The 132,204-nt window shown below is 43.9% G+C and overlaps 3 protein-coding genes across 3 annotated transcripts; 1 reads left to right on the top strand and 2 right to left on the bottom strand.

Annotated features, from left to right (window-relative positions):
- Positions 1-17,668: 17,668 nt before the first annotated feature.
- On the bottom strand, positions 17,669-20,426 carry SMIM20 (small integral membrane protein 20). Its single transcript, XM_033161045.1, has 3 exons — positions 20,247-20,426; positions 18,872-18,928; positions 17,669-17,879 (listed from the first exon to the last, which is right to left on the bottom strand). Exons 1-3 carry the CDS (start codon positions 20,353-20,355, stop codon positions 17,842-17,844), a joined length of 204 nt encoding a protein of 67 aa, XP_033016936.1. The 5' UTR covers positions 20,356-20,426; the 3' UTR covers positions 17,669-17,841.
- A 5,797-nt stretch (positions 20,427-26,223) lies between these two features.
- Positions 26,224-74,656, top strand: SEL1L3 (SEL1L family member 3). Its single transcript, XM_033161047.1, has 24 exons — positions 26,224-26,785; positions 29,325-29,451; positions 32,784-32,905; positions 34,969-35,084; positions 36,859-36,914; positions 41,443-41,575; positions 42,484-42,611; positions 43,059-43,060; positions 43,794-43,943; positions 45,303-45,514; positions 48,643-48,822; positions 50,685-50,804; positions 51,599-51,739; positions 53,289-53,351; positions 56,491-56,667; positions 57,790-57,917; positions 59,291-59,374; positions 63,313-63,403; positions 63,502-63,586; positions 64,210-64,319; positions 66,839-66,966; positions 69,139-69,241; positions 69,323-69,395; positions 74,077-74,656. Exons 1-24 carry the CDS (start codon positions 26,515-26,517, stop codon positions 74,271-74,273), a joined length of 2,997 nt encoding a protein of 998 aa, XP_033016938.1. The 5' UTR covers positions 26,224-26,514; the 3' UTR covers positions 74,274-74,656.
- Positions 74,657-94,043: 19,387 nt separating this feature from the next.
- Positions 94,044-118,953, bottom strand: SLC34A2 (solute carrier family 34 member 2). The gene is made up of 13 exons (XM_033161099.1): positions 118,794-118,953; positions 112,282-112,375; positions 112,020-112,154; positions 109,885-110,013; positions 108,224-108,367; positions 107,309-107,420; positions 104,881-105,076; positions 102,621-102,716; positions 100,887-101,007; positions 99,941-100,108; positions 98,512-98,628; positions 96,853-96,977; positions 94,044-95,184 (listed from the first exon to the last, which is right to left on the bottom strand). The coding sequence occupies exons 2-13, from the start codon at positions 112,370-112,372 to the stop codon at positions 94,618-94,620; spliced, it is 2,001 nt and encodes a 666-aa protein (XP_033016990.1). The 5' UTR covers positions 112,373-112,375; positions 118,794-118,953; the 3' UTR covers positions 94,044-94,617.
- Positions 118,954-132,204: the final 13,251 nt, after the last annotated feature.

Genomic DNA, 132,204 nt, shown 5'->3' with positions numbered 1-132,204 from the left:
TCACCAAAGGAAAGGAAATCAGGTCTCAAGATGTTGACCTGCGGAAAAACTTTTTTTGAAAAAATCCCTAACCCGCGCGGTCAGAATTTCACCAAAAATCTGACGTTCTCCAATTTCCTCAAAAATGGTGCCAAAATTCTGCCAAGACTCCCCCGGAAGATTTGGCGGTGAAAACAGAAGGGTTTTTCATCAAAGGAAAGGAAATCAGGCCTTGACAAGTTGACTGGCAGAAAAACTTTTTTTGAAAAAATCCCTAACCCGCGCGGTCAGAATTTCACCAAAAATCTGACGTTCTCCAATTTCCGCAAAAATGGTGCCAAAATTTTGCCAAGACTCCCCCGGAAGGTTTGGCGGTGAAAACAAGGGTTTTTCATCAAAGGAAAGGAAATCAGGCCTCGACAAGTTGACCTGCGGGAAAAACTTTTTTTGAAAAAATCCCTAACCCGCGCGGTCAGAATTTCACCAAAAATCTGACGTTCTCCAATTTCCTCAAAAATGGTGCCAAAATTCTGCCAAGACTCCCCCGGAAGATTTGGCGGTGAAAACAGAAGGGTTTTTCATCAAAGGAAAGGAAATCAGGCCTCGACAAGTTGACCTGCGGAAAAAACTTTTTTTGAAAAAATCCCTAACCTGCGCGGTCAGAATTTCACCAAAAATCTGACGTTCTCCAATTTCCTCAAAAATGGTGCCAAAATTCTGCCAAGACTCCCCCGGAAGATTTGGTGGTGAAAACAGAAGGGTTTTTCATCAAAGGAAAGGAAATCAGGCCTCGACAAGTTGACCTGCGAGAAAAACTTTTTTTGAAAAAATCCCTAACCCGCGCGGTCAGAATTTCACCAAAAATCTGACGTTCTCCAATTTCCTCAAAAATGGTGCCAAAATTTTGCCAAGACTCCCCCGGAAGATTTGGCGGTGAAAACAGAAGGGTTTTTCATCAAAGGAAAGGAAATCAGGCCTCGACATGTTGACCTGCGGGGAAAACTTTTTTAAAAAAAAATCCCTAACCCGCGCGCTCAGAATTTCACCAAAAATCTGACGTTCTCCAATTTCCTCAAAAATGGTGCCAAAATTCTGCCAAGACTCCCCCGGAAGATTTGGCGGTGAAAACAGAAGGGTTTTTCATCAAAGGAAAGGAAATCAGGCCTCGACAAGTTGACCTGCGAGAAAAACTTTTTTTGAAAAAATCCCTAACCCGCGCGGTCAGAATTTCACCAAAAATCTGACGTTCTCCAATTTCCTCAAAAATGGTGCCAAAATTCTGCCAAGACTCCCCCGGAAGATTTGGCGGTGAAAACAGAAGGGTTTTTCATCAAAGGAAAGGAAATCAGGCCTCGACAAGTTGACCTGCGGGAAAAACTTTTTTTGAAAAAATCCCTAACCCGCGCGGTCAGAATTTCACCAAAAATCTGACGTTCTCCAATTTCCTCAAAAATGGTGCCAAAATTCTGCCAAGACTCCCCCGGACGATTTGGCGGTGAAAACAGAAGGGTTTTTCATCAAAGGAAAGGAAATCAGGCCTTGACAAGTTGACTGGCAGAAAAACTTTTTTTGAAAAAATCCCTAACCCGCGCGGTCAGAATTTCACCAAAAATCTGACGTTCTCCAATTTCCGCAAAAATGGTGCCAAAATTTTGCCAAGACTCCCCCGGAAGGTTTGGCGGTGAAAACAGAAGGGTTTTTCATCAAAGGAAAGGAAATCAGGCCTCGACAAGTTGACCTGTGGAAAAAACTTTTTTTGAAAAAATCCCTAACCCGCGCGCTCAGAATTTCACCAAAAATCTGACGTTCTCCAATTTCCTCAAAAATGGTGCCAAAATTTTGCCAAGACTCCCCCGGAAGATTTGGCGGTGAAAACAGAAGGGTTTTTCATCAAAGGAAAGGAAATCAGGCCTCGACATGTTGACCTGCGGGGAAAACTTTTTTTAAAAAAAATCCCTAACCCGCGCGCTCAGAATTTCACCAAAAATCTGACGTTCTCCAATTTCCTCAAAAATGGTGCCAAAATTCTGCCAAGACTCCCCCGGAAGATTTGGCGGTGAAAACAGAAGGGTTTTTCATCAAAGGAAAGGAAATCAGGCCTCGACAAGTTGACCTGCGAGAAAAACTTTTTTTGAAAAAATCCCTAACCCGCGCGGTCAGAATTTCACCAAAAATCTGACGTTCTCCAATTTCCTCAAAAATGGTGCCAAAATTCTGCCAAGACTCCCCCGGAAGATTTGGCGGTGAAAACAGAAGGGTTTTTCATCAAAGGAAAGGAAATCAGGCCTCGACAAGTTGACCTGCGGGAAAAACTTTTTTTGAAAAAATCCCTAACCCGCGCGGTCAGAATTTCACCAAAAATCTGACGTTCTCCAATTTCCTCAAAAATGGTGCCAAAATTCTGCCAAGACTCCCCCGGACGATTTGGCGGTGAAAACAGAAGGGTTTTTCATCAAAGGAAAGGAAATCAGGCCTTGACAAGTTGACTGGCAGAAAAACTTTTTTTGAAAAAATCCCTAACCCGCGCGGTCAGAATTTCACCAAAAATCTGACGTTCTCCAATTTCCGCAAAAATGGTGCCAAAATTTTGCCAAGACTCCCCCGGAAGGTTTGGCGGTGAAAACAGAAGGGTTTTTCATCAAAGGAAAGGAAATCAGGCCTCGACAAGTTGACCTGTGGAAAAAACTTTTTTTGAAAAAATCCCTAACCCGCGCGGTCAGAATTTCACCAAAAATCTGACGTTCTCCAATTTCCTCAAAAATGGTGCCAAAATTTTGCCAAGACTGTGAAGGAAGATTTGGCATTGAAAACAGAAGGGTTTTTCATCAAATTAATGGAAATCAGGCCTCGACAAGTTGACTGGCAGAAAAACTTTTTTTGAAAAAATCCCTAACTCGCGCGGTCAGAATTTCACCAAAAATCTGACGTTCTCCAATTTCCGCAAAAATGGTGCCAAAATTTTGCCAAGACTGTGAAGGAAGATTTGGCTTTGAAAACAGAAGGGTTTTTCATCAAATTAATGGAAATCAGGCCTCGACAAGTTGACTGGCAGAAAAACTTTTTTTGAAAAAATCCCTAACCCGCGCGGTCAGAATTTCACCAAAAATCTGACGTTCTCCAATTTCCTCAAAAATGGTGCCAAAATTTTGCCAAGACTCCCCCGGAAGATTTGGCGGTGAAAACAGAAGGGTTTTTCATCAAATTAATGGAAATCAGGCCTCGACAAGTTGACCTGCGGGAAAAACTTTTTTTGAAAAAATCCCTAACCCGCGCGGTCAGAATTTCACCAAAAATCTGACGTTCTCCCATTTCCCCAAAAATGGTGCCAGAAGGGTTTTTCACCAAAGGAAAGGAAATCAGGTCTCAAGATGTTGACCTGCGGAAAAACTTTTTTTGAAAAAATCCCTAACCCGCGCGGTCAGAATTTCACCAAAAATCTGACGTTCTCCAATTTCCTCAAAAATGGTGCCAAAATTCTGCCAAGACTCCCCCGGAAGATTTGGCGGTGAAAACAGAAGGGTTTTTCATCAAAGGAAAGGAAATCAGGCCTTGACAAGTTGACTGGCAGAAAAACTTTTTTTGAAAAAATCCCTAACCCGCGCGGTCAGAATTTCACCAAAAATCTGACGTTCTCCAATTTCCTCAAAAATGGTGCCAAAATTTTGCCAAGACTCCCCCGGAAGATTTGGCGATGAAAACAGAAGGGTTTTTCATCAAAGGAAAGGAAATCAGGCCTCGACAAGTTGACCTGCGGGAAAAACTTTTTTTCAAAAAATCCCTAACCCGCGCGGTCAGAATTTCACCAAAAATCTGATGTTCTCCAATTTCCTCAAAAATGGTGCCAAAATTTTGCCAAGACTCCCCCGGAAGATTTGGCGTTGAAAACAGAAGGGTTTTTCATCAAATTAATGGAAATCAGGCCTCGACAAGTTGACCTGCGGAAAAAACTTTTTTTGAAAAAATCCCTAACCCGCGCGGTCAGAATTTCACCAAAAATCTGACGTTCTCCAATTTCCTCAAAAATGGTGCCAAAATTCTGCCAAGACTCCCCCGGAAGATTTGGTGGTGAAAACAGAAGGGTTTTTCATCAAAGGAAAGGAAATCAGGCCTCGACAAGTTGACCTGCGAGAAAAACTTTTTTTGAAAAAATCCCTAACCCGCGCGGTCAGAATTTCACCAAAAATCTGACGTTCTCCAATTTCCTCAAAAATGGTGCCAAAATTTTGCCAAGACTCCCCCGGAAGATTTGGCGGTGAAAACAGAAGGGTTTTTCATCAAAGGAAAGGAAATCAGGCCTCGACATGTTGACCTGCGGGGAAAACTTTTTTGGAAAAAATCCCTAACCCGCGCGGTCAGAATTTCACCAAAAATCTGACGTTCTCCAATTTCCTCAAAAATGGTGCCAAAATTCTGCCAAGACTCCCCCGGAAGATTTGGCGGTGAAAACAGAAGGGTTTTTCATCAAAGGAAAGGAAATCAGGCCTCGACAAGTTGACCTGCGAGAAAAACTTTTTTTGAAAAAATCCCTAACCCGCGCGGTCAGAATTTCACCAAAAATCTGACGTTCTCCAATTTCCTCAAAAATGGTGCCAAAATTCTGCCAAGACTCCCCCGGAAGATTTGGCGGTGAAAACAGAAGGGTTTTTCATCAAAGGAAAGGAAATCAGGCCTCGACAAGTTGACCTGCGGGAAAAACTTTTTTTGAAAAAATCCCTAACCCGCGCGGTCAGAATTTCACCAAAAATCTGACGTTCTCCAATTTCCTCAAAAATGGTGCCAAAATTCTGCCAAGACTCCCCCGGACGATTTGGCGGTGAAAACAGAAGGGTTTTTCATCAAAGGAAAGGAAATCAGGCCTTGACAAGTTGACTGGCAGAAAAACTTTTTTTGAAAAAATCCCTAACCCGCGCGGTCAGAATTTCACCAAAAATCTGACGTTCTCCAATTTCCGCAAAAATGGTGCCAAAATTTTGCCAAGACTCCCCCGGAAGGTTTGGCGGTGAAAACAGAAGGGTTTTTCATCAAAGGAAAGGAAATCAGGCCTCGACAAGTTGACCTGCGGGAAAAACTTTTTTTGAAAAAATCCCTAACCCGCGCGGTCAGAATTTCACCAAAAATCTGACGTTCTCCAATTTCCTCAAAAATGGTGCCAAAATTCTGCCAAGACTCCCCCGGAAGATTTGGCGGTGAAAACAGAAGGGTTTTTCATCAAAGGAAAGGAAATCAGGCCTCGACAAGTTGACCTGCGGAAAAAACTTTTTTTGAAAAAATCCCTAACCTGCGCGGTCAGAATTTCACCAAAAATCTGACGTTCTCCAATTTCCTCAAAAATGGAGCCAAAATTCTGCCAAGACTCCCCCGGAAGATTTGGCGGTGAAAACAGAAGGGTTTTTCATCAAAGGAAAGGAAATCAGGCCTCGACAAGTTGACCTGCGAGAAAAACTTTTTTTGAAAAAATCCCTAACCCGCGCGGTCAGAATTTCACCAAAAATCTGACGTTCTCCAATTTCCTCAAAAATGGTGCCAAAATTTTGCCAAGACTCCCCCGGAAGATTTGGCGGTGAAAACAGAAGGGTTTTTCATCAAAGGAAAGGAAATCAGGCCTCGACATGTTGACCTGCGGGGAAAACTTTTTAAAAAAAAAAATCCCTAACCCACGCGGTCAGAATTTCACCAAAAATCTGACGTTCTCCAATTTCCTCAAAAATGGTGCCAAAATTCTGCCAAGACTCCCCCGGAAGATTTGGCGGTGAAAACAGAAGGGTTTTTCATCAAAGGAAAGGAAATCAGGCCTCGACAAGTTGACCTGCGAGAAAAACTTTTTTTGAAAAAATCCCTAACCCGCGCGGTCAGAATTTCACCAAAAATCTGACGTTCTCCAATTTCCTCAAAAATGGTGCCAAAATTCTGCCAAGACTCCCCCGGAAGATTTGGCGGTGAAAACAGAAGGGTTTTTCATCAAAGGAAAGGAAATCAGGCCTCGACAAGTTGACCTGCGGGAAAAACTTTTTTTGAAAAAATCCCTAACCCGCGCGGTCAGAATTTCACCAAAAATCTGACGTTCTCCAATTTCCTCAAAAATGGTGCCAAAATTTTGCCAAGACTCCCCCGGAAGATTTGGCGGTGAAAACAGAAGGGTTTTTCATCAAAGGAAAGGAAATCAGGCCTCGACAAGTTGACCTGCGGGAAAAACTTTTTTTGAAAAAATCCCTAACCCGCGCGGTCAGAATTTCACCAAAAATCTGACGTTCTCCAATTTCCTCAAAAATGGTGCCAAAATTTTGCCAAGACTCCCCCGGAAGATTTGGCGGTGAAAACAGAAGGGTTTTTCATCAAAGGAAAGGAAATCAGGCCTTGACAAGTTGACTGGCAGAAAAACTTTTTTTGAAAAAATCCCTAACCCGCGCGGTCAGAATTTCACCAAAAATCTGACGTCCTCCAATTTCCTCAAAAATGGTGCCAAAATTTTGCCAAGACTCCCCCGGAAGATTTGGCGGTGAAAACAGAAGGGTTTTTCATCAAAGGAAAGGAAATCAGGCCTCGACAAGTTGACTGGCAGAAAAACTTTTTTTGAAAAAATCCCTAACCCGCGCGGTCAGAATTTCACCAAAAATCTGACGTCCTCCAATTTCCTCAAAAATGGTGCCAAAATTTTGCCAAGACTCGCCCGGAAGATTTGGCGGTGAAAATAGACGGGTTTTTCATCAAAGGAAAGGAAATCAGGCCTCGACAAGTTGACCTGCGGGAAAAACTTTTTTTGAAAAAATTTCTAACCCGCGCGGTCAGAATTTCACCAAAAATCTGACGTTCTCAAATTTCCTCAAAAATGGTGCCAAAATTTTGCCAAGACTCCCCCGGAAGATTTGGCGGTGAAAACAGAAGGGTTTTTCATCAAAGGAAAGGAAATCAGGCCTCGACAAGTTGACCTGCGGGGAAAACTTTTTTGGAAAAAATCCCTAACCCGCGCGGTCAGAATTTCACCAAAAATCTGACGTTCTCCAATTTCCTCAAAAATGGTGCCAGAATTTTGCCAAGACTCCCCCGGAAGATTTGGCGGTGAAAACAGAAGGGTTTTTCATCAAAGGAAAGGAAATCAGGCCTCGACATGTTGACCTGCGGGAAAAACTTTTTTTGAAAAAATCCCTAACCCGCGCGGTCAGAATTTCACCAAAAATCTGACGTTCTCCAATTTCCTCAAAAATGGTGACATAATTTTGCCAAGACTCCCCCAGAAGATTTGGCGGTGAAAACAGAAGGGTTTTTCATCAAAGGAAAGGAAATCAGGCCTCGACAAGTTGACCTGCGGGAAAAACTTTTTTTGAAAAAATCCCTAACCCGCGCGGTCAGAATTTCACCAAAAATCTGACGTTCTCCAATTTCCTCAAAAATGGTGCCAAAAATTTGCCAAGACTCGCCCGGAAGATTTGGCGGTGAAAACAAAAGGGTTTTTCATCAAAGGAAAGGAAATCAGGCCTCGACAAGTTGACCTGCGGGAAAAACTTTTTTTGAAAAAATCCCTAACCCGCGCGGTCAGAATTTCACCAAAAATCTGACGTTCTCCAATTTCCTCAAAAATGGTGCCAAAATTTTGCCAAGACTCCCCCGGAAGATTTGGCGGTGAAAACAGAAGGGTTTTTCATCAAAGGAAAGGAAATCAGGCCTCGACAAGTTGACCTGCGGGGAAAACTTTTTTGGAAAAAATCCCTAACCCGCGCGGTCAGAATTTCACCAAAAATCTGACGTTCTCCAATTTCCTCAAAAATGGTGCCAGAATTTTGCCAAGACTCCCCCGGAAGATTTGGCGGTGAAAACAGAAGGGTTTTTCATCAAAGGAAAGGAAATCAGGCCTCGACATGTTGACCTGCGGGAAAAACTTTTTTTGAAAAAATCCCTAACCCGCGCGGTCAGAATTTCACCAAAAATCTGACGTTCTCCAATTTCCTCAAAAATGGTGCCAAAATTTTGCCAAGACTCCCCCAGAAGATTTGGCGGTGAAAACAGAAGGGTTTTTCATCAAAGGAAAGGAAATCAGGCCTCGACAAGTTGACCTGCGGGAAAAACTTTTTTTGAAAAAATCCCTAACCCGCGCGGTCAGAATTTCACCAAAAATCTGACGTTCTCCGATTTCCTCAAAAATGGTGCCAAAATTTTGCCAAGACTGTGAAGGAAGATTTGGCGTTGAAAACAGAAGGGTTTTTCATCAAATTAATGGAAATCAGGCCTCGACAAGTTGACTTGCAGAAAAACGTTTTTTGAAAAAATCCCTAACCCGCGCGGTCAGAATTTCACCAAAAATCTGACGTTCTCCAATTTCCTCAAAAATGGTGCCAAAATTTTGCCAAGACTCCCTTAGATGATTTGGCGGTGAAAACAAAAGGGTTTTTCACCAAAGGAAACGAAATCTGGCCTCGACAAGTTGACCTGCAAAAAAAAAATTGTGGAAAAAATCCCTAACCCACGCGGTCAGAATTTCACCAAAAATCTGACGTTCTCCAATTTCCTCAAAAAGGGCGCCAGAATTTTGCCAAGACTCCCCTGGAAGTTTCATGTACCTTTGCTGGAAAATAACACAGACGACTTTCTGATGGGCACTTTAACGATGGAAATTTAATTGATTAATATTGTAATGGTTGCATTAAGGTGTCTCGTGTACAAGGTTAGTTTCAGGGGTAATATCTTTGTTACTCATATAATAGATAACCTTACAAATAACTAACATATACCTACTCTCACAGACCTTCTTTTCAACCACCCCGCACTCGCACTCCCAAGTACCCTCTCAACTGACAAAACGGCTGCCCATTCTCTAACCATTCAGCCGCCCTGCCCCTCATGGAATGTACCATCAGTTCAACCTGGAGCCTGCATTACCCTTGATGGGTCGGGTTGAAAAGGATAGAACAAACAGTGTAAAAATGTCACAACCACTCTCCACATCAAACGGACGGCACCCTTTGCGTGCCTGCATGCAGCACCCCCGATCCTACGTGACTCCCGGCAGAGCGCTCCTGGACCAGCTCCCCAGGTCGCGAACCTTGAGGTTCCCGCCAAACCTCAGTTCAAATAACCAATCGCGACTGGGGAGGCGGAGCCAGGGGAGTGGACCAGGTAAGGGTAGGGTCCGCTATCTAAGCATAAAAGGGGGTAGAGCCTACCTGGGAGCTCTCAGTCGGCTCCAGAGCTTCACTCTCCCTACCCGCCCTTCGTTTAGGCCAGGCATGGCCAAACTTTGCTCTCCAGCTGTTTTGGGACTGCAACTCCCATCATCCCTAGCTAACAGGACCAGTGGTCAGGGATGATGGGAATTGTAGTCCCAAAACAGCTGGAAAGCCAAGTTTCGCCATGCCTGGTTTAGGCCTTTTATTGCAGGTTAACTTCTTTACAGGTATACAGGTGCTGCTATGGTCTTACGGTGGTTGCTGTTAAATGACCAGGAAGGAATTTTCCCTGGATTGGCAGCTTTCACCTTCCCCATAGCAAAACGTCACAACTTTGGCAGTTTTAGGCCTTGGGTGGAATCCTTTAGTCTATCTTCCCTAAATGGGGGGGGGTTTTTTGAAGCGGTGGCGCATGCCGCCCTGGGGCGGCGACCCCAGGGTTTCCTGTTAAAGGGGTTGTGTGAGGGGATTTGCTGTCTAGGGCTGATAGGAGTTGGGAGCGGAGAAACTAATTCAAGATGCTGGAAATGCACCTGAGGGAGGGTGTACTTAAGGGTGCAGGTGTGAGCCCTGCAGAGGTGCAATGTGTATTTTAGGGCTGAGTGAAGAATTAGCTCCTAGAATTTCCTATTTGTGGGTGGTGAAATTGGGGGCGGGGGGAGCATGTTACTGATTTTTTAATTTTTTTATTTGAGGCGGCAGGGAGGTGGTAATTCTCCTAACATTTGGATGGAGACAAATTAAATAATCAGAAAATTAGCTAGAACACTCCCTAGGAGCATGGAATTTATGGAGGTCATATAACCAAGGAGCATCTTTTAAAACTGCCCAAGGGGTGGAGGGAGGAACAAGGCTTCAGAATGTTTCCCCTCTTACCTTTATATTCTGTGGCAGCAGGGGAGGCAGAAGACCATCCTCTGGGCTTTCAACTCAGCCAAAGATAGTTGTCCGAACGAGACAGATGTTTCCGACATCAACTTATCCAAAAAAAAGACAGTTCTCTGAAGCAGACAGACACCTGTGGTGTCAACCGATGAAGGGAGACAGCTGAAGGAGCTTTTAACTGATCTCAGGGTCCTTTCAAATAACTCACCTGGTTTCCTGGGAAACAAAACATTCAGCAGTCCATTGTGAAGTCAGATCTTGGCCAAGGCCTCGCCCAATGGACTGTGGGTTCTCTCTCTCTCCATCTCAGGCCCAGGTCAACACTTGGTATCTTCATCCAGCTTCCAAGCACCTGGCCTGCACCTTGATTTACCTCTCACTAGGAGGGCCAGGACATCTGGATCTGGGCTTCCCTTATAGTTTCCCATCCCCAGCCTCGCATCCCTACGGGAATTGAAGGTAATAAGATGGGCTGTGACTGTGATCCAGTTTCCAACACCTCATGAAAACTCACCTGCCTGTATTTTGTGTTTCTATCTTGTATTTTTATGCCCTGAGATTTTCGGATGTGGGGTAATTAATTAATTAATTAGATTTCAGAGGAGCCTCTGTGACCCTTCACATGAACTGAAAACAGGCCCAAGGAACAATCCAACCCCCTCTACTTCCCATTACATATCCACGCCCGCTGTAAAAAAAAAAAAAAAGGTATCAAATGCGGATAAATACGAGATAATTAAAATAAAACACATAATATTCTCACTCAAAACGTATCGGTTGGTTCTGACGCATAAGCAAAGGCGTGCCTTTAAAAACATATGTTGTTAAAGATTTCCTTAGTTTGCAAAAGAACACGCATTCTCTTTTTTCCAAGTTGCAGAGTCTTTTTTTTACATTTGATCTAAAAACAGCATGTATACAACATTTTGTTGTATACAGAATAAGGTTGGGCAAGAAGCAGCAGCGGGGAGAGGGGTTTGGGGTGATAATACTTTAAGTGTGTCTGTGGGGTTTTATGCCAGTGTCACTTGGCCAGGCTCTCTACTTGTTTAATTATATATATATTTGGTAGTAGTGAGAGGTTGGGGGGCAGAGTGTGGTTGGTTGGTTGTCTTTAGTTGGCTGCAGCGAGATTTTTTGGCATCTGAGGCTTCCTTAACCTCGGCCCTTCAGATGTTTTGAGACTACAATTCCCATCATCCCTGACCACTGGTCCTGCTGAGTTGTAGTTCCAAAACATCTGGAGGGCCAAGGTTGAGGAAGCCTGGCGTATGTGATACAGGGAAGCCTCCTTTTTTTAAGAGGGCCTCCTTTTCTTAAGGTGTGCCTACTTTTGGAAACTATGGGACGCGAGTGGCTACTGCTACTAATCTCGGCCAACAAATCGCACTACACGTTTGAAGGTGCCTCAGTCATTCCAGACAGGAGTCTTTCCTTCCCAGCCCTACCTAGAGATGCCATAGGGGCATGTGCTACACCAAAGAGTTATGACCCTTCCCCTCCAGAGCTATGGGGGTGGGGGCTAGCCAGGTCCCCCCCCCATGAAGCCTCCAGAGGGGGCCATTGAGACTCCCAACCTATGTGTGTATGTGCGAGCGCAAATGTGCACGGGGGGTGTGTGTGCCAAACTGGGTCTTTGACCCGGGAGAAATGAAGCCTAGTTTCTCCCCTGCCTAAACATAAAATAAGATTCTAGTCCTCACAGTCCCAGAGGGTGGATTTAAAGGAGAACACAGGAAGCTGTCTGCCACTGACTCAAACCACATTAGCTCATCCAGCTCCGTATGGTCTACACTGACTGGCAGAAGCAGCTCTCTAGAGCAGGGGTCTGCAAAGTTTTTGTGGCTTGGGCCGGTTCACAGTCCCGCAGATGTCGCAGTGGGCCGGAGTGTGTGTGTGTTTGTGTGTGTGCAAACACTATTTCCGGCTTGGAGGAGGCGTGCGCAGCTTTCCATTGGCTGCAGTGACGCCTCGCTGGCCCGCCCCTCACCTCCGCGCCGTGGCTCTACAGCCGAGCGCCGAAAAAAGCCCTTTAAAAATGGGGGGGCAAAGCAGGTGCTGGCTGGCCGATTGCGGGGGTGGGGCCCCGAGTGTCAACCCCCCCCCCAGGGTGGTGCCCGGGGAGGCCCGCCCCCAACGCCCCGCCCACGCTACACCACTGGGCGAAGGACCCACTTCCCAGCAAAGAACTGACTGGGCGCTCCCCCGTCCTTCTGAAGGTATGAGCCACAGAAAGTGTCATCACGACCAACCGTGTCTTTCCACTTCCGCAAACTCAGGTCTCCTTGTCCTGCAGCAAGGAGGGTTCTGCCTTGGACCACAGGTCCAGGGGCTTGTTTCTTGTGGAGAGGAGGAGACAAGCAGAGGTGTCCTAAAAGAGTCTGTGCTAAACATCTCCAGACTCAAAAATTGATTATGGGCCTCTCTTGGGGTTCAGCTTTTTAGCAGGGGAAGAAAGGAGACATGAATTTCCCTCATTACACATTGCCGGTGGATGAACACTTTTGAGGATTTTGTATATTTTACTGTCTGCTTTTATGACATTTTGGTCTTTAAAATCTTTGCAAGTTGTGTTGAAACTCCCTAGTAAAAATCATTCCATAAACTTAATTAATATTAATAATGATAAATCAATGGGGCTCAAGGGAGTGCATTTATACATGAGGCTTTAAATTTGTCTTTCAGTCCCTCTGAGGTGCTTCCATGAGCTCAGCCAGCAGTGGACATTGTGGATGTGAAAAGGGGGGGGGGGGGACAGATGCAGGTGAGGTCCTTCTCCTCCTTGCAGATTGTGCGTATCAGCCACACATTTCAAGGGGATTTTGGCACCTCTGTGTCAGAGAGCCTCTCTTACCTATGTGTCAAGTCACCACAATTTTTTAAACAAAGGTCACAGCCGGTTACTTCTCTTTGCACACAGTGACACTTTTCTTTTTTTCTTTTTGGGTGCAGAACTGATCCCAGGGTCTGCTCTCCTAAAAAGGTCCTTTGCTCCACTTTCCATACCAGACATTCATACTCAGTGTCAGGACAAACTCCTGACTAGTTACCCAATGCTATGATGCTAAATCACCCTGTTTTGTGTGTCTAACCTTCCAAATCCTCCAGATGTTGCGGCTAGATTCCAACAGCCCTCATCCCTCTACTCCATGACATCTGACATCCTGGATCTGCTGCCTAGGGCTGATAGGAGTTGGGAGTGGAGAAACTAATTCAAGATGCTGGAAATGCACCCGAGTGAAGAATTAGCTCCTAGAATTTCCTATTTGTGGGTGGTGAAATTGGGGGTGGGGGGAGCATTTTACTGATTTATTATTATTATTATTATTATTATTATTATTATTATTATTATTTTGAGGTGAAATAATAATAATAGTTTGTCATTTGACTGCCCCAAATCCAGAGATTTGTACATAAGAGAATAAATACAGTATGATCTAAGAAACTCACTCTGCTCAAGAGTCCTAAATAATGAGAAGGGGTGTGAGGGCTCTATCTAGTGGACAAAGAAAGAACAACATTCAATAAGAACTTTTTAATTCAAATATCTTTGGGCAACTTTACAGCAAAAATAGAGTCCTCCATTTCCATTTCAGGTGGCCAGAAATATTGACTTTTCACAATATTGGACAGGAATCCAGCTTTCTGAAAATGCTCAAAGAACATACATGCAGGCGGAGTCTTGGAGCATGTTTGCTGCACACTTTTGGCAATGCAAAGGTGTGTTAGAAAATTTGTGATTGGCTGTAGAGGATATCTTTGACGTAACATGGCGAGTGGCTCTTGGGCTCAAATTCAGTTTGTCAGGCGATATTTGAATTCAGTCTTGAATACATGAAGAACCATTTGGCTATACCGTATCATAGACTACTCTCACGCACAACCAAGCCAAGGGATTTTTAAGCTGTGGCAAGGCAAAGGAAGGCTTGGCAGACCAAGCCAGCTAGTCATACGTCTGAATTTGGAGCTCAATGAACGTCATGGTACAACTTCTGTCCTCCCCTCTGCTATTCCGGAGGGAAGATAAGTTTTTAAAAGCCCTATCATGAACACAAGTGCCCCTGCAATTCTGGAGAGGTCAGTGACCCATACCTTCCTGCACTGCTCTTTATATCAAGATTTGCCTGAAATCTTTTATCAAGCAGCTCTGATTAAATCTGCCAGGATGATCAGTGGCATTCTATGGCCTTCTACTCCTTTCCAAACAAGATGCATCTATCACTCTCAGTGTGGCCAACTTCTGTGCTACAGCAAGCCAAATTCTCCAGGAACTGACCTCAGACCTTCTGCAATTTTCCTCTTTGAAGTTCATGGCATGATTACATCTTTTAAAATGTTGGTGCCCTATTTATTGAACTCTATGCTACTTCTATTTACTTTATCCTTTTTTATTGTTCTTCACACTCGGATGTGTTTTATGTGCCTCTTATCTTGCTTCTTTAATGCTGGTCATTGACTTCAACAATAAAGATTTGATTTGATGGTACAGCTCCATTTCTTCCTACCAGCTCAACCCACTGCATCAACGGCACCAAAGTCTGCTGTAGTTCCTAAAAAGCTTAGAAACACAGATTTCTCAAATAAAGTGTGACCTTGCTTTAGCAAAACATGTAATCTGAACACATCTTGGGCCAAACATGCTTATCTTACCCCTCTGGTGTACTGCTGTGTATCAGACTCGGAGCCTGAACACCAGCAGTTGTTACATGTATTCTTATTCAAAGTTTTGCGCTCATGGCTAAAGAAATGTTTTTCCCCCTGGAAATTTACTTGTGGAAGGTTACAAAAGCATATCACTGCATCCTCGTTGCATAGCACAGAAGCACTCTTCCGTGGATGACTCACTCGCATAACAAAAACCTGTTGTTGTTGCTGCAGTTGAATGTACATGCTGAGAATGGGCCAAATATCTATAGCACCAGTTAGAAGCATTATGAACAAGAGAACCTTTTCCATCAGCTTTTGCGTCCAACACCTCTGAATTTTCTTGTTAGGATCAAAGGGGGTGACAAATGTATTTAGAATGACATTTGCTTTCACTTTCATTCAAAGTATTACTTGCTTTTTCATAAAACCTTTATGAAGAGTTGGTATTAGCTGGCAACGTGTATACTTTATCTGTGGTGGTTTTCTAGAGATCCCGTATCGAAATCATTGACAGGCATTGGTAATCAGCTGCAGAAAGCTTCACATCCACAAGCATAGACGTATAAATGGAAAGCAGTCTTTCCCAGCAGTGTCCATTCAACAGCAGCACAATGGTTGAAAGACAGTTAACTGGACAATGTACATTTGGAAGCAATAAAGATGGCGCTGGGAGCTGTTCCACCTGGCGTGTCCAGACAAGTTATGTTCCAGTACTGCCTTTGTGTTTTTATTACTGGATTTTAATTTTACCACTAAGTCCATGATAGGTCAGAGATGAATGGATGGAGGCAGAATGCAGTGAAAGCAAGGCAGATCTTTATTTTTCTGTTGCAACAAGAGTTCCCTCCCCTCCTAGCAAGGAGGCAAGAGAGACCCAGAACAAAGAAGAAACATCTCTTTTAAGGGTTTGCCTTTTGGCTTGGAGGACATCCCCTCTAGTTAGAAATTACATCACACGTAAGGTGGGGTCGCTGTGGCTCAGGCAGGCCAAGGTGTGATATTCCTGAGGATTTAGCAAGTTTCACATTTCCAGATACAGTTTACACAGAACATTAGTGTTTGATAAGACAATCAGGATGCCCAGCCAGACATCCCTCAATGCAGAGCATCTGGGCAAACAATGACAATACAATGGAAGCTCATAGATACAGGAGGAATCCCTTCAGGAAGTTCTTCTGATTCCTACCTGTTCTCAGGCAAGGGGATTAAGGAGACAGAGGAAATATTTAGTCTTTAGGAGAGCCAAGAAGGCTTTTGGATTGCTCTCCTATACTATTTTAGACATGTGGTTTATATACTATGTATGTGTGTTTACCTTGTGCAATTATCAACATTTATTCTATATTTAAGACCTCAGAATTCCTATAACACATGCACAGGTCCCAGGTTCAATTGCCAGCATCTCCAGGTAGGGGAGAAAAGTCTGTATAAAGCAGCCTCTTTTTATTATCTAGGAATGGTCAGCTATTAAGATATCCCTAGCCTCCAAAGCAATTTGTCCATAGTAGCCCTACTAAATATTTAGTAAAGGTTTGGGAAATGTTTTCAAGCAGTAACAAATATAGTTCCCACACTTTAATCCTGCACCAGGGTGTATGGGGGTGTAGGGGAGGGGTAGTACCTCTGGGTGGGAGACAAATCATACTCCTTCTAGGGTAGTTTGTCCACCTTTGGTCCCCACCCTGCACTCGGCTCTCACCTGTGGCTCCTAGAAGCTGTCAGCATGAAACAGTGGCCACGCCCTAGGAAATGGCTTCGACTGGGTGGCTAAACCAGGTGAGAGTAGCCGATAGGTCTCAAACCCTCAGTGTTAGGGACTCCCCCTGCATGCGAAGACAGGCTCTGGCAGATTGAGCGGACAAGACCAATAGTAGGTCCAACGGTCAATAACATGGTTTCTACATGTGCTGTAGAGGGAAGTAAGGGGCAGATGGAGCTGGTCAACCCAGGAAAGTTGCTCATCTAGAAGGAAAATTCTGATCCTAAACCTTTGCTGCTTGTGGGATATCTTCAAGAGAAGAAAAGGCTCAGGAGTAAACCCTACACAAATCCGGAGTGGAGTCCCTAAGATGGTTGGATGGCACCTTGTACACCTCCTTCTGGCAGCTCCTGCAGCCAAGCTGTGCCAAGCGGATTTCTCTGCTTTCCTTTGGACCACACCAGTGAGGCAGCGAGTCTTGTTTTCCAGGCAGCCCAGGACCTCCATACACACGACTCAGGCTTGCGACCCAGGGAGGTTTGACAGCAGTTTGACTTCACTCTTGGAGGTGCACTCCACTCTCTCTAGACTCAGTTGCCAACAATACTGCATCTCATTTGAATTTTGTATGTAACTGTTTACTCATTTGTCGGTTTATATGGTTTATAGGGACAAGGCCCATATTATTACAAGGTGCCAAGTGACCCATTTGGATGTCAGCTTGTGCAGCAACATATATTTATGTCATATGGACCACTGTCTGGACACTAGAGTGACCTTTGAGGAGACAGTGGTTGGCCATTTCTGCAGTTTCAAATTGAAACCAGGTTAGTAGAAAAAAATATTAAAGCATTGCCAGGCTTTCTATGAAAAGAACTACTTACAGAAGTTCCAGGAAAAGACAAAAAGCTATGTAAAGTCATTCAAAAGATTTATATACTAGAAATAAAGTCAATGCACTCAAATCTTTACTTTTGAACAGCATGTTTACACATTAATAAGTTATCTGAAATGTGAGTTTTTCTCTTAACAACAACAAAATCCATGAAAACTGAACTGCAGCACTACAGTTTAGTTCAACACAAAATGTTACAATCAATGTACAGTACATAATTTAAAACTCTCTCACACCTCATTAGTTCCATAATCTACTCTGGTAATGTCTACACTACATTCACCAAAGCAATTCTCCTTCAATCCTCCAATGAAGAAAAAGGCAATTATTCCATTTGCTTAATAAAAAAACATTCAGTGCAGTGTTTCCTACTACATCACTGGGGGGGGGGGGGAAGTGGGCTTTATATCTTGAGAGTCAGCAGCTGCTACTGCTCTTTATGTAAAGTGTTATTATAAAACAATTCCATGTGTGGAGTCCTTTTTCTGCATGATCTTGGTTGACTCAAAGAACTAGGAGCATCACTGATGGAATAAGGAAAAATACATTCATTGGTGAGATCCCACCCAAAGAAGTCCTTACTTTCTTCCAAATGGATCAGACCATATTTTTAATCCTTTGGATAAAACAGGAGAGATAAAAAGCATTTTAGAAGGCTGTTGTCATGTCAATAAATGTACGTATTCTCTACAACCTAGCTTCTCTGCAAGAAGTTATACATGCGAGTACATTACATATCTTGAACAACTGGACAAGGACCATGTCTGAATAGATTCTGAAACATGGAATGTGATCTTCTTGGTCCCACATGCATAGGACAGCATACAAATGTTATCAAGTCACTGAGAGCTCAAGGAGAATCAGCAGGGTTACACACCCCATGTTTCTCCTAATGCAAATCATCCATCAGGGCAAACAAGACTTTTTCTGTGCCAAAACTAGGCATGAATGCAGATTGAAATGAGTCACAATAATCTGCCTTATCTGAACATCTTGAGCATCTTGCTCAAGAAAGGGATATTTTTGACTGAGTTGTTGCAACTGAGAACACCAGTTGGAATATTACTCATTCAAACAGATAAAGTGACTTTATTACCAGAATTATATGAAAGAAAGATAGAACAATGTTTTCAACAGTTCTTCTGAGATCAAAGGTAATTTCTTACAGAATTTCTTGCACAGGCATATGACTATATTAGTACAGAATACAATGTTCTGGACCTTGTATGAAGGGAATCTGTGTTTATCCATAACTCTGCTTCTCACCAAAATACTTAAAAGCTATGGTCCCATCTTTGTGCAATAACCTCTGCTTGTAGCTGAAAGGTGGAACAGAGTGAAAAACACACACAGATGCCCTTTTATTTGAATCACAGCATGCATACTTTGTACTGAAGCATTCATATCCAGTTGCTTCTTTTTTTGTATGAAACAGGCTCACCTTGTACTTGTTTAAGTAATTGTTTTAGAAATGTACTAAAGGTCATTTGGATGAATTCCTAAATTAACTCCTTTGCATGTCAACTTCCTTGGAATTGGAATACTGTACAGTATTAAGATATACATAATTTACATAAACACAGCTCTACTAAGCGTTTAGAACTATACCTGTAGGCTGAACATCTTCTTGTATAACATCAGCTCGATTTATTGCTTGCTCCTTTTCTGGTAAACACAAAACATTACAGTAGGTAATAAAGTACATTTATCCCTTAGTGTGGGAAGAAAATGACGGACACCAGCCTGCTCAAAACACCCATCTACCCTAATCGCTATCTCTAAAAGAAAATATGAGGCACTTTTCTGACTCATAACTGCCCCATACCCAGCCCTTCCATCCCCTTCCTCCTCATCCTGCACAAGATGAAGGGCAACTATCTGCAGTGAGGAGCCAGGTATACAGGTGAAACTCGAAAAATTACAATATCGTGGAATGGTTCATTTCTTTCAGTAATTCAACTTAAAAGGTGAAACTGATATATGAGATAGACCAGTGTTTTTCAACCTTTTTGGGGCAAAGGCACACTTGTTTCATGAAAAAAATCACGAGGCACACCACCTTTAGAAAATGTTAAAAAATGTTAAAAAATTTAACTCTCTGCCTATATTGACTATATATAAAGTAATTTTTCAATTTTTCCCACGGCACACCAGGCAACATCTCGCGGCACACTAGTGTGCCGCGGAACAGTGGTTGAAAAACACTGAGATAGACTCATGACAAGCGAGATATGTCAAGCCTTTATTTGTTATAATTGTGATGATTATGGCATACAGCTGATAAGAACCCCAAATTAACAATCTCAACTTTGGGGTTTTCATCAGATGCACGCCATAATCATCACAATTATAACAAGCAAAGACTTGACATATCTCACTTTGCATGTCATGAGTCTATCTCATATATTAAACTCCAGTAGCTAATGAAAACAATTGCTTACATAAACGGACTTTTCCATGATAATTCTAATTTTTCAAGTTTCACCTGTATTGTATAGACTCCCCACAAGTTTTAGATGTGCCTCCTCCGAAGGCATGTAATTTCGCTCCATGTTCAGGGTAACGGAATGATCCTATCGCACAGGCAGACACAGTAGAATAACTTTAAACCAATGAAGCTGGTGAGAAAGAGATAAGGGCAGAGCAGTAAGTCGTTCAAGGATGCAGCCTCCTTTATAAGTAGGTATTTTGGTCCCACAAGTATCTTTCATTTCTTAAGGTATTTATTGCAGCACACAGCTTGAGAATTACTGGTTTAAGCACCAACAAATACTGGATTTTTTATCAAGGTGGGCAGGAAACATTAGTACCATAGTAAATGAAAATGCTGGGAAAATATTTTTAAATCAGATAACAAAGTAAAAGGGAAAAAATGGGCCAAAGAGCCTGAACTGTGTACTATTACTGCTTCGAACAGGGGCGGGGCTCCGGCCAAGCGGCAGAATGCCGCGCGTGCGCAGAACGCGCTCCCCGCTCGACTTACTGTACTCCTCGAGGTGCATCAGGGGCCGAAAGTAGATGGGGTAGAAGGCCGCCCCCAGCACGGCCACGAAGCCGCCGAAGATCAGCAGCGTGCGTGGCACGCGAGCCATGAGGAGACGCCGCGGAGCCGAGCACGATCTCTCTCCCCTTCCGCCCTCGGAGGAAACTCCTTCCGCCTCCGGAGGCGAAGAGCGGACTCACTCGGAACAGAGGAGCAACGAGTTCCCTTGACTGCCCCCTAGCGGCGGCGGATGGAAACAACCCAAGTCCGCGAAACGACGTGCAGACTTACCACCTAAAGTTGCCTTAGCTTGCAGGTCTCTCGTGCAGGGGACCTTGGAAATTATCCTCTTTTGGGGGATGCAACTCTTGTGAGATTTCCAGGGGAGGAAATGAAAAAAAAAATGTGGCATCTTCACTAATGCATATTAGTAAATTTGCCCTGGGCGCACATTTCTGAAGGGCGCATCCAGCCAGGCTCCCCACAATCGATGCATAAGTGTCCCTTGTGTCGACTCTCCTCGCTCTTTCTGCCCTTGGTAGAAAGCGATGCCAACAGGTTGGAGCAGCTCTCCTCCCTGAGCAAATAAATGCTTGCTGCTCCCCCGGGAGGGGAAGCTGCTGTCCTGCATTGAATGGCCTGTGGCCTGATCCTGCAGGCTCTTCTGTCCAATCCAAACAAAACAGAATGAACGCTCAGTTTTCCCAGCACCTTGATAAACAAATCCACGCAGGAGAAGCCCTTCCCTAACTTGCTAAAACTAATGGCACTGTCTTCAACTGAAAACCATTTCTAAAACATCAAGCACTTGTTTGTTTGCTTTGGGGGGGGGGGGAGCACTCCCTGAGCCAAGAAAAGGGGGAAGGAAGGACCAGGAGGTTTCCTCTGGGGGACCAGCAGATTGCAGGCTGTTGTTCCCCAGGTTTTGTTTCTGCAGTTGGCAGAGATTCGCTTTCAGGGCAGATCTTGTCCTGCTGGAGGGCAGCGGATGAGGGGAACAGATGCTGTGTTATTATTATTATTTATTGAATTTATATACTGCCCTATACCCAGGGGTCTCAAGGTGATTCACAGAATAAAATCAAGATATAAAACCACAAAATACATAATTGCAAGTGCCCTAAGAAAAAGGCTTCTCCATCCACTTTCTCCGTGCTATGCATAATTTCATAAACTATCATGACACCTCTTGCTTGCCTTTTAAACTAAGAAGTCCCAAACGCTGCAACTTTTCCCCACAGGAGAGCCGCTCCACCTCCTTGATCATTTATTTGGGTTGCCCTTTTCTGGACCTTTATCCACTCTGCTTTATTTATGCTTTTTGAGGGGAGATGACACAGAAATGTACACAGAGTTCCCAATGTGGTTGCACCGTAGATTTGAATAACATTATATTGGCAATACTTTACAGGTGAAGAAGAGTGCCGAGGCAGAAAGATGCACAAAACTGGGACTTGCTGTTGCTAAACAGTTTCCGAGGGTTTCCTGATCTGCCTTCTGTTTTCCCTCATTACTGAACACAGCCGCCACCAGCACACATATCGCAGGAGAAAATGGATAGGCAAGCTGTCTTTCAGTGAACCTTGTGTGCCATTGTCTTCTTCATCACAACCTATAAGCTTCTGAGGAGCCTCAGAGTATGGCAGAACACACTTTGACAAGTCACTGTTCTGTGCTATCTCCCCCATTTTAAATTTTACTATATTAAATGTGTGTGGGGCAGGGATAGTGGCAATGCACATTTTAGGGTGCACAATTGCAACATTGGCTGTTTTTGCAGGGGGGGGGGTCTGCTTGAAGGGCATGGGGCCAAGAATATGAGAAGATTGCTCCTGTGGTGGAATATGGTTTTGTTTCCTGCTCAACCGGTTCAAGCCTCTCATAAAGTCAGCTGAGGCTGGATAAAATCTTTTCAAGGGGAAAATCTTTTCTCTTTTACTGCTTCCCATCACATGAAAGGGAGTGATTCTTTTTTAAAAAGCATTTTCTACTTTAGCTTGACACTTGTCTGCAGTTTGATGACAAATCTAAACAGAAGAAAATCCAGAAATATGGCACATTATTCTTTACACTTAGAGCTAAATCAGACTTCTTGTAGTGTTTGATGTGAACAAGATCTCCTGCTTTTAATTAAAAAAAAAAAAAAAAACCACAAGAGAGGGATCACTAAGGAGCCCATGAGGGTCTTTAGCCCTTCTGTACTGTTTCCCTTAATTAAATGCCCCATATCAGCTGCTATTTGCCTTGCAGGGGAAAACATATACAGTAGTTGCTCATATGGTTTCTATCGCAGCTATGGTCATAGCTCTGAGTGTGTGATGATTTAAACAGCAAAAACATTGCAGGGAAAGGTAAAAAATACCTCCCTACATGCATGCACACGAAAGCTCATACCAAGAACAAACTTAGTTGGTCTCTAAGGTGCTACTGGAAGGAATTTTTTGTTTTGTTTTGTTTTGATTCTTGCCAGTGGAGCTGCCAGATTTCGAACATGGGACTTTTTTGCACCCCAAAGCATGGTGTTTTAGCACTGCAAAGCCACAACCCTCCTTTGTAGCTCTTCGGGGTTCAGGATCTTCACCTGCATCTCTCAAAAACTTAAAATCTTTTCTGAACGGCTGGGAGAGGCATCTTCAGTCTTCCGCACGACCATCCCTGGGCACACTCCCTTGAGGAGAGGCAGCCCAGCGGGTCTTAAGGATGCTCAGCATTCTATTAAACGTCTCCGAGCGTGTCTTTCTTAGAAAGGGCTGCCATCGGCGTACCGACACCCTTTGCTTTCGAAGGGACTCCAGGGGTCATCTAGCCCAACCCCCTGCAATACCAGGACTGGGCAGACTATAATTCGCGACAGTAATGCAGGAGGCACAGAAAAACATTTATCGATTTGTCACAGGGGGTCCTCTAATGTCTCAGGGAGTTCTTTGTTTGGGGGGGAGGGGGAGGGGATCCAACCCATTAATACAATGGAAGGAGAGGTGGTGGCTACCTGCCAGGGGTGCCAACTTGAACTAAAATATTTTGGGGGTGCAGGTAAGCCTCTCCCCGCATAATCGATCACAAGACGCAGCGCGCGCGCACCATTTGAATGGCACTCGGAGGGGGGGGGCAGCCCCCTCGAATATTTTATTGTGGGAGCGAAGGGACCTCAGCCCGAAAAAGTTGGCTCCTATGCCACCTGCCATGTATGATCTAGTTGAGATTCCTGCATTGCGCAGGGTTGGACTAGATGACCCTTGGATCCCCTGCCCAGTTAGCAACGATTCTCAGTCGCCCCTTGACAGCTGGTTGCGGGGAAAAAAATGCTCTGCACGCGCTCAGAGACACCACCGGGGTTTTCTTTTCGCCGCCGTGGCGCGCCGAGCCCAAGGCGCACCTGCCGCACCCGGCTGGCTCCTCCTGCTTCCTCCTCCAAGCCGGAGGCATCGCCCGCCAGGAAGCCGGATCCGTGTCGCAAACACAGCCACAAACCCCATCTCTCGCTCCGGGACAGGGTTTCCCGGCTCGGCCAAGTCACCCCAGAGGAAGAGGAGGAGGAGAAGCGGGCGCAGCCATGGAGAGCACCGCGGGGCGCACCTTGCGCCTCCGGGCAGCTGCCGGCTGCCTCTGCCTCCTCTGGCTGCTCCTGGTGAGTTGGCTCCTCGGGTCTCCTGCCACGTGGGGTGGGCGGGCGGGTGGGTGCTCGCTTAGCGGAGAGGGGGGCAGACCCGCTTTGCCGAGGCCGAGGGTGGCCCTTCGCCAAAATTATTGTGCCATCGGTTTGGGGTGCCTGTCGCCCACTTCATTTCCTCCTCCTCCTCCTCCTCCTCCTCTTTATAATTTTTATTACATTTTCTGTTTTACAATCTATAATACACATTTTACACCCTTAAAATATCCATGACTTCCCTTCTTCTCTTTCCATGCTTCATTTTACATCTCAGTGCCTAGGGACACATACCCCTAAACATTTTGTGAATCTAAGTTTGCCCTCATTGAGGGGCAGTATTTCAATATGAGTAGGAAAATGAGAGTACCCCTAAACATTTTTTGAAGGAAAAAAAAAGCGCTGCGTATCAGAAATTCCTACATGTTTTACAAAGACTATACCATTCAGTATTCCATTATTGCATCCATCAAAACTTATTTACGCTGTTGAATTTATCTTAATGCTGCCAGCAGTTTCAGCTGCACACAATTATTTCCCATATATTCAATAAACTTTTCCAATCTTCTTTAAATGTATATTCTTCTTGTTCTCTTATTCTATATGTGCAAGTTGTGTGTATTTCTTCTTCTTCTTCTTCTTCTTCTTCTTCTTCTTCTTCTTCTTCTTCTTCTTCTTCTTCTTCTTCTTCTTCCCCTCCTCCTCCTTTTTGAAACCAACATTTCATTGTACATTTCCCCAGAAAATCCATAGCACAGCAATATAGTTGTTGTTATTTAGTCATGTCCAACCCCATGGACCAGAGCATGCCAGGCACTCCTGTCTTCCACTGCCTCCCGCAGTTTGGTCAAACTCATGTTAGTGGCTTTGAGAACACTGTCCAACCATCTCGTCCTCTGTCATCCCCTTCTCCTTGTGCCCTCCATCTTTCCCAACATCAGGGTCTTTTCCAGGGAGTCTTCTCTTCTTGTGAGGTGGCCAAAGTATTGGAGCCTCTGCTTCAGGATCTGTCCTTCCAGTGACTCTTCTGTTCTCTGGCCATGCGTGAAGTGGCTTGCTTGTCCTTTGTGGAGAGATAAAAGAGCCCATATCAGAGGGGTGTCAGCTTATGGAGCAACCATAAATCGGTAACCTCTGCGGTGCCACAGGCCTCTTTTGTTGCTCTTGCTGCCGCAATCTCACAGCTACTCCTCTGGGATAATCTGGCATGGAGTGAAAAAGAGAATAGAATCATAGAATCATAAAGTCGGAAGGGACCCGAGTTCAACCTCCTGCCATAGCTGTCAACTTTCCCCTTTTCTTGCGAGGAATCCTATTCGGAATAAGGGAATTTCCCTTTTAAAAAGGGAAAAGTTGACAGCTGTGCCTCCTGCAATGCTGGGAGTTGGGATCACAAGGATTCATGAGAGAAGAGGGAGTTTCAAGGAGTGCAACTCTTCTCTTTTCATAAATGCTTATCCTACCTAATAACTCTGTTTGCAGCTTACCATTACTGTGGTATCAGTTGCTGTCTTCTTTCTTAGTCTAATTTGCTTCTGCGCTTTTTACAGATAGAAATGTAAACTTTCTTGACACGATGGTGGTGGTGATGAAGAGCTTCACCTGTTACATTTCTGCCTGCTGGGCTGCTGTTGAGGAAGGGCATCAGTGATGCAAGTTGGCAGCCATAGATATTTCCTTCTCCTTTACACCTTCTTACTACCAGAAATATTTATGTTTCCCTGTTGTAGTGTTTTCTCTTGGCATCTGTCTTTATGCATCCCTCCTTTCCCCTTCCAAATCAGCTCCTGCTTTTGAGCTTTTTGGCCAGTATGATAACAGAGCAGTGGACTAGGTGGGTCTTTGGCAGAATCCAGCAGGACTCTTCTTATATTCTTAATTAAAAGAGATAATAATAATAATAATAATAATAATAATAATAATAATAATTTAATATTTATACCCCACCCATCTGGCTGGGTTTCGCCAGCCACTCTGGGCAGCTCCCAACTGAATATTAAAAACAGGATACAACATCAAACATTAAAAACTTCCCTAAACAATTAATAAACATCTTGTCTGTTCAGTGGGAGTGGGGTTGAAGAATAATAATAATTTAAAACCTTGTTCATTTAATCTCAGATTAATTCAGCCGCTCACATCTTCTGTTGAAATTACCACAGTGATTATTATACACAGCCTATCACAAATAACTGTTTGGTTTACAACTCTGCAAAAATTCTGAGTGAGAAAAATCTTAATGAAGATAATTAAAGCTCACTTTTGCATCAGTTGCCCTTAAGTATTAAACAAGTTAATGTATGGCATCTCCCCCCCCCCTTTTAGAAAAGTGTGCCATGTTTTGGAAAGGAGACATTGCTGACAACACCTGTGACTCCGCAGCCCAAATCTGGTGTATTTTATGAAGATTTCATTCATCTGAATGTTTTGAACAAAAGAGTTCTCAACGATACTGAAATCTCCGTTGACTATTTATGCTCAGAACCTTGCACTGTTACTATAGAAGCCATAGCGTCACTGGAATTCAGAACTGGCGTGTCCGTCTATAAGGAGAGGTGGGAGAACGACAAGTGTCTCCACACCACTAGAAACAGAACCGTGAACTTGAAATTTCCAAACAGCATGGTTTTCAGAGATGACTATTTCATCAGACGCTCCGTCATCGTACACACAGTGATACTATATGCATGGATTATTCACAAACCAAGAGGGATCCCCCGTGGTAAACAAAAGGAAGGCTACTTGCAGGCAATCGCAAAGGACTACACTTTGCTGGAATCTGTTCCACCTTTCGAACGTCCCTACAAAGAACACCGAGTGTGTATGAAATGGAGCTTGGAATATACCTGGAGGCTCCAGGGAAACACAATGCGTTGGTGTCCCCATGAGAATGGTAAGTATTTTTCTTATCTGCACCGGAACAGCACATTGTGTGAATGAATTTGCAACTTTCAAGGTGCTCACCCCGGTTGCACATCTTTGAAATCTGCAGCCTGGACTTGATTGACATTTTGCATGTGGGTTTTTCAAGCATACGAGGAGAGGGCTTAGGGAGTAGGATTGTCTACTGGCTGATGGTGTCGCAAAGGTCCTTAACTGAGCATTTGGAGAGCCTTTTCCTTACTGCTTTTCTTAGAGGGATGGGACATCTGGAAGCCTCTGAGTTGAAAGACGACAGATTGCCCTAACAGACTACAGTCGTACCTTGGTTTTTGAACGGCTTAGTTGCCAAGAGTTTTGGCTCCCAAACGATTGAAAACCGGAAGTGATTGTTCCGGTTTTCGAATGTTCTTTTGGAAGCTGAATGTATGGCGGGGCTTCCGATCAGAAGCTGCGCCTTGGAAGTTGAACATTTTGGAAGTCGAACAGACTTCCGGAATGGATTCCGTTTGACTTCCAAGGTACGTCTGTATCTGATCTTCCTCCTTCTCAGTTTTCTGAAGGTATCACTCCTGCCCCCATGAAATGGTTAAAGCCGAGGGCATGTACGTGAATAAACTCCCACTTGCAATATCATAGAGATTGTATATTAGTCGACGGGCCATTTCAGATTTATTGGCAAACCAAGTGATGTAAATTATCTTGCATGAGCTTTTAGGTTCCCAAGTCCCTCTCCTCTCCTTCATGTCTGCAAGGAGAAGATTGGAAGCTTCCATTTGCGTTTTTAAACACACCACTGTTCTCTGTTAACATCCAGACTCAAGGAACTGTGGGTTATTTAGATGATCGTTTGTTTGAACAAGCTAAGATCAGACCTTGGTTTCAGATCCTGACTTCTTTTGAAACTGCAGGCAGAATTAAAAAGGAACTTCATCCTGGCTCCGTAAGAGGGATATGAAAGCAGCTGTGTCATTTAGAGCTCCTCCACACTAGAAAGCACAGGTTCAAGAGTTCCTCTGCTTCCAAGAGGTTTTTTGCTTGTCTTGCCAGTTTCCCCAGGAAAACTCACTGTTTCCCGCTGAATCGGAACAAATGTTGGGAAAAACCAATTGACATTTGTTCTGATTCAGACGTAAACAGGGGGGCTTTCCCAGTAGAAAGTGGCAGGACAAGAAGAAGCATGAACAAACACTGGTGTGCAAACAGCAGAAGGATATCTTGTGCATCTCTACTTGTAAACACTACCAAGAACAAAAATTCACATTGAAACCTTGATCCTGTAGATAACGTGACTGGAATGGTGCATAAAGCTCACCTAGAGTGAAGTTCCAAGCTGAACTCATGGTGCCAAACCTATTAAACTGCCCGCCATGCGTGATCTCATTAGCAAAGATTTATGAACAATGTATAATTATATCATTGTAATGCAATGCAGGATTATCTGATGTGGCTTTTCCCTGCCCAGCGCTGCGCTGTGCAACAATTCAATACAATTATACTGTTTTGTAGGTAACAAATAAGGCCCATCCACATCATTCTACCAGTGCAATGTTCTGAATAAGTTGGCATTGCTGCTTTCCAATGGTCCAGCCATTATTGCCCCCATCCTCAGCACTTCATTGCCAGAACAGTTGTTTTAATAAGGTCCAGCTACTGGTGTATTGGGACGTGGGTGGCACTGTGGTGTAAACCACTGAGACTAAGGCTTGCCGATCAGAAGGTCGGCGGTTCGAATCCTGCCGACGGGGTGAGCTCCTGTTGTTCGGTCTCAGCTCCTGCCAACTTAGCAGTTCGAAAGCACGTCAGAGTGCAAGTAGATAAATAGGTACCGCTCCAGCGGGAAGGTAAACGGCGTTTCTGTGCACTGCTCTGGTTTTGCCAGAAGCGGCTTAGTCATGCTGGCTACATGACCCGGAAAACCTGTCTGCGGACTAACGCCGGCTCCCTCGGCCTGTAATGAGATGAGCGCCGCAACCCCAGAGTCGTTCGCGACTGGACTTAACTGTCAGGGGTCCTTTACCTTTTTTTTACTGGTGTTTTATTTGGGAAATCATCCGAGACACTGAATTCAGCAGGACTTAATTCTGAGCAAACATGCATAGGACGAAGGCAAGCTGCTGTTCACTTTTGTCCCAGTTTGTTATCTCAAGAGTACGCAGCACACATAATTGCCACAGTCTTAAACAACAGCTAGAAATCTCACGCACCACCTGCCAAATAATCTTTTCCCATATTGTAACCAATAAAGCGAGATGAGCGCCACAACCCCAGAGTCGTCCGCGACTGGACCGAAGGGTCAGGGGTCCCTTTACCTTTACCTTAACCTATTATAAACTAGGGAGGTGTAAGATATTCTCACCCTAACCTCTGTTATTTACAAAGCAGTTCAATCATATGTCCTGTGTTGCAAAGTTAAGTGTTCAGCTGTGCACTGGCATAGAAACAGGAGCTGTAATATTGGCTTCCCCAACCTGGTGCCCTCCCAAACTTTTGGACTACAACTCCCAGCTATTTGCAGTTCCCGGCATATTATGAATGATTGCATTTTGCAGATGTCGTTGAGATCCTCAGCTTTCCGTACGCCTCCAATGGAGAGATGACGGGAATTGTGAAGAAGTTTCAGAAATTTGAGAACAGAGAGCTTGAAATCATCAGAAAGCGCCAGAACGGTTACCCAAAGTAAGAAAATTATAAATGCCCTAAAAAAAACCCTGCCTTTGCTTTTTAAAAGCATGCATTCTTTTCCTTCCAGCTGTCTCCCTCTTCTGCCCGTCTTTCTGTTTGTCGGAATCCTATTTTGTCGCAAAAAATATCATAAATTATATGGGTGCTGTGGGTTTGTTTATGCAGTTCCCCTCCCCTGAGGAATCTTCAGTTGGTTCCCTCCAGGTTTTGTACGTTACGTTCCTGATGCTACCTCCTTTTCTTTTTAAAATATTTTTATTCAATTTCAACAAATCAAAAAAAGGATTACAACATACTTGCATTAACAGAGTTAATATACATCATCACAATTTATGACACAAATAAAAATCTAACTTTCCTAACCTTCCTCACATGTTACATGGCTTCCTCAAATCCCTCTTGGTTTAATTTCATTATATTACATCTTTAGCAGTTTTCCAACTTCATTATTAAGCTTTAAAAATCCTCAAAATTAACCTTCTTTTTAACATCATCTATTTTTATTACCCTAATTTCCAATTTTACTATTTTCATTTTAAACCTTAGCCTCAATTTACTTCCACAATCTTTTCAATTTTCAAATATTACAATATTTTTTAAAGCATACTTTAAATTTTCTCCAATCTTCCTCCACTGTCTCCTCCTTCTGTTCTCGAACCCTTCCAGTCATTTTGGCCAGTTCCATATTGTCCAACATCTTCATTTGCCATTCTTCTATCGTTGGAATGCCCTGTGTTTTCCAGTTTTTGGCAAGCAATAATCTCGCAGCTGTCGTAGCAGACAGAAAGAATCTTCTATCTTTTTTGGGCAATTCTTCACCAATTATTCCAAGTAGAAAGTCTTCTGGTTTTTTGATAAATGTATTTTTAAATACTTTTTTCAACTCATTATATATCTTTTCCCAGAAGTCTTTTACCTTTGGACAATTCCACCACATATGATAAAACATTCCTTCTTTCTCTTTACGTTTCCAACATCTATTATCATGTGTATGATACATTTTAGCTAATTTTACAGGTGTTAAGTACCATCTATACATCATTTTCATCATATTTTCTTTCAAAACATAACATGCGGTAAACTTAACACCCTCCTTCCACAACCTTTCCCAGTCCTCTAACATTATGTTATGCCCTATATCTTTTGCCTAGGTACATCACTTTCATAAAATCTTCTTTCAATGTACAACATGCTGTAATTTTCAAATTATTTTTCCATAAATTCTCCCATGATGAAAGCTGTATATTGTACCCAAAATATTTCTCCCGCATGTGAACGTTTTAGTGTGAGGCTAAATATTGGCCTGAAAGTGTAATTCATAAGAATGAATGGCCTTGCTGGACGACCAGACCAAAGATTCATCTGGCCCAGCGTTCTGCTTCCAAGAGTGGTCAGTCAGATTCCTCTGGGCAGCTCACAGGCAGGATGCAAAGATAGCCAGCGGTTTGCAGAGCCAATCGTCAGTGTTAAATGCACCCCTGGGAGTTGCTATTGATGCAGGTGTGGAATTTTGAGGGTAGTCCAACACATTAATCAAACGCTTAAAAAAAACAACCACCACCATAGCTATCAAATTCTGTATTCTGAAAGCTACCGGATATTTACACTACTGTGCCCGGTAGCTTTTGGCGTACATTCTTTCCTTCCTGCAATCTCTACAAACTGCACCTTTATTTGCCCTGTGACACGTTTCCAGGAGTTGCTCGGTCTCATGGACCAATGACGATGCTGGACTCTGAAAAGAAATTGCCTCTCAGGAAGGTATCGCTGAGTGGCAAAGGATGTTGAAACCCACTTCTTCCTCATTGGACCACAGTGATAAATCGGCCCACCTCGAGATTTACTCCATCCCCAATCAGCTCCTGACAAAAGGAGAGAGAAAGCTGTCAGTTTGGCATCTGGTATTAAGGGGCAGGAATAATAATTTTTTAAAAAAGTTCTTAAAAAGTCACCAGGAAATTTTTGACACACCCAGACATAATTGAGCGAATGCTCCGTAAGAGTGTTCTAATCTTCATGAGTCAAGATTTTGTGTTTTGGCACAACCCATAGCCTGTTTGTTAATCTGTTTTTTGTTTTTGATTTAATGCTGTTATAAATTGAAAATGAAGAAAACCAAAGTGTGTCTGTGTATATATGCATGTGAGTATGTATACATGAATGAGTGGGAAATATTTGCAGTTGGAATCTGCTTTAAAATACTGTATTGGCCCGGATATGAGCCACACTTTCCCCCCAAAATTCCGACCGTGAAAAGTTAAAGTGTGACTTATGGTATCGCTGCTGAAACAGACATACGGTAAAATGGACCGGGTGTGAGTGTCTTGGGATTTTTTAAGGGAGCTGCTTTTATTTGGGTATTCTCCACCACCCTCCCCAGAATTTTAAAGGTGCGGCTTATTTGTGGGTGAGGCTTATATTTGGGCCAATATGGTATTAGTCTGAAGTTTGTCTGTTCTCAGTTATATTGTATACTTCTACGCTTTATGAAGATGGCAGGTGTTGAGTGGTGGGCGGAAACTCTGAACCTGTCTTTGGTTGCCATCATTTTTGTGGCTTTCCTGCTCAGTGTACAGATTTAGCACACACAGACCCTTGCTTCCTGCCTGCCAGATATTTGTACCGAGAGCCTTCTCAGGAAGACGTACAGCCTCTCTGAGTTCTGCTTCTCCGGTCGAGTTGCTGCTTCCCCTTGTGTGCAGACCTGGCTCCCTCGGCTTAACCCTTCTCTGCTCAAATGCTAGACGCAAACAACTTCCCTGCCTCTCTTACCCAGTCATGGGATTGCCTGAATGTATTTGTTTTGTTGTTTAGTCGTTTAGTCGTATCCGACCCCATGGACCAGAGCACGCCAGGCACTCCTGTCTTCCACTGCCTCCCGCAGTTTGGTCAAACTCATGTCGGTAGCTTCAAGAACACTGTCCAACCATCTCGTCCTCTGTCGTTCCCTTCTCCTTGCGCCCTCCATCTTTCCCAACTTCAGTGTCTTATCCAGGGAGTCTTCTCTTCTCATGAGGTGGCCAAAGTATTGGAGCCTCAGCTTCAGGATCTGTCCTTCCAGTGAGCACTCAGGGCTGATTTCCTTCAGAATGGAGAGGTTTGATCTTCTTGCAGTCCATGGGACTCTCAAGAGTCTCCTCCAGCATCATGTATATGTATGTGTATATACTACTTTAATAGGGATTGTCTAAATTGGCTCCCCCCCACCTTACTTGCCAGCATAAAATTGTGCTATTTCCACACCAAAGACCAATGAACTGAATAATGTTAAAAGTTGTATTTGTTGCCAATATTCCGTTTCTCATCAGACTTTTTTGTTTGTACAGCTTTACTTTTTCAGTCTGGCTTTATTTACTCCGTTACTGCAAAAAACCACTGTGTGGAATACTGTGTTTCATTGATTCTGAGGAAATGTACAGTACTCCTGCTGTGTTTCTAACGAATGAAGGTAAGGGGGGGGGGCTCCAGAAAGAAATAACAATATTATTATTATTATTATTATTATTATTATTATTATTATTATTATTATGTCACTTTATCTTGTTCAAGGCAACCCAAAGCAACTTATAACCAGACAACCAAATTTAATTTGTAATGCCTTCTCTCAAGTAAATTTAATTCACATCATTATTCAAAATCCTCCCTAGCCTTCAAAGAAGGGCAGTCAAATGGATGGAGAAGGGAGAAAACAGGGCCATAGGATTGTATGGGGGCGGGGGGAAATTATGTGCAAAAGAGGCATTTGATTCTATGGTCCCCCTGCCCCTCCGAGCACTCACACTAACACGGAGAGTGGAAAACGCCAGGCTCTTGCATTATACAGACGAGGGAGATTGAACTGGCAATGGCTGGGTGAATATTCAAGTACTGTTTTAGTCAAAACACACAAAGGAGGAAGCCTGCACTGTCAAAGGAGAGCCTGCGTCTGACTTTTGCTACATCTACCCTCTAGAGACCCATGGTTCCCAACACATGCCCCACAAGGAGCAATTTGATTTTTAAGGGGGGCAATTTGAGAATGAGTTATTAATGTCCTTTTAGGCTTCCTCCACATGGATAGGAGTTCGCTTTTTGAATAATAAGAATTACATGTCACCGTGGGGGGGGGGGGAGGCACCAGAATTTTAGAGGTGCTTAGGTGGCGCATGCCCCCCCCCCAAAAGGTTGGGAACCACTGCTCTAGACTTAAGTTGGGACCCTTTTCTCTGGGAAGCCTACTTTTGTGAAGGATGTCAACAGATCTTTAATAGAATTTTTGCTAAACTAAAATTCTTTGCCGGGTGGGGAACCATGACGTTAAAGAGGTATACAGGTGAAACTTGAAAAATTAGAATATCGTGGAATGGTTCATTTCTTTCAGTAATTCAACTTAAAAGGTCAAACCAATATATGAGATAGACTCATGACATGCAAAGCGAGATATGTCAAGCCTTTATTTGTTATAACTGTGATGATTATGGCGTACAGCTGATGAGAACCCCAAATTAAGAATTTCAACTTTAGGGTTTTCATCAGCTGTACGTCATAATCATCACAATTATAACAAGCAATGGCTTGACATATCTCGCTTTGCATGTCATGAGTCTATCTCATATATTATACTCCAGTAGCTAATGAAAACAATTGCTTACATAAATGGACTTTTCCACGATATTCTAATTTTTCAAGTTTCACCTGTAAAACTGATAAAGGACTGCAGTATAGATGTGCCCTTTGAGAAACACTCAGCTAGACAACTTTTTATCAGTGTCTTTGGGACATTTTGTTTGTGAGGTGCTCTCCACGCAGTCTTCACAGAAGTGTGTGTTGTTGCCACTGAGCTCATGCCAAGGCATCCTTTGTGTGAAGAAACTCATTCTTGCCAGTGGCCTTTGTGCAGCCACCCCCAAAGCACACATGACTGGAAAATGTTTACTGATTATTTGGGCGGAAATTGTGTACATTTGAAAACGCTGGTAGCATTAAGACAACTTCAGCAGTGTAAATAGGTTTTGATGGTGTAATCATGAATTACTGAATGGTTTGATTCATGTAAAATACGCATGGATGTATGGTATGCAAAATGAACCATGGAAAGAGAATAAGGGAAGTCATTGATATAAGGTTGTCTAAATGAATATCTTGAAATGTAAATTAGAAAAGAAAAATTAATAAAAAGTGTAGAAAAAAAGGAGATGCTCATTCTTGTAAGCGGCCTTGTGGCCACCCCAAAGCACACAACTGTAGCTGCTCAAAAATGGCAGCCAGTTGCATGTGTACAACTGATGCAAAAGTACCACGTCACTGAAATTATCTTTTGTATGAACCCCCGTTCTTTCCTGAGGTGGTTATGTAGGGACCACCTTGTGTGAACTGACCCTAGGCAGTTTTGGTTCCCAATGAATATTCTGGAAACACTCGGTCACTTTGACATTGCCGAAGCAAAGCAGGTGTGAATTTGATCGATCAAGTCAATATATTTGCAGCCTTCGCATAACAGACAAGGTTCTTGCCCTGCGATTTGTTTTTCAGGTGACGTTCATATCCAGATGCATCTTCTCAAAGGGGGAGATGTTGCGGTGAAGACGACCTTCAGCCTTCCTCTGAAGCAGTGGCTTCGACTTGATCTCTCTGTTAGCGGCGGGCAGGTATCTATGTCTTCTTGGCTGCCCTCTTGTAGCTGAGCATGAGGAGAATGTGTCAGGGAACCGTCAGAGCCCAGCGGAGTGGTGGAAGGGCTCTGCAAGGCTGAAGGTTCCCAGCACCACTGGAGCAGCAGGGAGACATCCTGCGGGAAGGACAGGCAGGAAGAGAGCTCCGTGGGGAAGGGGCTGTGGGATGCTCCAGACTCCCAGCACCGACCAAGCGGCTCAGTGGAGGAGGGGGCTACGACAGTTCCGTTGCCCCAATTGCGTAGAGGGGTAAAACGCAGGGATGAGAGGAGAAGACTTGGGGTGCCCAAGTTCTTTTGTTGGGGGCGCTCTCGAAAAGCGCCACTTTCGGGATCTGAGAGTGACTAAGACGGTCACGGACTTTTGAGCTCTGCAATGTATATAGTTGTACAATACATCCTGTAAAGAAGAGGATCCGGAGTCAGGAATTTTACTCATGAGAAGCCAGTACAGAAACCTTACAGAATGCGTTTAGGGGTTGCAAGCGGCTGTGAATGGAGATGCTCAAGCAGTCTTGTCAGAAATGTAAGGACAATCTGTGTTCAGTCTAAACATATCTCTGGAAGAAATGTCTGGAAATCTGAAGCAGCACAAGGTGCTGGTTGGCTACTCCCTCACTTCTTGATGTCATCAAGGCACCTTCCCCCCATCATTCAGCCCAGCACTTTTACTCCTTGGAAGAAAATGTTCCCTTAAGAAATATAACAGGGGGTGGTATTTAACACCAGTCACATTAAATCAAATAAACAAGGAATATTCGGTGTTAAGTTGGAGGGGATGCCAGGAAACAGGGAATTATGCTAACATGTGGTGGGGGTGTAAATATGTATCTGTGGGGGGCAAAGGGAGATAACAGAAATCACTAGGTTAAAACTGACCAAAAGTCCAGAGGTAGCATTATTATCAATTTACGATGGGGTGGGAGTTTCGCAGGCTACGAAGGACTTGCTCACAAATTTATTGACAGCTGCATGAATTATGATAGCTAGGAAATGGAAGGGGCAAGCAGAATACAAAATGGAAGAATGATATAAAGAGGTGTGGGATATGGCTATTAATGATAAATTAACATGTGCCATTAAGGTAAGATGGGGCATATGCAGGAGAAATGATTTCGAGGAGATATGGAGCGTGTTTGTAGAATTTGTATTGTTAAAACGGAAAGGGGTCAAACCATCGCGAGAGGTGTGGAAATTTTGGGAGGTTGGGTAGTTACAACGGAATGGTCTTGGTGGTGGGGTGCACATTTTTATTCTTATTTATTTACGATTGTTACTTTGTCAAAAAAAAATTTTTTAAGAATGCATAAAATGTAAATGAATGTATAAAATATAAATAAAAGAATGAATGAAAAGTGAAAAAAGGAAAATGTAATAGGGTAATAAATGAGCAGGTAAACACACAAGCGTTAATGTGATGCTACTTGAGGCATGAGAGACAGGACAGGATTGATGGCTGTTCCAATGTTCTGTTCACTTGCCAGTCACTTAGCTATGAAACAGGGCTGGTTTGGCGACTGAAAACTGACTTGCCTCTTACCCCGATCTTATATTTAGGTCTGCCTTCGGCTTTATGCTGATGTTTTCAGCGCTTAGTTTCATCCATATATAAAGATAGTGAATTCTTGTGGATCAGCTGACCATCCTGGCAAGAATTTGTTGCGTTTTGCAAGCCGTGATGAAACAAACATATTTTCCATTGGTTTACGTGTATGTTTTCAAAACTAAAATTTAATTTATTTTTGTTTTAGATAGAAATTACCAGTGTTGGAAAGAATCTGAAAATTCACCAGCATCAAACTTTTATGTAAGACTAACATAAGACTACCCTCGATTCTAATAAGTAGTGTGTATTCTTTTCTTTCTTTTAAAAAAAGATTAAAATTTTACAATCACATATCCAACATACAACATAAAGACAAAATTCCAAAGAATCTCCTGGCCTCCCCTCCTCCCCTTTGTGGGTCCTACTGTTAATCATTTCCTCCTGCATCTTTTATGATAATCCAAATCTTTTACCTCTTCGTTGTGTCCAAAATTCACCATTAAACTACAAGTGTTATTCCAATCCTACTAACGATTTTAACTGTTTACTATGGTTTTTAAGATAAATTATAAAAAAATTCCCATTCCTTATTAAAATTTTGGTCTTCCTGCTTTCTGATTTTTCCGGCTATTTTAGCCATTTCAGCATAATCCACCAACTTGATCTGCCATTCTTCTCTGGTAGGGACTTTATCTTCTTTCCATCTCAAGTAGTGTGTATTCTTACATAACTAAGAGTTTTCGTTTCTGATCTGTTCTATCCTACATCCCCTGATTTATTCACGCCTTACAATACCTAGGTTTGATGGACTGAGAAACAATATGGTTTCAATCTAGAATGTGTTGTTGATTCAACTATTGGCAATTAACCATTGCTCAGTTTACCAGGGAAACAATTCCCCTTTTACTTTTTACCAGCTCAGTTTACCAAGCGTGGTAAATATAAAAAAAGATTTTATTCATATGTGATCTGGGAGTTACTTTCCTTTGGTCCAGTATGACAAAGTTCGCGTAACATTTGTAGTATGGAGTCACATAAAGGCAAATGACCTCACCAATGCAACCCATTCTGATCAGGCCTGGATGACGTTGGGACATGCTAGCTGCCGGTGTATTGCAACTTTTTTTTTTTAAGTGACATTGTTCTATGGTTAAGGGACTGTGCTCCAGTATCACAGCATTAAAACTTGCATTAACTACTGTTGCCAAAGGCTTGGGCACTTTATGTTGGAGATTCCAATTGCATCATTCCATTGACCTTAATGCTTGATTGCAAATTAAGACCTCCCCGCTGCACCAAGGATTCCCTGCCCGAGCTGCTTCAGGTCGTGGCGGATATGCTCCTGGAGACACCTAGTTTGGTTGTCTTAGGGGATTTTAACATCCATGCCGACACGACCTTACAAGGGGCCGCTCGGGACTTCGTGGAAAGCATGGCCTCCATGGGGCTGTCCCTGAATAAGTCTGGTCCAACTCATAGCCGCGGACATGCCTTAGACCTGGTGTTTACCTCTATGGATGTTGGTGATCTGACACTAAGTAAAAGTGAAACAAAAGAAGTGCCATGGTCAGATCACTTCCTGGTGCAACTGGACTTCTCTGCGACCCTTCCCCTCTGCAGGGAGGTGGGACCGATTCAGATGGTCCGCCCCCGCTACTTAATGGATCCAATTGGCTTCCAGAGAGTGGTAGGGGATGCATTATCCCATGCTGATGGCCTTTCAGTTGATTCCCTGGTGGCCCGCTGGAATGCGGAGTTAACCAGGGCTATTGACTGTCTGGCTCCGAAGCGTCCTCTCCGATTGCATGGAGCCCGGACAGCTCCGTGGTTTTCCCCGGAGCTGAGGGCGATGAAACAGTCGCTGAGATGGCTAGAGCGCCGGTGGCGGAAAACTCATTCTGAATCAGACCGGACACGGGCTAGAGCTCAACTTCGAGCCTACCAAGTGGCAATGGCGACAGCGAAGAGGACCTTCTTCGCTGTTTCTATTGCATCTGCAGAAAACAGCAGCAGGAGACTCTTCCAGGTGGTTCGCAACCTAGCAGAACCACCTTTGTCACCGGGGTCTGGTAGGGACCCCAAGATCTCCTGCAATGCTTTTGCAAAGTTTTTTGCAGATAAAGTCGCTCAGATTCAGAAGGAGGTAGACTCCACCGTGGGAGCAGGGCCGGGGCGGGAGAGTGCTAGAGCCCTGTCTAGTCATGTTTCATGGGATCAATTCCAATCTGTTACCTCCGAGGATGTGGACAGGCTGCTTGGACGAGTGAAACCGACCACCTGTCTCCTAGATCCTTGCCCATCCTGGCTTATAAAAGCTAGCCGGGAAGGGCTGGGCGATGGGCTCTGCGCGGTGGTGAATGCTTCCCTCTGCGAGGGAATCTTTCCAGACCCGCTGAAAGAGGCGGTCATTAAACCGCTTCTTAAAAAAACATCTCTAGACCCGGCCAATATGGCCAACTATCGCCCAGTCTCAAATTTACCATTCTTGGGCAAGGTGATTGAGCGGGTGGTTGCTGAACAACTCCAAGCACGCCTGGAAGATGCGGACCATTTGGATCCCTTCCAATCAGGATTCAGGCCTCATCATGGGACTGAAACTGCCTTGGTCGCGCTGGTTGATGATCTCCGGCGGGCTAGGGACAAAGGTGAGAGCTGTTTCCTGGTTCTGCTGGATCTCTCAGCGGCCTTTGACACCATCGACCATAACATCCTTCTGGACCGGCTAGAGGGGTTGGGAGCTGGGGGCACTGTTATACAGTGGTTCCGCTCTTTCCTCCTGGGCCGTGTTCAGAAAGTGGTGGTGGGGGATGAGTGTTCAGACCCCTGGGCTCTCACTTGTGGGGTGCCTCAGGGTTCTGTCCTCTCCCCCATGCTTTTTAATATCTATATGAAGCCGCTGGGAGAGATCATCAGGGGGTTTGGGTTGGGTGTTCATCAATATGCAGATGACACCCAGCTCTACCTCTCTTTTAAATCAGAACCAGTGAAGGCGGTGAAGGTCCTGTGTGAGTGCCTGGAGGCTGTTGGAGGATGGATGGCGGCTAACAGATTGAGGTTGAATCCTGACAAGACAGAAGTACTGTTTTTGGGGGACAGGAGGCGGGCGGGTGTGGGGGACTCCCTGGTCCTGAATGGGGTAACTGTGCCCCTGAAGGACCAGGTGCGCAGCCTGGGAGTCATTTTGGACTCACAGCTGTCCATGGAAGCGCAGGTTAATTCTGTGTCCAGGGCGGCTGTCTACCAGCTCCATCTGGTACGCAGGCTGAGACCCTACCTGCCCGCAGACTGTCTTGTCAGAGTGGTGCATGCGCTGGTTATCTCCCGCTTGGACTACTGCAATGCGCTCTACGTGGGGCTACCTTTGAAGGTGACCCAGAAACTGCAATTAATCCAGAATGCGGCAGCTAGACTGGTGACTGGGAGTGGCCTCCGGGACCACATAACACCGGTCCTGAGAGATCTGCATTGGCTCCCAGTACGTTTCCGAGCACAATTCAAAGTGTTGGTGTTGACCTTTAAAGCCCTAAACGGCCTCGGTCCTGTATACCTGAAGGAGCGTCTCCACCCCCATCATTCAGCCCGGACACTGAGATCCAGCGCCGAGGGCCTTCTGGCGGTTCCCTCACTGCGAGAAGCAAAACTACAGGGAACCAGGCAGAGGGCCTTCTCGGTAGTGGCGCCCGCCCTGTGGAACGCCCTCCCGTCAGAAGTCAAGGGAATAAACAACTACCTGACATTCAGAAAACACCTAAAGGCAGCCCTGTTTAGGGAAGTTTTTAATTTGTGACTCTGTATTGTATTTTGATATTTGTTGGAGGCCGCCCAGAGTGGCTGGGGAGACCCGGCCAGATGGGCGGGGTATAAATAATAAATTATTATTATTATTATTATAAGTAATCTCCCCTCTCATAAAATCTAAGTTTAAGTTCTTATTTCTCTAGGGAACATCGATAAATTAGAGTGTAGGATGTTTTGTAGAAGGAAGTGATGGAAAATGCATGAAACTGAAACATCATTATCACAATTTTTACTCTGCTTATGAAACAGTATAATTTGGTGCAGGTCAATTCTGTGTCCAGGGCAGCTGTCTACCAGCTCCATCTGCTACGCAGGCTGAGACCCTACCTGCCTGCAGACTGTCTCGCCAGAGTCTTGCATGCTGTTGTTATCTCTCGCTTGGACTACAGCATGGGGATACCTTTGAAGGTGACCCGGAAACTACAACTAATCCAGAATGCGGCAGCTAGACTGGTGACTGGGAGTGGCCGCCGAGACCACATAACACCGGTCCTGAAAGACCTTCATTGGCTCCCAGCATGTTTCCAAGCACAATTCAAAATGTTGGTGCCGACCTTTAAAGCCCTAAATGGCCTCGGCCCAGTATACCTGAAGGAGCATCTCCATCCCCATCGTTCAGCCCGGACACTGAGGTCCAGCTCGGAGGGCCTTCTGGCAGTTCTCTCACTGCGAGAAGCAAAGCTACAGGGAACCAGGCAGGGGGCCTTCTCGGTAGTGGCGCCCGCCTTGTGGAATGCCCTCTCATCAGATGTCAAGGAAATGAACAACTATCTGACTTTTAGAAGACATCTGAAGGCAGCCCTGTTTAGGGAAGTTTTTAATGCTTTTAAAAAATGCCTTTAGAGAGAACACTCCGCTTGTGTCCCTGTAAGCCTCCAAACCATCTTGTTTAAAATATATTCCAGACTATTCCATGACAGAGTCCTCTGCCTGCCCGGGAAATCAGAGGTTTTATCTGCTTCAGAATGTTTCAAAACATTGACTTTTCTAGTTTTAGGGAGGATTTCTATTATGATGACACTTCCGGTTACTTGACTATTGGAGGCAGCAGCTATTCATCAAGTATTGAAGGATACTTTGGTCCAGTGAAATACTATCGTCTCAATGGCCTAGAGACCAGAAAGGTGAGTGAACAGAAGGTAACAAATATGTCAATATGGATCTAGAGTTACCTGTGCCTGACTTTGACATTCATTTCCAATGCAGTACTGTAACTCAGGTGGGCTATCGGTTATGATGCATAAGGAGTAATAATAATAATAATAATAATAATAATAATAATAATAATAATAATAATAAATTTATTATTTATACCCCGCCCATCTGGCTAGGTTTCCCCAGCCACTCTGAGCGGCTTCCAACAGAATATCAAAATACAATAATCTATTAAACATTAAAAATTTCCCTTAACAGGGCTACCTTCAGATGTCTCCTAAAAATCTGGTAGTTGTTTTTCTCTTTGACATCTGGTGGGAGGGCGTTCCACAGGGCGGGTGCCACTACCGAGAAGGCCCTCTGCCTGGTTCCCTGTACTGTTACGATGGAACCATGTAAGCTTTTTTTAAATAAAAAAGTTGGTGAACTTTATATTATTCTTAAGTATACTAATAATTTATTAAAATAAGAAAAATATATAACTAAATTACAGAATCCACACAGACAGTCTGATGACCAGTTTAGCCACTTGGATGGAATAGTTTATTCCTCTATGTGAGAACTTTATCAGGCAGTTTTTTAGAAGCTTGCATGAATATGTGGCAATAACATCCCATTAGCATTTATATTAAAAATGTATATCAAGCAAACTTTATGCCCCTTTCAGGTGGATAGGGAGAATCTCGTCATCTATAATAAAGTGTTCAAAATAGGCAGTTTGTCTGTATTACACCGATCTGCAAATGCCTGTGGTCACTTGGCTGTGTTCTGCAGTAGGAATTAAAAATGGTGTTCCTGCATTTTAGCAATTTTTTAAAATATACGTAACAATCTTATAGGAAACGCATACGATTACTACTCTCCCCCCTACCCACAGATTTCTAACCCTTTCTACAAAGAAGACATTTTGGAAAGAATTGACCTTTACTATCAAAAATGTTTCGCTGTCCAGAGCACATTGCCCAGGCATGGATTTGTGCTGAAACAAGAAGAACAAAAATGCAAGTAGAGAGGACTTAACGTAGGGTTACAGGATCTCCTATCATTTGTTTGTTTGTTTAATTTAAAAGAAGCTGTTAGGATAGGCAATTGATGCCCAATAGGTATTCCTTCTCCATGTTTATTTTTTATTTTTTTTCTTCTCCATGTTTATTGAAATTGATATTTGTTTACTCATTAAGCATCTTTATGCCTCAAATCTGTATCTATTCTGTGCAACTTTTGCTGTGGTTGTTTCTGAATCTCGAGAATCGTATTTTGGTAATGGTACCGAGAGCTCACTGTTAGAGGTCTTTGGATTCCCACAAGGAAAGAAAGAATAATCTGTAAACCAGTTTTGGGCTGCAATGCTAAGTACACTGAGTAGGGAGTAAATTCTATTTAATTCAGTAGGACTTAACACTGGGAGCTGTCATGGAATTCTGCTCAGTATTGATCCAGAGCAGAACTCAGATGTATAGTTAGCAGAGTAAAAACTTTAACACGTTACAAGATTCCCCCAAAATAGACCAGAGGCAATTGTATTTCAACCAGCAGAGCTTTACTGCTACTGTAGGCAAATGAGCATAATGGTCACAAATCCAATACATCCAGGATTGACACTGTCCATAAGAAAACCAGTTGCAGCAGACTTAATTTAAACTTACAGTAACTTATAATAAGTCTAAACCTTAACACTATATACAGAACACCACACCAGAAGGAAAAGAGATAGAAAGTGTGAAACCCAGGTTCTTTCTGGCCTTACTTTTATAGTCAGCATGATCTTGTCTGAAAGAGATAACAGAACCAGTTTAAGACAGTTGTACTCAGCTTCTCTGAAGGAATAACCCAAACATCATGAACCTTCTGTTCGTTTCTTTCAAACAGAGAAGCTTCCAGAACCCTCTTTAACTAATTAGAATAGGAAAGATCTCTACACATCAGATCAATACCGGTACTTTCTGCATGAAGAAATGCAAACTGACAGTTTAGGATCGTGCTGCATGTCTTTGGTGTAGTTGTGTCAACAGTCTTACCTTCAGGCACTTTAAAATCAACACAGGGGGACACAATCTAAAACCAAAATCAGGTGATTTTGTGACACCACTAAGTAATTCTGAAGTGGGAAGGCGGACACCTGTACTGTATGTGTGAAGTTTCACAGATACAGATACAGCTAGGATGACTCGCTTTCATTTTCTCCAGGCCTTTATGAAAACTACTATCTGGAAATGATCAATAAATATGGAGGATACCCCAAGGATACTCCAGCCTTCAGCTGGAGACAAGAACTATTGGACAAATACTACAGCATGTTTAAACAGTTGCAAGAGACAGGTCTACAGTTATCAGGAGGTAATTAGAGATTTTACTTCTTTTCTTTCCGTTAGCAATCACTTATGGTAACTTTTGCAAGAAACATGCGGCTTTTCAGCTTTTTCCTCTTTGGTTTTCGCCGTTATCTTAGAGACTGCTGGCTCTCCCTGGACCACATTTTAACAAACAATGGTGTTAGGAATAAGGTTCTGGTCTTATGCTATCCATTGTGGCATACCAGCCCCCAGGGTTGTATATTAGTGGCACAGGGAGAAAATCACATCAGATGCCAGACCCAAAGAGATATCTTTGGCTCCTTCCACTCTTTGTGTGGATTTCTGATACAATAAGGTAGATACAGTGGTACCTCGGGTTACAGACGCTTCAGGTTACAGACTCCACTAACCCAGAAATAGTACCTCAGGTTAAGAACTTTGCTTCAGGATGAGAATATAAATTGTGTGGCAGCGGGAGGCCCCATTAGCTAAAGTGGTACCTCAGGTTAAGAACAGTTTCAGGTTAAGAATGGACCTCCAGAATGAATTAAGTTCTTAACCCAAGGTACCACTGTACTGGTATTTACCCTTTGTGGAATGAGAGTGCAGTTTCATTTCCATCACCACAATGAAAGTGAATGCCTTGCAACCAATTCATTCCCCTTCCCCTGAAAAATTTGCCATCTTTTTTCACTAAGAAAAGTGATAAGTTTTTTTTAAAGGTAAAGGTAAAGGATCCCTGGACGGTTACGTCCAGTCAACGGCTGGGTTGCGGCACTCATCTCGCTTTCAGGCCGAGAGAACTGGCATTTGTCCACAGACAGCTTTCTGGGTCATGTGGCCAGCATGACTATACTGCTTCTGGCGCAACGGGACACCATGACGGAAACCAGAGCGCATGGAAACACCGTTTACCTTCCTACCCCAGCGGTTACCTATTTATCTACTTGCACTGGTGTGCTTTCGAACTGCTAGGTTGGCAGGAGCTGGGACAGAGCAAAGGGAACTCACCCTGTCACAGGGATTTGAACTGCTGACCTTCCAATCAGCAAGTCCAAGAGGCTTAGTGGTTCAGACCACAGCGCCACCCATGTCCAAAAGTGATAATAAACTACACTGGAAAGTAAAGGATAACAGCCACATGATTGTGGTGTTATATGTATAACCTCTGTGAGTTTGTGAAAATGATAAGGCCGATTGCACAATATTCATGTTACAACGTTATTGGTGTGTCTTGCAACTCCATCGCATGGAAGCAGCCCTCACCCCCTTATAGTAACTTTGGATTAGGCACTGAATCTACTGAATAGTAAGCGTGTGGGGAAATTAAAGCTACCCAATCAGAACCTGCTTGTTTTCACAGCCAGTAGTTTAATTGAACACTTACATCTTATGATTTTAGCACCTGAAGGCCAAAAGGACGTCATTTTAGAAATTGGACGCAGCTTATTTGAGACGGCGGCTCAAAATCTTTCCAGCGCTGATGGCCTACGCCATATAAACTCTTCTGTCTTGTCCCTGATGGATTCCAGCTGCTGTGGAGATCATAGAGCATCCTATGCTCTTGGCGTTATCTTTGAAATAGGACTGGGCATGCCTGCAGACCCAGCTCAGGTAAGAATTTGGATGCCTCACTTTTGCCTATGAACAGCTTGAGAATTATCAATAGTTGCTATCTCGTTCCCCCAAGTCCCACTTTTAGGCTGGAGACAGGTTTTTTTTCAAAGGCGGCTCTTCCACACTTCCAGCTTTCACCTCTGATCGACACGCTTGGTATCTTTTTCTATGTGTGATGTTCTCCGCAAGGCCACAACTCCTCAGTGTGTTCTGGGTCTCCCTTTCCTCCAAAGAGTAGGACTAAGAGGCACCTTGGTCTCTGTTCTTTGACCCAGAATCAGCACAGGGTAGGACTGAGGACAGCCTATCCCTCTCAGCTCCCTCTTACAAAAACACTGACAGTGCTCTGATACTCCTTCCCCCCCCCCCCCCCCGCTCCTCTCTAAAGGCTGCTCTCCACCTGTGTTTTCGCCTCTGCTTTCTCTGCTGCTTACAGAGCAGAAGCATTTCTTTCCATACTTCTGTTCCTTCCACCCCTCCAGTCCTTCAGTACACCTGGGATTGATTCAGAGCTGCTGATGTGGCCAGAGAGGCACTCCTCCTCCAGCTTCCTCTCTCTCTCTCTCTCTGCTGGCCCCCAGGGGTTTGTCCGTAAAGCAAGGTCTAGTCCAATCCTAAGTCCAGGAGTCCAACGGGGTCAGTCCGGCAGGGAGCAGGGCAAGGAACAGGGCAGGAGCAGGAACAGGGTTACAGTCAGAAGTGTGTTAGCAACTATATTGCTCATGCAACTTGGGGCTGTGGCTGGCTAGCTTTTATCTGCCCTGACACTTAGGGCGGCCCTGATCCTCTGGAGACTCACCTCTCCTTCTGGCCTGGAGGCGAGTACTCCTCCTGCAAGCACTCAGTTCCCTTCGCCTCTCTGCCCTGAACCTCTGGAGCTCAGGAGAGGCCGGTGGGCTACCGGACCCAGGGGCTGCCTCAGCTTCCTCTGACGAGGCTGAGCGTGGAGCACCTGCAGCAATGGGTCTTCCACCAAATCAGAAGCCAGAGCAGACTCCGCTGATGCCTGCACCTCAGGATCCAGCACAGGTGAGGACCCTTCAAGCTCAATCCCTGGCCCTGGCTCAGCTGGTTCTGGAGGCGGGGAATCCTCATGTTCAGCATCTGAGTCTGAATCCCAGGCCATCACACACATTCTCTCTCTCTCTCTCTCTCTCTCTCTCTCTCTCTCTCTCTCTCTTCTCTCTCTCTCTGTGTGTCAAAAGAAGTCAGAGACAAAGAAACGTTTACTTATACATTGGGAAGCATTGTATTTCAGCTCTCTTGAAATACAATTGCTTCATTTGCCTTATTACTTTACATAACTGTAAACAGAGCTGGCACAAGACAATGTGCCACTTGAGACTACAGCTCCTCTTCCTCCCTGCTGCCACTGCCACCTCACTTACTCCTCCTTTCCTGCTTCAACAGCATGGTAAGGCAAAGGTAAAGGACCCCTGGACAGTTGAGTCCAGTCAAAGGCGACTCTCGGGTTGCGATGCTCATCTCGCTTTCAGGCTGAGGGAGCCAGTGTTTGTCCACAGACACCTTTCTGGGTCATGTGGCCAGCATGACTAAACCGCTTCTGGCGCAATGGGACGCTGTGACGGAAACCAGAGCGCATGGAAACTCTGTTTACCTTCCCGCCGGAGTGGTACCTATTTATCTACTTGCACTTGACGTGCTTTCAAACAGCTAGGTTGGCAGGAGCTGGGACCGAGCAATGGGAGCTCACCCTGTTGTGGGGATTCGAACCGCCGACCTTCTGATCGGCAAGCCCAAGAGGCTCAGTGGTTTAGACCACAGCACCACCCGTGTGACAGCATGACAGCATAGCCGCTCTGTGCCTCATTCTGAGGGGGCACCTAGCCTTCCTCGGAACAAGGCATCGCAGATGATATCATGCCACTGCCGCCTGCCCAAATGGCAGCATGTTGCTTTTTGAAGTCAGCTGGAAAGTTTTAGGCTAACGTCAAAAGAGAAGGTGCTGCTCTCGCAGCAGAGGAAAGCCGCGCGAGTGCTACTTGGGCGATCTCACTCAGAAGGACCCCTTCTTTAGGATGAGACACGGTGTGCCTGCGTCGCTGCCACTTCGTTGGTGGGCAGCAGGTGGGTGACTAGGAGCCAGGCGCAGCAGTGTTCATGGCAGTCATCAGCCACTGCCACGAGGGTGGCAGGCGACTCTCTCGCTAATGTAGCATTTCTCAAATTGGGTCCCACAGCCATTGTTGGACTACAACTCTCATCATCCCTAGCTAGCAGGACCAGTGGTCAGGGATGATGGGAACTGTAGTTCAAGAACAACTGGGGTCCCACGTTTTGAGAAATACTGATAATGGTGTGGGAATGTTTTGGGGTGCAGGAGAGGATATATTGTTTATTATATCATATTCCAACTTGTGTTAACAAGTCCCGGAACTTAGCAGAGTTTTACATTCCCCTTTTAAAGTCACACAAAGAGGAAAGCTTGCCCAGGTTTGCTAGAACCTCTATAATAAATGTCCTGGTATTATCCCCTTTAATCCCTCTTAAAATAAGACATGACACAGTCTTCTATAAAAGCATAAAGAGTTTACTTACATACACCATCCTGTTCACAATAAGATCCCAGAAGAAGGCAGACTTAAGCTTAGAAAATAGTATACATGTGGAGCCTTTGTCCTCTCTTGGCTGGAGCATCTTTGCCCTAAATAGATGTCGCTCCGTTGAGCAGGCGACCCAAAAGAGGAAGATGGAGTCTGGCCCCTGTGCTTTTGTTCTACCTGCACAGGTGAAGCCACACCCACCTCTAGTTACGCAGAGGAAGTTTGTCTCAGCCCAGGAGGAATAGGAAGTTCCGACTGGCGGACTGAGACCACCTTCATGTCCACTCTAGGGATGTTGTATTTGACTGCTATCGTGTTTCACATCTCACAAATGGAAGGGAGTCGGCACAATCCACCTATTCTTCCTCATCTCCATCTGAGGCACAAAGTCATGACAGGGCCAGGATTGCAAAAACCCCTCGGAGCTTACAGTTGCCTTTCTAAGCTTGCTGTCATTTGCTCAACTTAATCTATGATTCACGATGTAGATATTCTCATTTCTCTGGGGTTCTTCTATCGGCCACGATTAAATTTACACTCCTATTTCTTACTTTTTACCAGGGGCTACTGTACAGTTTGGTTGCAGCTCAGGGCGGTGATAGGCTGGCCTTGATGAGCCTCGGCTATAAGCATTACCAAGCCATTAATGGTTACCCACGAGATCTAGAACTGTCATATGCTTATTATAGTGATGTCGCCTTAAAGACGCCACGTGATCAACATGCTTCAGAAGGAGACCAGGTAAAAAGAAACACGCAGTTGAGATTTGATCCCTGTCTTTCTGAAAATGGAATGTTTCCAAATACATTACTGGGAAACTTTCTGCCAAATCACTGCTGTGAATGACCCTCCTGACTGAAATCTGAAGTGACAATGTCTTCTTCTTTTATTTATACTTTTCAAATTTATACATTTTATTAATTTTACAATCATTTTAACATTTCAAAGTTTGACTTCCTTCCCCCTCTTTCTGCGGTTCCTTAAATTTATTTCTTAATATCTTCTGCATATCCAAATTAATCTACTTTAAACTCTTATGAAACTGCAGGCTATTACAATAATCCTGCCAATGTTTTTATCTGTTTGCAATTTATCTGTAAATATTCAATAAGCCATTTCCATTCTATTATAAAATAAAGTTTGTTATCGTGATTTCTTATTCTTCTGGTAAGTTTTGCCATTTCTGCATATTCCGTAAGTTTTTGTATCCATTCTTACTTTACTGGGACTTCTGCTTCTTTCCATTTTGGTGCGATTAACATTCTTGCTGCTGTAGTAGCATACCTAAATAAATTTCTATACAATTTAGGTAGTTTTGTCCTTATAATTCCCAAAAGAAAGTGACGATGTTGATACTAAGTTCAGCTTCAACATACATGGCTACCTGAGCTCAATTCCAAACATCTCTTCACTGAGCCCAGTACTGTTATTAACTTTGACTGGTTGCAATCAGTTTCAGGAAAAAGTTGCGCTCATCTTTGTTGCCTGAGATCTTTTAATCAGTCTTGCGGAGAGGCAGACAAAAAAAAAATCCTCTTGTGAGGGGCAGCCATCTTACTATCTCCAAACCCTGCTCTGGTGGCAGGGGCGGAGCAAGGGGGGCATTGGGGGGCGGTCCGCCCTGGGTGCCACCCTGGAGGGGGGTGACGCTCAGCACCATCCCCCACGACTCCCAAGTCGAGCCCCGGCACCTGGCACCCCGTCCGTGCTGCTGCTCGCGCCCAGCAGCCTTGCGAGCGGCAGCCCGAACGGACTGCGCATGTGCGCACATGCGCATTCCGTGCGGGATGCCGCACTTGCGCAGCCCGCCCGTGCGCCGGCTGCTCGTGTGGCAACTTGCAAGGCTGCCAGGCGCGAGCAGCCGCATGGACAGACTGCACATGTGCGGCAGCCTGGATGGACTATGCTCCGTAGCGGGCATGCACCGTGATGTCACGATGCATGCGCGCTATGGAGCGGTGCCCCACCCCGGGGGGGTGCCCCCACATTTGCCGCTCCGGGCAGCCAAGTGGCTCCATACTGGTGGGAGATGTCAGGGAATAACTTCAGTGCTTTCTGCATGTAACACATTGCTCTTTGATGGATGCCATTTTGAATCAATATTTTGAATCAAAAAGTGACTTTGGTGTGACTTTCCCAAACATTTTTTGCATAGGTTCAGCTGCCTCTCAATATTTTGTCACCACACTTAGCGTAAAGGTTCCTGAGGTGGAGTGGCATACTCTGTGGCCATTCGGACACTGGGTGCCATTTTGAATCAAGATGGCAGACCAAAATGTCACTGTTTTGACATAGCTTTGGCCACCTCTCAATATATCATTGCCCTGCTCGACAAGAGAAATCCTGAGTAGGGATTGGTGGGGCGGGTCTGTATGGATACATGGGTGTTTGGGAACATTTTGAATCAAGATGGCAGAGCCAATATTAGTCCATTTTCTCTGGCCCTCCTTAGCACTGACTGACTCAAAGGCAAACTGTTAGGAGCTCCGAGTGCAAGAATGGAGCAGAGCGCTTAGACAGCACCTAACATTTTCAGTGTTATGTATGAGATCTCCTCTTCCCCTCTCGGCATTTCTCTGTTTAACGTTTTCTTTCTTTCCTAGGCATTTGTAGAAACAATCAGGCTCCGGGACGAAGAGTTGTTGAAAGCTCAAACGAAAGAAAATGGCGACATCTTCATGTGGTTGAAGCACGAAGCGACAAGAGGAAATGCGGCTGCGCAGGTGGAATGTTTGCTAGTAGACCTGAACAATTGTCCTTTCTCTAGAAACTGAACTGAAGGGCAACTTCTTCCCACTTAGCTAAAATCAAGGTTGTGGCATGCAAAGCCGGGTGCTCAGTCCACAACAGCTGGCAGGGATGCATGATCCCACGCTGTATTCCAAACCACACTGAAGGGGATTCAGATATACACAGTTCCCACCACCGCAAGATAATGTGATTAGCTCATCGAAACAGCCCTCTCCTCATTTGACTGTTTAGCTGTATTTTTAGTAATCTAAAAATACAGCTAAACAGTGGGATGCGGGTGGCACTGTGTGCCCACATCCCCTTGAAAAGTGCATAGAGCTGGGATGCGGGTGGCGCTGTGGTCTAAACCCTGAGCCTCTTGGGCTTGCCGATCAGAAGGTTGGCAGTTCAAATCCCGACGATGGAGTGGGCTCCCGTTGCTCGGTCCCAGCTCCTGCCCACCTAGCAGTTTGAAAGCACATCAAAGTGCAAGTAGATCAATAGGTACCGCTCTGGCGGGAAGGTAAACGGCATATCCGTGCGCTGCTCTGGTTCTCCAGAAGCGGCTTAGTCATGCTGGCCACATGACCCAGAAGCTGTACGCCGGCTCCCTCGGCCAATAAAGCAAGATGAGCACCGCAACCCCAGACTGGACTTAACTGTCAGGGGTCCCTTTACCTTTACCTTTAAGCACCTCCCTTGGATTTATGAAAACTTTTGTGAAAGCCTGGAATGGATCTTGACGGTACACACCTGAGATTCACAAACATCTTTTCTTTTGTTTCAGCAACGTTTAGGACAGATGCTTTTCTGGGGCCAGCAAGGAGTGGGGAAAAACACCAAAGCAGCTGTCGAGTGGTATGCAAAGGGTGCCTTGGAGACAGGAGACCTTGTATCTCTCTATGATTATTCCATCGTGTTATTCAAGGTAAAATAGAGAAACTGCTGCTTTTGTTATAGAATGTGACAGCATTTCAGAGAAGCATTCTTTGCAAACCTTGCGTAATCAAAATAAACATTCCAGTGTAAAATGAGTGGTTTCCACAAACAACCCAGCAATCCAGCCGAGCCCCTTGATTTATTTTTTTCTGCCCATAAATACCACGTTTGGGCAAGTAGTAGTAGTAGTAGTAGAAGAAGAAGAGTTTGGATTTGATATCCTGCTTTATCACTACCCGAATAAGTCTCAAAGCAGCTAACATTCTCCTTCCTCATTCCCTTCCTCCCCCACAACAAACACTCTGTGATGTGAGTGGGGCTGAGAGACTTCAGAGAAGTGTGACTAGCCCAAGGTCACCCAGCAGCTGCATGTGGAGGAGCAGAGATGCAAACCCGGTTCCCCAGATTACGAGTCTACCGCTCTTAACCACTACACCACACTGGCCTTGCCCCGGTAGCCTCCCACTCCCCACCACTACGTGGTGCTGTCTGCCCACACCCCCCTGAAAAGTGCATAGAGCTGGGATGCGGGTGGCGCTGTGGTCTAAACCACTGAACCTCTTGGGCTTGCCGATCAGAAGGTTGGCGGTTCAAATCCCGATGACGGAGTGGGCTCCCGTTGCTCTGTCCCAGCTCCTGCCAACCTAGCAGTTCAAAAGCACGCCAGTGCAAGTAGATAAATAGGTACTGCTGGGGCGGGAAGGTAAACAGCGTTTCTGTGCGCTCTGCCACCCGTCATGGTGTCCCGTTGTACCAGAAGCGGTTTAGTCATGCTGGCCACATGACCCAGAAAGCTGTCTGTGGACAAACGCCGGCTCCCTTGGCCTGAAAGCGAGATGAGTGCCATAACCCCATAGTTGCCTTTGACTGGACTTAACTGTCCAGGGGTCCTTTACCTTTTACCATTTGCATAGAGCTGGAGGAGGAAGCAAAAAGAGCAATGCTGGAAATGTTCATTTCAGGAACAAGTCTCTGCCCACCTTATTCTGCAACTTCTCTGCAGTCTCCGTTAGCAGGCCTTTCACTGCTTTGCCATCAAATGTCCTGAATTCTTCCTTAGCCATTTTCCCGATTTATTTAAACAATCCTTTTATTGCTGGTCTTAATCCCCACCCACCCACCCCCTTTTTTTGCATCTTGTACAGGTATTGGGTGCATTTTTGCTTTCCCTGTTTGGGCAAGACTTCCATTTAACAGAACGTGCCTCTGTGTGGAATTACCCATTGGTACACATTAATATCCAGTTTCCTTTACCTTTCACCTTTACCTTTTACACATTAATATCAATGTGGGACAAGGAGGTTGCATTTGTCAATTGGATACGAGGTTTTTGACGTTTCACGACAATAAAAGATATATGCGTGCTTTGAGGAGGAAGAAAGTCCTTTTTTTTTTGCTAGGATACCAATTAATCATGGGAGGATCCTCCACATTTGAAAGTTACACCTGCATTTTTTGTCCCTTTAAGGTAATGTGAGTTTTCAGTGAGCAGGAATAGGAAAGGCTTTGTATAATCCTGATTTTTGTTATTGCTTTAGGGTCAAGGTGTGAAAAAGAACAGAACACTTGCTTTACATCTGATGAAGAAAGCTGCATCCAAGGTAACTTCCACAAAAAACAGCTTCTGTAGGGGAATTTGCACGGTCTCTTGCCTGATGGAGCATCCTTTTGCTGCAGCACAGCGGCATGCCACAATATATCTGCTAATTTTTAAGGTCCCACGAGATAGTTGTTTTTGCTGCAGCAGTCTAAGGCTTTGTATACTGTTAAAGCACATCCAAAACGTATATTTTTTTCCTCTCAGAGAATTCTGGGTACTGTATCTTGTTGAGCCCTGCTGGCAATGGTAACCCTGTGAGGGGCAAACTACAGTGCCCAGACTTCTTTGAGAGAAATAATGTCCTTTGAATATGCTTTGAATGTGCTTAAGTGTGTACACAGCTTAAGGCAGCTACTTCTCCAGAAATTGTCAGGTACAGATGCAATCCTTGAAAGTCCAATGTACCTTAAGTTTCATTTAGGTCCCCTCAAATCCTGTGGTTTCTTTCTTTTTTATTTTGTTTGTTTGTTTGTTATTTGTTTCTTTTTTAATTTATATTTTTCAGGTTTATACATTTCACAGATTTTTACAATCATTTTGACATTTCAAAACTTGACTTCCTATCCCCTTTTTCTGCGGTTCCTTAAATATATTTTTAATATCTTCTGCATATCTAAATTAACTCAATTTGCTCATTTATTCATTTAAATATATACTCTTATAAAACTGCAAGTTATTACAATAATCCTGCCAATGTTCTTATCTGTTTACAATTTATCAGTCAATATTCAATAAACCATTTCCATTATTTTATAAAAAGTTTGTTATCTTGATTTCTTATTCTTCCAGTAAGTTTCGCTATTTCTGCATATTCCATAAGTTTTTGTATCCGTTCTTCCTTTACTGGGACTTCTGCTTCTTTCCATTTTGGGGCAAGTAGCTTTCTTGCTGCTGCAGCAGCATACATGAAGAAGTTTCTATACAGTTCAGGTAGTTCTGTCCCTATAATTCCCAAAAGAAAAGCTTCTTTTTTTAAAACAAAGGTTATTTTAAACATCCTCTTCATTTCATTATACAGTGGTACCTTGACTTACGAATTTAATCTGTTCCGAATGCACATTCATAGGTCGAAAAATTCGTAAGTCGAAAAAAGCAATTTCCCCATAGGAATGCATTGGAAACGAAAAATTCGAAAAAATTCGTAGGCTGAGTAAACCCCATCTAAAACCGCCAACGGATGTCCTTCGGATGTCGAAAAATTCGTAGGCGTGCGGGCACTGTTTTCATTCGTAAGTCGAAAAATTCGTATGTCGAGTAATTCGTAAGTCGAGGTACCACTGTATATCATTCCCCAGTAAGCTTTAGCCTTACTACAAGAACACCACATATGATAAAAAGAACTTCCTTTCCAAGGTCGTAGCTAGAGGGTGGTGAGGTGGGTCCCCCGCAAAATTGGCTAAAAATATGTCCATAAATAAAAATATGCATTATTGCCTCACAAGAAAAGGTTATAAATAGAGGGTGAATTGAATGGGTGGAGGGGGGCGGTTGGAGGAGAGGTGGAAAGAAGAGCTAATTTGTCCATGGCTAGGGGGCGCAATCTGGACGGTTCGGCCGGGGTGGGGTGCAAGATCACCTAGCTATGGCTCTGCTTTTTTCTTTTTACATTTCCAACACTTACTTGATTTAGATTTATGAATTTTTGCCAATTTACTCGGTGTTGGATACACTGGCGTAGGAAGGGTGGGGCATAGGAAGCGGGGCGCCCCGGGCAGCGTGATCCCGATAGGGTTCTATCTCGGCCTGCCCCGCCCCCAGAACACGTGCCAGCCCCGCCCCTGCCTGCTTCCCGCCCCCGGTGCCGGAGCATGAAACTCCGCCACTGGTTGGATACCATCAATATATCACTTCCATATAATTCTCTCTTATAGCATGCTGTAAATTTTATACCCGTATTCCACAATCGTTCCCATGCTTCCATGTCTATATTATGTTTTTTTTAAAAAGCTGTTTAACTTACTGCTTTTATAGATAGACAAGGCTGACCATAAGCATATCTTTATTATCATCCTGATTCCTAAAATATGTTAATCAGGCATCTCCCTCCATGCTTGTAACAGCCACATGAGAGAAAAAACAAAATCGAAAATTCTTTCTAGTAGCACCTTAGAGACCAACTGAGTTTGTTCCTGGTATGAGCTTTCGTGTGCATGCATCTGAAGAAGTGTGCATGCACACGAAAGCTCATACCAGGAACAAACTCAGTTGGTCTCTAAGGTGCTACTAGAAAGAATTTTCGATTTTGTTTTGACTATGGCAGACCAACACGGCTACCCACCTGTAAATGAGAGAAAAAGTTGCTCTTGCATCCTTGATTGCCATGCCCTGCTGTCCTGTGTCAGATGTCTCTACATATAGAAAGCTAGAATATTATTTTTTTGGGGGGGGATGTTTTGCTATGAGGGAGTATTCATGTGACTCACCAGTAATATTAGAAGCAGGGCGTGAGGGGTGCTAAAAAGTTATAATATGACTTGGGAAATCCAAAGATATTTTGGTTTATTTAGTTTTCCTCGTTAAGTAATATGTGCGCAGAATGGCATGCAAATCATTAACAGTGATTGCCAAGTTCTTGCGGTTACGTTACGTATTAATATTGACAATGGTGACGATGCATTACCTGACATTTTCAGAAGGAAAAAAAATTAAATTCTTTGGTTTTTCCAAAAGCAGTTGGGTATGCACTTTTTCATCAAACATAGACATGCCAAGCTAAATGTTGCCCAGTCACAAAAATGATAGCAGATTCGGATTCCTCCTCACACCCCAAAAACATATTTTTTTTAACGGCCCATCACTGAATAAATGCGCAAAAATTAAGTTTCACCCCTTAAAACAACACACTGATTGTGTCACGTCCTCTTTCTGCAGGTTTGATTTGATTGCTTGGCAATTGGCTGGGAATAATAATAATAATAATAATATTCCCTGCCCCTTTGGCTGGGTTTCCCCAGCCACTCTGGGCAGCTTCCAACAAAATGTGGGAGGTGTCCCTGGGGGTTTTATCTGAAAGCAGCCTGGACTTAGCCCCATGTCTTTCCATAAGGTGTTTTGTCCTCGAACAAAATAAATCAGGGATTGAAACACTCTCAGCCTGAAAGATCTTAAGATTTCCCCTTTTGCTCCCTTTCTACCTGCAGGGACTGCCTCAAGCAGTGAATGGCCTGGGTTGGTATTATCATAACTTCAAAAGAGACTATGCGAAAGCAGCCCGATACTGGTTAAAAGCTGAAGCTATGGGCAATCCTGATGCATCCTTCAATCTTGGCGTCTTGTATTTAGATGGAGCTTATCCAGGAATAACTGGGAGAAATAAAGTGAGTATAAATAGTTTGTTTATGTGTGTGGACAGGCGGAGTCCCCCAAACCCCAGGCGACTCCTGAGCAGAATAATGACACAAGACAAAGTGCTATGGGATTAAAATTGGCCACAACTTTATTAAGATTCAGATGTAGGGAGACCTTGGCTCAGGCATTGGGCGTTTATCCTTCCCAGTCCCCAGCCCCCAGCCGGGGTCTGGGAAACATCAGGGTTATCCAGCATGTGAGGGGATTGGGCTAGCTCTGGAGAACATATGTTCAAGCAGAGAGCCCGTCCCCCATTCGCCGCCGTTGGAGGGGAGAGCAATGACAACCTCTCGGCGTATGGCCAATGCATCCCCCAAGACCTCTTTAACGGGGAACCCTGTTATCGCAGCCACAAGGGGGGGCCTGGCTCACCGCCTCATGCTCCCCGTCATTTAGGAAGATAGACTAAAGGATTCCGCCCAAGGCCTGAAACCGCCAAAGTTGTGACGAATTGCTACGGGAAAGGCGAAACTTGCCAATGCAGGGAAATTCCTTTCCAACCCTTCAACAGCGGCCTTGAAATAGCAGCGCCTGCGTACCTGTGGAGAAGAGGTGAAGCTGCAAAATAAGACTTAACTGAGGGAGGGGAGGGAGGGAGAAGCTCTGGAGCCGACTGCTGCTTCGCAGGTAAGCTACACCTTCTATTGTGTGTGCAGGGTGGTCCCACCCCTTACCTGGCCAATCCCCTGGCAACGCCTCCCCAGGCGGGATTGGGCGATTGCCTGAGGTAGGCGGAGACCTCCAGGTATCCAGCCTGGGGAGGATGAAGCCAGCCCAAACCACCAGGAGCCGCACTGGGATCCAGGGGGCTGCGTGCAACCATGCAAAAGTCGCCCCCCCCCATTTGATGTGGGGAGCGGTCATTACCTTCTGGTGATATTCCAGCATGGAGAAGTATTATTAAACAACATTTTTCTCTTTGGATTCTCAAAATTTTAACATGGCGACCAATACACAAGTGGTAGCTAATAACTTCTATTTCATTTTTTAAAAAAACTTGCATTTTTCCTTATGCACGCATTATTGACATTATAGAAAGACGAAACAAGCAAAAGTTTTATTTTTCTACTGCTTTCCCCCCCACTTTGCAGACTGTTGCTGCTGACTATTTCTTTAAAGCGGCAGAAAGTGGTCACATGGAAGGCACATTACGGTGTTCGCAATATTATATTACAGGAAACTTAGCGAGCTTCCCCAGGGATCCTGAAAAGGCAGTAATGTAAGTAGTGCTAAGAAATGCATCGACAACAACAACAACAACAAAAATCAAATTTCTTAAACCAGGAATCATTGTGACTGCAAAAAATAAATAAATATGGTTGTGTGTTAAGATCACCAAAACTGCCTAGAAATAAATTCACACATGACTCAAATTTTAGTTTGAGGGTTGGCATAATTTTGGCCACAACTTTATTGATTACAGGCTGTGATTGGTTTGCTTAGGCATTGGTTCAGACTATCTGAACCTGTCCCAGACTATCCAGGACAGGAACAGAGCTGACAACTGCCAGTTGCAGAGGTCAGTCAAGGTAAACACCCTGGGAGATCGATTGGGATGGGTGCAGATCCCTAAGATCACACCCAGAATGCTCCAAGGGGCTCTTGTGTGGCCCTGTCCCCCTTTCAGGGGTCGGACAAATGCATGGTGAGCCCCTGGATTCATTTAACGGAATACCTACGCAGCAACCATTGGAGGGGCAGGTCACAGCCATGCTTCGTCCCCTCCACACACATTAACCAATGCCCAACTGCAAACCTTACAATGTTGTGATGATTTGCTACACAGTAGGCAAAACCCCAAAGGCACCAGCCAATCAGCCAAGTGGGAAAAATCCCTGCCGGGCCCCTGCCCCAAAAGCAGACGACCCACGATGGTATAACAGGGTCAACACGGACCCTAAATATAGGGAGGGTGGGCAGGTGATCCGGTGGACGAAGCAAAACAGAGGAATCTCAACGCAACGTGCAGCGGTATATATCTGTCCCTCGGAAGCAAATTCTGCAACCCCGTTGCTTCCAAGGGACCAATCGGGTAGCTGTGGCAGTCCAAACTTAGCCACCCCAGCAACAGAGAGTCAGTTGTGGTGACCTCACCGCAACACATGCTCTCTGGGAGGAGAACCTGATTTTCAGTGACCTTGACGTTGCAAACCTATACTTGTTGTTGTTGTTTTTTCCATACCCTGTTCATTGTGTCACTTTTTGGGCTGAGGGGATTTGCAGTTCTGAAGCTTAAATTGCACATTTCATGGAGGGAGCCCTGAGTCTTACATTGCCAGTGAAGCAAACGCCCTCCTTCCTTCCTTTCTCTTCTCCACCAAGAAGGTCCCCATCTCATCTCAACTTGGAGGTACACAATGGAGTTGAGGACCATTCACAGACTTCTTCACAATGTGAGGGCTGCTGCCAGGTGTCCGCCATTGCAGACACCAGCAAGAAATCAAGGGGCTAGAAGAACATGAGAGACAGCATGTTGGGAAGCAGGAGATTCTCCTAGAGCTCGTTGATTTGGGTTGAGGTGTGTGCAGGCATTTGCCTGCCACAAAGTTGGCTGCAGACTTTGAGTGCTAATGTTTCTGTTCTTATTTTCAGCTGGGCAAAATATGTGGCAGAAAAGAACGGCTATTTAGGCCACGTCGTTCAAAAAGCTCTCAACGCTTATCTGGAACTGTCTTGGTAGGTGTGATGCTCCTTTTCTGTTTGTTGTTGTTGTTGTTGTTCAGTCGTTCAGTCGTGTCCGACTCTTCGTGACCCCATGGACCAGAGCACGCCAGGCACACCTATCCTTCACTGCCTCTCGTAGTTTGGCCAAACTCATGCTAGTAGCTTCGAGAACACTGTCCAACCATCTCATCCTCTGTCGTCCCCTTCTCCTTGTGCCCTCCATCTTTCCCAATATCAGGGTCTTTTCTAAGGAGTCTTCTCTTCTCATGAGGTGGCCAAAGTACTGGAGCCTCAACTTCAGGATCTGTCCTTCTAGTGAGCACTCAGGGCTGATTTCTTTGAGAATGGATAGGTTTGATCTTCTTGCAGTCCATGGGACTCTCAAGAGTCTCCTCCAGCACCATAATTCAAAAGCATCAATTCTTCGGCGATCAGCCTTCTTGATGGTCCAGCTCTCACTTCCATACATTACTACTGGGAAAACCATAGCTTTAACTATACAGACCTTTGTCGGCAAGGTGATGTCTTTGCTTTTTAAGATGCTGTCTAGGTTTGTCATTGCTTTTCTCCCAAGAAGCAGGCGTCTTCTAATTTCGTGACTGCTATCACCATCTGCAGTGATCATGGAACCTGCAGATGGTGACAGCAGTCACGAAATTAGAAGACGCCTGCTTCTTGGGAGAAAAGCAATGACAAACCTTCTTTTCTGTTTAATAATTTATAATAATAATAATTTATTATTTATATCCCGCCCATCTGGCTGGGCTTCCCCAGCCATTCTGGGTTGCTCCCAATGGAATAATAATAATAATAATAATAATAATAATAATAATAATAATGTGATATGTTTTAATAATAAATTTATTATTACTACTACTATAGGCAAGAGGTGTGTTCACTGAGAAAGTGAAATACAGTCGTACCTTGGTTGTCAAACCCTTGAGACTCGAACGTTTTGGCTCCAAAACGCCGCAAACGGGGAAGTGTGTGTTCCGGTTTGCGAATGTTCTTTGGAACCCGAATGTTCGACGTGGCTTCCGCTCCTTCCGATTGAGTGCAGGAAGGAGCCAATCAGAAGCCGTGCCTTGGTTTCCAAACGTTTTCGGAAGTTGAATGGACTTCTGGAACGGATTCCGTTCGAGAACCAAGGTACGACTGTAACACAATGGCTACAAAAGAGAAATGTAATTCAGAATGGGAATTCTGTTCTTTTATGCTGTGAAATGACCACCTAATAGTAACTAAATCAGAACAATTGACTGATTTATCCTTTTCCTAACTCTGTAGCCTACTCCCAACAGATGTATCAGCACAAAGACCAAATCATTAGCTCGATATGAAAAACTCAGGGACAAACTAGATGAGACATTTGTAACCTATTATTAGATCTCCAGTCTCTTAAGTTTTGGCAAATAGCAGCCATGGGTGGGGAGGACATATGTAAGTGACAAATAGCCACTCTGGGTGAGTGACCTTTATTTGGAAAACAGTGTGTGGTGGTGGTGGTGGGGCTGTACTGTAGCCCCAATTAGAATCCAGGAGCAACCACCCTTGGGGATGGGGGGCAGTGCTATTTGCTAAAATTAGAAATTTGAGCTCAGATCTCCACCATTCCCTCTAGTTTTGCCCTCATCATGACCTAAAACAATTCAGTGCTCAAAGCAGAAAAACCTAATGAACCATCTATTATAGCACAAGTAAAGGTAAAGGTAAAGGACCCCTGGAAGGTTAAGTCCAGTCAAAGGCGATTATGGGGTTACGTCACTTATCTTGCTTTCAGGCCGGCGTTTGTCCACAGACAGCTTTTGGGGTCATGTGGGCAGCATGACTAAACCACTTCTGGTGCAACAGAACACCATGATGGAAACCAGAGCGCATGGAAACACCGTTTACCTTCCCGCCCCAGCGGTACCTATTTATCTACTTGCACTGGTGTGCTTTCAAACTGCTAGGTTGGCAGGAGCTGGGACAGAGCAACGGGAGCTCAGCCCATCGCAGGGATTCAAACTGCCGACCTTTTGATCAGCAAGCCCAAGAGGCTCAGTGGTTTAGACCACAGCGCCACCCTTATAGCACAAATATAATAATAATAAACACCATCACAGACAACTTTCTGCCCTTTAACGATAGTCTGAATTTAGTGTATCTCAATCCACATGCAGAACTCCCATTTTCTGGGTACAGTTTGGTGAAACTCTACACGTAAAGGATCCATGTGAAAGCTAGGAGGCAGATTGCCAAAGTTTAAATCAGCTGCTAATCCTTATCCTTCACTTTTAAGTTTTGACCAAAATAAAAAATAAAAATAAAAATTCCTTCCAGTAGCACCTTAGAGACCAACTAAGTTTGTTCTTGGTATGAACTTTCATGTGCGTGCACACTTCTTCAGATTTTTTTCTTCAGTTTTGACCAGTAGGTGTAGCTGTTGATTCGGAGTGCCAACCTTTCTTCCCCAGCTCTGTGTGAAAGCCACAACCTATTTCAGATTGGAGGGAAGCACCAACGGAATCTTCTTTTCAAGATCTAATAGCATCTCTGCAGGCAGGGAGAGTTTTCATGACACAGTCCTAGCCATGACCATGGGCTGGGGTCAGGGATGGAGCACAAGCAGCTATTTACAGTTTGCTTTCTTAAGATTAATTCAGCTACAAGTGATGCATTTCGCATCATGTGTCATTTTTCTGAAACTCTTAGGGCCTAACTAGACATAATAAGAGTGGACTCATGTATCTGCATTGGATAATCCTCAAATTTACATGAAGCGGAGCTCTCCCCTGCTTTCAGCTTTTTCAGCCAGTCTTTTTTTCTCAGTGGAAATCTGAGACCAGAGGTAACTTCTACTGGGCAAAATATTAGGATAGAATCAGAGAACTGGAGGGGACCCCAAGGATCATCTAGTGGCAATGCAGGAATCTCAGTATGTGTTCCCCATCCAGTTTGAAACCATACTGGACCCTGCTTAGCTTTGCAAAATTTGCTATCCATTTTACTGCTGCACCACTCAGAGGGGAGACGAGGTTTTCTTAGGAGGTGGTGGGTTTTTTTTGCATGGGTAGGTCATTTGCTCAACTGCTACCACCTGCACAACACAGTTGCACTTCAAAAGCTCACCACCTTGTATTAGTTCTGCATGAGCTGAATTGAGCTATGCCAATGTCATCTCTAATTTTGTCCTCAATTTAAACCCGTTGTCTTCTCAGAACCCTCCCTTCTCTTCCAAGCAAGGCCTGTGTTCCGCAGATGATTCTGTGGAATGTTTTAGGGTGCGTACTCTAACCTTATGCAACTATGAAGCTCACTAGGTGACCTTGGTCTAGTCACTGTCTCTCCACCTAACCTACCCTTCAGAGATGTTGTGATGTGGAAATGAAGAGCGAATGTGGCTGCCTTGAGCTCCTCGGGCCTTATTGTTACCCTGCGTGAATGGAAAATGTGCCTTAAAACATGCTCAAGACTCTTTTGCTGTGGCACATTCCAGGAGGAATAACAGTACTGCTGAGCAATCTGTCTCTATTCTTCTTCTTCTTCTTCTTCTTCTTCTTCTTCTTCTTCTTCTTCTTCTTCTGCAATCACTGATAGCCAAGTAAGATAGTCTTACATAAACACGGCCTCAACAGTGAGTCTTCAAGTGACTGTGGAGGCCAATTCTGGATCCACACATTCCTCCACAGCGGGGACATTGGTTTCCGGGCGGGAGTTGATCACGGTGTGGATTTGCCAAGCATGCCTTCCTCTTAGCACTTTTCTCCCTTGCGTCCTGAGTTTGAGCGTCTTCAAAGCCCATGACACCTTTGGTAAAGGCTGTTCTCCAATGGGAGCGCTCGCGGGCCAGTGTTTCCCAGTTATCGGTGTTCTGCCTCTGTTTGAAAACCACTGTGCCAAACTATTTCTGAAGTTTCCTTGTGTTCACCTTGCATTTCTCTTTCTCTCTCACACCCCTTGGGTTTTAGGCACGAAGCTCTGCTTTATTATGTTCTGTCTGCAGAGACTGGAATCGAGGTGTCACAGACAAACCTGGCACACCTCTGCGAAGAGAGGCCAGTAAGTATATGTGATTCCACAGCCTCTTGTTGTTTTATATCCTTATTTTCCTGGAAGCATACTGAGTCATTCTTTCTCTCCCCCATCCTGTGTTCCAGAATATGACAGAAAGATACATGGGCGTTGACTGCATTTGGAGATACTATAATTTCTCGGTTTCTCAGAAAAATGCTCCCTCATTTGGTACGTATAAAAACCCGTTACAGATAAAGTTGTTTGTGTGCTTTTGAGTGTTGCAAAATGGCCTCCTTTTTTCTTTTTTAAAATAATTGGTTTATTTGGTTTTCAGATCAAAGTTTTACAATCACATATCCAATATACAACATAAAAACAAGATTCCTGGACTTCCACCCTCCCCTTTGTGGGTCCCATTGTTAATCATTTCCTCCTGCATCTTTTATGATAATCCAAATCTTTTACATCTCCATTGTGTCCAAAGTTCACAATTAAACTACATGTGTTATTCCCATCCTACTAATGATTTTAACTGTTTACAATGGTTTTTAAGAAAAATTAAAAATTTCCCCCATTCCTTATTAAAATTCTATCCTTCTTGATTTCTGATTCTTCCGGTCATGTTTGCCCATTCGGCATAATCCACCAACTTAATTTGCCATTCTGTTCTGGTAGGGACTTTATCTTCTTTCCATCTATGGGTGCAAAATGACCGCCTTCTGACTTGTTTGCAATCAATCAAAGATCATTGCAAAATATCATTGATCAGGACCACCGGAATTTGTCATAGCCTGAGCTGCAAAGGAGGGAATCACTTGCACAGTCTTTAATGCAGCTGCTTCTTTCCACAGCTTATCTGAAGGTGGGAGATTTCTACTACTATGGATATCGGAATCGGTCCAGAGACTTGGATATCTCAGTACAGATGTATGCACAAGCTGCCTTGTATGGAGACGCACAGGTAGGTTCTTGCTGTTTGGGAAATGAAAGGGCTGATCAGCAGAAAACCTGAGGTCTTTTCTGTTTCTTTGTTTGTTTAACTTTATTTCATTTTCTTTTCTATTATTTCATACATAACATATCCATAACATTCATATTACAATCCCTCTTCCCTCCCCTCCTGGACCTCCCCCAACTTCCACTTCTGGTTTATTTCCCCCTTATTACACACTGCTATATCTAAAATTACATTATTTTACTTCCTTATCTACTACATATTATTACTAATAAAGTTGTGAGTGTTTATTTAAATCCTGCCATCAAGTCACTAGTCTTCCTTTGTTTCTGCAAGTAAACTATAAATGGTTCCCATTCTCTTTCAAAGTCACTGTTGTCTTTCTCACAAAGTCTGTCCGTCAGTTCTGCCATTTCTGCATAATTCATCAGTTTTTCTTGCCATTGTTCTTTAGTTGGTATTTCTCCAGTCTTCCAGTTTTGTGCTATCAGGATTCTCACCGCAGTTGTAGCATACATAAATAGCATCCTCATCTCCTTCGGTATGTCTTGGCCTAAAATGCCTAGCAAAAAACGCTTCTGGTTGTTTTACAAATGTTATTTTTTCAACATTTTCTTCAATTCATTATATATCATTTCCCAGTACAATTTTACCTTTTTACAATCCCACAACATATGGTAGAAAGTACCTTCTGCCTCACATCTCCAACATTCTTTCTTTTCAGTTACAGGTGGGTAGCCGTGTTGGTCTGCCATAGTCGAAACAAAATAGAAAATTCTTTTCAGTAGCACCTCAGATACTGAAGAAGTGTGCATGCACACGAAAGCTCATACCAAGAACAAACACAGTTGGTCTCTAAGGTGCTACTGAAAAGAATTTTCTATTTTATTCTTTCTTTTCATTTTTGTACATTTTTGCCAGTTTCACCGGTGGCCTGAGGTCTTTTCTGAAGACTCTTGAGATCTTCAGTGTCCCACAAACCCCTGTCACGTTCAGGGCCATCTTTAGCATATGCTTCACCAGGGTGAAAAAAAAGCCTAGCGCCCCAAATTGGGGGGGGTGCAGGCCAAAGCTGTTGAGCTTTTTTTAGGGGGGCAGCTCAAAATCGTGGAGCTCTTTTTTTAGGGGGGCACGCAACTTTCTCCCATGCCTCTGCAGAAGGAGAACGATCCCCGCAGAGGCTTGGGAGGGAAGCCACACACCCGCCAGCCATCTGGCACCCCCCAGAATTTGGCGCCGGGGTGCCCCGCAACCCTTCCCCCCCGGGGTAAAGACAGCCCTGATCACGTTCTGTATGGCTGAACTACCCATAGCTGATGCCCTTAAGAGAGCCCGGTGTAACAATGCTGTCTTACTGCAGTATTGCGGTGGTTAGAGTATCAGACTAGGATCTAAATTCCCACTCAAGGGAGTTGAAACGTTCTTTCATATGTGACAGACTTGTAAAAGTGTAAAAGAGTATTGAGAAATGATACATAATGAATGGGGGTGTGTGTTTAAAAGTACTTTCCGGGGGGGGGGGGACAGAGTCCTTTTTGTTGGGGATAATTCAGACTGAAATTCCCAGGTGTCAAAAAAGGTTGTTTATGTATGCCACTACCGTGCCCCGTTTTTTGTTAGCCCCAAAATAGAAAATGAGCGAGGTCCCGACTAAAGAAGAATGGCAACTTAAATTGACGGAATATGCGCAGCTTGCAGACTTAACATATAGAATAAGAGAACAAGAAGAACATACGTTTAGAGAAGATTGGAAAACGTTTATTGAATATATGGGAAATATCTGTGTACAGCTGAAAATGCTGGTAGCATTAAGATAAATTCAACAGTGTAAACAAGTTTTGATGGATGTAATAATGGAATACTGAATGCTATAGTTTTTGCAAAATATGCAGGGATTTATGATATGTAAAATGAGCCATGGAAAGAGAAGATGGGAAGTCATTGATATCTTAAGGATGTAAAAATGACAACTTTAAATTGTAAAACAGAAAATTTAATGTTTTTTAAGGCTTCAGAGAAGAGGGAGGAGGGACTATGTGAGCGCAAAGCTCCTTCTCAGTCTAATAAACAAATCGTTTATTGATCAAGATCGTTGCACTCAAACCAGATTGTCTTAAAGACCTTTTCACTAGTATGAATCTGGGTACTAGAAAATTAACACATTGATTTCAAAAAAATATTCTTGTACTATAAAATTAACACATTGATTTCAAAAAAATATTCTTGTATGCACGGGCAGACAATCTTTGACTCAATAAAAATAGTTTGCGGGAAATTGGGGGGGGGGGGAGGCATGCCTCTGGACTGGAGCTTTGGCACTCCATCATTCGTCCACCTGTTTCTTGCAGATTGTAATGCATGAATTGACAAGGGAGCTTCTTGCTCCAGATCTGCATTATCTGTCTTGGTGAATTCTTCACCAGCTTCTTGTCCCCTTTAAAAGCAAAAACGCCCAATGCCTTTTGCCACAGACCTGTGGAGTGCTATTTGTTTGACTGGGAATGCCTTCGTTTTGCACGTTGCAGGGGTTCTTTAATTTGGCTGTTCTCCTGGAAGAAGGTTATTCCATCCCTCATCACATTTTAGATCATTTAGGAATTGACAGGACCGTCAACTCCAGTAATGCAAACGTGCTCCAGGAGCTCTATGAAAGGTGAGACTATTCTTGTCCATCATTGCCGTCCTTAGAACGTTAAGAGCAGGTTTTTATTTAGCACGGTGTGAAATATGAAGCAATATTAATTATAGCAAGGCTCCATAAAACCGGCAACAACGTTAAAATGCCTAAGATGGTGGTCTTTGAAATGTATTCTAGGGGACCCTGGGGTCTGTCAGAAGCATACCAAGAGTTCCTCAAAGAGAAGATTGGTAACGGCAAATCCTTTCCTGAAAAACAACTCTCTGCCTGCCACTATTTTCTCCATGCAGCGTGCAGTTGCAGGAGAAACTTTGAGCACCCTTTGAATGGGCCTGTGCTCATTGTGAACTGATCATGTTCCCTGGACTCCTTTGCAACACATGGAGTTCCTCTGGCAAGCAAATCCTGGGGAAAGTATTTTCCTGAAGGTAGAATGCTTGAGAATCCTTGGTCTTGGGGAATGGAAAATTTATCACAAGCCACCAAGAACAGCAAAACAGGATGGCTTGTTGGGCCGCACTACTCTTCCAAAAGAATGCTAGGCATCTTCAAGTGTTCTCCTGTGTCTGCTGGCCCTTCCTCCTTGACATCTACACATAACAACAACAACAACAACAACATATTATTATTATTATTATTATTATTATTATTATTATTATTATTATTATTATCTCCATCCTCCTGGTGGCCTTTGACTTGCCATCTGGGGGGCTCCCAACAGAATATTGAAAACATTATAAAACTTCACACATTAAAAACTTCCCTAAACAGGGTTGCCTTCAGATGTCTTCTAAAAGTCAGATTTCCTTGACATCTGCTGAGAGGGCATTCCACAGGACGGGTGCCACTACCGAGAAGGTCCTCTGCCTGGTTCCCTGTAACCACACTTCTCACAGTGAGGGAACCGCCAGAAGTCCTCGGAGCTGGACCTCAGTGTCCAGGCACAATGATGGGGGTGGAGATGCTCCTTCAGGTATACTGGGCCGAGGCCATTTAGGGCTTTAAAGGTCAGCACCAGCACTTTGAATTGTGCCCGGAAACATACTGGGAGCCAATGTAGGTCTTTCAGGACCGGTGTTATATGGTCTTGGCGGCCACTCCCAGTCACCAGTCTAGCTGCCGCATTCTGGATTAGTTGTAGTTTCCGAGTCACCTTCAAAGATAGCCCCATGTAGAGCACATTGCAGTAGTCCAAGTGGGAGATAACCAGAGCATGCACCACTCCGGCGAGAAAGTCTGCGGGCAGGTAGGGTCTCAGCCTGCGTGCCAGATGGAGCTGTTAGACAGCTGCCCTGGACACAGAATTGACCTGCGCCTCCATGGACAGTGGTGAGTCTAAAATGACTCCCAGGCTGCGCACCTGGTCCTTCAGGGGCACAGTTACCTCAATCAGGACCAGGGTGTCCTCCACATTGAGAAGGCCTGAAGAGGCAAAACCTTCTCTTTGCAGATCTCCATCCTCCTGGTGGCCTTTGACTCAGAGTATGGATTTCACCATGTTCTAAATCACAAGGAGAACCTACATGCACAGAAAAAGGCTTCGCTCTTCAGAATTTCCCTTCTAACACATGGATGACAGGTCTGGGGCCTGTGGACACGGTCCCACTCTCTTCCACCTCATGACTGTAATTACCCAGATGAGAATGACTGAAGGAGGCTCTGATGCCATCACTGGGAAGAACTCTCACCAAAACATCACAAGATCCAAACTTTCCCACAAGCCTAGGAGGCATGCTTGCTCAAAATTTAGTGCCAAGAAGCTGAATTTGACATCAAAGGAAGTAGCTTTAGGATTGCAGTCTTTAAGTTCTAGATGGTTGAGAAGGGAGGCAGGTTTGTTCCATTGGCTCTGCTGAGAAACCAGCTGCCTTTTGACTGTTCCTCAATTCTCATGGGAGCTGCAGCCATTCCCTCAAGCTACTTGAACTGCTGGGCATAATTTTAATCACAGTAACTCAACTAATAAATGAGAACATGTCATAAGGTGGTGATGGAAGACCATATGATGGGCTCTTTGATGTGGAAGGAAAGCCTGTTTCCTATCACTGATGGCCCAAGTTAAGACTCAAGCCTTCAATCTGCCTGGCTATATCCCTTCATCTGCATAGTCCTTGTCTGCTCTTGCGACGGGCTGCTGTGAGCCATATTTTTATTTGTCATCAATGTCTTTCTTATTGTTGTCTGTAGGTGTTGGAGCTATAGCAACCAAGAATCAATTAGTCCATGCACGTTAGCTTTGCTTTATTTCCACCTGCGTGTTTTCTGGAAGACGACTCTGCATTCTAGTCTGGTGCGTACAACTCCACTGTTCTTTGAGTAAAGGCCTGGCATTTTGTGCTCTAACTAATACAAGCTTCTGAATTCCTTGCAGATTTACTTCCTGGGCTCCTTGTTTGTCTCTGCATTGGTTGTATTTGTCATACAGTGTTTCCGGGCTCTGTTGGGTAAGTATCTAGCAGTAGCCATAGAGCTGAAGAACAGAAAAAATAATAACAGAATCACAGGGGTACAAGCCTTTTTTTTTAAAAAAAAAAAAAAAGAATATTCCATGTGTCTGATTACATAAGCTGTTGCTCTATCCCACTTTTTTTCCTTGATAGAAAAAGGAATCAAACTAGATTTTTAAAGGCTACTGAAAGCAAACAGGTTTAAAAGCCTAGTTTGCTTTTTTACTACAGAGGGGAAAGAATTGAGATCGGGCGCCAGCTTAAGTAATAGAAGCATGGAATGAAAATGTAGCCTTGCACAGTTCTGATTTTATTCATATTTTATTTTTATTTATTTCATTTTGAGCCACATTTTGATTTATTTATTTGATTTTATTTCATTTGGTTCGCACCTTGTGAACCAGCAGCTCTTTAAAAAGGGACCACGTATAGCCTAGCCCGATACCACCAGTCACTAGAGACCTCCCTTTTTCAATGTATTGATTATATAAATTCCAGACAATTAATTGTGGAACTTCTTGTGGAGTAATAAATATAATAATAATAATATTTATTATTTGTACCCCGCCCATCTGGCCGGATTTCCCCAGCCACTCTGGGCGGCTTCCAACAAAAATCAGATACAAGAATATTACACATTAAAAACTTCCCTGAAAAGGGCTGCCTTCAGGTATTTTCTGAATGTCAGGTAGTTATTTATCTCCTTGACCTGTGATGGGAGGGCGTTCCACAGGGTGGGCGCCACTACTGAGAAGGCCCTCTGCCTGGTTCCCTGTAGCTTTGCTTCTCGCAGTGAGGGAACCGCCAGAAGGCCCTCGGCGCTGGATCTCAGTGTCCGGGCTGAATGATGGGGGTGGAGACGCTCCCTCAGGTATACAGGACCGAGGCCGTTTAGGGCTTTAAAGGTCAGCACCAACACTTTGAATTGTGCTCGGAAACGTACTGGGAGCCAATGTAGATCTCTCAGGACCGGTGTTATGTGGTCCCGGCGGCCACTCCCAGTCACCAGTCTAGCTGCCGCATTCTGGATTAATTGCAGTTTCCGGGTCGCCTTCAAAGGTAGCCCCACATAGAGCGCATTGCAGTAGTCCAAGCGGGAGATAACCAGAGCATGCACCACTCTGGTGAGACAGTCCGCAGGCAGGTAGGGTCTTAGCCTGCGTACCAGATGGAGCTGGTAGACAGCTGCCCTGGACACAGAATTAACCTGCACCTCCATGGACAGCTGTGAGTCCAAAATGACTCCCAGGCTACGCACCTGGTCCTTCAGGGGCAAAGTTACTCCACACCTGCCCTCCTCCTGTCCCCAAAAAACAGTACTTCTGTCTTGTCAGGATTCAACCTCAATCTGTTATAAATAAAATAAATAAAAGGAATAGGAGCAATGCTGAGGTTCTGCATCTTGTGTTTCCTAAGCTGAGGCACAGGGCTTGTTGCTTCATTTTGTTTCCCATGATTGCACTGTGTAAGAATAAGAATTGACCTTATTTCTCAAAAACTCAGAACCACTTCTCCTTCAAAAGAGACTGCCCACTGGTGTCTCTGCAAGAATCATGGACCTAAAAGTGTCTCCTGATTGAAAGACTTGCCCACATGGCTGATTAGTGAGCAACAGCCTCTGAGAGTGGGTAGTTCTGTTGCATTTCCGCATTGTGGGGGACTCAAACCCCCTTCCTTTCCTTCCTTCTTCTTCTTCCTTCTTCTTCGTCTTCTTCTCGCTTCTTTCTTCTTCTTCTTCTTCTTCTCTTCTTCTCTTCGTCTTTCGTCTTCTTCCTCCTCCTCCTCCTCCTCTTCTGTTATTTGACCAAGTAATACCATACATAAATAAGAAAAAAATGTGCACCCCACCCCCGAGACCATTCCATTGGTACTATCCAACCTCGCCAAAATTTCAACACCTCTTAGATATGGTTTAAAAAACCCATTTCCATTTTAACAAGTACAAAGACCTTCCATATCTCCTCAAAATCAATTTCTCACTGCGGATTCCCCCTAGATTATCTTAATGGCATGTTAATAATTTATCATTAATAGCTATATCCCACACCTCTTTATAACATTCTTCCATTATAGATTCTTTCGCCCCTTCCACTTCCTAGCTATCATAATTGGTACAGCTGTCAATAAATTTGTGAGCAAGTCCTTCATAGCCTGTGAACCTTCCACCCCATCGTAAATTGATAATAATGCTACCTCTGGACTTTTGGTCAGCTTTAACTCAGTGATTTCTGTATCTCTTAAACACCCTTTGCCAGAAAAATTGTGCATCTTTACACCCCACCACATTGAACATAATTCCCTGTTTCCTGGCATCCCCTCCCAACAATAACACCAAATATTCCTTGTTCATTTGATTTAATCTGACTAGTGTTAAATACCATCTCCAAACTAATTTATAATGATTTTCTTTTATTCTTATATAAGAATAAAAGAAAATTATTATAAGAATAAAAGAAATCGGCCCACTTTCATCTATTGGGATGGGGCGAGAGGGAAGGACTTCCACAATTATTTCTTCTCCTTTAAAACAATTCTCCTTCCACAATTATTTCTTCTCCTTCTCACTGATAAAAAGCATGACACAGCTAGCTTTTGGGGAGTTATGTTATACAGCACTTCCTTTTCCCTCACCCAAATCCTGGAAAGGGAGGCGGGTTTTGCCAGTATGTGTGGGTGTAAAGATTTTGTGCAGTCTTAATTTGCAACCGGTATTTAACTTTATTTTTAACTTGTGGTTCAGTTGCTCTCCGAGCGTGAGAAAGCCAAATAAAGCTGGTTTAAACCTGTTTCTAGTCAGTATTCAACTAAAGCATTCCACTAGATTTGGAAAAAAAGGATTGTGGTAGAATATTAACAAGACAAGATAGCAGGAAGAAGCAATTTTCTTTACAACACTCATGTTTCTCACCTGATGGGACTGTGATTGAGTTGATTATTTTATAGTGTAATCTTAAGGTTATCTACGATTCAGATCAATGCGGTTTGCTCAAGGATTGTATTGAAATGTCATGCAGAGAGCATAAATTAGCATCAAGTCCACACGCACGCTCAGTTCGGAACCTCACCTGCAATTTAATGCTTACCTTGCCATGCAGAGTTTAATGATTTCTGCAATAGGGATGGGGATGGCAAATCCCAGATTAGTCCAGAAAGGAAAATTATTTTGCAATAAGAGGTGAAGAAGCATCAGTCCTCGAAAGAGGTGAGAAGGGACGGAAGAGTGTGCAAAGCTATAAGCAAGAATGAATAAGACTGGAGTTAAAGTGTTTAGGCAGCAAGTGGGTGATCTGAAATATGTAACCGTGTTCCGATAGGTGTTTTGACCACAGTAGTAAATCTGGGAGGCAATGAAAGTGTATACCTCATTTTTGCAGACCACTTAAACCACAGTCCTACATGTTAAGTGCACTTTAGTCATTTATTTTAACAGGAGTAACAACTTAATTCCCATTCCATAGCTTTCAGTTGGTTGTGTTTAGCATTTGCTAGATTTTGCCGTTAGTATAAGTGTTCTCGAAGCGACTAGCATGAGTTTGGCCAAACTGCGGGAGGCAGTGAAAGATAGGCGTGCCAGGCATGCTCTGGTCCATGGGTTCGAAGAGTCGGACACGACTGAACAACAACATAAGCTTTCATTACTCTAATGCAGAGGTGGCCAACTCCCAAGAGACTGTGATCTACTCACAGAGTTAAAAACTGGCAGTGATCTACCCCCTTTTGGGGGTTCAGGTCAAAGTTGTTGAGCTTCTTTTAGGAAGGAGGAAGGCCATTTTAGGGGTTCAGGTCAAAGATGTTGAGCTTATTTGACGGAGGAGGAAAGCCCACTTTTTGGGGTGCAAGGCAAAAATGTTGAGCTTTTTTAGGGGAGCCAAAGTTGTTGAGTCTTTGGGGGGAGCCAGTGATCTACCAGTGATCTACCACAAGACGTCCAGTGATCTACTGGTAGATCACAATCTACCTGTTGGACGTGCCTGCTCTAATGGGCAAAGGAGGCAAAGTATGTTGGTGAAGGAAGGGAATTTGGAAAATTTGGTATTTGTTTTGAACTGCTTTTAATATTGTTGTTTCCACTGGCTGTGACCTGCCTTGGAATGTTTTGGAGAAGAGTGGGTATTGTTTTGAGGGGGAAAAACGCTCCTTTTCCCTTATGGGGTACCCAAGAGCCCATACAGAGTGCCATACAGAATGTGGTTCTGTGTGCGAATCTCCCTGCTGAATCAGGTTCCATATTCATAAAAGGGTGTCTTCAGGATCTGGAGCTGTGTACGTAGTCCTCCTTGTTGGAGAGGTGCTAAACCACTGAGCCCCTTGGGCTTGCTGATCAGAAGGTCAGCGGTTCAAATCCCCGTGACAGGGTGAGCTCCCGTTGCTCTGTCCCAGCTCCTGCCAACCTAGCACTTCAAAAGCAACCAATGCAAGTAGATAAACTGGTACCACTGCAGCGGGAAGGTAAACGGCGTTTCTGTGTGCCCTGGTTTCCGTCACGGTGTCCCGTTGTGCCAGAAGCAGTTTAGTAATGCTGCCACATGACCCAAAAAGCTGTCTGTGGACAAACGCCAGCTCCCTCGGCCTGAAAGCGAGATGAGCGCCGCAACCCAATAGTTGCATCACCTGAGTGATAGTGGGCGTGCTAATCTTAACACTATTTTATCTGCTTGTATATTGTGTGTTCCAACAGTTGCTCATCGCCGGATATCACGAGTCCCTGAAGAGGCTCCAGCTGAACTCTCTTCCACAGAGGAAAATACTAGTGAGACGGAGCAGCAGAGCACAGAGAACCTACGTGTCAAATATTTCAGAGGAGCATGTCTTAAACCCTCAGCATCCCTGCTCCAGCAGCTGAGGCATGCATTTTCTCAAGAAGTGACATTCTGATGTCTTCAGGGACGGAAACCTCCCCTTTCTATGCCAGTTTGGAAAATGCCCCCCCCCCTTTTGCGACTTGGCAGGTGCTCTCACCATGGGAGCAAGCTATGCTGTTGTGTAGCACTTCCTTGCTTGAGCTTGAAGCAGCCTTGAAGGTTTCACCCAAAATTTGGTTAGGAAGGGGACAGTTTGATTCAAGGAGGAAGGACCTTCAGATCTAGTGTCCTTTAGAACTTGAGGTAATTTATTTTCAAATTCAGAAACAGTGTGAACTAGAACATAATCGGTCCTATTGTATTATTGGGAAAGGGATTTTTCTGTTACTTTAAAATTAATCAGGGTTTTCTTTTCAGTTCGGAGAATTGATAGACCTGGTTTGGGGGAAAGGACTTGTCTTAGTGTGTGCTCCAAAATCATTTTTGCCTTGGTGGGATAAGCCTCCCGAATGTCATTTCAAAGACAGTATCTAGGAATAGTCTGTTCACCTTAAATATATCTGTATGTATCTGTTTGTCAAGGCCACTGGTATTTCAGCACTGAAGAGGTATCTGAGCTTAGAAAAGCTGCTTCTGATATTGCTGTACCTTATAGAGTTGTTTTAACAATTATGAAGATAATTTATGGGCAACACGTTGAAACTTTTCTAAGGCACAAATTAAATCTACACATTAATTTCATTAATACACAATATTGCTGTAGCAGCTTAAGTGGCTTCTGGCTGTGAAGCGGTTTACGAATCTGGATAGCTCAGTTGGTTAGAGCATGGTGCTGTGAATGCCAAGGTTGCAGGTTCAATCCCCCTATGGGACAGCTTCATATTCCTAAATTGCAGAAGATTGGACACCTCAGGGTCCCTTACAACTCTACAATTCTATTATTATTGTGCTTGTTGCCTTTGCCTGCAACGTATGAACTAGTATACAGTTGGGAATGACCACAATTGAACCACGGTAACCTCTATAAGAGAAGATGAGGGCCTGACCATTAAAACAGCCAACTAAGCTTCCATTTTATTGTGGCTGTTATGCTCCCACGTGGCATCTTGCATATTATTATCAAATACTGTTTCCACTGAAAATATACAAAATGCAAGTGTGAGGCTGCGGAGTCTTTTAAGGGCAAACTGAGATGTGAAACGGAAATAGATTGGTCGTAGAAATTGCCATAATAAACGCTAGCAGATGTTTTGACGACAATGGTGATCAAATTGTAGATATTAGAGATGAAAAATGCGTGCCAGCAGTTTATTGATTGGACTAAAGTAATAAAAAGATGATAATGAGAAAACACACCAAACCTTTAACTTAAGTGCGCTGTAAATGAAAGGTGTTCTGCAATGCACAAATGAAGTACATTATTTATTTTTCTCACGGTTTGGTTCAGGCACGCACTGATATTCCCGTTGCCACCTTTCCTTCACCAACTTCTTTGGGCATTCTTCCAACGTCTTACAGTTTTTTGGAGTGCCTCCCCATCTCTCACACCCAATGACCTGCTCAATTCTGCCAGAAAGGGCAGGAGAAAGATAGCAGTCTTCCTTGCTCCACGTGCCATAGCTTGCCACTCCTGACGCACCTGTTCAATAAGTGAGAAGGATGGGGAGAGGACCAGGGCTCTTTGGGGGTTTAATTTCAGATTGAATCGACTTGGAAATAAGAATTTTATCTATTTGGGGGAAATAGCTCAACTTATTTCTGAATGAATCTAATGGCAGCAAATGAAATGCTCACAATTTGAACTCCATACTGGTTCTCTCAAACTTTTACCACGTTGAAATGATTATATATTCTTAATAGATGTACCACACACACACACACACACACACACACACACACGTATGTATATGTATATGTATGTATATGTATATGTATATGTATATGTATACAGTGGTACCTTGGGTTACATACGCTTCAGGTTACAAACGCTTCAGGTTACATACTTCAGGTTAAGAACATTTCTTCAGGATAAGAACAGAAATTGTGCTCTGGCGGTGCAGCGACAGCGGGAGGTCCTGTTAGCTAAAGTGGTGCTTCAGGTTAAGAACAGTTTCAGGTTAAGAACGGACCTCCAGAACGAATTAAGTACAGGTGAAACTTGAAAAATTAGAATATTGTGGAAAGGTTCATTTCTTTCAGTAATTCAGCTTAAAAGGTGAAAGGAATATATGAGATAGACTCATGACATGCAAAGCTAGCTATGTCAAGCCTTTATTTGTTATAATTGATGATTATGGCGTACAGCTGATGAGAACCCCAAATTAACAATCTCAACTTTGGGGTTTTCCTCACGACCCGAACACCAAATCAATACATCACCATTCTAACAAGCAAAGGCTTGACATATCCAGCTTTGCATGTTCATGAGTCTATCTCATATATTGAACTCCATTAGCTAATGAAAACAATTGCATACATAAATGGACATTTCCACGATATTCTAATTTTTGAGTTTCACCTGTACATAACCAGAGGTACCACTGTATGTATATGTGTGTGTATAATATAGTTTATACCAATTGACCTGCTTTACCTAGGAATCCCAGGGACTGAAGTCTATGGAGGTTGTTGAGAAGTTCTTGAGATCTCTACCTCCACCTTTCCCAAGAACACCTTTCTATGTTCACTGGAGAAAGGGAACTTAAACCAATTCCCACCTTCTTATATTCCTTGGAAGGTGCCCCGGGGTCAAAGGAGACATTGAACCTCCTCCTGAGAAATAGATCTCCAACCTTGAAGATGTCAGGTAGCCCCTTTCTGCCACCACCTCAGAAACCTTTGCACCCTTGATAACTGTGGGACCATAAGGGGGTAGTTTGGGGATGTATCAGGGACAACCACAGAAAGGTTTGGGGTCATATGACTGAATGCCTTCCCAGTTCATAGTGTGCCCTCAAATCCAGCAGAAATGTACTACCCCGGAGCTGGCATATTTGTTTCCAACCAGAGGGAAAGTTTCTTTAAAGACTATTTATTAGGGTTGCCTTGTATACCTAATCTGTTCTGCCAAAGCTGTTGTGTTAGCTGCTCAAAAAGTTCTGGGTCTGCAATTTCGGAAGCATACTTGTGACCACCCCCCAAATGCTAATTTCGGAATAGATTAAGGTGGATTTAAGGTCTAAGTCAGCCATACTGTGTTTTTGAAGTCAATCCCCCATTTGATAAGGGGCAGAAAGAAGAGGGCTTCCTTTCTACAGAGTCATTAAATTGACATCGAATTGGCGTTTTGCGTGCAGGCATTAATTTAGCAATACTATCACAGTCCTGCGTTTTTGTCTGAGCTTGGGAAGATAACAGCCAATGTACCTGGTCACAGCAAGATGAGTAGGATGTTCCTTTAAATCTATGCTAGGGTCAGGGTAGGGATCAATATGTACCTTCAAGCGGAGGGAGGGGGAAAGATAAGAGAAATTTAATCACTTTTATGTGAAAGAACAAGCTTAGTTTTCAGTTCACTGAGACATTCTGGGAAGGAAGATTATATGATTTCTGTGTCCTGGCCACAATATTGCCCTAGCTCTGTTGCTAAGCTTGAAGCACCAAGATTGTTGGGTAAACAGTGGTCTGTGTTGAAATTTGAGCCAGAAATTCAAGAATAATCCCCACCGTGAGTTCAATGGGTACATGGCAAGAGCATAGCTGTCAACCTTGCCTTTTTGTAGTGGGAAACGGCACTGGAATAAGGGAATTTCCTGCAAAAAAGGGAAAAGTTGACAGCTATGGAGAGCCACTGAATATAGCAGGTCAGAAGAAGAAGAAGAAGAAGAAGAAGAAAGAAGAAAGAAGAAGAAGAAGAGAAAAAGAGGAGGAGGAGGAGGAGTTTGGATTTGATATCCCGCTTTATCACTACCCGAAGGAGTCTCAAAGTGGCTAACATTTTCCTTTCCCTTCCTCCCCCACAACAAAAACTCTGTGAGGTGAGTGGGGCTGAGAGACTTCAGAGAAGTGTGACTAGCCCAAGGTCACCCAGCAGCTGCATGTGGAGAAGCAGAGATGCGAACCCAGTTCACCAAATTACAAGTCTACCGCTCTTAACCACTACACCACACTGGCTCTCCTAAGCACACCTATAGGAGAAATTCCTGTTGAACACAATGCAGTCGTGCCAATCACGGCTGGAGTTTGTGGCAGAAACTACAGAATGGGCAGGAGGGCTCGCTTACCACATTTTGAAGTAATACATCCTTCAGAGGAGCAAGAGCATTAAGGACAGAGTCCAGAGTCTAAATGACCTAACTGCATCACTGACACAACAGAACAAATGTCTAAGTAAATATATTTAGGATCACGGCACGCAGCCATATTTCCCTGGTGTTGTAAATGCAGAAAACGTCTCATTTCCAGGAATCTTTGCTTTCCAGCATTCAGACTCCTATGATTGGACAACTACGATTCTTGTCCCATGAGGTGCCAGCTGTCGTGCTTGTTCTGCTTTGTGGAGTGTACTTGATTATTAGAGATGGATTTCTACAAATACATACTGAAAGTGACATGGAATTAGAGGTGGTAATATTGCAAAATACTTGTTTACAACCCTACTAATCATAGAGTAGATACCTTAAGCTCCTGTGGTTTGGGGTCCATTGATAAGAAATTGAGTACAGTTGTACCTTGGGTGTCAAGGCCCTGGAACTCGGACGTTTTGGCTCCCAATGCCGCAAACCTGGAAGTGATTGTTGCGGTTTGCGAATGTTATTTTTTTTGCAACCCAAACATCCGGCGGGCTTCCGCGGCTTCTGATTGGCTGCAGGAGCTTCCTGCAGCCAATCAGAAGCCGTGATTTGGTTTACGGACGTTTTGGAAGTCTTCCGGAACGCATTCCATTCGACTTCCAAGGAACGACGGTAATACGCAAATGGTCGGCCACAAGTCTCCTCAACTTATCTGATGGGTAGTGTTGTGGCTGCACCATGGGCCCTGCAGTGATGTGGCGAGGGCGCCGGGATTTGGCTGCCTGCTGGCGATTGGCCTGAGCAGGCAGGCTTTCCCCGGAGGATGGGGCAGTGTGCCTGGTTGGCCAACCAGCGCCACCTGGGCCCACTCCAGGGGAGATAAATTGCAGCCCGGCCTGGCAGTTGCTCCTCCGCCCCTCCCCCCCAGATTCCCCCCCATCCCCCCATTTAATTTTGCTGCAGTTCATACCACAACCTTGCTAAGGATCACATCAGCTGCCATATTTGGGGCAAGGCAGGGTGTGTGTTTTTTGCACTTGGCAAATCGGCACCCGCCATTTGGTTTTTGCCTACCTCCTAGCAATCGTCACAAGTTCGTGGGTTAGGCATTGGGCAAGCCTTGGTCTTGGCTGGAGGGAAGGTTGTAGCCTCTGCCTGCCCCTAATGCACATGTATGCTTCCACCACTGTCTGAACCCAGTCACATGCTCAGAAGGCTGGGTCTGCCAGCTGTGGGTCACATGTTCTCATGGGTGGCCTTGCCCAGCCCATCTCCCATCCAAAGGTTCAAGCTTCCAATAATGTGTGTCAAGAATGTAAATTCAACAAAAACTTGCTAATAATGGAATTACCTGGAATAACACTTACCCACGTTGTTATATGAATTCAGTACTATTTCAAGCTCAGAATGAGTCATCCAGAGGTGATTTCATGTTGATTAGGCTCCATCTCATTTTCTCAAGTATCTTAGTTGTTCTTCCTTTACAGACCGTTGTGGGTAATAATCTTTTAAAAGGGGAGCCCCATTTCCAACGAATTTCTGGTCTTCGTAGCAGTGCGGTGAACATAAATCCTAGTAGATTAGCACTTGGTGTCCTACGTGTTCTGTTTGACTTGCATAAGGTCATTTTAAAATGTAGACCGATCAAAGTGATTAACATATCTTGGATTTTCTCCAGTTTTAGGCTTGGGGTGTTAATCCCTTAGGACTATTCTTCTATGCTTCTCCTCAATTCAACAGCACCCGGTTATGTAAAAACATCATCCCAAAGCTTAGTTTTCAGTTCACTTGAGACATTCTGGGAAGGAAGATTAAGACAGGGTGTGTATTCTGGCAACACTATTGCTCCCAGCTCTATTTGCTAAGCTAGAAGCATCAAGGACGTTGGGCAAACAGTGGTCTGTGTTGAAGTCCAAGTCAGAAGTTCAAGAATAATCCCCACAGTGAGGGGAAGTTCAATGGGTGCATGTGCTTTCAGTCTGTAAAAAGCAAGCCCCACTGAATACAATGGGTCATGCTGCAAGGCTGCAATCCTAAGCACACGAATTGGGGGGGGGTTCCCGTTGAACACAATTCACTGGTGCCACTAAGGGCAGGTCTTGAGGGCAGAAGTCCAGGGCCACACACTCAGCAGAATGAGAAGGAGGGTCTCCAGGGCTGGAATAGCACATTTGGAAGTAAGTGAAGTAGTGCAGTTTACCATCCTAAAAGCGGAGAGGGAGCAAGAGCATTAAACGACTTAACTAAATAATCACCTAACTACATCACTGACACAATGGAACAAATGTCTGGGTAAATAGTAAATATGCTTCTCGGGCGTTATAAATGTAGAAAAAAATTCTATTTCCAGGAAATATTTGCTTTCCGGCATTGAAGCTATTATTGGGAAAGCACACTGTCCACCCTGATCCTCTGAAGCAAGAGAGAACAATTCTGTATATTGGCAACCTTTTTCATGTCTTCCCTGCCTTCTGCATGCTAAACATACCCAGGGTAAAGTGTGGTGCCTGGAACATTGCAGTCAGGTGGTCCAGAAGATTATCTTCTGCCTACCATGTTGAATACTCTGCCAGTTTTCAGCCTTTCATACCTTCTTTGATCTGCATTGTTTTTCCTGCTTGGGTGTATGGGGTGTTAGGGGAGGGTGGTACCGTGTTTCTCATAAAATAAGACGTGCCTATAAAATAAGCCATGGCAGGATTCTCAAGCATTTACGAAATGTAAGACATACCCCGAAAATAAGCCGTAGTGCTGGGTGCAGTTCTGGAGGGCGCCAAGGAAGAGGTGAGGCTGCCCGCACCTCCGAGCCTCCTTCCTGCTGGAGGAGCCGCCCTCCAGATGCTGCCCGTCTTCTTTACAGCAGCACACGCACGGAGTGAGAGCGCTGAGCCGCGGCAAAAGGAGGAGGAGGCCTGCCGGCTCGGCACCCGGAACCGGCTGCTGCTGCAGCACGGAGAGGGACGCCCAGCAGCGCCATGCGGAGCGCCTGAGCCAGCCGCCTCGCCTCCGCCTGGCCTGGCCTCCGCCTGCTGGCTTGGCGCCCGGAACCAGCTGCTGCAGCAGCGCCGAGCGGAACGGCCGGCAGTGCTGCGCGGAGCGCCCCGAGCCAGCCGCCTTGCCTCCGCCTAGCCCAGCTTCCGCCTGCTGACTTGGCTCCCGGAACAGCTGCTGCAGCAGCGCCGAGCGGAACGGCCGGCAGCGCTGCGCGGAGCGCCCCGAGCCAGCCGCCTTGCCTCCGCCTAGCCCGGCTTCCGCCTGCTGGCTTGGCGCCCGGAACAGCTGCTGCAGCAGCGCCGAGCGGAACGGCCGGCAGCGCTGCGCGGAGCGCCCCGAGCCAGCCGCCTTGCCTCCGCCTAGCCCAGCTTCCGCCTGCTGGCTTGGCTCCCGGAACAGCTGCTGCAGCAGCGCCGAGTGGAACGGCCGGCAGCGCTGCGCGGAGCGCCCCGAGCCAGCCGCCTTGCCTCCGCCTAGCCCAGCTTCCGCTGACTTGGCTCCCGGAACAGCTGCTGCAGCAGCGCCGAGCGGAACGGCCGGCAGCGCTGCGCGGAGCGCCCGAGCCAGCCGCCTTGCCTCCGCCTAGCCCGGCTTCCGCCTGCTGGCTTGGCGCCCGGAACAGCTGCTGCAGCAGCGCCGAGCGGAACGGCCGGCAGCGCTGCGCGGAGCGCCCCGAGCCAGCCGCCTTGCCTCCGCCTAGCCCAGCTTCCCTGCTGGCTTGGCTCCGGAACAGCTGCTGCAGCAGCGCCGAGTGGAACGGCCGGCAGCGCTGCGCGGAGCGCCCCGAGCCAGCCGCCTTGCCTCCGCCTAGCCCAGCTTCCGCCTGCTGACTTGGCTCCCGGAAGCGCTGCAGCAGCGCCGAGCGGAACGGCCGGCAGCGCTGCGCGGAGCGCCCCGAGCCAGCCGCCTTGCCTCCGCCTAGCCCAGCTTCCGCCTGCTGACTTGGCTCCCGGAACAGCTGCTGCAGCAGCGCCGAGCGGAACGGCCGGCAGCGCTGCGCGGAGCGCCCCGAGCCAGCCGCCTTGCCTCCGCCTAGCCCAGCTTCCGCCTGCTGGCTTGGCTCCCGGAACAGCTGCTGCAGCAGCGCCGAGTGGAACGGCCGGCAGCGCTGCGCGGAGCGCCCGAGCCAGCCCCTTGCCTCCGCCTAGCCCGGCTTCGCCTGCTGGCTTGGCGCCCGGAACCAGCAGCTGCTGCAGCGCCGAGCGGAACGCCCAGCGTCTCGTGGAGCGCCCTGAGCCAGCAGCCTCGCCTCCGCCTGGCCCGGCTGAGGAGGCCTGGCGGCTCAGTGCCCGAAACCGGCTGCTGCTGCAGCACGGAGAGGGCGCCCAGCAGCGCGATGCAGAGCGCCCTGAGCCAGCCGCCTGCGCCTCCGCCTGGCCCGGCCTCCGCCTGCTGGCTTGGTGCCCGGAACCGGCCGCTGCTGCAGCACCGAGCGGAACGCCCGGCAGCGCTGCGCGCGAGCTCCCCGAGCAGTGGCCTCGCCTCTGCCTGGTCTGGCCAAGGAGGGCCTGCCGGCTCAGCGCCCAGAACCAGCTGCTGCGCAGCACGGAGAGGGACGCCCAGCAGCGCCACGCGGAGCCCTGAGTCAGTGAAGTGGTATCTCCCCCCCCCCTCCATGGCTAAACGGTTTTTATTTTTCTGTATTTTATCTTTCACCACTTTGACACAACACTTTGGACTGGGGACTTGCTAGGTTGTTCACCAGGCTCCAGGGGACCCTACTAATTACTCTTCTCTCCCCCCCCAAAAAATACTTGCCATTGTATTTGAATTTCCTTTGTGTTAAAGAAAAAAAATAGTTTTGCAGAGAACGTACATAAGCTGTGCAGTCTTGGCACCTGCACCCACATTTAGTACTTCTCATGGGCTCTCACTTGGTCCCTTTATAAATCTGCGTAATAAAAAAGACATCCCCTGAAAATAAGCCATAGTGGGGTTTTTTGAGGAAAAAAAAATAAGACGGTGTCTTATTTATGAGAAACACGGTACCTCTGTGGGGGACATGTCTGCTCCTCCTGTCCACCTTTGGTCCCCACCCTGCACTAGGCTCTCACCTGTGGCTCCAAGAAGCTGTCAGCATGCAGCCACCGCCACACCCCTGTCAAAACGGCTTCGACTGGCTGGCTAAACCAGGTGAGGGTAGCCGGGGTCTCAAACCCCCTCGTGAGTTAAGGACTTCCCCTGTATGCAAAGGCAGGCTCTGGTGGATTGAGTGGATGAGACCAATAGTGGATCCAATGGTCAAGAGGGTGGTTTCTGCACATGCTGCAGAGGGAAATGGGCAGATGGGGCTTGTCCAACTGGAAGGTAGCCCCTAGCAGAAGGACAACTCTGATCCTAAACCTCCTCCTCTCATTTGTGAGAAAGGCTTTGGGAGTAAGCCCTGGGTAAAAATCTGTACCCGCTGCCTTGTGGGACATCTTTTGGAGGAGAAAAGGCTAAGGAGTGAACCCTACACAAATCTGGAGTAGAGTCCCTAAGACAGCTCATTCTTCACCTCCTTCTGTATCTCCTGGTGCCAAATGTACTGCTCTGCTTTTCTTTGGACCACATCAGTGAGGTCAGGACCAGTGAATCTTGTCATCCCGCCCAGGACCTCCCAGTTTGCACAGCTTGCACCTGTGACGAAAAAGTTGGTTTTGCTGGAGAGTTTCTTTTTTCTTTCCCTGCCAGCAAATGGTTAATGAACAGCAGCCTCTGATTGGCCATGGTTCCAGGTCGTCGTCGTTCATGTCTGACTCTTCGTGACCCCATGGACCAGAGCACGCCAGGCATGCCTGCCTTTCACTGCCTCCCGCAGTTTGGTCAAACTCATGTTAGTAGCTTCAAGAACACCATCCAACCATCTCGTCCTCTGTCGTCCCCTTCTCCTTGTGCCCTCAGTCTTTCCCAGCATCAGAGTCTTTTGCAGGGAGTCTTCTCTTCTCAGAGGTGGCCAAAGTATTGGAGCCTCAGCTTCAGGATCAGTCCTCCCAGTGAGCACTCAGGGCTGATTTCCTTCAGAATGGATAGGTTTGATCTTCTTGCAGTCCATGAGACTCTCAAGAGTCTCCTCCAGCACCATAATTCAAAAGCATCAATTCTTCGGCAATCAGCCTTATTTATTGTCCAGCTCTCACTTCCATACATCACTACTGGGAAAACCATAGCTTTAACTATATGGACCTTTGTCAGCAAGGTGATGTCTCTGCTTTTTAAGATGCTGTCTAGGTTTGTCATTGCTTTTCTCCCAAGAAGCAGGCGTCTTTTAATTTCGTGACTGCTGTCACCATCTGCAGTGATCATGGAACCCAAGAAAGTAAAATCTCTCACTGTCTCCATTTCTTCTCCTTCTATTTGCCAGAAGGTGATGGGACCAGTGGTCATGATCTTAGTTTTTTTGATGTTGAGCTTCAGACCGTATTTTGCACTCTCCTCTTTCACCCTCATTAAAAGGTTTTTTAATTCCTCCTCACTTTCTGCCATCAAGGTTGTGTCATCAGCATATCTGAGGTTGTTATTTCTTCCGGCAATCTTAATTTCGGCTTGGGATTCATCCAGTCCAGTCTTTCGCATGATGAATTCTGCATATAAGTTAAATAAGCAGGGAGACAATATACAGCCTTGTCGTACTCCTTTCCCAATTCTGAACCAATCAGTTATTCCATATCCAGTTCTAACTGTAGCTTCTTGTCCCACATAGAGATTTCTCAGGAGACGGATGAGGTGATCAGGCACTCCCATTTCTTTAAGGAGGGAGAGTTTAAAAGGAGAGGATTTGAGGAGACAGTCAATTAAACTGGTTAAGGGATTAGGAGTTAAGGGAGTAAGAGGGTTGGAATAGAGGTTGGAGAGGTTAGGAGATAGATTGAGGTATAAAGAGTGAACAGGAGAAAGAGTTGGTTCTGGGGAAACAACTTTTACTGGAAGGCAGAGGTTGAGCCAGGAGAAGTAGGAGCTGGAAAGAAATAGCCTACTTGGGACTCGATCTCGTCTGGAGAGGAGAGGTTCTTCTAAGAAAAAGAAGAGACTCCCAAACCCAGCGAAAGGAGTCTATTGCTTAAAGTACCTCAGGAGCAGGATTGTTAAAGGGGGTGGGTGACTGAAATAAAGTATCACCGTATAAAGGAACCAAACCTATAACACACAAAAACATCTGTGGATGAAATAAAGTGAAATCGCACTGTATTCTTGAAGTAACCTAAATTTAATCCATTTGTGTTATATACCCATCTTGCCTTAAGTAAATAAAGGTCCCCCACAGGATACTTTTAAAGCTAAAGTTAAGTATATACACCGGAGCTTGCCTCTTGTCCTCTCTGGGGGAGCCAGTGTGGTGTAGTGGTTAAGAGCGGTGGACTTGTAATCTGGTGAGCTGGGTTCGCTTCTCTGCTCTTCCACATGCAACTGCTGGGTGACCTTGGGCTAGTCACACTTCTCTGAAGTCTGTTAGCCTCACTCACCTCACAGAGTCTTTGTTGTGGGGAAGGAAGGGAAAGGAGATTGTTAGGCACTTTGAGACCCCTTAGGGTAGTGATAAAGCGGGATATCAAATCCAAACTCTTCTTCTTCTTCTCTTCTTCTTCTTCTTCTGCTGCTGCTTGAGCTACCTAGGCTGTTCCCCCAGAGCAAAGTTAACTTGGTAAGGATGGAACTGTTTCTTCCTGTTCTTAATGCTGAGGGAAGACTTACTCTCACAAGCAAAGTGCCTGGTGGCATTCATAGATTTTTTTTTTTTTACTTGCTGTTGGCAAATAAGATAATTTACAGTGCAATTCAGGTTACAGATAATTTATCGTGCAATTCAGGTTCTTTTACAACCGTTTAATTGCAAGAATGGCCTCTGCCAAAGAATTTTCAACGTTGGGAGCAAACAGCCTTCCCTGATATATGTGTCAGTTTATTTAAAAGGAAATTATAGTCGCTTGTGTTGAGACAGCTGTTGGCTTAGAATTTTTCATTGAACTGCCCATTTGTGCAAACATCTCAATATTATTTTCTCTAATTTTTAGTTTCTCTTTAGTCTGATGGTGAATACATTTAGCTTGCATTTGGGGTTTTAGTTTTCATATGATTCTGTCAGTGCCAATGGTGGTTGTTTCATGGGTGATTGGCTGCATTATTTGATTTTTTTTTTGGTAAAGATGTTTTTGGTAAAGTTTATTATTATTATATTATTATTATTATTATATTATTATTATTTCATCTTATAATGTATAAAACAGAGAGAACAATTCTAACAACAGATGAAAATTAAAAGATGCAAAACAAAACTCTAAAATAGGCACACAGAATAAGTTGTTGCAACATGAGTTTAAAAACAAAACAGAATAAAATAAAAAATTCTTTCCAGTAGCACCTTAGAGACCAACTAAGTTTGTTCTTGGTATGAGTTTCGTGTGCTAAGAACAAACTTAGTTGGCCTCTAAGGTGCTACTGGAAGAATTTTTTTCTTTATTTTGTTCTGACTATGCAGACCAACACGGCTACCCACCTGTAACTTAAATAACAAAGTCCAAGTAAAGACTATCAATGTTATTTGATCATCAAGTATAGTTCTAGATTGTGGCACGTCTTGAAAATGATGGTTCCACTGTATATGCCATAAAGGAATGCCAAATCATATAAAAAAGTGTCTGGGGGTTCTAGACTTTGTCAGAATCTCAAAATATGCCAAACTATATTTTAACTAATGAACCCCCCCCCCCCATTCGTTTGCATTGTGTTTTCTTTTGCATTGAAATGAATTTTTGTGTAATAATGTAACTCCATTACAAAATCAATGTGTGCAAAATTCTGCCACAGAATTTTCTGCGGACAGAGAGATGAAGAATGTAGTTTTGTTGTTGGAAGCCGAACTGCAGTAGAACAGAAACAGCTCTGTATGTGACAAACATGGGTCAGAATGGGAAATCAATGCATTTCACATCTCTAATTTGTGGTGTTGTGAGAGCCTAGCTAACTCGCTATGCTCCGTTTGCATGTTTGTACAGAAAATAGGTATTCCCTGCTTCCTCACTCCATGAGCCACCATTAACAGCCAACCCAAAACACACACACAACACACAGAAACCATATGAGCAAAGCTTTCTGTAAAAAAATGTTGACAGCAAAAAATTGTTAGATTGTGGAACTGTTTTAAAAATCTTATTTCTCATTGAATGGCCTGTACTTCCTTTAAAGAACAACATCAGACTACAAAATCATATATTTTCCCATTGCTGGTCATACATACTATCCTCCTAATTTATGAAGAAATCTTAATACAAAAAGAGAAGTTTCCTTCACAGCACAAAAGGGAACAGTCGATAAAAGTAGTTAAAATATTTTAATGCATTGCAGATATAGTCTCATCTTTTAAGGGTTTTAATTTTGCTTTATCAGTAATCCATTACAACTTGAAATAACATTGCCACCCGCACTTTTGGCCACATTCAGACACATCATAAGCCAAGCCAGAGTTTATGACAATGTGGTTTATAGTGCATGTTTCATTACTCCCCTTCTGCAGCAGAAGAATAATGAATCATAAAATTGAAGAGTTGGAAGGGACCTGAGGGTCATCTAGTCCAACCTCTTGCAATGCAGGAATCCTGCCACAGCCACCCCTGTGGTGGTCTTGAACCACCAACTTTGTGATTAACAGCCAGACACACGGACCCATTGCGCCACAGCAACAAACCAGGAAGTGGCCATTAAGCTTGGTTTTCTGTTGCAAGAGAATCCACAATCATGTTTTGTTTCTCCTTGAGAAAGCCAGGATCAGTAGCCAGCCTTAATTCTGGTTTGTTGTTGGTTATGGATCTTCTCACTTGTGAGCCACATAATTGTGTTTAGGGATGGGTGAATCTGTCGTTTTCGCTTTTTTCCTCAGTTTCCAAATTTTCCTCCTAAGTCAGTTCTCCACTCGTTTCCTCATCAGTTGGTGAATTTTTAAAAAGCAAGTCCTTGTGAACATTCTGCATTTTACTGAAAAATTCTAATATTACACATCTTAGTATGCAATTTTATCCAATATAATGCATTTTATAAGCTATATCCACAATATATACCAGGGTAATACACAGTTTACCCTAGTATATGCATTTTGGTAACATATTTTCTTGGCTGGAGAACTGTAGTGCGAATAGCAAATGTTGGCTGTGTTTCAGTCCAGGTATTGTTTCAGACAGTGGTTTGCCTATAGAAAGCTGGATCAAATTTCTCCCCTTATTACATCTTTCTGCTTTGCTTCTCCACTTATGGCTGCAGAGGAGCAAAGAGGTGAGATCAGGAAGAAAACCATGGCTTATCATGACATGTGCATGTGAACCAAATGTGCAGGACACACGTAAAAAATACCATTTCAAAAGCCGTTTCTCTTTAAAATCATTTCTTATCACAGTGCACCAAATTGGAATGTTCAATATAAAAGCCGCATCTCAAGAGGTGCTTCTTACACAACTTATGAAAAAAACAACAACAACAACTATACCACTAAAAACAATTATAAATAAGAGTCTAAAAGCTAAAAGATATGACAGGAGTCAACATTTCCATAAAACTCTTTGATTTCCACACAAAGGAGAGGCTACTTCACTCACACTGCAAAACAGGGGCAGCTTAATGTACACAGCACTCAAGGGGATAAAATTTCTTGCATGGCCAGTGTTCTAAATCTAGGAGAGAGAGGGACCCCTCTTCACACGTTCCCCTCCAATGTGTTGACGATGGCAGTGTGGGGGTGCACGAGATGTCACAGAGGGGATCCAGAGATCTAGACCTGTGCACCCACAGAGCTAAATATTTGAAGCCAATGGTTTGGCCAGAAAGGGAGAATCAGGGAAGCTGGCTTCAGCCTCCTTACTCTCCCTTTCCTGAAAGCTTTTCCGCAGAAGTAACCTTCCAAATGGACTCAAATGCTGCATCTATTTGTAACACACACACAGGTCCAAATTCAGCTTGGACGATACATATAGAAACCTATGTTAGGTATTCAGTGGTCTGGGTTTGCCTGAGCTTAAGTCTGGACTAAGGATTCTGAAGCCCCTGTGTTCTGATTCGATACATGGTATCCAATCGCAGAACATTTCAGGATTGGGCCTCTGCCATTGGCCCTTAACTCTAAGGTCGTGATTCGCAGCTTGGAAGTTTAGGCAGCCAATCACGGTGGGCGGGGAGTGGCCCAGGCCTTCAGAAATGTATATAAGCTGTTGCTTTTTGCCCCTGTTGTCCAGTTCTGTTAATTCAATAAAAGTTCTTGCTGTTATCACTGTGTCTTGCCTTGTAGGGGCCCACCTACACTTCAACGTACTTCCACATGAAACACCTTTTGCTGGGTTGGGGTGAGAGCAGCAGCAAAACACATAACAGGCCTTTCCTATTACTATCTACGGAAGAGGAGGGTTTTTTTTTTCTAAAGCATGCAACTCATGTGCAAAAACAGTAGAACCGAGTGCAAAAGCCTTTCCAGAATTGTATCACTTGGAGAGCAGGGACTCACCTACGCAGCTGCAAATAAAACATTTTAGATGTGTTTTAAAGTGCAATGTACAAATGTGAGACTAGATGGTGAATGTGAGCTGTGCAAAATTCAATGTGTTTTTCAAAACGTGTTTCTTAAAAAAAAAAAAAACCATTTTCACAGCATTTTTTTATACATGTGTAAATTCCACCGAGGTGGAGGGTTGAAGGTTTGCAATAGACCAAGTACCAGTTTAGGACCCAAAAAGTAGCAAATCTGTTTGCTTAAACCTGGACCTGTAGAAATCGTGTAGATTTAGGAGAAAAGGGGGAATGTACTGCTTAGGAGTACATCCAAAGTTTTAGCTTCTGGCAGCCTCCCTCCTTCCTCCATGGCTCCCCCCCCCCCAATATTGGAAGTGAACCAAGTAGAAAGAAAACTGGTATCCAGGGGACAGACCTCGTTCTTTTTGCTCCTAGCCTTAGACCCATCTAGGCCACTGTCTATGTCTAGGGCTGGCCAATATCTGGTTTTCAACATTGTGATATATCAGCAGCTAAATACTGTGATATGCTGATATATCATGATGTCTGGCTTTGGAATGGATCTCAAATTGTCAGAAACCAGTATCGCGATCTGAACGCCATATCGGAAAATTTATCACTATATTGCCCCGCTCTATGTCATTAGGGACGCGGGTGGTGCTGTGGGTTAAACCACAGAGCATAGGGCTTGCTGATCAGAAGGTCGGCAGTTTGAGTCCCCGCCATGGGGTGACCTCCCGTTGCTCGGGTCCCAGCTGCTGCCCACCTATCAGTTCGAAAGCACGTCAAAGTGCAAGTAAATAAATAGGTACCGCTCTGGCGGGAAGGCAAACGGCATTTCCGTGCACTGCTCTGGTTCGCCAGAAGCGGCTTTGTCATGCTGGCCACTTGACCCGGAAGCTGTATGCTGGCTCCCTCGGCCAATAACGCGAGATGAGCGGCGCAACCCCAAAGTCGGACATGACTGGACCTAATGGTCAGGGGTCCCTTTACCTTTACCTTTATCTATGTCATTTCAAATAACTGGGTTTCTACAGAGATCTTGATAGCAGACATTCTGCTGCCACATCTAGCTTGGTCTCTAGGCTACCTTTCTCTCCCTTATTCTGTTTTTCAGTGTGCAAAGTGGGTTTTCTTTCACAATGAACCACGTGTACCATCCATCCAAAATGAAATGTTTACAGTTCAGGAAAAGCTTCACCACTTTATTCTGCCAGTTGTACAAACTGGCCTCAAGTTTGACAAACTACCCCGAATGAAATTGACTGATCAGGACTCCCATTTAACTCTCAAAGAAAGGAGCTCTGTGTTGAAACATAAAGAAAAATGCAATGCTAGTATTGCTCGCCTCCTTTTTGTAGGTGTAACTCTGTTTTTAAGTTGAGACCCTCATCCAATTCTGTGTACGCTAGCCTCAGAGCATCAGATTCCCCCCCTAAAAACTCAACATGACTTTTACAAGCTTTTATGGACACCCTCTCTAAAGGTGAATAATGCTAGAGAAAAGGAGGTAGATGAGATTCAAATAATATGGTTGTGACTGAGTTATCCAGAAATCAGATAAGCTGCTTGCCTCTATCCCAGAGTTATTGCAGAGAAACACGGTTTCACTTAAAAACAAGTTTGTCAGCATTCTCTGACAAATATATTAAACAAACTAGTAATGATTAAGCATAAAGTCAACATTTTCCATGAAAAAACAAGAAATTAGCAACATTACATAAAAAGAATATAGGTACAAAGGGATTATGCCCTATCAAATTCAGTAGGAGGCTGAAGCATACGCTTAACAGTACAATTCTGCATATTTCTACTCAGAAGTAAGATTCCACTGAGCTCAGTGAAGCTGACTTCCAGGTAAGTGTGAATAAGAATGCAGCCTAAAATTTCAATGACACCGAAAGTGCTTCGTGTTGGATGGACTCTGCCCTTTGTGCCAGGTGCAAGCCATTGTATAAAATCTGAATATATTTCTTATATAAAACAGGTGACTGCTTTAGTTATATACAAGCCATGTACAACCTCAAATATCAGCGGAACTATAAGATAGAAACCCACTTCTTTAAGAAGTGCAAGCAAAAATGCTAGTGAGGGTGTCAGAAAGTCTGTGCACAGGACAAAGCCCTCTTTTTTAAATAAAATTGTAATACTGTTTTTCAGTTGAAATTTACTTATGATTAAGCTTTACTGAACATGGTAGGAGTTACTTTCCAAGTAAATGTGCATGGAATTGAGCTGCATGATTGATTTCTCACTTTCATTGTAAATTATAGTGAAGAAAAACATGCAGACAAATTTAAGCACTTTTAAATAGCACTGATTTCAGTGGGAGGTGTTCCAGCATAAACAATGGGGTTTAAAGGTGCCTAAGTCTGACTTAGAGTTTTAGCTAGCCTATTTCAACATCATTTTATCGTCTCCGTTGTGTTAACAAGCGGGAGTGACTTTCTTTTGAAGCTTTTTAAAGGTCTGGCCACAGGTGGGCACTTCTAAGTCCCTAATGATCTCAACAGGAAAAGGTAAAATATATCCCATGAGAACAACAGGAGAAGAAGAATCCTTCACTTTTACTTAATCTTGCAGATATAAATGTCCCCTTCATACTTGTGCATCCCCTGAGAAGCTTAGACAATGCCAGACGTATATGTTAAAATTTCCCACTCGGTCTTAGCTAACAATTAAATTTCAACTCAAAGTATTTTTTATCAAATAAATAAATGATGCACATCAGATGCAACTATGTTACATGAATCAACTGATGGTTTGGGACATGTTACTCCCTGCCCCATAATATTGTCCAGGGTTTTATTCTCATAAGCCCCTTCCAAAATCCCCTTGGGAAAACATCAGGTTGTCAAACACTTTGGCCTGGAATTCATTACAAAATTACAAGACCTAAAACGTGCAGTAATGTCAAAAGAGTTCCTTTGCATATGCTGCAAATTTCATCCATGGGGGGTCTTATTCTTGACCTGAATGCAATATTGCATGATACTACAGTCAAACCTCGGTTCTCGAACGGCTCCATTATCGTATGTTTCAGCTCCCGGACACCTAAAACCCAGAAGTAAATGCTCCGGTTTTCAAACGTTTTTCGGAAGCCGAACATCCGACACGGCTTCCGCTTCAGTGCAAGAAGCTCTTGCAACCAATCGGAAGCCACGCCTCAGATATCGAATGTTTCGGAAGTCGAAGGGTCTTCTAGAACGGATTACAACCGAGGTTTGGCTGTACTTGTAAAAATGTATTGCTTAAATGCTGGCTGTTGCAGCCAGAGGTCATAGGAGAAGGCGCACTCTGTTATTGGGGTGCTATTTAGAAAGGCTGGTTTTTGCCATGCTCTAGGTTTGGGGTCACAGGAGGTTATTCCTCGGGAGCTCCTATGTCCCTGGCTATGATGAGGTATAAAAGAAAAGTTATCATAGCAAATCATTTTAAATCACATTCCTTTTTTTATGCAATTTAATTTTGCCAAGAGAAGACATGTGGCCCTCAATGGGAATCTCTCCACCACCAAAGTCCCTTTGCTCTCTCTTCTGAAAAAGTGCTGTGTCTGTAGGAAGCCAGGTCCGGCAATGGTTAGATCCTGCAACTGTTCTCTCTTTCTGAATTTGATCCTCCAAAAAATTCAGGCACAGGGAAGTCAAGTGCCCTAGAAAGTCAGTGCAAATGTCCCTATTTTCCAGGGACATTCCCGGATTTAGAGAAGCCGTCCCAGTTTCTGATTTGATCCCAGAATGTGCTGCTTTTCCTGAGGACGTCCCTGTTTTCATCAGAGAAATGTTGGACGGTATGGAGTTATGTGATCCCTGAACCAAAGAGATAAGCAACTGTACAACTTTTAGAAGGCAGCTGAAGGCAGCCTTGTGTAGGGAAGTTGTTTAAAATGTTTAATGTTTTATTATGTTTTTATAAGTGTTGGAAGCTGCCCAGAGTGGCTGGGGCAACCCAGTCAAATGGGTGGGGTATAAACAATAAAATTATGATTATTATTATTTTAGAATAGGGCGTCCCTATTTTCATCCGAGAAATGCTGGAGTTGTATGGAAAGTTATCCTGATTTCTAGCTAGAAGACATAAACTACAGGAAGCATCAAGCTAAAAATTTCTTACACGCCCAGCTTCTTTCAGTAATATTTCTTTAAAAAAAAAAAAAAAAGTTTGGTACCTTTAAAATTTTCTTGCGATGCCCTGTGCCTTAGCTTTCGAAATCGCCAGAAGGGAGGTGGTACTATCTCAAAGTTCTTAATGCAACGCTACTAATCACAGACTAGATCCCTTCTGTACCAATGTTGCCTTAAGCCCTGTGTACCTGATTTTGGGTCCACTGATGAGAAGCTGAGCAACCACAGGTGGCAGATGCAGTTTGGGTCTGTAGCAGTACTGGCCAGGAGCAGGAAGGCCCAAAGGCCTGGCTATGGCACAGAGTCAGACCTTCACTCCAGCACTGTACTGCTGCCCGCTTCCTGGCTCAGCAGACTAGAGGAAAGTTCGTGCACAAGTCCCCGGGGCTGCATGTGTCCTTAAGTGTGTGCGTCTGATAGTTTGGACTTGAGTTCCCACCTGCTTGCCCAAGTGGTTTGCTACCACCAGAGCAATACACACTTTTCACCAAATGCAAGAAGATGGCATACATTTCCCCCTCCGCTTCTGTCCTCTCCCTTTACATTTTGCCCTCCACTATTTTTGTCCTCGAGCCCTCAGCTCTTTAAGTCCTGTCTTCTGCTACAAAGGGGTGGTGGACAAGTCTGGCTGCTTCATTTCAGTTGCCTGTGGTGTCTTTGAAAAGGCGTTTTTCTCATCGGCCAGCGAAACTGGGTTTTCGTGAACTTCCATAGCTTTCCCCGGCGCCACGCTTGCCATTTGTTCACCTCCCCGGCGTTTGCAACATTTGCAACAGTATTTTTCACAGGTAGCGCCTGTTGACACCACAACATCATCCCACGGGTCCAAGGACCGCATCCACAAGGGAAGGTAGTCCCAATTTCTCAGCTTCTCGGGAAGCTTCTCGGGCCGCTTCTTTTGAAGAACGTTGATGATGATCACAGCGAAAAAGACAACCAGGATAGGAACACCAACACCCACGAGGTACTCCCAGCCGGCCACCGACAGACCAAAGACACCGACAGGAATCACAAGGAAGGCGATGAAAAGGTAAAAAATAGCAAACCACCTGTACTTGGCTGTTATGTTCCCCAAAACCTTGGACATGTGGATTGGGATGCGTGTGTAAGGGATCGGATACCACAGGAGAATCCCAGAAACATTGAAAAAGAAGTGGCAGAGAGCAATCTGAAAAGACACGAAATGAAGCAAAAAGAGAACTAGTCAGAAGAACGTTAAACAAGTGTGACTTTTGTACAAATCCCCTTGAAAGCTCTATTTTCCTCCCTTCGTTGGATCCTCTCCTACTCTTCCACCTATTCTGACCTTCAAAAAGAATTATTAACTAATTTATTTAAACAAAATCAAAGTAAGGGCCATACTAGACATGGCATTGGAGTTTCAAGGGGAAATAAAACAATTCTTGCCATTTGAAGGACAAGTTGGATTGGTGCCCTGCACTAATTTTCTCAACTGGAGACCTTCCCAAACTCTTATTTGTCCCATGGCAAACATACAGCTATACCTGATATACCACGTTGGCGCACAGCGGGAACTATTTAAGCAGAGTTTTCATTGAAACAAATAAAAACTTTTATTAAGCTTAAAATAAACTTCTTCTGAAAAACAGATCACATATAGAATACAGGCTCTTTATACTGGCACACACTCTGAGAGAAACTAGTCACCACAGTCAAGGTAAGTAACTCACACAGCACTGAACGACATCTACAAACTAGAATGGCAGTTATGGCAGTTGGACTCCAACAGCTGTTCCTGCTCTCATGCGTCTTTGTCACATGACACAACGTATGTGCATTTTTAAAAGCAAGCCAACATATTAAAGTCAGTATTCATAATTTTATAAAATGAATCATGGTCATCTGTCAAATAGACTGAGTTAAAGAACCATGGGAGGAAATATTCAACACATGAGGTTAGTCACAACATCAGACCATGGTTTGAAATTTCATAAACGAGCCTTGGGCATGCATGCTCCATCATCCCATACTTCATCCTATTACACACTTACATACTTACTTCCTGTGTAGCACACATTACATCTGAAATGGCAAACCATGGTTTTTGTTTGTCCTCCAAAAGCAAAACTGGGAATGACATTCAAACCATGAGTTCCAACTCTGGTTTGGAAGGGAAGCAGAAGCCATAATTTGCCATTTCGGAAAGGAAGTGAATCGGAGTGTGCAAGGGGGGAAAGCAAAGGGAAACAAAGGAAACAAGCAAGTCCAGGGCTTATGTAAGTGCCAAACCATCGCAGGTTGAAGAATCTAAGAGGTGTCATTCTGAACACCATCAGGTTCATCCAAAAAGTAAATATGGGTGATCTTCTGTTCCTATTTTGTGCTTTCCAATGAGTGCAGTGACAGTGTGTTCAAATAGCATAAGACATTTATTTTCCCCCAACTCGGAAACTTTATTGTGTAACGTGGTTTTCAGGAGAAAATAATTTCCTGCGCAAAAACAACTGGAAGGGAAAGTAGCAAGCACCTCCTTTAGCATTTCCTTACTGACACTTGCAGACGTGGAGACTTTAAAATGAAACATAGCAGAAAATATACATGCAGCCACATTCAACATGTTACTGCTTCCTTACACCTTAGTATAGCATGTTCAAGACTCTACTGGAGCCCCAGGAAAACAACTACAAGCTCATTGTTAAGTTCATGCTCAAAGGACTTCTCTGGATCAAAAAAACCCCCAAGTGCTAGCATTGCACTCACAGTTCTTTACATAAGAGATAAAAAATGTCCAGTCCTGGCTGGAGTAAAAGTCATGTTCAAATTCTCCCATCTACTCGCTGTTTGGAAATAATATAAAACAGAAATCACAACTAACCTGTAAGGAAGCCTTTAATTTGTTCCCCGGACTGGCCATAGCAGCAAGAATCGCTGTTGTGGTTGTACCAATGTTGGACCCCAAAGTTAGGGGATAAGCTCGTTCGATGCTTATAACACCAATTCCTAGTTGAGAGGCAAAACAACAACATGAATTTTATCATTATTCATATGGTGCTTTGAAGACTCTGAAGTTTTTTATGTTTACGGCGTCCATTACGACAGCCCTAAAACTATATGGTTAAGGCATAGCAGTTTACCTACCACCACTTAAAGTCACAGCTATATCAAAACATTGCTGCATTTTTATATACCGGTACATTTAAAAAAATTTCTTAAATTTATATACCACCCCTCATCCGAAGATCGCAAGGTGGTTTACAACATAAAAAGCAGAATGGAAACACAAAGCAAAAAAAAAACACCACCCAATACCTCTTCTCCCTCAAAGACATTTAAAAGGCCATGGATGGTTTAATCAGCCAAAGGCCTGGTTATAGAGGAACATTTTCACCTGACACCTAAAGCTATTTAACAAAAGCACCAGGCAATCTTCTCCGGGGACAGCATCCTACAAGCAGGGAGCCATTGCAGGAAAAGCTCGTTCTCCTGTGCTCGCCCTCCAGACCTCTTGTGGAGGAGGCACACAAAGAAGGACCTCAGATTGCGATTGCAGGGTCCGCGTTGGTTCATATGGGGTCCTTGAGGCATTGTGGTCCTGAGCCAATTAATGCTTTATAGAGCAAAACCAGCCCTTTGAATTGGGCCCTAAAACTAATTTGCAGCCAGCGCAGTCGGGCCAGGATTGGTGTTATATGCTGGAAACATCTCGCCGCTAAATTCTGCACCAGCCAAATTTTCTGAACTGTCATCAAAGGCATTCCCATGCATAGAATAGAATATTTGTATTGTATATTTGTGTCTACAGCAAGACTCCATTTCTTTCAAGCCCCCATTTTGGAAGCATAGCAATGGACTGTAAGTCTAAAGCCACAAGTCATAACAGATGGGGAGCAGAGGGCCGGGGGATGTTTCCATTTCTATGCCGTAGTCTACCACTAGAGATCTAGGCAGGTCTATCTTTTGTTTTTGTTTATTTAAAAGATCTGACAAAAATATACATGGCATTATATAAAAAGATGGTATTACCAGTCCTGAAAGCCCTTCATTGGCTCACAGTACGTTTCCGAGCACAATTCAAAATGTTGGTGTTGACCTTTAAAGCCCTAAACAGCCTTGGCCCAGTCTCCACCCCCATCATTCAGCCCAGACACTGAGGTCCAGCTCCGAGGGCCTTCTGGAGATTCCCTCGCTGAGAGAAGCAAAGCTACAGGGAACCAGGCAGAGGACCTTCTCGGTAGTGGCGCCCGCCCTGTGGAACGCCCTCCCATCAGATGTCAAAGAGATAAACAACTGCCTGACATTTAGAAGGCATCTGAAGGCAGCCCTATTTAGGGAAGTTTTTAATGTGTGACATTTTAATGTATTTTTAATCTTTATTGGAAGCAGCCCAGAGTGGCTCGGGAAACCCAGCCGGATGGGCGGGGTGCAAATAATAAATTATTTGCTCCTAAACTTAGTAGCTGAAAGTTAGACTACCAGTAATTCAACACCCCCACCCCAAAAAGCGTTAGTTAAAATGCTTCCACATAACACTTACCAACAAGTGGAGTAATAGCAGATGTGAACACCGAACTGCTCTGAACAACAAAAGTCATGAAAGCACCAACTAACATGGCCATGTATCCTGTCAGCCAAGCAAATGGATAAGGAAAATCTGGAAAACAGAAGTACAGGAGGCATCTGAGTCAGAATATTCTGCTCAAAAATAATGTGTGGAACTAGCTTGCTCATTGCGCGTCGAGGTCCTCAAGCCACCCCCCAAGAATTAAACACAGAGACATAAATTTTTGTTTGGGTTTTTGGCAAATAATTTAGGGCCACAACTTTATTAAAATTCAAATTTGGTGAGTGGTTGCGTAGGCATTGGTTCAGACTATCTGTCCAAACGGGACAGCTGCTGACTTCAGTCAGCGTCTGGAGAATGCAGCTGGGGAGAGTTAAGGAGGCTGGGGACGAAACCTCCCCCTCACCAGCGGTCCCGGGGGCTCTGACTACGGCCCTAGCCCCAGACCTGGGGTTCGGACAAAGCATAAGAGCCGCCGGATTCCTTTAACGGAATTCCCTGTACCAACATAAACATAAACCATCCGAGCAATCCAAAACATAACCAATGCCTAACCGCCAACCTTACAAGTTGTGACAAGTTGCTACTGCAGTAGGCGAAAACCCTAAGGCAAACCAATCAGCCAGATGGAAAAATTCCTACTGGGCCCCTGCTACAAAGCAGACGACCCCATGACAGGCAGTTGCAAGGTCAAAACAGAGGCCTAAGAAAACAATGGGGGGGGGGGGCGGGTGGGTGATCCGAAGCTCGAAGTTCTGCACGGTTCGCACATGCGCAGAGGCACTCTATCATGCTTCTCACATGTGCAGAAGCACCGCTCTGGTTACGGACTTTTTGGGATGCGAACGGTACCCCAGAACGGATCGTGTCTGCAACCAGAGGTACCACTGTATACTGTTGCTTCCAGGGACTTATTGGTCAAAAGTTTTTAACAAGCATGGCAAGCAGCAGCAAATGATTTTGAAGAGGGAAAGCGAAAGAGCCATGGAAGCCCTCAGACCACTTTCTAAGTGCTTTATAGTTTTTTTTAAAAAAACATTTTTAAATTATGCAGGTGTTTGGTTTTTTTAAGGATTTTGCCTTAAAAAGTCCAAATATGACATTTGACAGAATGGGCTTGTCTGGCCACTTATGACCATAGCTGTCAACTTTTCCCTTTTCTTGCGAGGAATCCTATTTGGAATAAGGGAATTTCCCTTTAAAAAGGGAAAAGTTGACAGTTATGCTTATGACCAGGGACGAGAGCTGGATAAAAACCGTTCTGTTCCTCCAGAGACAAAAAAATATGACCCACAGGGTGCATGCTGCACTAGCTTTTATTGATTCCACTGCATTATGGACTAGAAAAGCCATTATACATTGTGCTTATCTATGTGATAAAAAGAAAGAGAGAGATTGTTACCCGTGTTGAATGTCTTCTTGATAATATTTGCTACTTGTCCTTGCAGTACGGAATTCAGTAATTTAACTATGAGTATCAGACAAACACACAGGCAGAGCAGTGAAATGGCAAGGAGGATGAGGCCGACAGCAGTTTCTGAGAGTCCTGAGTCTACAAAAATGTGATTACCTATAGGAGGAGGGTTGGGGGAAAAGATACAGAACTTTTAGTTACACACACACACAATTAGTCTGCTTTGGGAGTATGTTATTCCCCATGCAAGTGCTACTCCCCTCCCCTCCGTGGTGATGCTGCACGTGGAAACACTGATAACAAAAAAAACCCACTTCCTATATCTATCCATCCACAATATACCATTGCTATATTTCCCAAGGGGTCTATCTATTCCGGCATGCATTGAGGCAGATAGATGAGATACACTGAATCTTTTACGTTGCATTTGAATTTTTGTGGTTTTGACAACATCGATGGCATAGAACAGGCATGTCCAACTTGAAGTAGGCTGTGATCTACAATCCAATATAAAAACTGGCAGTGATCTACCACCCAGGGATGGGTGCAGGGGGCGCACGCACCGACTGCTTCCCCCGAAGTGGCAGGCACACGCAGCGGCAAAATGTCCCCTCCTGTGAGAGGAGCTTGCCGGCTGCTTTTCCGACTGGGTGGGCGGCATGCGTGGCGTCGAAACAGCCCCTTGGGCATGTCTCCGGCAGAGTGAAGGCCACGATCTACAAACATTCATCCCGCGATCGACTGATCAATCGCGATTGACTCATTGGACATGCCTGGCATAGAAGAACTACTAGTCTTGGCTGTCTCTTGAGTGCAAACCCAGGTCATCAAGAGGTTTTACAATGCAAGGGGAAGAGGTGGGCGGCTGGACTTGAAAGGCTGAAAAAAGCTCTGCATTACGAGATACAGGTACAGAAAGAGGCATTTTACGTACATTTTTTAATATATTCTGTGGTGGATATATTTCGTATCGTCCAGGTCAAGTTTCCATCTTTCCAACAAAGGTCTGGAGAGGTGCAATTTTCCCACGGTGGGATAGTAACATTCATTGGATCCTAGACATCAACAAATAAAGCAGACCAATGAAATAAAGGCTCCACATTTATTTACTTATTAAATTTGTAATCTCACCCTTTCCCTGAAAGGAGCCCAGCATTGCCAAACTAGAATAATAATAATAATAATAATAATAATAATAATAATAATAATAATAATGTGGACGCTTAGGTTGCGAATGTGATCCGTGTGGGAGGCACATTCAAAACCTACAGCGCCATGTCTGCGCACGCGCAGGTCGCAATTCGGCACTTTCGCACATGCACGCAGCGCAATTTAGTGCTTCTGCGCATGCACGCGCACCAAAACCCAGAAGTAACCCGTTCTGGTACTTCCAGGTTTGGCGCGGAGCGCAACCCGAAAACGGGTAGCCTGCAGCGAACGGAACCTGGGGTATGACTGTAATAATAATAATTTAAAAAATATATTAAAAACAATTCCAATACAGATGCATACTGGGAAAGTTCTCAGGGTGTTGTTGTTTTGTAATAATCTATTGCACATCTCTAGGGATGCAGGTGGCACTGTGGTCTAAACCACTGAGCCTGGGGCTTGCCGATCGGAAGGTCGGCGGTTCAAATCCCCATGACGACGTGAGCTCCCATTGCTTGGTCCCTGCTCCTACCAACCTGGCAGTTCGAAAGCACGTCAAAGTGCAAGTAGATAAATAGGGACCGCTCCAGCAGGAAGGTAAACGGCATTTCCGTGCGCTGCTCTCGTTCGCCAGAAACGGCTCAGTCATGTTGGCCACATGACCCAGAAAAACTATCTGTGGACAAACATTGGCTCCCTCGGCCAGTAAAGCGAGATGAGCGCCGCAACCCAGAGTCGTTCGCGACTGGACTTAACTGTCAGGGGTCCTTTACTTTACTATTGCACATCTCAAAAGCACTACAGCAAAGAACTCATCACAGTGGTGAAAGTAGGAGACCTCCAGTGGATGAGCCCTCTCTTGGCCTCCCTCCCACACTCATCATAATGAAAAATATTCTATTAATGAGGCTAATAATAATAATATTAATCTAGCTTGCCAAATTAGCAATGTATTTGAACACTATAAAGCATTATACAAATACTTGTATAATGCTTTATAGTGTTCAAATACATTACTAACTTGGCAAGCTAGATTAATATTATTATTTTTAGCCTCATTAATAGAATATTTTTCATTATACAAATACTAATTTGTATAATGTGCCAATCAAAACAATGAATCTCAAGGCTAAATCTCCCTCCCTCTCTCTCTCTCTCTCATAGCTCTTAATCCTGGTCTCTCACCCTGGGAGGCCTCCCCTTCCCTATTTTTTATTTTTAAAATTGTTTCATAACAAACAAATTTAATAAAAAGTTTGGTATTAATCAAATTAGAATAAAATTGTGTTTCAAAGATCTAGATTTCAGTCGCTGTAAAGCAGTTATATGATACCCCAACACAAGATTTATAATCTTCGAAAGAAGAACTGTAAAGCCAATTTCAGCATACTATTATTACTATTATTAGAGGCTGGATAAAGCACATCTCCTTCTGGAGGTTAGTAGTCAGGTGGACTGCTTATTTAATGATAATACAATATCTAATGTACATTATAGAACACAGGAACATAATACTTACCACTTCGGTCTTGGTTTCGCACCAAATTAGCACTAGGCTTTTGTTTTTTGCTTCCTCATCGCCTGTAGCAATTGCACTTATCACTGATTTATCAAGCTGTTAAAGCAAATAGAAAATAAGGTTTGCTTTATTGCATCATTTAATAATACGTTGCTCCCACGTTCCATCTTCTTGTCACACTCAGAACCAAATAACACGATCCAGGGCAAGCTAGGCAGATAGGAATGGTCTCATTTAAAATCTCCCCCCCCCCGGGGGGGCGGGATTAACTGCACTACTTGCAAGCGTGGAGAAAGGGACAGCCCTAGTCCTGAAACTGGGATTATCAGAAAGAGAGAAAAATTAGTCCCCCACCCTCACAATGTACCCAAGTACACCCTTCTACATTCTGCCTTAGATATGAATGCCTGAAATTCATTCCTATGGTAAAAAATATATTAGATGAGCCACTGGAACAGACTTGTAACACTTAGTGGCCTGTATTCCACTGGGAGGGGATCCTGCAAGAATTATTATTATTATTATTATTATTATTATTATTATTACCCCGTCCACCTGGATGGGGTTCTGGCACTCATCTCGCTTTCAGGCCGAGGGAGCCAGTATTTGTCCGCAGACAGCTTTCCGGGTCATGTGGCCAGCATTATTAATCCGCATCTGGCGCAACGAAACACCGTGACGGAAACCAGAGCGCACAGAAACGCCGTTTGCCTTCCCGCCGCAGCGGTACCTATTTATCTACTTGCACTGGCATGTTTTCAAACTGCTCGGTTGGCAGGAGCTGGGATGGAGCTCACTCTGTTGCGGGGATTCGAACCACTGACCTTCTGATCGGCAAGCCCAAGAGGCTCATTGGTTTAGACTTGCAACTCTTAGTGGCCTATATTCCACTGGGAAGGGAATCCTGCAAGGATCAGAATGTCTCTGACCCACACATAAGGTGTACTGTAACACTATAATGGCTGCTTATCTGGTCCCGGGGTGGGTGGGTGGCGGTTGTGACACTTTGTGGACGCCCCTCAATTCCCAGAGGACGGGCAAGGACTGCCTCGAGGACCAACTGTTGGGGAATCACCCTGGCCAGCTGCTAAGGATGATAGGGTAGCCCACCTAAGCAGAGCTTGGATGGCAGACCGAAGGGGAGAAGACTCCACTCTGGTTCTCTGCCTAGACATGTAAGCCACCTGGGTCTGAGTTTGGGACAACCCTTAGTCGAAGACCAACACATGGTATGCACTGTAACACCATAATATATGGGGCCTCTCTGTATTTTACCTCCACGCAACACTATATTAAGCTTTTTTTTCCCTATCACAGCAGCTGAAAAGGCATCTACGAAAAGGGAATGGAATCATTATTGCCGCTTTCCTCTCAGGACTTGCTTCCTGTACCCGTGAGGGCAGTTAGGACAAATCCTAAGAGGAAAGGTAAAAAGGAAACAGGTATGCTTAGCCTGAAAAAAGAAAGTGATAGCACTATTCAAACTCTGGAGGGCACAGAAGGCAGAAATAGATTGACTGGGCTTAAGTTCCATGAGGATAAATTTCAGCTGATCATTAGGAGAAATTCCCTGACAGCAGTTCAACATTGGAACCAATGACCAGGGCTGGTGGGGTGGACCCCCTTTGCTGAAAATATTCCAAGTAGAGTCCAGAGAACAGCCATTAGTTTGGGATGCTCAAGCGCTGAATCTTCTGTGTTTCACAGAGCTTGCTTTAATGCTTTACCTCCACGACTCCTTCCAACCTTTTCTAATCTATTTTTATTGTAATGTCGCAAGGCTTTCGTGTCTCTTATGTCAGGGAACTGAAACACCGTACTTTTACACGTATAAGACTAGGGTTTTTTTACTTTAAAATTATGTGGGAAACTGTGGGTCGTCTTATACATGGGGCAATCTCCCCCTATTTTCTTAGATTGGAGTCCCTACAAATAGGGGGCGTCTTATACATGGAGGTGTCTTATACATGAAAAAATATGGGGTGTGTGGAGGGAGAGAGAGAGAGAGAGAGTTTATAATCAGTTCTCAGCTACTGGTCCTGTTTTCTCTCTTATAGTTTGAAGTCAAGCTATGAAGGCAAAGTGCACATTCTGAGAAGCATATTTTTCACAAACAAGATTCTAACTCACATGAATAACAATAACATCTGCTCAGAATCCTTCCTCCATAAGAACTACAATACTATTAAGGAGGGACAAGTCATATCTGATTACCTCAAGATGCTTCTGCAAATATTAACTAACCGAGGAAAGAGCCTACCTGGATTATAAGTTTTGTAAGTGGGTCAGTGATGACTTTCAGCAGCTGAGGGGCATCTTCCCCACTTTCAAGCTGAAATGAGTTCATAATGACATTGGTGAGGTGATAAAGATAGTGCGTGGCAACTTCAATAGGCAACAGGACAGCCACTGACAGCCAGTTAAAGAAATCGTGGATTGTTGCTCCTGCGAAGGCCCTGCAGAAAAAGAAAAGGAAGACAAAAGGGTAAACTCACATGCTGGAAGACACCAAAGAAAGGTAAATTAACATTCTTTTAAGAGAAAAGAGCAAGTAATCTATTCTTTATCACGGTAGATTAACATACCCTGCAACATCTCTCTGATGAAACTAAGGAAAAGTGGGGCATTCCGGGATGAAATCAGAAACCGGGAAGACTTCTGTAAATCTAGGACTGTCCCTGGAACATAGGGACACTTGGAGGGTCTGGATTAAGAACAAGAGAGGAAATTTGCCACCTCAGTACTCAAGCTCCCTATTGCTGAGCATTCCTGGCTTCCACAGATGGCAGGAAGTCTCAGGAGTGGTGATACTTGGCCCTGGTTCACAACTGAGGAGAGAGCACTGGAAACTTATGCTGCTTTCAAAACAGAGGCGCCAAGTTGCACCCAAGATTGAGGGGGCCTGCTGCGCAATGCGCGCTTGTGGCATCATGTGCCTGCCATGTGGTGCGTGTGTGGTGTCACGTCTTTGGGATCTTTGGGACAGAGTCGGTAGCCCTGTTTCAAAACGTCTGCTTCGTTTGCAAATATGCAGAGAGAAAAGCACCACAATGTTTGCTATGTGCTGCAGATAGCCTGAGACAACTTCAACAGGCAATGGCACCAACACTCCAAGTCAGTTAAAGAAATTGTGCAGCATCAGATGAACTCTGAGATAAACCCATCCAACCACCAATTGATAATACAATCATCAGGCAAATTTTTAATTCTTGGATTCAGTAATAAAAGATTAAAAACGAACAATCTCACAATGCTGTTTTACGACAAGGACTGTAAAAAAAGGTTGCTGTACAAATGTAGGGTAGATATGATTTGGCTGAAGGAGATTTATTTGTGACGTCAATCTCACAACCCCAGGGCACAATACACAAACAAGCAGCACTGATGTGCAGATAATGAAAGGAGCACATGCTCCTCGACACCAAGGTGTAGCAGTCATAAGGACACAGGAACAACCCAAAGTTCAATCATCTTTGTGGTCTTACAAACTCTTCCCCCGCACAACTTGCTGTGCCTAACACTCAGTTCAGATGCACCCGATACAAGAAGATGCTTTCACTAGTCATGTTAGTTGCTTGTAAGTGTTGTAAGATGTTATACTACTAACAAACAAACAAATTGAAAAGGCAACTAGTGAAGTAGTAATAATGCTCATGTTTTTCTTTGACCACAGAGAACTGCCATATTGGGCAACAACCATTTTAGTTTCAATGGGTTGAGAAGGGGGGCATGGTATGAGGAGAAATGGAATGGCTGAGGGACTCACTGTGCCCAAGGGCCTCCAGACTATAAAGGTCCATATTTTGAGGGGTACTTCACCCCCGCAGATTACTACTGCTGCAAGGCTTCAACCAATATTCATCTAGCCCAATTACTGAACATTTTGCAGATGTGTATGGTCTCCTATGTACTAAGAGGAGTTGTCTTAAGCATGTAGCCACTGAGGGTAGGGTGGGAATGATGGAAAACAGAGTGGTGGACTTTAATTTATTTTTACTACAGTGGTACCTCTGGTTACATACTTAATTCGTTCTGGAGGTCCATTCTTAACCTGAAACTGTTCTTAACCTGAAGCACCACTTTAGCTAATGGGGCCTCCCGCTGCCGCTGCGCCGCCAGAACACGATTTCTGTTCTTATCCTGAAGCAAAGTTCTTATCCTGAAGCGTTATTTCTGGGTTAGTGGCGTTTGTAACCTGAAGCGTATGTAACCTGAAGCATATTTAACCTGAGGTACCACTGCATTTTAGTTTTATAGATAATATAGGAAGCAATTGGTGTTTTTCTCAATTGGCCACTAAAAGAAACTGTTTTGTCTTTTAACTTCCTTTCCAACAGCTGGAGGCTCATTTTGTTTTAAAAATGGAAGCTCAGAGTCTGGGCCATTTTGAAGGCCCTGGTACAACTGCATCGTACGCAAATCTGGCCCTCTAAATATGTCTAAATTTATAATACAACAGTACTATAAATTTAGACATATTTGCATACTTATTGTTATTATTTTATTTATTTATCAAATTTATATACCACGCTTCATCAAAAGATCTCAGTGGGGTTCACAGAGTATCATGCAATACTGTAATACGACATAAATAACAATTTCGTTGCATACATTTTGGGAATTTCTACAGTTAAATATCACAACCTGCTCCTATATTTGCTTGTAGCTTAAGTTTAAAACACTGGTACCTTCTAAACTGGTTCCTGTCTCCAGCTTGCATGAGCGCCACAACGGTGTTTGTGACGGAAGTACCAATATTGGCTCCCATCATGATCGGAATTCCATGCTTAACACTGAGTACTGCAAGATATTGGAAGCAACAGGAGATGAAAAATGGAAGGGGTGGGCAGTGTTGGCATCTTCAGTACATTGAGCCAACTTAGGAGCTTCCTTTGTTCTTGAGACACAAAAAACAACTTAAGGATCAGAAAGACTATCAAGCTTGTTTTGCACTAATCAGAATATGGAGAAAGCACCAACCATTGAGTTTAGGACATGGCTAAAGGTCACGAAGAGCCGTACATGACTAAACGACTAAACAACAACAAAAGGACATCGCAGTGGGGTTTGCTGCTAAGTCATCTGCCAAAACATTACAACCCAGTTTCCAACAGGTTATTGACTACGTCTTATATATTAGACTCGCAAGGTTGCCTTTTTTCGTCATTTTCCCCACCCCCCTTGATCAAATGATTGAAACATATGCTCTGCAACCGTAGAGTGACCTTGGCTCTTCCTACAACATTGCTCTTAAGAGTCTTCTCCTACTTAGGACTGCAAAATCCAGACCAAGTCTCACACAACTTAAAAGAGTTGCACAGAACTTAAAAGAGTTGCACAGAACAACGGGGAAAGGCACACCATAAACAATATCCGCTCCTGTTTCCAGTATGATATTCCCATAGTAGTTTTTTGTGAATATGTTTTTCCATTATCCCCTTCGCTCTCTATATTTGTGTGTGCACAACTTTCAGGATTACCTGTACAAATCTATAAGCATAGAACTGTAGAGCTGGAAGAGACCCCAAGGGACGACCCCCTGCAATGCAGGAATCTCAACTAAAACATCCATTAACTACCAGTCCTTTGTACCATTAACCTACTTGAAGAGGACACCATGCTGACGATGATGGATGAAGACGTGCTTGAGCTCTGCACCATGACTGTCACCAGGATGCCAATCACTACACCTGCAAGAGGATTTGATAACACGGAGCCTTCTTTGAAGATGTCCCCTGCTGCTTTGCCTACAAAGAAAGATAGATTGTGTCTTTGAATAACATAATTGCTACCTATATGCAGAAAACCCAGTTTCCAACTTCTAAATGGTTCCAACATCTTAAAAAATGTAGTATAAACACCGACAACTGGGAAACACTGGCCTGCGAGTGCTCTAATTGGAGAACAGCCTTGACCAAATGTGTCATGGCCTTTGAAGACGCTCAAACTCAGGACGCAAGGGAGAAACGTGCTAAGAGGAAGGCACGCTTGGCAAATCCTCACGATGATTAACTCCTGCCTGGAAACCTATGTCCCCACTGTGGAAGGACGTGTGGATCCAGAATTGGCCCCCACAGTCACTTATGGACTCATTGTTAAAACCGTGTTCATAGAAGACAATCTTACTCAGCTATGAGTGATTGCCAAAGAAGAAGACCCATATGCAGAAAACGCAGTTTCCAATTTTCTGTCATGCTTTTATGTGAGCAGGATGAAGAAGCCAGGGAGCAGTTCTGCGTATTGTGGCAGGGGTGATTATTGACTCACCAAAGGTATTTCCTATGCCATTAAATAGAGATTACCCCTACCCCCCCCCCAGAGAACCCAACTCTTATTCCTCCTGTATAAAATATTTTGGCTGCTATCCATTCATGTAAGGAAGAGTAAATAACTGCTTGCTGTGATGCAAAGGCAAAGCCTAACAGCCACCCCAAGACCTTGGGCTGATATTGACACTTCCTCTTGTCCCAATGCTTCCCCCCCAAGTAAAACCACTCTTTGGTGCTCAATCAAAGCAAACAGCCATTTGGGTTTCCCCCAGATTGCCATTTCCCCCCTATCTATTGCTAAAGAGCAGGTTTTCCCTTAGAAAGGAGAGGGGCAAGGGGGAAACTGCTTGGAGCCATACTTTCTAGGCATGGGACAGCAACAAACAGTAGACATTCTTCTTCCCCTTTCTGACAGCAGCTGCAGGGTTTTGGGAAAGAAATCACTATACAGAACCATAGAATTGTGTGTTTGTGTTTCTTTGTGTGTGTGTGTGTGTGGGTGGGTGGGTGGGTGTGTTAACTGTCTTTGTCATGAATCTGTAAAGTGGTGGTAATAATAATAATAATAATAATAATAATAATAATAATAATAATAATAATAATTTATTTTTTTATACCCCACCCATCTGGCTGGGTTTCACCAGCCCCTCTTTTACCCACAAAATCTCACTCTACATAATGCCTTTGTAAAAAGCTTAAGGTTCCATAAAACAGTCTAGCTTGACTTGTAATTCATCCCAATGACAGACAGCATCTATACAATCCAAGACTAATACCTGAAGCTAAAATAAAGCAACGTCAACACCCCCTTGGAATGCTGAAAACAAAAGGTGCCTTTGCAAATAAAGGGACGTCATTTACTGAGACTTTCTTTTTCTATTCATCTGTTTGACGTGGGCTCTTCTGGAGGGGTGATGCTTAACTCAACAAGATCCTTTTTACAGAATTACGGTAGAGGCTTAGGTAATCTTGATGCTTTGAAAGTGTTTTCCTACCTCCTACTAACTGGAAGCCTGAGCTGAGCACATCCAAGGCACAGACAAAAAAGTAGAGCAGGAGAAGCAAGAGGATAAACTTTCCAAAGCCTTTTGTCACACGAAGTATTTTGCCTTTCAAATCCAGCTCTGCAAAATACAAAACAAGTTTGTATATACAAAACAGCAAATAATCTAATACTTTGATTTTTCAACAGTCAATCATTTTCCTGCAAGTCCGTGGAGTCAAGGCTGATGCTGTGAGTTTGGTGGATGATAAACCAGAAGGAATGTTCTCATTATTAAAATTTAACTATAGCTGAAAGATTCTTACGAAGCTATAAAAAAAACCAATAAGATTTTTTAAATAAAACGCACACCAATTACCCTTTCTCACCCTGCTTAAAGCAAAATGTGAAAATGATAATTAATGGTATTTTATATGTTTTTACTCAGATTTCATAATATTATTAGGAAAACAGCATCATTAATTTTAAACAAAAAGCAGCAGAAGATTATTACAACAGAGTTCCCATGCACTTTTGAGCGTTGGAAGATCAAGCTGAATTTGCCTGTTGTGGTACACATCAGCACAGTTCGATGTACATTTAAATAATTCACTGTATATCCCTAATAGGTGGTGTCTTCGCCTGATGGTTGGCTCCTGCATCTTGTTTCTACCCCTGGAAATACAGAAGGTAAGGTGTTTTCATGGGGAGAGGAGGGGGCTTTCCTCACTTCTACAGAACCAGTCCACAACTCTAAACATCCATTTGTCACCAAAACATAAGCAGCTCCTATGGGGATCTTCCTACCACAGGAAGAGGAGAACCCCCTTAGACCTCACTAAAGGGCTAAAGGTCTCCGGAAAATGAAACAGACTTTAGGGCCTTTTGGAGACAGAAGCCACTGTGAAAACAAAGGATTTCTGAGCTGGTTAAGATTCCTGAATGGAGTCTGCCTGGGAATCCACATGGAAGCCATTCTGAGCTCTTTGGACAGCAAGGCATTACGTCTCGCCACTGAGTTCAGCAATTACAAAATAATAAAATAACAATCATAGAAAGCTTTAAAAAAGAAGGAGTGGTGCACAATATATTCCATAGTGGAAGACAAGGTTCATATTTGTACCAAGCACATCAAATGATCATGAATGTTGCCAAAGAAACGCATATTTAGCGGGAATGTGTCAGCCATAAGATAGTTTGGTCATGTAAATCACAAATGACCCCCAAGCAGAAGCAAAGTTGGAGGGCTGCACATCACCCCGGTGGCAGATTTTTGGAAACAGCAATGAACATGACTTTTTGAAAACCATGGTTCCATAGATTAACAAGATGCATCCTTCCACCTTTGAGAGATTACTAGACCAGCAGAAACTAACAGATATGGAATTAATTGTTGAGAAGTAAGGTCAGCACATTGACACCATAAAAATGGACACAGCTTAGAGTCCAAGGTGACCTGTTTGCCAACAGCAATACCAATCTTGTTTACAGCCTGCTTGCAGAACCCAGCGGCATTTGAACACCCTAAACACATAAATGGAAAAGAAGGTTACAACTTGAGAGAATTCCCTTGTTTCCCTAACATGGGAAACGCAACATGTTCAGTGGGAGACCTTTCATTAGCAGATGCACTGATTTGCTGTTTTGCCTACTTAGCTGTCCACTTTTAAAACAAAGCATGTTAAATCAGAGAATACAGATAGTTTGGTGTTACCGATAGGTAAATAAAGGCACAAAGATTCAGAGCCAATGATTAAAACAACTTCCACCTGGGCTTCGCTGTCCCTTTTTCTGTAAAGCAAACGTTTGAGAATCATAGAGGTGGAAGGGACTCAGAGGATCATCTAGTCCAGGCACGTCCAACAGGTAGATCGTGATCTACAGGTAGATCACTGGACGTCTGTGGTAGATCACTGGCAGATCACTGGCTCCCCCCAAAGAAGCTCAACAAGTTTGTCTCCCCTAAAAAGAAGCTCAACAACTTTGACCCGAACCCCCCAAAAAGGGGGTAGATCACTGCCAGTCTTTAACTTTGTGAGCAGATCGCAGTCTCTTGCAAGTTGGCTACCCCATTGCAGTCCAACCCCCTGCAATGCAGGAAGCACAATTTAAGGTGAGAAAGTATAAATATCCACGACAGGTTCTTACCTGACCACTTTACTCCTGTGTTCTGGAGCTCTGGCAAACTCCATGGGTCAAATTCTGGCTCTGGTTCTGCTGCCAAGGCAATGGTGGAGTATGCAGGCAAAAGTTCCAGCTGGTTTCCTACAGGAACCGCTTCACCTGAAAGAACCAGCAAACAAGTCAATAACTGTTTCCTACCTATCCTTGAGTATACAAACTCACATTCTTCTAAACAGAATATTAATACAGGAATATATAGGAGTAGGGGTTGTAACTATTTATGTACCTTTGGAATTGTTCATCGCTCTGTCAGACATGACTTGATTTTCTTGGCCTTTACTTGCGTCTGTTCCTGCTAGTTCAGGCCTTGGAGCCATCGCCTGCAAAGAGATGATGCACCAATGAAAGGTCAGCGCCAAAGCATTTCCATGCAAAAGGGTTAATTATATGAATCTGGAATGGAGGCAGTGAGAGATTTCACTTTCTTGGGTTCCATGATCACTGCAGATGGTGACAGCAGTCACGAAATTAGAAGACGCCTGCTTCTTGGGAGAAAAGCAGTGACAAACCTAGACAGCATCTTAAAAAGCAAAGACATCACCTTGCCGACAAAGGTCCGTATAGTTAAAGCTATGGTTTTCCCAGTAGTAATGTACGGAAGTGAGAGCTGGACCATCAAGAAGGCTGATCGCCGAAGAATTGATGCTTTTGAATTATGGTGCTGGAGGAGACTCTTGAGAGTCCCATGGACTGCAAAAAGATCAAACCTATCCATTCTCAAAGAAATCAGCCCTGAGTGCTCACTAGAAGGACAGATGTTGAAGTTGAGGCTCCAGTACTTTGGCCACCTCATGAGAAGAGAAGACTCCCTAGAAAAGACCCTGATGTTGGGAAAGATGGAGGGCACAAGGAGAAGGGGACGACAGAGGATGAGATGGTTGGACAGTGTTCTCGAAGCTACTAACATGAGTTTGGCCAAACTACGAGAGGCAGTGAAGGATAGGCGTGCCTGGCGTGCTCTGGTCCATGGGGTCACGAAGAGTCGGACACGACTGAACGACTGAACAACAATATGAATCTGGGGCAATCAACTCTGAATACTAACCTGTATGAACCAATGCAATTTCCTCAAGGGATTTATACAATGCCACGCCATCAACAGCATATATCCCAACCCCTTTATTTTAACTGATGTAGCTCACATTCCACATTACAAATAAATATCTGAACAAACCCAAACAGCTACCTGTTTACCGATCTAGGAAATACACAATCATGAACGAACAATTGCCTCTCACTTTCGACTCTTTCATCTCTTGCTACTCTAAAGGGGAAAGCACCATAGTTCTAAGCATTTTAAATGTCACCTAAACAGGGCGGGGGGGCAGTTTTAGGCTGAACTCCTGTGCATCTTTACTGAATAAAGGCTGCACTTAACAGAGGAAATGTGTACAGGATTATGCTCTCAAGGTTAATTCATTTATTTCATCTTTGGTAGAAAATGACAGTGCTAATGGCTGTTTTATCCCCCCCTTCCCCCCCTTGGTTCCTAATTATTCCATTGACTTCCTGGAGCTCATTTTTGTGAACGTTAAAGTGTTGTTAGCCATTTTTTTTCACTCCTCCTCTCCTTTAAATTTTTCAATTCCATTTGGCAGTAACAAGAACCCTCTAATCAATAACTAGTGTCTTGGGTTTGTTTTTTTCTTTCTCCCTCCCAATCTCTTTTCCTTTTATGTTGTAATCCTGAGGTTGCATTAATTTGAAGAGGTACAAAGCCTCTTCTTTGCTACATGGCCTGTCCAAAAAACGGTCTTCATGTGCTAGACCCCCGACTTTCTGTGCTGCTGGCCACAGTGATCACAAACCAGCACAAATAAACACAGTCAACGTGGTAGTATTAGTGTTATAATAGAATGAAAAGTGTACATTTATTTTAAAGGTGTCCAGTTAACAAGCTACTGTGCTTTCGACTTAGCTCACAAGTACGAAAGTGAGATCTCAGCCCATCTTACCACCATCGCTTATAGCACAGTGATTCTTCTCTAGTCATGCAGTGCAGAAAAGCGCATCCCTTCCTTGTCGGAGGAAGAGAAGGCAGAGGGAGATACATGAGCCTGAGGTTTGCCCAGCCTTGTTCATGTAATTCTAAACTGTAGTTTAGTGTTATGTCCGAAGGAGGACAATATGTAACTGGGACTAGAGTTTCACAGGCAGATTTGTTGCAGATTTTGAATTCTAGTCCTTCTCTACAACTTTTCCACCAATCTTTCTCATTCCACCCCTGAGCCAGGTTGCGACTAGACGCAGGGGTCAGCAACCTTTTTCCGCTGCGGGCCAGTCCACCATCCCTCAGACCATGTGGTGGGCCGGACTATATTTTTTTTTGGGGGGGGGGAATGAACCAATTCCTATGCCCCACAAATTACCCAGAGATGCATTTTAAATAAAAGGACACATTCTACTCATGTAAAAACACGCGGGCCAGATTGAGAAGGCGATTGGGCCAGATCCGGCCCCCGGGCCTTAGTTTACCTACCCATGGACTAGAGAGTGTACTTTCAAAAACTAAAGCTTATGTGCCCCACCTAAGAACTTAGAGGGTCTGTAACTCTAACAACATCATTGGCACACCCTCATTCAGCCGCCTTGCTTCTCATTTTTCATGGAAGTGCATTCTGTTTTATGTGTAATAACAGTGCATATTTCTTACTTAACAATGTTAGGCATATTAAAGTCCCTTTGCTTCTAGCGGGAGAATAAACTATGGGGTGAAACTCTGTCCTGTTGAACTCAACTACCTGACAGGATCATACCCAAGCTTTAATAGCCTTAATATGACTTATTGGCTCTCACTGAGTATCACTGTCAGCGTTCTTTGGCTAGATTCCTCATGGTACTTTTTCCCTTCCATAGAAGAGGTTGTTTGTACTCCCCTGGGTATAACACAAAGAGGTATAAAACCAGTGACTTGTATGTGACTACAAAGCATTGTTTGCAGCTTGCCATCCATGACAACCCAATGAAAGGACAAGTTGTACTTGAAGTGAATACAGTAAAGGAACCCAATTTAAGAAACTCAAAATTACAGGGGAGCAGACGAAGAGAAACTGAAGCAAAACCAGGAGTGGTTATTCCTGTGGAAAAGTAATATCAATCATAACCACTTATTAACTCAGCAAGCAGTTAAGATTTTCATATGTGAATACTCTCTTCAGATATTGAAGGATACACGAAAGTAGAGGAAAACAGAACCTTGTATGTTTGGCCTGAAGCATCCTTTGGAGAGACGTTTTAACACTTGCTAACTTTCCATGGTCAAGGTTGAAGGAACAGAAGTGTTGAATATCTTCTATGCGTACTCCCTCCAAGCCAACTGTCTATGCAAACAGGGGCCTTGAAGTTAATGAACAACATTAATGTTTCCGTAACCTCCAGACTGGACTACTGTAATTGAGTTGTGCTTGAAAAACAACTAATTGTTCCAAAATGCCTACTGGACTGTCGCCTGGGATTGGCCAAGAGCTGTATATTACTTTGGTCCTTCTTTGTTGTCATTGCTTACCGATTCGTTTCTGGATTAAAGCAAATATGGATATGTCCCTGCCCCAATGAACTCCCAGTCATCATGGCTTATCTACACCTGCTGTCAGACTGGTTTCACAAGCAATATTTAAATCTTTGTTATTGTTTTTTTGCATTTCAAAAGCGATGTTTGCAAGGAATACATTCCATGGTAAAAGCTTGCACGGTATGGATGCTTGTGGAAACGTACTTGGCTGCAAAAATCCATTTGCACCTGCAATTTTCATTACTCATGCCAATTATCCGGTCTTTTGTCAATTATCCTTATGCCAAGTTTCCTCCACCAGTTCCGGGAGGTGTACATGGGGTTCTCCCATTTTAACCCAGTGAGGTACATAAAGATGAAAGACAGTGACTTGCCCAAGGTTACTCAGCAAGTTTAATGGCTGAGCAAGCATTTGATTATAGCTTTCCTGAAGCCAAGCCCAAAACTCTGTTCACTTCACTATTCTGCCTCTTATTCGTATCTGTGTCTATGAGGTTGTGCTTTTGGTTGTGCCACACAGGAATTCCCCTGCCACACAAGCACTCGAAACAGCTAATAAGAACTATTGACATCTGGCAGGAACTTCACCCTACTCAGGCTTTAAAAACCTATATTAAAGTCCTACAGCTTCCAGAAGCTCATTTTGTGGGCTTGGACAAATTACTCTCTTTAGCCACAAGGTTTTTGTGAGGAGGATTAACAGGTTATTCTCCCAGCCCTTCTTCCGTGATGCTTAAAATAGCATATACCGCGTGTCTCCATTTCCCTTTAATCCTCACAATAACCTTCTAAAGTAGGCTAGACTGAGAGATAAGGACTGTGTCATGGGCCTCCACTGAACTTCACGGCCGGGCAGAGATTTTAGCTTGGGTCTCCATCGTCTAAAGACAACTTGCTATCCACTCCACCCTAGGATCTTAAAATAGAAATAGCATCGCTTGGAAAATAAAACATTGGTGTACCTACCTACCTACCTACACACACACACACACACACACACATACACACACACACACTAAAAATATTCAATAAGAATAACAATAAGCACATTAATGTTTCCAAGATGCAGCAGACCAAAATGCTGCTCAAATGATGCGGTGTTGCCAAACTCGCATTAAAAAGAAAAAAGAAAGTTCATGCAAGTCAGCCTCTGTATCAACAAATGGCTCCAGGACGAGGCAACTTTATACCAAACGGGAATCTAGCTCAGCTGTCTCAATTTTGTAATATTAGACTAAAAGATTCAGCTTTTTAAAAAGTGTTTTGTTTCTTCATTACTTAAAAGGTGTTGACTTTTTTTCCCCTACCCAGCTCAGCACTCCTAGTGATGTCACTGGAAAGAGAGAGAGAGAGAGAGAGAGAGAGAGAGAGAGAGAGAGAGAGAGAGTGAGCACTGCACATGATACAACAAGTAATAATTTTAATAAGTATGTGTTCACGCCAGTTTAAATTGGCTAGGACAAGTTTTTCTTGCTCAAGTGACATCCCCGAGACCGATCGGCATTTAAATTTGTTCCTCTTGATGCAGGCAAGGGGAAGTGCAATCCCCAAAATTTAAATACTGATCTTGAGGTCTCTGATTGCATCACTGAGGAAGATGTCTGTGAAGTTCAAAAGCCTGCCTACTCTCGCGGTAGATAAAGATCCAGTTAAAAGTATCATGTTAGCTGCTTTCCTCTTTTATCCTTTGGGGCCATAAGAGCACTCTGAATAAAACATACAGTACATTCAAGCCCAGGTAAAGAATCCCAAGGAAGAAAACGTAATGACGACTTCATGAAGGCACCCAGATCTAATAGAAAAAACATTACCCTGATCTCAGTGGGTGTCTGTCTAATGTTATATTCACCTGACAGTGTTAGTGCAGTGTAACCTCTTTATCTCAGTGCATCAAAGCAAATTAGTCACAGGAAAAACGCATCTTTTGCGAATACTCTGAACATGCAATGAGACGTATATTTTGGTAGGTATTCAGCAAAGTTTTGCTCGCGGTAGACCTACTGAAAATAATGGCCATAACATTTATTTTAGAGAATCTACTCTGAGTAAAACTTACTTTTGAAAAATATTTTTAAATGGTTTCCCCAAAAAATGAGGGGGTCCTGTAAAAATAATTAAAAAATAAACCCAACATTTGATTATCTTCATTAATATGAATTTCCTGTACTTCGAATATGTTTGATCTTTAGAAATCAAAACATTCTTAACCCAACAGCTTTTTTATGGCTTATAAATGTGGGCTGCCGCTATGGGTTATAATATCTCAGTTGACGTACAATAGAAAAAAAAGACTTCAAAACAGAATTCCATACAATTTTCAGATTTCATGCATTAGAACAACAGGCTGCTATATCTGGTAGGTACTTTAGAGGAGAATCTGGGAGGCAAACATCAATGAAAGCATAAGGGCAATGGAAAGTTTGAGCTCAGATTTCCTTTTACTCACCTGTTCCTTCCTTCACAGACAATGAAGGATTTACAAAGGTATCTCTGTTGGGAGCTACAATATATAGAGGGAGCAGCTATTGGTCAAAGTCTACTTTCATCATTTTACATTCCAATTGCACCCTTTCAGAACATTGCCAAGCCTACTTGCTGAAGATTTTTCAGGCAGGCAGCACAAAGTTCTTCCACACTTTTAGTTCAGAAAATACCCCATCAGCAATAAAGGAGGAACTTTAATAATCCTTCGTCAAAGTGGTAAAGGTGGTTACATCCATCCTTCTAAATTGCCAGCCACTGCATCCTTTGTTATTCTTTTTCATTTAAGATAAAAAACTTGTCCTGGCTGGTAAAGCACTGTTAGTGGTATAGTATTATCTTGCTGCAGATCTTATTTTTTTTCCTTTTTTCTTTTTAAAGATCAGATAAAAAGCAAATCTAATTCTATCCAAACTTGTTAAGAACCCCTTTCAAAACAAAATGATGCCATTATTCGCTCTCCTGAGGTAGAAAAAAACTTCAGCTTTTGTTTCAGCTGCTGCTGCTGCCGTCCTACTGCCTTTCTTTAGAAAAGATTTTAAAAATTTATATGCGCTCCGGGTAATCGTACCCCGGCAAAGCAAGAAATCAAATGACATCAAAGAATCGCAAGGTAAATGAGCAAATTAGAAAGTTCACAATGCTGATTCGTATTGGAAAAAGAACCAGTCTTTCACAAGCAAGTTACTTGCAAAGTACCGAGGCTGCCCTATTTTATTGTTCTGAATTTCAGTTGGTGTACATACCTAGTCAGTCGCCGCTGAGACACATCTCTGCTTTGTAAAATTCCTACATCCAAAACTATCTCCAGTGTTTCAAAAGCTCCAATGTCTCTCCAAATAAGCAAGGGCACCTCCCACCTTTATCTCTATTAGCTTGCTGAGTCAGATCACACCTAGAGTAGGTGGAAACAGAACCGTCTACCTTTGCATGCATCACAAACAGTTTTTTTGTTGTTGTTGCAGCACCTTAGCTAGCCAATGAGTGCTGGGGATCTCTGGATTAAGGGTGTTCAATTTGCATGGTCAACAATATAATTAACTTTAGTAATTTGCTTTCTCCTCCACCCTAGCTGAAGGCTTCCAGGCAAACTAGAATATATCTTTGCCTCATTTTGCCATCACAACAGTACATAAGAACTTGTCCACTTTGTTTTCGTTCCCATTTAATTTGTGTGGTCCACATGACGTTACACTCAAACACCAATATTGATGCCTTCTCCCTGTAAATTTAGGTTCACCCAATACACAGATAGTCAGATAAATTGGGGAGAATTGGGCTCTGAACTGATCTACTCAGGGTTACAGGCAATTTATTTTGGCGGTGGATCAACTGTAACTTCCTGCTACTCCTCTTTCCATGGCCACTACTTAGACTCAAATGTTTTCATTTCTTTTCCAGCTGTGCTAGTAATTATTTCCGGCAGAGCTTTGACTTTGGTCCCCCTCAGCCTTGCATAAAACCAGAAAACTGCACAAGCAAACCGCATTAAAAATTGTGTGCTGAGAATTTACAATTGCCTGGCTGTAGGCATTTGCACACTTCCCGGGTGGGGAAATATGAAAAAACAAGGTCCTTAAGCAGCATGACAGGATAAACAAATTAGAAGGCAGAGACAAGCACATAAGGAAATGCCTACTGGTATGAGGGGAAAGACCTAAGTACGTTTCCGAGCACAATGCAAAGTGTTGGTGCTGAACTTTAAAGCCCTAAACTGCCTTGGTCCAATATACCTGAAGGAGCGTCTCCACCCCCATCGTTCAGCCCGGACACTGAGGTCCAGCTCTGAGGGCCTTCTGGTGGTTCCCTCACTGCAAGAAGCAAAGCTACAGGGAACCAGGCAGAGGGCCTTCTCAGTAGTGGCACCCGCCCCGTGGAATGCTCTCCCACCAGATGTCAAAGAGAAAAACAACTACCAGACTTTTAGAAGACATCTGAAGGCAACCCTGTTTAGGGAAGCTTTTAATGTTTGATGGACTATTGTATTTTAATATTTTGTTGGAAGCTGCCCAGAGAGGCTGGGGAAAAACAATAATGCTCGGTTGTGAACAAGCCTTCAAGTAGTCTGAGTAGGTGGTGACTTGGCCATTCCATTGAACTTTAGGGATGAGCAAGCATTTATATCCAAACTTTCCAAATCCAATCCCAATATCTGGCAATGAAATAACAAAGTAATGAGGACAAAGTAATTCTGCAGCTAGTTGGGTTATTGTGATTTGGAGCACAACCTGGAAGCACTAACGGTGATGTAAGTGTCCGAGTAGAACAGTGTTTGCATGGTATTAACTCAAAGTAAGTACACATTCCTAAATGTGCCATGTTGCGATCGTACTGCCAATAAATAATTTGTAAATACAAGATCCACACAAGAACTTAAACTAACAGACCAAAGGAAGCTTCAAATCTCCCGGTAAGTTTTAGCAACATCTACTGCAGTTTCCTTTGGCAAGCACACCCATCTTCCTTCTTTGTGTCGGAACACACCATACCCGGTCTTGAAAATAAAGGGTGGAACAACAGCTTACTTATTGTCCTCCTTATATCATACATGTGGAGTGGATATGTTACAGTATTTGGCAAAATTTACCCAGGACTGGCTCACATGTAATGGTGATGTCATCATGCTGTAGCAATGGGTGTTGCAGAAATAATTAAGGCCTATGACTTGTTTAGCAGCCTTTATCTGGCTGAATCCCACACATCATTACATGTACAGTATCACCGATTGGAGACTGAGGTGGCATGCAGCAACAGCATATTTTAGGTGTCAAAAAGATTCCAGAGTAACTATCACAGCAAAGCAGGACCTAGGGGCAGAAGTCCAACGTCCCACTCAGCAGAACGAGCAAGGGGTGCAGAGAGAGGAGTGCACTGCATGGCTCCATCTTCAACAGAAATAATATGCATTGCCATCAGTAGGTCCCCCCTACGACTGTTCAGTCCAGACTCTAAAATCACCTACGGCACCATAGCCCATTAATACATGCTACAACACTGAAAGGCAAACTATACTAACACCACCATTTTGCTGTTCTAGGGTGGTCAAAGTTGAGAGACAGTAGCTTACCAAAGCGAGTAGGTTCTTGGGTGAAAAAGATATTTGAACCTGAGACTTATTAGTTTGTGGATCATACTTTTATGATTCCGAGCACAATTCAAAGTGTTGGTGCTGACCTTTAAAGCCCTAAATGGCCTCGGTCCAGTATACCTGAAGGAGCGTCTCCACCCCCATTGTTCTGCCTGGACACTGAGGTCCAGTGCCGAGGGCCTTCTGCTGGTTCCTTCATTGTGAGAAGTGAGGTTACAGGGAACCAGGCAGAGGGCCCTCTCGGTAGTGGCACCCGCCCTGTGGAACGCCCTCCCACCAGATGTCAAAGAGAAAAACAACTACCAGACGTTTAGAAGACATCTGAAGGCAGCCCTGTTTAGGGAAGCTTTTGATGTTTAATAGACTATTGCATTTTAATATTCTGTTGGAAGCCGCCCAGAGTGGCTGGGGAATGAATAAATAAATAAATAAATAAATAAATTATTATTATTATTATTATTATTAGCCACTGTGTGAAAACAGCTTGCAAGGTTAAACTGAGTTGATAGTGTGATAGTGAACAAACTGTATGCAACTATTGTTTTTTTACTTAAAATTCATTTTAACTTGGTTATAATTTATGTTTGGCAGGTTCCTGGTTCTAGTTGCTTCCCCCCCCACCACCACCACCACCACCTACTTCAAAATTATTTACTACTTTGGAAAAAAGTCTATAAGTGTTCTAAAAAGAATAAATTTAATGACATAAAATAATTATTCAGAATATCAATTTCTCTCCCCCCCCCCAAGAAAGTACACTTCCAAGCACAGGGGTAAATAAATTGATATAGTTCCATTGTCATGCAAAATGGTTCTCCAAATACTGAAGTCATCAGAATTTTGAAAGTTCAATGTAGTGAAAAATGGTCGGATCCTGTTCTCTGCACAGGCAAAGCAGGTTTTTGTGATTCAAAAAACCTCATACAGATTTTGGAGTGTTGGAAAGAATGGAAAGATAATTTACACATTATAGAAATAAATAGAATTAGATGCAAATTCGAGAAAAACCAGATGCCTGCGTAGGAAAATAAGAGAAATGAATGGGTCAAACAGATGTAAAAGAAAATGAAATTCTGGCAAGTGCAGCCCTTTTATCAAAGCAATATGAGGTTGTTTTTTTTTTGTTTTTTTTTTAACTTGCTAAAACTCCTACTTCTGCATTGGAATTCTGGACTTTACGGTACTATATTTGGTCACCAAAACCAATTCCCATTAGAGTTTAGGAGATTGAGATGACATTATCTGTTGCTAAGGCAATCTTGATTTTATGCCAGAATTTTAGTCGGGTGTGAAGAAAGGAGGAACAAGGTAAAAGATCTGTAAAAGACCAGAGAAGTTTAGGGGCAAACCCTTCTGACTCATAACTGTGAAAAATAAGCCTTTGGGATTTGTCTTTTAATGTTGAGCTGATCTCCCCAATGTTACAGTGCAAAAGTTAAGTAATACAGACGGATATTGAGCAAACAAAAAACGTGTCCTAAAGCGCTTCATCTGCTTGTTTTGAGAAGTCAATCTCAAAAGTTAATCTCAAAACAATGCTTTATTCATAAAGTGCCAAGTATGTGAAAATCTGAAGGAAAACTTTGTCGAATCATTCTCTTCTTTGCAACCTTCCGGGACCACAAGCTGGAGAGGGAAGAACTAGAGAAAATAATTGTAGTCGGCAGAGCAATGAATGTGCCCAGAGACATTGCGTTCAAGGAAACGTTCCAGCCAGGCAAAAACTCTCCAGGAAGGTGCAAAAGCTGGGTTGGTGAAGGGTGTGGCCTGGGGACAGAGGGTGAATATGGTCATAGAATCATAGAGCTGTAGAGTTGGAAGGGATGCCAAGGGTCATCTCGTCCCCTGTGAGAGAGCCAGTGTGGTGTAGTGGTTAAGAGTGGTAGACTCGTAATCTGGGGAACCGGGTTCGCGTCTCTGCTCCTCCACATGCAGCTCCTGAGTGACCTTGGGCTAGTCACATTTCTCTGAAGTCTCTCAGACCCACTCACCTCACAGAGTGTTTGTTGTGGGGGAGGAAGGGGAAGGAGAATGTTAGCCGCTTTGAGACTCCTTCAGGTAGTGATAAAGTGGAATATGAAATCCAAACTCTTCTTCTTCTTCTTCTTCTTCTTCTTCTTCTTCTTCTTCTTCTTCTTCTTCTTCTTCTTCTTCTTCCTCTGTACCTTCCAATATCATGGCTTCAATATCATGAGAGCCAGTGTGGTGTAGTGGTTAAGAGCGGTAGACTCATAATCTGGAGAACCAGGTTCGCGTCTCCGCTTCTCCACATGTAGCTGCTGGGTGACCTTGGGCTAGTCACACTTCTTTGAAGTCTCTCAGCCCCACTCACCTCACAGAGTGTTTGTTGTGGGGGAGGAAGGGAAAAGAGATTGTTAGCCACTTTGAGATTCATTCGGGTAGTGATAAAGCGGAATATGAAATCCAAACAACTCCTCCTCCTCCTCCTCTTCTTCTTCTTCTTCTTCTTCTTCTTCTTCTTCTTCTTCTTCTTCTTCTTCTTCTTCTTCTTCTTCCCTGGCACAGCAGGAATCTCAACTGAAACATCCATGGCAGATGTCCATCCAACCTCTGCTTGAAAACCTCCAAGGAAGTCCACCACTTCTCACAAGAGTCCATTCCACTGTCAAACAGCTCTTACTGTCAGAGAGTTTTCCTGATGAGAATGGTCTCTTACCCAATTCCGGTGTGAGCGGCTGTTGGCTCCAGAGCCTTGCCATGTTGTAGTGGCTGTTTTCGCTTCCCCCCGGCTGCCGTTGAGCATCGTGGGCATCACCAGGCACTCAATTCAAATTTGGCCATTCCGCGGCAGCCTGGGGTTTAGGGAGAGGACCTGAGGTTTGCAGTTTTCACTTAGGTCCTCTCCCCGGACATAAAAGCCAGCTGACGCTGCTCTCAGCTGCTCAGTTGGCCAGGAGCATCACCCACTCAGCCCTCCCTCTAGGATTTACTATTGCTTTTGTTATTTTCTTTTAACCTTTTCCTTCTCTGATTTGCAGACTTTGCTATGGTTTCTCAGCAGTTGCCATATTCGGAATTTTCCCTGCACATTTTTTGGAGCATTGCATTCCGTTAAGCAATACATGCTGTACAGTACTTGGAAAGTTATGCCACAGAAATATTGTACTTAGAAAGTTGTTGCAAAAGAAGTTGGAAAGAGAAGCAAGCCCCAAACTTTTGCAACCCTCTTCTCATCAACCCAATGGCCTATGTGATGTGGCAAGTACAAAACCAGCAGACATTGAGTAGTATGCAATTTCCAAATTGTAATATTGTAAGGTTGGGATTTTGGACAGGGGTGAGTTAATGGAGACAGAAGGGTGGTTGAAACTTACTTGCTAGACAGTGGCAAAGTTGCCATGAATATTTTTTGTTTCGGAGATTACTAGGTCTCCGTAACCTTCAGTCTACTGTGAAGGAACACACTTCCCTGTAGGTTAAAAAAAAAGTTAAGGTAAAGGACCCCTGGATGGTTAAGTCTAGTTCAAGGCAACTATGGGGTTGCGGCGCTCATCTCGCTTTCAGGCCAAGGTAGCCAGTGTTTGTCCACAGAAAGATTTTTGGGTCATGTGGCCAACATATCTAAACTGCTTTTGGCACATGAAGGACCATGATGGAAACCAGAGCACACAGAAACACCGTTTACCTTCCCATTGCAGCAGTACCTATTTATCTACTTGCACTTTGACGTCCTTTTGAACTGCTAGGTTGGCAGGAGCTGGGACAGAGCAACAGGAGCTCACTCCATTGCGGGGATTCGAACTGCCAACCTTCTGATTGGGAAGCCCCAGAGGCTCAGTAGTTTAGACCACAGCCCCACCCACATCCCTAACACCAATTCCCTGTATCCTGGAGGAGCATTATCTCTCAGGACATCTGATGTGGACATAAATGGATATGGCCAGCTATTGGGGTGTTTTGCCTCTACCTATGTTCAACCTGTATAACTATAAATAAACTCGAATATTCCCTTGTGAGCAGGATTTGAGCTATGAGCAGCAGAAGTAATTAGATTATAATATCGTGGTTATGATTTCATAGCTAGAAGATAGGGAGCAGCAGAAGGGGAGAAACAACTCCATGGGAAATGTGGTGGGAAGTCAGCAAAAATAACAGAAAAAATGAAATTGTGTTTTGATTGTATATGCTAAAAATGTTGAAACTGTATAAAATATACAGTTGTAACTCTGGTTACGAACTTAATTTGTTCCGGATGTCCATTCTTAACCTGAAACCTTTAGCTAATGGGGCCTCCAGCTGCCGCCGCTGCACAATTTCTGTTCTCGTCCTGAGGTAAAGTTCTTAACTCAAGGTACTACTTCTGGGTTAGCGGAGTCTGTAACCCGAAGTGTTTGTAACCTGACATGTTTGCAACCTGAGGTACCACTGTAATTTTAAAAGAAGACACCATAAGCCTTCAGGAATCTCCTCCCAAAGGAAACCAAATCTGGGTAAGCTCTGCATCCCTGAAATTTCTCACAGCTCAAAGAAGGGGGATCAGTATAACGCTAAAGGTATATAATTAAATGACTGACAAAAGAAGAAGACTTAATTAATATGCAGTCAACATTGACAACTGGGAGCCACCAACAGAATTCCAGACACTAAGGATCTCTTCTCTCTAATTCTCTCCCAAGAATGAACAACAGGAATCGATAACTCAGCAGAACCCCAAACCAAACACCACAGCCATTTGTATTGAGACACGGGCAACATAATATTTAAACCTCTCCTTCCCAGTATAAATCAAAGTCATACACACCTCAACAGGTGATCATTCTGACTCAAGAGGCAAAAGTTTCTTCAACCATCACAAACCTTCAGATTAGTATGCAGCTCTGAAATCCTATACACAAAAGCAAAGGTGGGCAAATAAGAATAAGCAAGGAAGAGTGAGAGAGAGAGTTCAGAGGCTTTGTTGTCTGCATATAAGCTCTCACAGGAGTGAATCAGCAAGGAGTCAACATTGATGGCCTTTCAACTCCTGTCCTATTAAGAATTTGACTCTTATTAAAAACTCAGGGCTCATCCACAATTAAGCTATGTCCAGGGCAGTCATCTACCAGCTCCATCTGATACGGAGGCTGAGACCCTACCTGCCCGCAGACAGTCTCACCAGAGTGGTGCATGCTCTAGTTATCTCCCGTTTGGACTACAGCAATGCGCTCTACGTGGTGCTACCTTTGAAGGTGACCTGGAAACTACAACTAATTCAGAATGTGGCAGCAAGACTGGTGACTGGGAGCAGCCACCGAGACCACATAACACCGGTCCTGAAAAACCTACATTGGCTCCCAGTATGTTTCCGGGCACAATTCAAAGTGTTGGTGCTGACCTTTAAAGCCCTAAAAGGTCTCAGTCCAGTATACCTGAAGGAGCATCTCCAACCCCATCGTTCTGCCCGGACACTGAGGTCCAGTGCCGAGGGCCTTCTGGCGGTTCCCTCACTGTGGGAAGTGAGGTTACAGGGAACCAGGCAGAGGGCCTTCTCAGTAGTGGCGCCCGCCCTCTGGAACGCCCTCCCATCAGATGTCAAGGAAATAAACCACTGTCTGACTTTTAGAAGGCACCTGAAAGTAGCCTTGTTTAGGGAAGTTTTATGTTTTATTGTGTTTTTAATATTCTGTTGGGAGCAGCCAAGAGTGGCTGGGGAAATCCAGCCAGATGGGTGGGTTATAAATAATAAATTATTATTGTATTGTTATTATTAGAAAACATGGGTCCAAACAGTTTTCCGCTTGTCCTAGGCATGGGTCTGAGCAGTTTTGCCTTTGCTCCACCATTTCTCCCAGAAAACGCTCTCTTTTGTGCTAAATTGGAACACCTGCCAAGCCACAGAAAACCACACACACTCCTCCTATTCAGCACTAAAACAAAGTGGCAGGGCAAAGTGGCAGGGCAAAGGCAGTGGCGTAGCAAGGTCAGGTGGTACCCGGTGCGGAAAATTTCTTGTCGTCCCCCCCCCATTGAAATCTAGTTGGACTCCCAAGAGACTGCGATCTACTCACAGTATAAAAAGTAGATGCCTGTGATCTACCCATTGATATTGCCAGGAGTTGTTGAGCTTTTGGGGGGGGATTCCAGAGTTTGGGTCCAGAGTTGACGGAGCTTTTGTTTCTCTCCTTCCCTCCACCCTCCGCTTATTTGCTCACCTGCCTCCTTCCCATCCTCTCCCTGCCTGGCTCCTCCGGGAGTGCGGGAGTGCGGGGCGAGTCACGGGCAGGTGGCGCAATGAATGTCACCCCCCTTGGTGATGACACCCGGGGCGGCCCACACCCACCATACCCACCTTGCTCCTCCCCTGGTCAAAGGGAAGTGTGGATCAGCCCTAATTGTTGCTGACAAAAGTACATCTTACTAACAACAGTAAAAATCTGCCACAGCCAAACAATATAAGAAATCATTTTCTGCAGAGAAGATACATACTGTTATTTCAAATAAAGGCAGATAACCAGAGAAAAATACTAATACTTTTATTTACCTGAACATTTCTACACAATTCAACCTGTCCAGAATGCAATCTTAATTTAAATATTCCACTTCTTGTCACTGTTAGAAGAGGAATGTTGTAAACTTGGAAACCCTTGAACTTGAAGAATGTTTGAAGCTGGACTTCACCAAAAGTGTACCAATCAGACGGGTACCATTTAGTCAACGTCGGAAATTAAGGAGAAGGGTGAGACTGCACACTGCTTCGTACATATTTACAGGATTATAATAATTTGACAATTCATATCAAATTTTTAAAAATTGAGTTTGTTTGGGGCATGGGGTCAGGAAGTCATAATTCCTGTAGAATTGGGCAAATCTGTCAATTTTTGTTACTCTATTCATATCATTTTTCCAGTCTTCAGCCCTTCACATCACTTAGTGATTTTAAAAAAAGTCCACATGAAAATTTATAAGTATTTTTGTGCAAATAGGTACGTTCATCTTTAAATCTTTAATCTGAGCTGAATTGTTCCCCCGTCCTTTATCTGAAGCACTATTTCTACTTCTGGGGACCACATTTTAAGATGAATAATGACCAATTGCATCAGGTACACAGAAGGCGGACCAGGGAGACATGAGATTCAAAATCCAAGATTAAGGGAGGACATAATAGCAGTCTTCAAATATCTGAAAGACTGTGACGCAGAAGCTGGAGCAGACTTTTCTCTGTCGTTCCAAAGGGTAGAGTGTAAATTGCAGGAGAGGAGGTTTTGGCTGAACATTAGCATAAGCTTCCTGACAGTGGGAGCTATTTGACAATGAAATAACTCTCTCGAAAGGTGTTGTGTTCTCATGCAACAAGTTCAAATTGCTGATGGGAAAGCAGGCTGCAGGCATATGGTCTCCATCTTAAAGCAGCTACACTGGTTGCCAAATGTTTTCTGCATTCCAATTCAAGGTACTTACCTTGATGTTTAGGGACACAGGTGGTGCTGTGGGTTAAACCACAGAGCCTAGGGCTTGCCGATCAGAAGGTCAGTGGTTCGAATCCCTGCGATGGGGTGAGCTCCCGTTGCTCAGTCCCAGCTCCTGCCCACCTAGCAGTTTGAAAGCAGATCAAAGTGCAAGTAGATAAACAGGTACAGCTCTGGCAGGAAGGCAAACGGCGTTTCCGTGTGCTGCTCTGGTTTGCCAGAAGCGGCTTACTCATGCTGGCCACATGACCCGGAGGCTGTACGCTGGCTCCCTCGGCCAATAAAGCGAGATGAGTGCCGCAACCCCAGAGTAGTCCTCGACTGGACCTAATGGTCAGGGGTCCCTTTACCTTTACCTTAATGTTTAAAGCCCTAACTAGCTTGGGATCTGAATCTCTACAATAATGCCTTCTTCAGTATCAATCTGCCTATGCTGTAAGATTAGCAACAAAGGACCTCCTGGTGACCCCAACACAGGATGAAGCATGTAGTGTAGGGGTCCGGGGAAGAGCTTTTTTTGGTAATGGCTCCTTGCATGTGTAACTCCCTGCCTTCTGAACAGAATAACAACAACAACAACAACAACAACAACAATAATTTATTTGTACCCCACCCATCTGGCTGGGTTTCACCAGCCACTATGGGCGGCTTCCAACAAAGATTAAAAATACAATAAAATGTCACACATTAAAAATTTCCTTAAACAGGGCTGCCTTCAGTTGTCTTCTAAATGTCAGGTAGTTGTTTATCTCTTTGACATCTGATGGGAGGGCGTTCCACAGGGCGGGTGCCACTCCCAAGAATGCCCTCTGCCTGTTTCCCTGTAGCTTTGCTTCTTGCAGTGAGGGAACCACCAGAACGCCCTCGGGCTCGGAGCTGGACCTCAGTGTCCGGGTGGAACAATGGGGGTGGAGACGCTCCTTCAGGTATACTGGGCCGAGGCCGTTTAGGGCTTTAAAGGTCAACACCAACACTTTGAATTGTGCTCGGAAACATACTGGGAGCCAATGTATGTCTTTCAAGTCCAGTGTTATATGGTCTTGGCTGCCGCCCCCAGTCACCAATCTAGCTGCTGCATTCTGGATTAGTTGTAGTTTCCGGGTCACCTTCAAAGGTAGCCCCACATAGAGCGCATTGCAGTAGTCCAAGCGGGAGATAACCAGAGCGTGCACCACTCTGGCGAGACAGTCCATGGGCAGGTAGGGTCTCAGCCTGCGTACCAGATGGAGCTGGTAGACAGCTGTCCTGGATACAGAATTGACCTGCGCCTCCATGGAGAGCTGTGAGTCCAAAATTACTCCCAGGCTGCACACCTGGTCCTTCAGGGGCACAGTTACCCCATTCAGGACCAGGATCTGTTCCTATCTCCTTTATAGCCTTATGTGTTTGGGCAAGATGCATCTTTTTGGGTGGGTCTCTGGAGGAAATGCCCAGTTAGACAAATGGATTAGCTGCTGCTATTAGTATTGGCCAACAAATAAGTGATTTGTTATGAGTTGTTGTTGTGTTATTTTACAGCTTTGAAGGTATTATTGATGGGAAAGGGAGTGCAGGCCTTCTTGATATTGGCACCCAGACTGCAGAACTACTTCCCAAAATAGGCTTAGTTGCCACCTTTTTCCTCTTGCGTTTCAGAAGGATGACAAAGTCTTGTGTTATTCCACTGTACTTTTATTCTGTTTTTATTCTACTTATTTTTAATTTTTGCCTGTTGCATCCATCTATTTTTAAACCAAGCCCTTCTCATGCTACTGTTATCATGATTTAATAGACGTAGCATATATATTTTTCAACATGGCTTTTATTTTATGTTAGGGTTTTTATTGTGGAAGCTGCCCTGGGACGCCAAGGGCAGTGTAGAAATTTTTCAAAAATGGGAAATAAATTTGCAAACTGTCATCCTGCCTAGTTTGGCCCTAAGAATGGTCTGTGTGTGCACGCACACACACACACACACATACATATGCATATTCCCAAATGATTTTATTTTTTTTAAGGAGAATGCCAAATAGGCAATTATGACTACTAGGTTGTTGTGGGGAAAATATTTTACTATGTATTACACATTATACTTATATAATGCATAAAAATATAAACCCATTAAATGCTTTATCTACATGCACTTGAAGAAAAAACGGAAGTCTTATCAGATTATTCTGGTGATTCATGTGATTAGGGCAGGATGAGGACATGATAACCAGAAACATTCTAACTTGCCAGATCAGGAATTAAAGTGTGAAAGATTCACTTGAGGTCAACAACCAGAACCTTGGCCCAGACTTTTATCCCCACTTAGATAAGTGACACCAGCCAGGAAGAAGCTCAAAGTCCCTCTTTCTTCCTTCTATTTTAAAGTATTTTGGATAAGGGATATTTGAACTGCCAGTGTTCATTTGAAAGATGGGCTGTGTTGATTATTTGTTATCCCTGTATTAAATCTACAGGAAATTCCCCTGGGTACCTACCTTTAGTTTAAATTTGGTTTGCTGGGAACTATCACTTTTTAAAGTATATTTTTTAAATGCCTGACTGCATCGTTTTTAAGATCCCATCCACTCAAGTTAGTCTCAGAGTTTATTATGCACGTGCACGCTCTGATTTGGACAAATTATATGACTGCCTAACCAAGTGTAGAATGTTATAGGGGCTCGAGCTGTGTTCTGCTTAAGAACTTAAACCATTATTTGGTGGAATAATCAATTGCAAGTAATATTGCACAGTACACAATTTGTGATCATAGTCTCAATAATACTAAAGTTTTAGGAAAGTACTGGCATTGCTGTGATAATTCACTGCAATGTATCATGCAGAAAATGTTTCCATCTGGTCAACAGATATGTAATCACTAACTTCCATAGAAATGGAAATTTCTAACCTAAAGGCAACAGGTGTGACTGGTCATATATACATTTGTAATTATGCATCTTTTTCTGCTGACATGTAAAAGAAAGACCTTGATACTATAGGGGAAAGTCCGTTTCCTTTTTTAAAAAAAGAAGTTTATTGGTGAAACACACAGCTTTTTATTACTGATAGACTTAATGGAAAAATATATGGTACAGTACTGCCCTTGACCCACAAACTTTGATACAGTGATGTTCCTATTTATAAATTCTCTGAATCTCACTGGAATGTTTGGAAAATAAGCATTTATTGGGCTTCTTATCAGATTTTTCCTCTGTTGCAATCTTCCAGGTTATCTTTATATTGCTTCATGGCATGTATTTTTAACCCAGAGATTTTAAATCTGACCCTTGGTTTGTTTCATACTTTTAACCTGAGTATTTTGGCATTAACTGAAATGCAGTCTGATCCTATCTATATTTACTTAGAAAAAGCCCAAGCAAGTTCAGTCACACTTATACACAGATAGGTGTGCAGATAACTGCCGTTTCACACGGCAATCCTACACATGTCAACTAAGAAATAAATTTCATCTACTGGATTAATAAGACTTACTCCCAGGTAAGGATTGCAGCTTTACAGTCCTTTGTTCACTATAGTGAATCATTCCTAAAGAGGTGGGATACAACAGAAATTACCCAGATTCGATCAACAGTATATTAACAATAATGTGAAGCAGTGTGGTATAGTGGTTAGAGTGTTGGACCAAAACCTAGGAGACAATGGTTCAAATCTTCACTCAGACATACAACACCCTGG

This window comes from Lacerta agilis, chromosome 9, assembly GCF_009819535.1.
Source record: "Lacerta agilis isolate rLacAgi1 chromosome 9, rLacAgi1.pri, whole genome shotgun sequence".
Taxonomy (NCBI): domain Eukaryota; kingdom Metazoa; phylum Chordata; class Lepidosauria; order Squamata; family Lacertidae; genus Lacerta; species Lacerta agilis.
This window is presented reverse-complemented; position numbering and strand designations above follow the sequence as displayed.

Bases quoted from the DNA above. Each gene is read 5' to 3' on its own strand.
- SLC34A2 (XM_033161099.1), bottom strand. From the start codon at position 112,372: ATGGCTCCAAGGCCTGAACTAGCAGGAACAGACGCAAGTAAAGGCCAA. The intron at 112,155-112,281 runs GTACATAAATAG...TGGTTCTTTCAG, and splicing joins AGCGATGAACAATTCCAAAG to GTGAAGCGGTTCCTGTAGGA. The intron at 105,077-107,308 runs GTACCAGTGTTT...CTTTTTCTGCAG, and splicing joins GACAGGAACCAGTTTAGAAG to GGCCTTCGCAGGAGCAACAA.
- SMIM20 (XM_033161045.1), bottom strand. From the start codon at position 20,355: ATGGCTCGCGTGCCACGCACGCTGCTGATCTTCGGCGGCTTCGTGGCC. The intron at 18,929-20,246 runs GTAAGTCGAGCG...TGTGTTTACCAG, and splicing joins GATGCACCTCGAGGAGTACA to AAAAGGAGCAAGCAATAAAT. The intron at 17,880-18,871 runs GTATAGTTCTAA...TTTTATCCAAAG, and splicing joins AGAAGATGTTCAGCCTACAG to GATTAAAAATATGGTCTGAT.
- SEL1L3 (XM_033161047.1), top strand. From the start codon at position 26,515: ATGGTTTTCAGAGATGACTATTTCATCAGACGCTCCGTCATCGTACAC. The intron at 35,085-36,858 runs GTATCTATGTCT...TTTTTGTTTTAG, and splicing joins TCTCTGTTAGCGGCGGGCAG to ATAGAAATTACCAGTGTTGG. The intron at 36,915-41,442 runs GTAAGACTAACA...TGACTTTTCTAG, and splicing joins CACCAGCATCAAACTTTTAT to TTTTAGGGAGGATTTCTATT.